The 144,179-nt window shown below is 45.6% G+C and overlaps 2 protein-coding genes across 7 annotated transcripts in view; both read right to left on the reverse strand.

Moving 5' to 3' along the window:
• The window catches only part of RAVER2 (ribonucleoprotein, PTB binding 2), a 29,137-nt gene extending 12,052 nt beyond the window's left edge, over nucleotides 1-17,085 (reverse strand). For all 5 annotated transcript variants that reach the window (XM_030953678.1, XM_030953682.1, XM_030953680.1 and 2 more), the window contains exons 1-6: nucleotides 16,929-17,085; nucleotides 8,080-8,146; nucleotides 6,474-6,943; nucleotides 2,218-2,409; nucleotides 1,154-1,280; nucleotides 215-297 (exon numbers count right to left, since the gene is read on the reverse strand). In XM_030953678.1, the coding sequence (XP_030809538.1) occupies nucleotides 215-297; nucleotides 1,154-1,280; nucleotides 2,218-2,409; nucleotides 6,474-6,943; nucleotides 8,080-8,146; nucleotides 16,929-17,084 (1,095 nt within the window). In that variant the 5' untranslated portion in view covers nucleotide 17,085. The remainder of the gene's footprint in view (nucleotides 1-214; nucleotides 298-1,153; nucleotides 1,281-2,217; nucleotides 2,410-6,473; nucleotides 6,944-8,079; nucleotides 8,147-16,928) is intronic.
• Nucleotides 17,086-25,485: 8,400 nt separating this feature from the next.
• CACHD1 (cache domain containing 1) lies at nucleotides 25,486-113,323 on the reverse strand. Of its 2 annotated transcripts, none has more exons than XM_030953986.1 (27): nucleotides 113,114-113,323; nucleotides 84,658-84,720; nucleotides 76,960-77,108; nucleotides 65,788-65,894; nucleotides 59,431-59,557; nucleotides 57,237-57,381; nucleotides 54,962-55,178; nucleotides 51,372-51,521; nucleotides 50,128-50,361; nucleotides 48,372-48,521; nucleotides 47,750-47,873; nucleotides 47,138-47,255; nucleotides 46,172-46,340; nucleotides 43,463-43,605; nucleotides 42,059-42,240; nucleotides 40,002-40,112; nucleotides 37,245-37,367; nucleotides 35,301-35,400; nucleotides 35,094-35,210; nucleotides 33,736-33,896; nucleotides 33,062-33,148; nucleotides 32,790-32,906; nucleotides 32,045-32,196; nucleotides 31,226-31,387; nucleotides 30,210-30,287; nucleotides 29,350-29,451; nucleotides 25,486-27,421 (listed from the first exon to the last, which is right to left on the reverse strand). In XM_030953986.1, the coding sequence occupies exons 1-27, from the start codon at nucleotides 113,321-113,323 to the stop codon at nucleotides 27,183-27,185; spliced, it is 3,837 nt and encodes a 1,278-aa protein (XP_030809846.1). In that variant the 3' UTR covers nucleotides 25,486-27,182. The 2 variants fall into 2 exon arrangements, with proteins under 2 accessions (XP_030809846.1, XP_030809847.1); XM_030953987.1 differs by lacking the exon at nucleotides 113,114-113,323 and adding an exon at nucleotides 110,541-110,677 and having other exon boundaries at nucleotides 27,183-27,421.
• Between the last annotated feature and the right edge of the window lie 30,856 nt (nucleotides 113,324-144,179).

The raw sequence follows: 144,179 nt of genomic DNA on the forward strand, positions 1-144,179 counted from the left end.
TGCCAGAAATGACAAGTATTGTCTGCATTGGCAGGTTTTAAGTCCAAAATTTAGATAAAATAACTCCCTTCTGGACAGTTAGCACTGCCTGCTCCCCCATCTCATAGCTTTCCTTAGAGCTCCAACAAGAACACTTGATTTTAGCTTTAATTCCTTAAAACTTTAGCATCTCTCCCCAAATACCTCTTTTGATGACAGGTTTTTTGTCACATACCTGATGAACTTTATTCAGCTGCAAAAAAGGTGGCCCAACTGCTGAATTTATGAGGTGAGGTAAACCTGCAGATGCTCCAAGAACTGTTTAAGAAACAGACAAAAAATTAGTGTATTTTACAAATCAGGCAAGTAAAAGTCTTTAGAATTATCCTGTAGTTTTTAATTTGCTTTCCAGAAAATTTTCAAGTGTACAAAGGTCATTATAAAGGAACGAGAGACTCGTTTAGGTTGGGAAAGGTTATGAAACCTTTTGATGTAAAATGACAGAATGTGAGAGCTCCTCCACACCTGAGAGTTTCACTGCTGAGCTGATTGCAGGCCTCAGCTTTATCTGAAGTGCTTTAAATTCAGATTTAGCTGGAGTGTTTCTGCCCTGAAGTGGTCACTTCACACCCATTTCTGGGTTTCCTTGTAGCCACACTCTCAGCTCTCCCCATCACCTGCTCCTGTTCTGAGCACTTTCACCGTTTGAAATGTGATTAATTAGGGTTTATGTTTATTCACATCCTAATTAGAACACAGAAATGTTTCTGGCTGATGCTGTAATAAATACTGTGCACAGCTGTGGCAGCAGCCAAAAGAATACAGATTTACATTGGCAACAGGAGAAAGACTCAGGCTGCAAAATTCAGATCTAAAATCAGATTTAAGCTTAGCCAAGCCTTGTAAAAGACATTTCTTTCTAAACCCATTTGTAATATGAATATTCAGAGCCCACAGAGTTCATAGAAGGGTAGGAACACTGAATTTTACCCACACACAAGATTGTAGCAAAGCACCTCTTGCTTTTGCTTTCATAGAAGGTGAAATTACCTGCACAAACACACTGAAACAGTGTCTGCACAGATTTTAAACATTATTCCTACTTAATTACTCTGCAAGAGCCTTGCAGCACTGAGAACAGGGGTTGGTTTTGCATTATTTCAGAGCAGCTTACCAGGTTTGACAGCGTGGCCACGCAGCTGGGGCTGCAGCAGCATCTGCAGCATTGCTGGATTATTAAAACTTTTCATGATCTGCACTGGATTTGGCTCTGGAAGCAAACCTTTCCTATTGTTCCTCATCTCCAACGAAGAGAGAAAAAGTGTTAGAAGCAAGAAAAAGCAATGAATACATTTCAATCCTTCTAACTCCAATGGCAATTCACATATTTCAGCTGACACAGAAAAATCCCCATTTCCTTCCCTGTTTCCTGCTTTTTTTCTCCTCAAATGAAACACCTAACAAACGATCCCAACAAAATTTCAAGCACGTTTCTTTTTTTCCTTTAACCCCAGAGTTATCAGTACAGGAGAATAAGAAATGTTGCCATGAGCACCGTATCTTGTAGCAGACTTCTCATCTCTTACAGAGACGTGGCCTGAGCAGGCTGAAGAGAGGGAACTCTGCTGCCTCTCCATGTAACACTGATCACATCCAATTTTCTAGGAAATAATGTGATAAGACACGTGGGTGTAAAGAGCTTTCTTCTACCTTGGGCATGAAATGAACCTATTTCTCCTGCCTTGAAATTTATCTTAAAGCTGACAAATTCTTGCCTCTGTGTTCGAAACCAAGTTTTAGCTCGTCCAATGACTCATTCCCAGTCACTTTTGTTTTGAGCTGGAATGATTTCTCTTACAGGAGATTACATTTAATAAATCCCAGAGCTACGTGGGTGCAATTTTGTGGGATTTTATGGATATTTATTAATCTTCTTCCTGGCCATCTTTGCTTGGGAAGGAGCCTGAACTGGGCTGATTATACCGAATTCCTGAATGACTTGGGTTGGGCAAAACCCTTTACCATGGGCAGTGCTGACCCCACAGAATTCCAGACTGGTTTGGGTTGGGAAAGACCTTAAATCCCATCCCATCCCAGCCCTGCCATGGCAGGGACACCTTCCACTGTCCCAGGTGCTCCAACCTGGCTTTGATAAACCCAAACCGCTCCCTAAGCCCGGCTCCTTCTCCCAGCTTGGGCATGAGGAGCTCATCCTGAAGAGCTTCCCAGGGATCTCACCATCCTCTGTGCTGCTATCAGAGCTGCCAGGGTGCTCCTGCCCGGGGCTCCAGGGGCACAGAAGGACACCTGGAGCCTCCTGCCGTGGATGGTGGCGCCGTCCATGGCCCCCCGCACGCTCTCCGCCTGCTCCGCGCTCTCGTACTCCAGCACGGCAAAGTCGCCGCTGCCGCCGTCCTCGTCCTGGGCAAACTGCAAGGGAACAGCTCCAGAGGCAGGGAAATGGCAATTCCAGCAAAGGAACAGCTCCAGAGCCAGGGAAATGGCAATTCCAGGAGTATAAACAGCTCCAGAGCCATGGAAATGGGAACTGCAGCAATTAAAACAGCTCCAGAGCCAGGGAAATGGCAATTCTAGGAGTATAAACAGCTCCAGAGCCAGGAAATGGGAATTCCAGCAAAGGAACAGCTCCAGAGCCAGGGAAATGGGAATTCTAGGAGTATAAACAGCTCCAGAGCCATGGAAATGGGAATTGCAGCAATTAAAACAGCTCTAGAGCCAGGGAAATGGGAATTCCAGCAATGGAACAGCTCCAGAGTCAGGGAAACGGGAATTCCAGCAATTAAAACAGCTCCAGAGTCAGGGAAATGGGAATTCCAGCAATGGAACAGCTCCAGAGCCAGGGAAATGGGAATTCCAGCAATGGAACAGCTCCAGAGCCCAATGAAAATGGGAATTCCAGCAATGGAACAGCTCCAGAACCCAATGAAAATGGGAATTCCAGCAATGGAACAGCTCCAGAGCCCAATGAAAATGGGAATTCCAGCAGTAACAGCTCCCAGAGCCCATGGAAACTGGCAATGCCAGCAGCTGCCCTGCAACATTGTACCTGCCCCTTGCAAGATCCTGCACAGCTGACATAACCCAGGGTTGGTATTTCCCCCAAATCACGAGGTTCTTTCTGTAAACACTGGAAATAAGTTGGAAATCACATCTTCATCTATCTGGCACTCATGTTTACAGACTCACAGTTATCTCTTCATGTTATCTGCTCCTTCCTTCCATTATCTCTTCCATTCCCACCTCCACTTCCATCCCACCTCAGGCAGACCCTCAGCCATGGAACGTGTGTATCACACATTTAAACAACAAAGCAGGAATGAGAAGCAAACTGTCAATACAGCTGGATGCTGCAGCCAGTATTATTTTGCAGGATAATTATAAACTCGTTCTTCTTCATTCTTTTCAGCCTGCCATATTCAAAGTGCTGTTCATCAGGGTGCATGACAGCTGCTGAAACATGCAACAATGCAAATTCCAGCAGGATCTGGTGCCTTTGGGAGCAGGGGAAGGCTGTGGCTGTGGGGAATGCCAAGAGAAGATGCCAGACTGATCAATCAAGCAGACTGGAAAAGGGCTTACGTGGCAAACACTGCCCTGGCCTTTGTGTGCAGACTTTGGGAGAGAATGAGCAGATTTAAATCAAACAAAAAAACAGGCTGGGAAGGGAGGGATGAAGTTTAGGCAAAAATCTCCAGTCCCCAGATGAATGGGAATGATAAACTGAGACCAGCTCTGGTGTGGAAGAGACAGAACCTCCTCCAGATTGCACTGGATAAAAACAACCTCAGCCCCACAAACCTCCCCTGACAACTGAAATATAAATGTCAAAGATCTGGAAGAAAAAGAGGGTGGTCAGAGCTTTACTGGCACTGTTACTGCCTGGCCTCTGGGCACAGCTCTGGAGAACAGATATTTCATCTATAAATACATTTTATATTCCTATTTTATTTTGATACCAGTTTTGGTGCACTACTGAAAAGAAGGGTTTGAAGCTATGGAACATTTGTATTTTAGTTTCAGCTACAATGAAACACAGCTCAAAACTCCCTTAACATGTCCCAAGTGCAGCCACCAATATTCCTGCAAAGGATTTGGGAACTTTTCAACTTCCCAAGTAAACAGGTACTGAGAAAAAGCTCTTTATTCCTATCCAGATAAGGGTGGAGACCTTTCAGTGACAATTTAAAGTTGACAGAAGAAAAGAATGAGGTTTTCTGGTCCATTTTGTTGAAACAAAGGACAAAACACATTTTACCTAATGTCCACATGCAAGTATTTAGCTTCAGCTCCTCCTGACAGAACATTTCTGTTGTCAGTAGAGGAGAAACCAAAATGATTTTTTTAAAAAAAGGTAAACTTGGAATAAGATGAAATAACTCAGAGTTTATTTCATGAGTTCAGGTAAGAATTTTGTGCAAAGGATTGTGATGAAATACTGATGAGCTCCCAGCAGAACTAAGCCATGGCAGCACCACAAGAGCTGCAATAAAGTTTTCCAGAAAAAAACCCACTTTTCTCAGTCATTCTCTATAGAAATTCCCCCCAAACTGAGGTTTCTGCTTCCCTGTCCTCTCTCAGTTTTTCTGTCTCTACCCACCCCACTCATCACATCCCCCCTCTTTGCTGTTTCCACCTTTTCTTGGACCTTCCTCCTCCTCCTTTCTTTGTCCTCAATTTTCAGGGTGTCTCACTCATAAACCCCTAATTAATTAGCATCCATTCTCTTCCTTTTTTCACCTATCAAATCTGAACTATTTCTTTTCCTACCTCCTGTATTTTATAGGAACCGACCTAATGCAGACACTCTCCTCACCCACACCAAGTATTACCCAAGATTTATTATGATTTAAAAGGTAAAACGTCAATTTTTGAGTGCTTCTAACTGCCAGTCAGTGAAACCCATCTTTCCCCAAGAAGTCTGTTATTCTTTGAAGCTCAGAATTTTTAAAGGATGGTGAAAAATTGTTGGGGGAGCTGATAACAACCACAGATTATGTGACAGCTGGGAAAAAAAAAAGCCCTGAAGGAAAAGACTTAAAAGGATCAATCTGTTGAGCTAATTAAACAAAGATTGAGCAGGAGACTTGAGTCCAGCACTTAATACCTTCTTACAGGAGGAAAATAATGGGGAGCAAAAGCTCCTTAATTCAGGCATCAGTGAGGTGAGGCTGAAGCCAGACACATTCCCAGGCTCCAGACCTAAACAGGCAGGAATGGGAAGAGTTAATTGCAGTTTATTCATCTCCTGGTGGATGTGGATCAGGCAAGTCTAAGGATTTCCTCTGGCCAAGTACAGAGTGCTGGGGCTGGGAAAGAGCCCTGGGGAGGGGGAAGGCCTGTAAGAGGTCAGGCTGCAGATCCTCAGGGACCTTCTGCTCCACCTGCTGGGAATCTCCGGCGCTCATCCCTCCGGCTGATCCCTGAGCAGCCTCCCAAGAGACTCAAGGGAAAAAAACAACATAAAACCAGCCCTGTCACCGAAATCTGTGTGACTACAAGGAAAGATTTCCTTCTACTGCTTGTTTATGATGATCTCTCTGTGCCACTTTGATTTGTGGCCTCATCTCACAAGCCATGGGGGTGAGAAGGAAACCTCTGCACTAAAAAGGCAAGGATCCACCACTTCTGTGCTTCCCAGCTTTCCAAGAGATGTGGCACTTCTATCCCTGGCAACAGCCAAGAACCCAAGCCTTCCTCAGTTAGGGAAAGACATGTTAAATATTAATATATTAATTATATTATGTATTTTGCATCATCTGAACTGTTGCACTTGCGGTATCCATACACTCTGGCTTTCTTTGAGCAATAAAACCTTCAGCAATATTTACTTCAAAAGCTCTCAAAAACCAAATTATTTCCAGTAATGACATAAGGGGACATAAGTATGACATAAGGGGATGTCTTCCAAACATTTTGCTGGCATGTCACTGGAGTGCTATCCTGCAGAATTCCCAAAGAACATGGATACACTGCACACCCAGAGCATCACTGCTGGAGTGCTATCCTGCAGAATTCCCAGAATTCCCAAAGAACATGGATACACTGCACACCCAGAGCAGTTCAGCATCACTGCTGGAGTGCTATCCTGCAGAATTCCCAGAGAACATGGATACACTGCACACCCAGAGCAGTTCAGCATCACTGCTGGAGTGCTATCCTGCAGAATTCCCAGAATTCCCAGAGAACATGGATACACTGCACACCCAGAGCAGTTCAGCATCACTTCTGGAGTGCTATCCTGCAGAATTCCCAGAGAACATGGATATACTGCACACCCAGAGCAGTTCAGCATCACTTCTCGCACCACTGTGAAGATGGCACAACAGTTGATAGGAAAAATAATAGGAAAATGAAAATAAATAAGAAAAATGAGAAAATAAATAGGGAAAACAGTAGTGGAAGAGAGCAAGAGTGAAGTGAGGCAATGCTGCAATCCCAGCCTTGGTTTTCCATAAAACAGAAAGCCAACCTACCTGGCAGAAGACAGGTTTGTACTTCAGGGAGAAAGCCTGGAGCAGCTCCTTGGAATCAGCGCAGTCCTTCTGTAATTTATCCACACAAAGGCACTTGGAGTGAATGAGGTTTGTGGTCAGCTGGTTCACATCCATCCACTGTGCAAACAGAGTGCTCTCCTCCAGCTGCTTGCCCAGGAGCTCCAGCCTGGCCTTGGCAGCAGAGTCCTTCTTCATGTACTCCACAAATCCATAGCCCTTGGAATGGCCGGTGAGCTCGCTGTAGACCAGGAAACACCGCTCCACATTGCCATAGGCACGCACCAGTTCCTCAAACTCCTCTATGCCCAGGGAAAGGGGCAGGTTGGTGATGCACAGCAGAGCATCCGTGGGCTGCAGCTGCACTGAGATCTCCTTGCCACGCAGGGAGTGCTGGTGGAACCTCCTGATGGCGCTCTGGGCCTGCTCCCCGTTCAACAGCGTGACAAAAGCTGCAAGAGACAGGATGGGGACATCAGCCACCCCAGCTGCTCTGCAGCCACACCTCTCCCTGCCCTGAAACCACAGATCCACCCCAAAGATCCAACAAATAAATATATCTATTATACATAATACCAAAAATCTCAATCGAGCGTCATGAGCAATTAACTCAGTGACTACGTTGTAATGCTCACAACTTCACTACTTGGAACTCAACCAATTCTGTATCTGGGGAACAAAATTAAATATTCTACTAGCAGACTGTTCTTTACTAAATTAAATATTCTACTAGCAGACCTCTCCCTCCCCTGAAACCACAGACTGACCCCAAAGAACAAACAAATAAATATATCTATTATAGATAATACCAAAAATCTGTTCAATTATCAATCGAACATCATGAGCAATTAACTCAGAAAGTGACTATGTTGTAATGCTCACAACTTCACTACTTGGAACCCAACCACCTCTGTATCTGGGGAACAAAATTAAATATTCTACTAGCAGACTGTTCTTTACTAAATTAAATATTCCACTGAAGTGGAATACACACATCACAGATTCTATGGAATCTCTTTGATGACAACATCCACAAGCTCTCACTTTGGGGTTAACAGATCTGGTTTTGGGCTTTTCAGTCCACAGGCATTTCACACAGTCCCAGACTGGATGAGGGGGGCAGGGACCTCCTGTTCCTCAAGCAGGGTCACCCAGATGGGGTCCCAGGATCCCAATGGATGGAGATGTCTCTGGACACCCTACAACAGCGCTGGGTGACCCTGACAGGACAGAAGTGTTCCCTTGATGTGAGCAAACTGCAAATGCAGCTGGGGCTGGGCAGGTTTTCCTCTCAGGCACGTGTGGTTCGTCCCAAGAGAGGCCTCAGGGCCAGTTTTCCAAAGGAATTCAGCCAGCTGGGGTCAGCTTTGTCCCAAAGGGACACTCACTGAGGAATGCTCCTGAGAGAGAGCAGAAGGGACCAAAAATCAGATCAACTCCACAAAGTTTCCAGCTTTCACTGGCTTCAGTAGAAGGTGACAAAAAAGGCACTGAGGGACATCAGATAAGCTGTGACAGTCCATGACTTCACACACAGAACATGATGTCCCTCACAGAATTGAAATAAATGGAAGTTTTAAGTTCTCACCTGTTCTTTTATTCCTGTCCACATAACAGTATTTTATTTCATAATCTTTAAACAAGTCGTGGATTTCCTGCAAGGGAAAAGTACAAATAACATCACATAAATAAGTCCCCAAACCAACCAAGTGGATAAATTCATCCTCATTTCAAACAAAACCAAAAACCTTCCCAACAAACAGAAAATTTCACCATAGAAACATTATCAAATATTTGTTTTTAAAGGAGTTGGTTACACATTGCTGCAGCAATGTTTTAATCTCCCATAAAAAACTGGCTTGCTGAATTTGATTAATTTGCTTTTCATTCTCTGGGGTGACATAAACACAAAAGAGCGTCCTGTAACTGTCTCTTGATAAAGACAAATAACCTCACAGCTCATTAAATAGCAAACCCTCTCCATTTCTCTGAAGTACAACTGGCATTGCTGGAATACCACATGGACAAGGAACACTGGCAGCATCACATCACCAAATTTACTGAGGGCACAATGCTGCCCCAAAACCCAACAGTTGCTTTAGTTTCCTGCTCAAGTTCACTTTAATAGATTTTTCACCCTTAATAATGGATATTCTTTCACCCAGCAGATAATTGTGGCCAGAGCACCCCCTGGAAAGTATCCTCTATCAATTACTGCACAGCTGCTCAACAGAGAATCAATCCCAAGAGTGTTATTTGCTCCCACTAATTAATGGGAAGAGAGGAGGGGTGGCTAAGAGCAAGTCTAAGAGGAGTTTGCTACAGCTATTCCCAAAAAACCAAGGTGCACATCCCCCAAAAACCCCACAAATTATTGTCAGTTGAGAGATGAGAAAGCAGAGCTGAGCACTCACCATCCCAAGGAAAAAGCAGGAGTAATAACCTGGATATTTACATGATTTTAGCTGGATAAATCCCATACACAGGAGTGCAAGATGATTTGTGCAAGCAAAATAATCAACCAGCTTTGTGTGAAAGTTTAATTGCAGCTGATTTCCAGCAGCTGAGTGTAGCTGCCAGTTTGGTAATTCAATATATGGAGCCTAAAGGTTAATTGGGTTCTGTGTGCGGGGTATCAGGTGCACACCTTTTAGTCAGGAGAGCACCAATCTCTGGTTTCACTATTTAACAGCTGTCAAACACTGCATTAATAAAATATGGCAGCATTTCTGCAGCCACCACACATCCTCGAGTAAGGTGTGATAAGGATGGGGTTTCTGAAATGCAAGATGTGCCCAAAATTCCAGCCAGGCAGGGCATTTGAGTGTGGACACCTCTCAAACAACAATTAGATGATTCTTCCTCAGACATAAAAGACTGAGAAGACATTTTCTGTACACTTTTGGCAGCTCTGTTGTGCTGTGCCACTGGAGACTCCAAAAAATTGTTTCTGTGCTGCTCAGAAAAAGAGGGACATATTTGCCCTTTTGATTTCCTGTATTATTTTACAAGAGCACCACTGCAAGTTTTATATGATGATTAGGTAGCAGGAAGTTAGATTTCAAACAGCTCTGGACACTCTTTTGAAAGTCATCTGTGCATCAGATGATTCCACATGATTCTCCAGGAACTGCCTGAAATTTTGAGAGGGAAACAGCCCCTACTGAACAAGTCTCTGGGGGATAATTATGAGATCTCATATAAAAACTGATGAGAATGTAAGGAAGATTTAAAATAAAGCCTGATTTAAGCACAGAAATCCGGTAAAGATTTTAACACCAACTCCCTCAGGTGGCTGCAAACACTGCCAGGTTTGTGCAAAGGGTTCTTCCAGGAAGGTTCTGGTTCTTGTGCTCTCGTGGGCTCTTGGCAGGGCTGAGACCTTCACCTGTGGAGCTGGGGTTGGGCAGTGTTTCAGTGAAAGCATTTCTCACATAAACACCATGCGTGAGGATTTACAAAGATAAAACACACCCTGCCAACTCCAGGGAAATGTGTACTCCTTTCCATTAAACAGCTGTAAATATCTGTGTGCTACGCTGAGATTTCTCTGCTTGCTAAGCCAGGCACCTCTCTAAACTTCACCTCCAGCATCTCCCAGCACTCAGGTCTGGTGGGAAAGAAGGAACAGAGCTCCCATTGTGCTGCTGCTCCCAGTTTCACTCCCCACAGCTCAGAGCAGAAGTGTCAGCAAAGCAATGGGAAAGACAGCTCCGATCCCAGTGCTCCAAGCAGCTCTCCAGGCCTGGCCAGGAGGGAATGTTTGTTCTGCAGGAGAAGGGGTCAGCCAAGGCAGGTAGATCCTCTGCAGCTCTCCAGGCCTGGCCAGGAGGGAATGCTTGCTCTGGAGGAGAAGGGTTCAGCCAAGGCAGGTAGATCCTCTGCTGTGACCCCGCTCACTTGCGAGGAATGTAAGCACGGGGATGTTTCCGTGAGAACAGCAGAAACAAACAGCAGCTGCCTGCTCCCACTGCTGCTGCTCGTTCCTGTTGTGGTGTGTGGTGCTGATTGTAATTTGGTCCTAGCAGTCAGTTTTACAGCCCCTCCTATATTGTATTGTTATGGTATATTTTATGCTCAATGGGTTGTTCCTTTCCCCCTGTACTGTTGGTTTTGCCCTAGGTGTCCATTTCCCCAAAGACCTTTCCCTGTTCCTCCTCACATTGAATGTCCCTCCCCAAGCCTGCCCCTTTCTCTAGAAACTTCCCCATCAATTTTGTATCCTTCGAGGCCCCATTGGTTTGTTGAAGTTGTTCTCCTCCCCTGTAATCCCCTTGGTTTATACCTTGTATTCCCTGCCTGTGTTCCACCCCCAGTTTCTCCCAGTTGGTTAAAGATTGTACCCACCCCTGACCTCCCCCGTTTATAAATTGATGTACACCTAGATTTTGACAACAAAAATGTTAAGCAGTTCTACCTCGTCCCTTCCAACCCCAACCATTCCAGGATTTTGTGCTCCTGGAACAGAAATATAACCAATATATAGAAATAACAGAATATATATATATACACACAGAGATATAGATATATAGAAATATATAGAATATATAGAAAATAACAGAAATATAACCAATAAAGCATAGCCACTTTACAGCCCCTTAAAGCTTTAAAAGCAAATAATCTTGTCAGCAATACAAATTAAAATTGTAATTAGGAAATAACCAGTCATACACGAAAATTAGCAGAAAAAGCAAGATCAAATATAATAAAGGGAGTTAAAGAGAAATCACCCTTTATCCTTTAAAAAGGTGTATTATTTACTACTGTAAATGTGGTCATGAAATACTTCAGTTCTTGCCCTCTCCTCTCTTGTGTAGAAAAACTGGCAACCTGAGTTTTCAGCTCTTATTATCAATTTGAGATTTGCACCTCGAACTTTGTGTTTAGTACCTGCATTGTTTTGAACACAAATTAGAAAGGGACTCATTCACAGGCACATTTATTAAATTAGGAAAGCTCAGTGCTTTATTTCTAATAAAAGCAGCTTTCCCTACCTAGACTGTCACAGTGTAAGGGAAAAATATTCAAGAAATTCTCAGTACTCACCTGGAACAATACATAAGATATATATCTATATATATAATAATGTAGATAAAGCCTACAGCACACCAAACTCAAGCACTGTTCTCTCTCTGGAAGTAAAAGCAGACTTGATATGTAATGTACTAATTGTGCTGTTCTGGCAACAGAATATTTAACAATTCTAAGGGTGCCTGGCCAGATGTCTGCAGTGAGCTTTAGGGAAGTCTCCAATATAAACACTCTCCAAGCCTGGTCTATAACTTGGCTCTCACCGAGCAGCTGAAGGCCTGAACTTCACATGAATATCCTTGAAATGAGAATCAATTAAGTTTAAAGTAGTTACTTGGCTAAGCAAGAAGTTTTAAATCATCTCACAGCTGAAAAAGGCTTTGTTCCATTTGTGCAGGCAGGGTAGGAAAAAGAGAGCTTCTCAGAAAAAAGCTGTACATTTACAAAATGATATAACAAGGCGTTCATTTGGTTCAGATTTTAGACTGCTAAATATCTGAGTTCATGACATGAGACATGGATTTCGCTGCAGATATTAAACAAATAAGTAGTAAAAAAGAAAATATTGACACAGTTTAAATAATATGTTACTAAAGGGAAAACCCAGAGCTCTGCTGGAGAAGAAGCGCAACACTCAGCGCCAACAAGAGGGTTAATAAAAAAAACCAAAAGGACTGATGCAAAGTGCAATTTTAACCATCTCCTGATCACAGAGGTAGGAGGACCCCAAAATATCATTAATTGCTGGATAAATCCCCCTAAGAAGTTACATTTCAGGCAGACTGGGCTCACCAGAGCTCTCCCCTCCCAGTTTCCAGGTGGTTTTCAGTGCTGAGGTAAGGAAGTTCTCAGAGGAGCAAGGCTGGAGGCTCAGGGCCCAGATGTGGCAGATGTTGGCCTGCCAGGAACAGCGAGCACTGAGGAGCGTCCCAAAGCTCCTGCCCAGCTCATTCCCTCTTCACTTCCACAATCCCAAACTAGGAAACTTGCAATGGATTCATTCCAGGCCATTAACTGCTTTTGGGGCAAATCTCTGTGTTTGGGAATTGATTCTCACTTTTGTGAGATCAGAGCCCTCAAAGATCTTCAGTGAAGTACTGTAAGAAAATGTGAAGACAGGAAAACAACAATTTCTCAGCGGAACGAAAGACTTTTTCCTCTGATCTTGCAGAGATTTTTGGGAGTGTTGCTAAGAGGATCTTTATGGGACTGGAAATTAATTCCATCATCCTGGGTATACTGGATGGTGTGAGAGCTAAATGAAAGGGGGAAAAAGACATAGAAAGAGGTAACTTGAGAGAGCAAGAGCTCAAAGCAAAAGAAAAGTAATAAAGAAAATTTTAAAATTCCATCTTAAGGCATGAGAGCTGCTCCCTCTCCACAATGTGCCTTTCATGTTCAGGCAGTGTGACAGAGGAGGAATGAGAACACAAAGGCCCTTCTACTTAAAGCTCTGGCATCCAACAGATTGGAGAGAGCACTTCCTCAAATCATCACACCTCATTAGAGGCTTTCCATCTAACAGGGAAAATTATGGCTAATCCCAGGAGAAAGGGGAAAAAATGCCACAACCCCACCAGAAACAGCACCATGCTAAGTAGGGATTTGGCTTTTGATCAGGAACAGACAGCAGAGAAAAAAACTGAATGGGTCCATGATGTTCCAAAATACCAAATAAATCCCCGTCCCAGGTGGACTGTAGCAGGTTTGGATTAACACCTTGGTGTTTCATTGTTCTCTGGATTCTGTCCCTCCCCAGGAAAACCACAGGGTGCAAAAATAATTAACCAGCCCTTGCTGCATGTTCTACATTAAAGTAGAGCACCAGGTTTATTTTGTAGAGCTGCAACATGCTTGCATTTAGGGATAGCCAACCCAATCAACCCAAAAATGGGTGGAAGCAAGTGCATCTTCCATAGCATCTTCTCTTATCTGCAAAAATGGGAAGCAAAAAGCCAACAGCCCTTGCTGGGCAGCTGATCTTGGCACAGAACACTGGAGATCTGGCTACAAATCAATTATTAATTATTACAAATAGTATTAGTTTTATTAGTCTTATATTAATTTTATATATGTTTTATTTTTCTTCAATAGTTAAACTGTTCTTGACTCCCAAGCTTTACTTTTCCCCTGATTCTCCCCAGCAGCAGAGCAGTGAAGAAGTGAAAAGGTGGTTGTGTGGTGCTGGCTGGGGTAAAACCAATACAAACTCAAAATAAATCTTCCTGTTCAGTGAGGTACAACCTCACTTCCATTCTGGTTATCCTGAAGTTCTTGGCATCTCTTTAGCAAAAAAGGAGAGGGAGGTGGTATTTCCTTCCCTCCCTCTGCTCAGAGCAGTCCTCCTCCAGAGCACTGGGAACAGTTTTAGGATTGTTCCAAGGACCTTCTGGTTGCAATTTTTGCTCTTACAACATCCCAGGGGGCCGTGTTCCTTGCTGCTGGAGTGGGTGATGGATCAGGGATATGGCTCAGGGGGATGCACACACCACAAGGCAAGCCAAGAGATCCCTGATGCAGTGCCAAGCGGATCACGATGAAAGCCATCACTACAACCACGCTCACTTTGAAGTCTCCTGGCAAAGACTGCTCTGCAAACATCAGCCTGACCACAGCACCACATCAGAGGCTCTTAATGCCACAAGGACAGGCCCAGTATCTGCTGTTCCCCAGAAGGACTGGCACCGAGGGGGTGATCTTAGTGCACAACACGCCACAGCACTGCCCTGCCCTAATGAAGCCATTAAGTGACTGCTCTAAGAGCACGGGACACGTCCCAATATTTATATGACACGAAACATGAAATATCTCCTCTGGCACCAAGAACTGGAACTGGAGGAGTGCGACCTGCCAAGGCTGCAGGAGCAGAGCGGATCCCTGCTCCGAGCACGTATCCCAGTGAAGTTCCGTGGGGAGACAGGGAAGCCTCTCATGATCCCTCAGTACTGAATTCTGCCTTTAAGGCACAGTCACTGCTACAGATAGCAAAGCCCTGAAGATTTACAGAGGTCAGCAACAGCCTGTGGCCACTTCTGGGTCATTATCACACCACACGTTGGTATTGTGCTGGAGGAATCCCATGAGGATGAATTTGGGGAGCTACCTGGCAACTCTGAAGAGTTCAGCATACACCAACTTTGCTGTCAAGAGCAGGGAAGATGGAAATTGTTTACCACAGATCTGCCACAAAAAATCCTTTCTCCATGGCTGTAGTGAGAGAATTGCCTGAAGAAACACTGATCCTGCAGGCATCTATTTGCAGGGTGAACTCTGGTTGGTTTCTAAACCTGTTTCTGGTTCAGAAACCTCATGGCCAAGGGACATTCCTTCTGTGGCCCCAAGGGTAATTTTCTTTTTTAAATTTAGTTTAACACAGGTTCCAAAGGTAATTGAAGATTACAAGTACAATAATAAAGTTAATATGTAGCTACAACTGGCAGAGGAATTATATTCGTTATGTAACTGCATATTAATAAAATTAGTTTTTTCCTACTTTTCTGACAAAACTTGAGTATCTCCACCAATCTCTCTCTCCATCAGCAAAACAGTCATTTTTCATTTCAAAACTATTTTGGTAAATCTTGGCCTCACTCTCCACTTAACAACAAATGGCAGCAAAGCCAACACCCCAGCACTTAGAGATGAACAGTTACATTTATGAAAACCTATTTTGGGAGACTTGGCTGCATTTCAGTGATGTTCATCTCCCTCTTGACACTGAATAAAACTGGCCAGGTCAGAAACAGTTTATCTGATTTTACTCGGCTCACCAATTACTGCAAGGAGAAGACAAACCCGTGTTTACCACGGGTGTTAACTGGCAACAAAAAAAATGTTAAATTTCATAGTAATTTTGGAAGTATATCACAGCCAAATACACATGTGGACTTAACATGCCTGACCACAAACACCTTTCTTTCCAAAACTGTTCCAGGACAGAAACTTTCTCTCTATAGCACAATTCTTCTGCCTTTGTTACCACCAGCAGCGGCTCATCAACGTTAAAAATAAAAATGACAGCTTGTAAAGTGCATTTTAGGATCCGTACACGGTGTTCAGGGCAACATTAGAACCTGACACATAGGAGAAAAAGGCATCTAAGCAGTGCTTTGAAGCCATCAAAACAAAAAGGCAAACTTCCAGAAGACTCCGCGGCTGCCAAACTTGACCTTAATGTTGGTATTTCCCTGTAGCACACACCGGCCGAGCAAGCACCGCCAAACCTGAGAGGAGAATTCCCACAAGGGAGCTCATGCAGGGGGAGCAGGGGACACACCCGGAGTGTCACAGAGTGCTCCATCCAGGGCGAGCATCTGGTGACAAACCAGCAAAGCCGCTCTGTCAACACCGCCGCTTCGTGAAGAGACGAAGATTAGCAGCGCTCACCAAGCTGCGAGTCAGCTATAGATCAGCTCATCGGGCTGCTATCAACAGAGGTGCCTAAAGCACCCTAACAAAGCTGTCAGCTCTAAACTTTTAACCTGCTAGAGCAGGGCCAGACACACCGAGAGAGAACAAAACAGCCCGAAGTGCAGCGGCCAGCTGGGCGCTGCGGCTCGGATTACTGCGAGCGCCCGAGAGCCTCTCCAAAATGAATAGTCCCTTTTTGTGCCGGAGTTATGCAGAAATTGAGAGTCTGCACGTGCTGCTCTCAGCCGCAGGTAGTAAAACCACCTGTGCCTCAGAGAGGGGGAAGGCACAGCGGGAGCAGAGCAGAACAAAAGGCGCTGTTACTTTCTTCTTTTTTAATACTCGTGCATCAAGTTGTGCGCTTGGGGCTGGTGAAGTGACTGTGCAGCTAAATCACCTCAGCATCTGACTCACAGCACTCGGTTGAAGAGTTCAGCGATCATCTCCTACCAACAGCAGCAATTTGAGCGGAATTTTCCTAAACCACCGTCAGACTGCGGAAAACCGCTTTCCCTCTCTACGTCTGGCTCACCTCACAATAATAATGAAAAAAAACAAAGCCAGTCTGGAAGCTTTTTCTCCCAGATTTCGCACCGAAAGCGGCTGTGCTGCAGTGCCCTACCTGCACACAGGTGCCGCCCCTCCGGCGGCGCTCCCGTTACCCGCTCACCCCACACCGAGCCCCGCTCGCTCCCTCACGCCCCGGGCCGCGACCCCGGCGCTCCCCCGGGAGTGCTGCCCGGCCAGCCCGGCGTGGCCCCCGGTGAGGGCGTGGACGGGCGAGCCGGAGCCGCTCTCCGCAGGTAACAAAGCCGCCCCACGCAGCCGGAGCCGTGAGGGGCAGCTCCGGGGGGAGGCAGCGCCCCGCGGCCAACAAGCCCCGCGGGGGACCCGGGGCTGCCCCGCGCCTCCCTCCCCGCTGCCGGCCCCCGCCTGAGGCGCGGGCGGGAGCGCGCCACGCCGCCGGGCGGCTGCGGGCAGCGCTGGCGGCCGTACCTGGCTGCTGCTCTCGGCCGGCAGGTTCCGCAGCAGGATCTTGCGGCGGTTGCCGAGCTCGCGGCGGGTGCTCGCCAGCCGCCTCGCCACCTCCTCGGCGCTCAGCGGCGGCGGCTCCGCGGGCAGCGCCGCGCCGCGCTCGGCTCCCGCCGCCATCTTGCAGCGCGCCGGGGGACGCGGGGGGAGCGCGGCGCTGGGGCCGCCCCCGCCCTGCCCCGCCCGGGGCAGCCTGAGGGAGCCCCCGGGCCCGGCCCCTCACGGCAGCCCGACCCCGGCCCGCCGAGCCCCGGAGCGACGCGGGGCAGCCGGGCGGGTTCGGCGCTTCCCGTAACGGAGCTCCAAGGAGTGTGCGGGATGAACGGAACGCAGCGGCAATTTCACAGAACGGGTCCAAGCGCCCTGCTCAGGCAGGGTCATCCCAGAGCACATGGCACAGGATTGTGTCCAGACGGGTCTGGAGTAGCCCCAGTGAGGAGACTCCTGAGCCTCTCTGGACAATCTGTCACCCTTCTTTCAATGAAGAAATTCTGCCTCCTGTCCAGGGGAACTCCCTGGTATCGGTTCCTGCCCGCTCCTCTGGTGCCATCGCCGGGCCCCGGGGCAGAACCTGGCCCATACTCTGACCATCCCCGCACACAGGGACAGACAGACAGACACGGACACCCAGGGACAGACAGCCAGGGACACACAGGGATACCCAGGGCTGAGGCCCCTCTCACTGGGGCTCCTCTCCAGGCTGAGCAGCCCCAGCTCCCTCAGCCTTGCCTGGGCACCGAGATGCTCCAGGCCCTTCTCAGCTCCAGGAGCTCCTGTCCCTGCTGTGCTGAGGGACAGAGCTGGGCACAGCACCCAGAGGTGCCTCCAGAGCTGGACACAGCACCCAGAGGTGCCTCCAGGTCTGGGCACAAGGGCAGGATCACCCCAGACCTGCTGGATCTGCATCCAGGGAAGGTGGCAGTGATGGAGATTTGGGGAATGATTGCTGCTGGGTGAGGACAAGGGACGGTGCCCTGGCCTTGGCTCCCATCAGGATGGATCTTGGGGCAATTCCCCTCACAAGAGAGCCCCAGCTGTTCTCCAGGATCACCCCTGACCTGCTGGCAATGCTCCTCCTGAAGGTCCCCTCCGGACACTGCTGGTTTAGGCACTGCTCGTTGTCCCCCAGCACCCTCAGACCCTTCTCCTTACTTCATCCTACAGTAACCCATCTCCAGACAGATTTTTGGGAAGGATCTGAGTGCTCTGGAGAACAGCTGGGGTTCTGTTGTGAGGGGAATTGCCCCAGGATCCATCCTGATGGAAGCCAAGGCCAGCAGCAATCATTCCCCAAATCCCCATCACTGCCACCTTCCCTGGATACAGATCCACTGGAGAGACTGAAATACAGAACAGCAACCAAATAAATCCCTGATCCCACAGAATCAGTTAGGCTTAGAAAGTGGAAAAGTTAGGTTAGTGGGGAATTCTGAAATACAGAACAGCAACCAAATAAAGCTGATCCCACAGAATCAGGCTGGGAAAGACCTCTGAGATCATCGAGTCCAACCTGTAATCCCAAGAGAACCCAAGAACTCCCTGGAGATCAGCAGGCACAGTGGCCCAGGATGATCTTGTCCCAGTTTTATTCCTCACCAGGAATGTGGCAAGCTAATTAAAATCCATGCAAATGGGGAAAACAGCGCCTGGCTGCTGTGCTGGTGACACGGGGACAGACCCAGGGCTGTGACCTGCCATAAAAAGGAGCCCAGCATCACAACAGAAGGACAATATTTCATGGAATAACTGTAAAATAAATTTCCCCTTCCATGAGGTCTCTGTCCATAAAAACATTTCACTCAGTCAGCACCCATTTTAAAAAATAAAATAGGTTGTTCTTTTGGAAAATCCATTTTTCCTCTAGCATAGTTCCTTGCAATGTCATTTACAACCCAGTAAATTTAGCTCTTAACGTTGTCATCATTGCTATAAATGAGTGAAGAATAATTTGAATTTTTGTAGCCATTTTTAGACACGAGGCCAACCACAAAGATCAGGCAAAAAAGAATCCAGACCTGAAACAAGAGTCTTAAAAAGGGAATTGGAAGAACACTTGAAGTAAAATTGGGTGTATGTGGCAATTCTTATCAAGAAAATCAAATTCTGATGGATAAATCTTGACTAGGTTCAAGGTGCCATTTTAATTATCAGTTACAGATTAAAAAACTCCACCAAATAAATTTTAGAAATTGCTTTAGACCAAACCAAAACAAGTTAAGAACACAAAGTATCTTGCACTTTTTTCACTTCTAAAATGAACTTTTAAACTAAAAGTAATCAAAGGGAATTTTGGTTTATTATTTAAAAATTGACAGCTGACAAGCTTCTGTTCAAGGGCTTCCTTTTCCCTAATTTTTTCTCAAACAGGTAATGTTCCTCCTTTTTCAAAATTTGCATTATTTTTAATAAAATCATTGGAAATGAGAGGTGTGAAGGGTTCATCGATTATGGGATGTAAATAATTCTGGGATCATGAAAAAGGAACACTTTTCTCCTAGAAATACTGAAACATGAACTATCTCCACAAAAATTATCACCAGATCAAGCTATTACAGCAGAAATTATGGAACTGCTCAAACATCATAAAATTCAGTGATGCTAACGAAGGAATTCAAGCAGAGTAATTAATTTTACCATTAATTTTCCAGTTTGAAGGTGGACACTGCTTCACCTGTAACCAGTGCTCATTAATTCTACCTACAGCAATTACCTTCCCAATAATTGCCTTTTTTGGGTCATTTTTGATGGGCTGCAGGTGTCCCTGAATTTAAGTCATTCAAATTTAAAGTGCATTGCTGAAAGAATTAGAAATTAATCGTTTGGTATTAATGGCACAAACAAAATTCCTGCAGTAAATAGTTCCAGAGAAACTCAAGAAAATAGGAATATATTCAGAGAATATATAAAATATCAGAGAAATAGACCTTTTTTTTCTCTTGGTTAGGGATAGGTATTTAAAATTTTGTATTTTGTAGGTTAAAGTATTCGTTTTCTCCCCCAGTGTTCATCTCCAGGTGGTACCAGCCTCCCAAAAAAAGAGCTGTTCCAGGAGGAAGAGGATGCAGAGCCAAGGCATGCAGGTATTTCCTTAAGGAATTTCCTCCTGTTGATTAGAGGCTTCCATGAAATATTTATATGACTTTGACTCCTTTTCTGGAGCTTCCAAACCGAACCCTCCATGTTTATGCTTTGATCTAAACAGTTTCCCATTTTCTAAAATACTTTCATTTGGTTTCAGTACTGCTGCAGAAGCAAAAAATATTGTTAAATTAAATCTATTATTAAAAAATAGAACAGTAACTTCAGTTGTGCTGCTGCACAACTGATAAACCACCTTGTAATAATTTAATTTAGTTCACTAAATTCCCTGCTAATTGGGAGTAATGTACTCAACCTCAGCAGTTGCATTTGTAGCTCTCCTAAAAAGACAAATTTCCCTGTGCTTCTGCAGCTTTGAATCATACCAGCCATATATATTTTGTAAATTTTATGGAATAAGTATGAATTAGAATTGTAATTGTAAATTTAAACATTCTTTTGGAATTACAGGTACATCAGGCAAAATTGTCCAGGCTGGGCTGGTGGAAAGAGTCCCTGCCCACGGCAGGGCTGGAATGAAATGGGATTTAAGGTCCCTCCCAACACAAACCAGTCCAGGATTCTGGGATTTTCTGGGATTCTACATCCAAAAGTACAAACAAACTCAGATCTGTGCCCATCAAGTGAAAGCCCAGACTGAGAACATCTCTTGGACACAAGCCCCACCTGGTATTCCCAGGTATTTGAGCTCCTTAGGTAAGTGATGGCTGACTGAAAGAGAAATTAAACAATTCAGTGTTTCCTGCAGGGGGATGTGGGGCCCACCAGCTGCTGCACATTCCATCAGATAAATGCATTTCACCATCACACCTCATGTCAGCCACACAATCCATGGCACTCCCTTTTGTCCCTGCTCTTCCTGCTCCAGCTGCTCCTTTTGTTTCATTCAGACACTGAGATTTTGGATCCAGAAGTCGCAGATTTTGTTTCAACACCAATGACTCGTTTGGTGATGATCACCCAGATCACTCACAATGCACACTGCATCCAAAATACACCAGAGGTGCCAAAGGAGTTCCTTTATCCTTTTATCCCTACAAATTCCAACACTTCTGGCATTCTCAGTGCACCATGACATGCCCAACCTTGGGATGTTTCTTTACTCCTGCTCTTCCACCCAGGCACAAAAACTCTGCCAAACATCTGCAGTGGAACCTGCTGCCTGTGAATGTGCTGCTCCTGAGTTTGGGAATGATGGATTGTCTCAGGATCAGCCTGCTGAGCAGCTTCTCCTTGCTTCCACTCTTTAACTCAGAGTCCTGCAAGCAAACAGTGGAAAGGTGGGAGAGTTCAGAGCTGGAACTTCCAGAGTGAGTAACTCCTGCAAGGAAATCATGACTGGGCTCTGCTGTCATGGGCTATTTTGGGACCTGTGGTCTCTGCAGCAGAATTTCAAACCTTTGTTGCCCTGTGCATCATTAGCAGATCTCTGTGGTTGTGTTTAAAGGCAGCAGCAAAAAAAAAAAGAGTAAATATTAAAATAAACACCACAAAGTGGAGCCAAGTTCTTGAATAATAACTGAGAACAAAGGAAAATGAGATCAAACAAATACAATTCTCAATAAATGGTCCAGATATTCAACCTTTGCAACACTTTCTCCTGAATCAATGTCCTGCTTTAAATCACCATTCTTCCCACACAGGCTTTATTTTTCCTCATTCAGCTTCAAATTTAATCATTACTTATTGGAACCAAGTGCATTTTGGCAATTTTAGTATTAAAAAGCATCCAAATGTTGCTTGGATTCCTGGCAAAAGCAGGTCCAGCCCCACATTCTTACCAGGAGTATTTTTATTGGCCAGCCCATGAATGTGCTGCAAGTGGGAATTCCAAATAAATCAGTCTCAGATTCCCTAAAAGCACCAGTTTTCTAGGAACTGGAAACCAACAGTGACAATTCACAGGGAATTACAAAATCATTTACCACCACAAACCAGGGAAATCGTAATGCTGGGGGTGAAAGCATTCCATAGGGTGAATCCATACATCTCCCTTCCTGCTCCTTGGATCTGGCTAATTATAAACCTGGAGGAAATTTGCTGGGATTAACTGAGGAGCTGGGATGGACTGGGAGGGAGCAGGCATGGGACCAGCAATTTGTTTGGAGAACATAAACCAGCCCGTGATTTCTCCCTGCCAGCAGAGCCTGCAATTTCCAGCACCCCCAACAATATTTTGTCCTTAAAAACTTGTTACACATGAAAAAAAACGTGTTCAATATGGAAAACTGACCTAAAGGAGGTAACACAAAAGAAACATTCCCAAAAAATTTATGAGACTTTCAAATGTTCTGCTGTTCAGTTATAAAAGGTTTCCATAGGAACTGTCACCCAACGTGCTGTGCCTGATTTCTCCATGTTCAGAGTGAAAAAAATCCATCCTCTTCCTGTTTTCCAGGTTCCCTGGCTGAGGTTTTTTTGCCTTGTTTATGGAGATTTTCTTGGCTCAGCTGCAATAGAAATAAATGATTAAGGAGGTTTTTATTATTATTTTGCAGCAATTAGATCATGTTAATTACTCAACCTTTAATCCTGCATGCGATTTGCATGAATTATGCCAAGAGAATGGATATTGGGAGCAACTTTGTGGAAGTGTCAGAATGTTGGAGGAGTGAAAAGAAGGATATTAAACTCTCTGACTGCATTCCCAGTTTCCTGCTCCTGTGCCAGCCCATCTCGGGGTGTCTGCCCAATTTCATTACCTCGGTGCAGTGGAAGAGTTTTAAAATTGGAAAAATCCATCAGTGTTGGCCCAGCTGGGAATCCTTGGCAGTCTGATGATTCAACTGGATTTAAGGAAAGACCACCAGTTTTGTCAGGACCTTGCCAACACCTTCCTGCACATTTTTTTTCCTGCAAAGTGAATTCTTTTCCTGTGAAAAGGGTTGACTTTTGGGGGCTGTTCCCTTTCTCCATGGAGTTGTTCCAGAGCCAGGTGAAGGGGAGCTGGAAGGATTCCTTGTGCCCTTGGCCAGCAGGTTCCCTTCCCTGCTGCTGTCCCAGCAGAGAGCACTTGCTAGGGCACTGCTGACCTGGTGGATTTGCCAGTGCCAGCTCCAAAAATCTCCAACAAACCAGAGCAAACCAGGATTGCTCCTTTTCAGGCCAGCTCCCAGCACAGAAATGAGCCCAGGGTTCATTTTTTCCACAGGATTTAGAAGAGGCCACTCTGAGCTGAAGAAAACCTCCAGATCCAAGGCGTGTTCTGCCTCTGCCATCACATTGCCACCCCTCTGCTCAAGTGGGGCTGTTCCACAGGGGTGTCAGTGATCCCATGGGGTCTCCTCCCGAGGAGGAACCAGCAATGCTTCTGAGCAGGGGCTGGCACTCACCCCAGCTGTGCCTGGCACCTCACTAACGAGGCAGGGCTTGGAGAACTTCACTCTTGGACTGCAGTGTCCAAATTCCACTGCAGCCTTGGCTCCAGGAACGCCAGCCCTTCTGGGCCAAGGTCCTTCCATGCTCAGCTCAGAGCACAAAGCCCAAAATCATCACCTCTCATCAGCCCAAGGGCTGCCAGGCAGGAATATGAAATATTCCATGGCACTGATGTTCCTTTTTCCCTCTTAGGCTCCCTGGCAAAGGGGGGTTTGTACAGCAAAACAATCCAATGGTTCTCGAGTTAACTGCTGCAGGAATTAATATTCCAAACATCACTGACGGCCCAGAGCAGGCTCCTTTGAAAAGCCCAGCCATAGCTGGGAATCTCTTTTACAAACAACTGAAATGGGCAGCCAAGAGCTGGGAACGCTGCAAATTCATCTTGGAACTCACCAACAGCCTTTTGGATTACCTGCACTCTCTTGGATCCAGGACTTTTGCATCCTAGTTTTTTCTCCTTTTCCATATTTGCTGCCAGCTTACTCCCATAGTTTTTCCTCTGACAAATCCACTTTCTGTGCTCTTGCCCATTTCTGGGTCACTTGACAGAATAAAGCCTTTGAGAGATCTCCCTTTGCCCAGTTATAGTCACAAGTCCTGCTGCATGTGAACGTCTCCTGAATTCCCATCCATCCTCCCCTCCCTGCCCTTGCCAAGGGCAAGGATAAGATAATATTTCATGGCTTAAGTGGCCTTATAAAATGTTCATGGGTAAACTGTACCAGACTTTGCAAATCCCACTTTTTAGCCAAGCAATAGCATAAATAAATAAAAAAAAATCATTATGCATTTTCAATCAATATATTCTGCCCAAAGAAATGCTTCTCCATGATTCCTTGGATATAGGAAAATCCATACACTTGGCAGATCTCAAATACTGCAAGCATCGAGCCAATTTAAAATTCATGAACACAAATTAAAGGCAATGCTCATTTTCACTTTAAAAGAACCTTTTTTTTGTTGTTGGGAGAATGAAAGAAAACCTACAGGAAATTAACACAACTAAGTTGGGAAAATGAAATAAGCGGAAAAGTAATGGCCATAAAGTCTTATCAGGAAGGAGGATCCAGGGTTTAACTGCTGCTTTTATGATCTTGCTCCTCAGTCAATAGAGTAAAGCAATGCTGGGGAGGGAAGGCCATGGCAGAACTCAGGCAATAAAAGTGAAGAGCTCTCATGCAGCTCCTTGTCAGCCCCAATCCCATCCATTATCAGCAGTGCATCCCATTTATTCCTGCTGGGACAAGGTCAGTGCCAGCACTGGAAGCTGGCATTTGGCACACCTGGAAATCAGAGTTGTCCCTGCAATTATTTTTACCAGCAAGAGCTCGGGCTCCCCCCATCACTTCAAGTTAAGAAGGGCTGTGCAGACCCCTCGTATCAAGAACCATTTGTTCAGAGCAAACCAGGAAGAAGAAAAGAGATCCCAGAAGAGATGAAGCGGCAGTGAGGAGAAGCTCTTGAAAAGCTTTTAAGGCAAAAGCAAAAGGGGTTTGATTGTTGGACTTCCAGGAGCTGTTCCAAGAGGTTCTGGAAGCTTCTGTGTTCCTGGCAGAGCTGCAAGAGAACCCTGCAAGCACCTTCTGCTGGCAGGGAAGGTGAGGAACCACCAAAAAACCTCTCCCCTGAAGTAATATTGTAGTTCAACCTGATTACCTTTTTGAATTATTGGCTGTTATTGATATTTCTGATACATTTTATCAAAAATTATTTGTCCCACAGTATCCAAGCACCAGCATGAGTTTGGATTCCAAACTGGAAATGAATCCCAGCCTGGCTGATACCCAGCTGAGAGCTCTGAGAGCACAAAGCAGAGGCTCAGGGATTCCTGCACTGCCTGCTCAGCAAAAGCCTCCACCAAATCCTGCACAAACACAGCACAACAGCAAATCCAGAGCCACTGAGGTTTCAGGAGAGGATCAGGAAAATAAAACCCTTAAATTATTTGCTTTGGTGACTCTAAGCAGTGGCTGACCACTTCCAGAAATGGTCATTTCCCAAATAATGACCAACCAGCTAAAAAAAGGCTTTACAACTTCCATCAATACTGTCATTTATATTTAAAGTTTAGATTTCTCAAGGCTGTTGATAAAACTGGAGGAACTGGAGTGAATTTTCAGTCCTGTTCAGCCAGAGAAGGAAACTGAAGCAGAATCATTTCAGTGCAGCCATTTCTCCACAGATCTATACTTATATACAGTTTATTTCACTAGAGATTTTAATTTTATACATAGTATAAAGGGATATCCTGGTATCACACGTAGAGTTATCTTACTGTACTGTTTAAGAACCAATTTTTTACATAATACAGTATTAAGTACCATATTAATTAAAACAAGTGATTTTTTTTAAAAAAACCTACATATAAATGGATGTTTACCATATGCACAGTGCAAGAATGGCTTGATATCATTGTAATCACAAAATGTGCATCTAAAATACAACACTGTGATTGAAAACATACTGATAATTATGATGCCCTTTGTTGTAGACATTGATTAATCTTTGTTTGAATTACCAAGCAAGGTTAAAATTCCAGACAAACAGCAGCAGCTTCTCATTATGGTTTCAAGGTTTCTTCCACAGTAACCCAAGTTTTACAAAACACTGGTTTATCCCTACTTGTGGTCCAAGGAAACAGAAGAATGGCACAGATTCCATTTGGGATTATCTGGTAACTAATGCTAAAGAAATTCTTTATTACTTCCACACAGGAATCCTTTAAGGATGAGCGAAGAGTTAAAGATGGAGAAGTTTCTGGGCAGAATTCTCTGAACTTTAGTAATGGAGTACAGGATTTCTCCTCTGCAGATAGGAAGACAATACTGGAATAGAAATCAGGCTGTAATATTTACAGGAAACAAGTGTGGAAAAGAAAGCAATCCTAATGTAAACAGCGAGGCAGAGAGGGCTTCTTCATTTTCCCTTTGCAGAGTGGGGCACTGGCTGAAGGTCAGCTCCCAGGGAACAGCTGTTTTCCTGGGAAGAGCCCCTTCCCCAGCACAGAATGCACGTGGTACTCGTCGAGAATCCCTAACAGGTTTTCTCCCCTCCCTCCCCCCAAGGTTTCAAGTTCAATAAATAGTAGAAAAATAATCCTTTACTTAAAAATCTTGAGATGCATTGTCCCGGGTCCCGCAGAGCAACGTGGGCACAGGGAGCTCTCCACCTGCAGAGAAGCCAGCAGCCTTCCTGCTCTGCCTGGCACTTCTGGGCTCTCCAGCTGCACATTCCTGCTCTTCCAGTTAAGGAAACCAAATCATCTCTGGCTCTTTATGCTCTCTGTCTCCTCTTGGCTCAGCACAACAAACTCCAGCTGCTGGATAAACTCCCATCCCTGTTCCTGGAGGTCTAACATGCCTCCTGCTCCATTTTCCTCCATGTTTTGGCAGGTCCATTCATCAAGCACGTTTGCAGGCCAGAGCCAACCTTCCATTTGTAAAAATGCAAAGCTCTGGTGCCTCAGTTTGGTGGGGAAGCCTGTGAGCTTGTCCTTGGGGAGCAGCACAGTCCCCATGGCCCTGGAGTGGCATTTATGGTGTCCTCAGTGCACGGTGCCAGCAGCCTGCAGGGTGGTGGCTGTGGTGTCCCCAGTGGCACAGCCTGCAGGTGGTGGCTGTGGTGTCCTCAGTGCCACAGCCTGCAGGTGGCAGCTGTGATGTCCCCAGTGGCACAGCCTGCAGGTGGCAGCTGTGATGTCCCCAGTGGCACAGCCCGCAGGGGGTGGCCGCGCTGTCCTCAGCACTCGGCATCCACGGTGTGCACGGTGACAGCGGCCTGCAGGTGGTGGCTGTGGTGCAGGGTGGGGTGGTGCAGCCGGTAGTGGTGGAATTTGTGGCTCAGCAGCGCTGCCGTCTGCGGGGGCGTGTCCAGCTCCAGGTCCTCGTCGTGGGTCCCCACGTCCACGCCAGCCGAGAGAGGGTCGTTATTGCAGGGGGGGTTCTCGCTGTCCTCCTGGGGGCTCATGGTGCTGTAGCCTGGGAATGAACAGCAGCGGTGAGCACAGCAAGGCTGGATGCTCAGAATTCCCAGGGCTGGCTGGGCACCCTTCGTGGAACCAACACGGGGTGCTGTTCTCTTACTAGAACAAACCCCAACAGACTCATCCTCTCCTCTAAACCTATAACAAATCCCCTTCCCTGCCACTCAGAATTCCCAGGGCTGGCTGGGCACCTTCTTGGAATCACACAGGGTGCTTAGAGAGGGTGTAAAACAATTTTCTTAACAGAACAAACCCCAACAAACCCATCCTCTCCTCCAAGTCCGTAATGGATCCCTATCCCTGCCATCACCTTTGGTTCAAAGCTTTGAGGATCTGTGGTTTGTGCCACCCCAAACAGTAACAGCACCCACGTGTTCAACAGTTTGTAACAACAGAATTGCTGGCACTGATTTCAAACCAAAACATCAAAGATACCACCCCCGAAAAATCTGTTAAGATATAACCTGGATTTATCCAAATCAGCTGTTACTACCCAGACCAGGCTGCAGGGCAAACAACTCCCCCTCAGCATCTCTAAATGCAAAACCAAATGCAATTTAAAAGGAAAAAGATCTTGCTTGAATTGGAAATAAATCCTTCTCAAAAAACCAGGGACTAAAGGCTAAGGAGGCACTGGTGCTCCTGAGCATCTCGCTCAGGTTTTCAGCTGGAGACACCTAAAAGGAGGGTGGTAAAAATAGCAGCTGAGTCCCCAAAGCTGCCTCCCATTTGCCATGCTCTGAGTCATGTCTTGGAGCTGGCACGGAGGAATTGGGGGAGAAGCCTGGGCAGCCCTTTGAAGAAGATGGAATTACAGAAACTAAAAATAGCAGTGCACATTCCAGATGGAGGTAGACAGCTCCCCTGCTAACCCAGGATGACTAAAAGATGGGAAGGATTTGCTGGGACTGCAAGAAAAGGAGCAAAGGGAGCATTAATCTGGCAAATCTGCCTCAGCACAGGTAATCTCACCCCAAATCCAGGGTAATTCCTCCTAGAGCAAGATTGCCTAGGAGACATCTGTTCATCCACATCCCAAGGCTTTGGCCTTTGGGTTTCCTGTCCCAATTCCATTAGTGCAACCAGAGTCTTAGAGCTGGCCCAGGTCTGCTGGAAGGTCCCCAGCCTTGCAGAGCTGACAGCTTGCAGACTGCCTTGTCTAGCCCTCCTCCTCCTCATTTCCTAATAAATTAAGCCTCCTCACGAGTCAACAGCATTACACCCTTCTAGCAGCTTGCCAGATTTAAGGAGATTTAGTCTCAGGGCAGGGGAGACACATCCCAACCCCCTGAGCCTCATGGTGCCCAGCTTAAAGGTGCTGGAAGATCACAGAATCCCAGAATGGTTTGGGTTGGAAGGGCCATTAAAGATGATCCCATTCCACCCCTGCCATGGCAGGGACACCTTCCACTATCCCACTATCCAAACCCCATCCAGCCTGGCCTTGGACACTGCCAGGGATCCAGGAGCAGCCACAACTGCTCTGGGCAGAACAATTCCTTCCTAACCTCTGATCTAATCCCACTCCCTTTCAGTGTGAAGCCATTCCCCTTGTCCTGTCCCTCAGGTTTCCTCAGGGGGAAGAACCTTCTCCTGATCTCCAACCCAACCCTCCCCTGGCACAGCTCCAGCCATTCCCTGGTCCTGTCCCTGTCACAGAGAGCAGAGCTGCCCCTCAGGAGGACATTGAGGACCCCAGTGAGATCTCCCCCAGAACAAACCAGGTCAGAACTGTCCAAGAGCAAAGCCAGAAGGAGCAAAGCATTTAGTCAGGCTTTGCTTCTGCAGGGAGCCAGCCTGCTGAGGGAGAAGAGCCCCAGCCCTGCCAGAGCCAGTGTCCTGAGGGAGAAGAGCCCCCAGCCCTGCCAGAGCCAGTGTCCTGAGGGAGAAGAGCCCCAGCCCTGCTGAGGGCCCAGCACTCACCGTGGTCACTCTCGGTGCCGGAGCGGCCCCAGTAGCGGCGGCGGCGCGCGGGGCTGTGCGCGTGGCGCTCGATGACGGCGGCAATGAACCGAGTGTTGCTGACTGCGACAGACACAAACAGCTCAGAGCACAGCAGCCTGCAGCCCTCTGCTGCACAGGGCACCGCCCAGCCACACAGCAGCAGAGAGCTGGGCTTCACACGGGTCAGCATCCAGCCAGGTGCCTTCAGCTGGGCTGTGCCGGTGCTGAGGGTCCCGTGGCAACAGTGTAAGGACTCCAAAGGGAACAAAAAGGGACGTGGAGAGGCAGTACATACAAGCCATGAAGCTCAGATATGCTTCAGATCTCAAGCCAGGGATCCATTCTGACCCTGCAGCTTGGGTGCACCAGCTCAACTTACAGCACACCAGGATCATGCAAAGTGCTGTTTTTATGGGATGGCAGAGAACTGCAGGCATCCTAAATCAGTGCAAAGGGGATTTACTGCCATGTTTGCTGGCCATACTTGCCAGACTTGGCTTCTGCTTTCTAAGGCCAAAAAAGGGGAAGGGTTATCCATACCCTGTGCTGTCACAGTGGCAATTTTTAAGCTGATCGGAGCTATTTCTGGAAGTGCTCATGACAAGGGGTTGTAAGGGGCAAAATTCCTCCACACCCAATGGAGAATTACCTTTTAAAAGTGAAAAATGTCATTTTTCAGCATGAGACTAAAGGTGCACTAGATGTCTGAATTAAAACATTGCTCTATCAATTTTTACTGCTGATCAGCACAGGGCTTCCTCGCATATTCAAATCTAGGGTGTTAAAAAACAAATGGCTGATTGAATCTCACAGTTTTCCCCAGTTTTTTTGGTACTTACTGATTCCTCTGTCTTCATGGCTGTCGTCGTCCCTCTCGTCCCTGTCGTTTTCCAGGTTGGACATACGCACTGACATTTCTACACAGCGTTACAAACAGAAAATACAGCTGGTGAGAGAAAGGTTCTGTACCATCTTGCTGCCAGCTGCCAACCCAGGAACAAGAGTGGAAACACTTTGTGTTACTGGTCTGAGCTGGGGCTGCTCTTCTTGCAATGTGGATGGGGCTGGGATAGCAGGAAATGCCTCATCCCACCTCCCCCTGAAAGGGACTCCTTAAAGTTCTGAAGCAACTGATTTACAACAGAGCTGGGGGATGATCAAATATAGAGGTAATTAGCTCTGATCACACTTAAATTCCCAGAATGGTTTGGGTTGGAAAGGGCCTTAGAAGCCCATCTTTTTCCAGCCCCTGCCACAGGCAGGGACACCTCCCACTATCCCAGGCTGCTCCAAGCTCTGTCCAGCCTGGCCTGGAACACTGCCAGGGAGCTGTTCTCACCTCTGGATCTTTATCTTTGACCCAGTATCCCTTCTCCCAGCACAACTTTGCCTCTCAGACTTCAGTGGTTTCATCTCTCTATGCACAGACATTCCATGAACATCACATGGACCAGAACCAGGAAACACAAGTGAAAGAAGACACATGCCAAACCCAAGGCTAAAGGGGGTGAGAAATGTGTCACTCCCAGCAGCTGCGCAAAATAAACACATGATGGATCTGCTGGGCCGAGCTGCAGAAGGCTGGGATTAGTGTCTGAGCTCTGGCAAAGCTTGGCTTATCTCCCTCTGGGTCTGGGCAGGCTCCCTGGGCAGCAGCAGCAGCTCTGGCTGTACCCAGGAGAGGGCAGCAAGACACAGCCCCTGCGCCAGGCCGGCTCCCTGCAGCTCCAACACAGACTAAAACCAGGGAAACACTGCAACAAAACCGGGGGGGAGCAGCTTTGGGACTCCTTTTCCTTTGGGTTTAGTTGTGCTGCTGGGTTTGTTTCCATGCCCAGTCCCTAGTGGAGCTCACCCTGTGCTGCCAGCGGGGACATGTGCTGGTGGCTGCGGCGGTGGATCTGGTGCCGGTACGCATACACGGCCAGCACCAGCACCATGATGCAGCCCATGATGCCCCCAGCCACGGGGCCCACCGGGGCACTCTTGATCATGTTCAGGGTGATCACCTCATCTCCTAAAGCAAAAGGGACAAAGCAGAGGGAGAACAACACCATAAATGCTCTGCAGGAGGGGTTAAACCAACATGGAACTCAGGGGAGCTCTGCAAGGATTTCTGTGTGCTTGACTGTGCTCACTTGGAATAGAAGGAACTCAGAGAGGGTGCAGGAAGGGTTAAATCAACAATATGGAACATGGAGAAGAGAAGGAACTCAGGTGCAGGAAGGGTTAAATCCACAATATGGAACATGGAGAAGCTCTACAAGGATTTCTGGGCCTGACTGTGCTCACTTGAAATAGGAGAAGAAACTCAAGAGAGGTGCAGGAAGGGTTTAATCGACAATATGGAACATGGAGAAGAGAAGGAACTCAGGTGCAGGAAGGGTTAAATCAACAATATGGAACATGGAGAAGCTCTACAAGGATTTCTGGGTACCTGACTGTGCTCACTTGGAATAGAAGAAAGAACTCAGAGAGAAGACAGGAATGCACAGTTACACCCAGCTCCACACAGGATTTTCCAAAAGGGGATATTCACCACATTTTTGCTGCCTGGTGCACTCTTTATGCTGATTTAGCACTGGCTAAGAGGTAAATGTTGTGTGCAGAACCTGCTGCATGTTCTGGGACACAAAGAGCTGAAGGCAGCAGCAGCTCAGAAAGGCAGAGTTACCTATTGCTCCCAGGTCATCCACATAGGGACTCTTGGCTCCCACGATGCCACCAAAGCATTCCTTCTGAGGGGCACAGTAGGACTTGTCCAGGTGGGTCTTCCCATCGCTGTCCACCATGCACCACTCGCAGTCCAGCACTCCAAAGCAATCCCTGCATGCCAACACACAAGTAGGACATGGTTGCTTTCCAGCTTAACACCTGTCCTCTGCAAAGCTCACTCTGGGTTAGAGCCACGAGACAGAGGGAGGCCAAAGGCATCTGTAAACCCCCAAGTACGTGAGTTTAGCCAGAAAAAATCTCATGGAAGTGCTCGAGTACCACAAGGGAAGTTACACAGGGAAGCTGCATTTCCAGCACCCCTTTTCCAACTCTGTTTGCTTTGGTATTTTCCTGCACCACTCAGCCTGAGCAAAGGGAGAATACTACTTGTGACTCCTCCAATAAGACATTTCTCAGTGTGGTGAAGTCTGGCTGCAGTTCCAGCCTTTCTCTGCAGCCTTTGGAAGAAGGAAGAAAGGATTTGGGCAGTCTGGTCAGAGCTTGGTGTGTTTTACCCATCTCAGGTCCCTGGAGATTGCCCATAACGAGCAAAAATGAGCCCTCAGTGCCAGGAGCAGAACCTCATTCTGGCATCATGCTTTTTCCCCCTATTTTTTTTTTCTTTGAAACATTTAAAGCAGAGCTATTTCCATGGGATTATTTCCACAAGAGAATGTTCCAAGGGGTGGGGAAGGCCACCTTACCCACTCTCTGTCCTCTGGTTGCACTGGGTGTTGATGCACTGGGGGAGTGCATCCTGCAGGCTGGGATCGATGGCCGTGAAAGTCATCGGCTCCTGGTGCACCTCACAGCTGGGATTCCTGCATGGCAGCAAAGATCACAGCACTCAGAGCACAGTCCATTCAAATCCTCTTCACCTCCTGCATGTCATCTGCTTCACTGTACTGAACATCCTGCCTGTGGGATCTCAGCAGGGCCAACAGGGAGTTTGTTCCTGCAGTGTCCTGGCTCTCACCTGCTCTCGGCGTTGGTCAGGTTCCCAGTGCACTCGTTCACCTCCAGCGGGCACTCACAGGGACACTCACACTCGTTCTGTTCCATCCTGCAGGGCACAAAGCACAGGGAAAACCCATCAGACACCTCTGGGATTTTAACCCCACAGTGCTGCAGCTCTGGAGCAGTAGCTCCCAAGGAAAAGGCTGTGCAGTGATTCTGCTCCTTCCCCAGGAACAGGGATTGCTCTGTCCTGCACCAGGACTGAGGGTGATCCACCCCTGGGATCCCAAAAGCAGGGAGTCCCTCAGATTTGGGTGTAGGGATCCTTCCTGGAAGTGCCACAAACACCTCAGGATGGTGTGGGCAGAACTCCTGGATCCCCTCAAGGAAATCCCCCCAGTCCATGTAAAATCATGGGAATTTCTATGCCATGGGAATTTCTATACCTCACTCACAGTAACTGCTCTTGAGTCACTGGATCTCTCAGTGTCTTTCAGCGCTACCCACCCAAACTCCCCTGGGTTAAACTCTCTGACAGCCTGGCAGAGACACCCTGCACCTCTCACAGGAGCACAGGCAGAGCACTCTTATTTTCCCTGATTTCGCACTGAATGAACCGATGGACTGGCTGTGCTGTCTGAGCCTCAGAGCAGGGCTGAGGACAGGAGTGTCCCAGCCCAGGCAGCGTGTCACCTGTGGCAGTTGAGGCACAGCCTGTCCACCATGCTGCAGGCACAGAAGGCCAGCGAGTCGCACGTCTCGTTGACGATGCCCACGAAGGCGTTGGTGCCCGGGATCCTCGTCAGCCTGTACTTGGAGCAGTGACTGCCGTGCACCAGGTTGGTCAGGTCACCCTGGGCAAAAAACAAGGTGTCAGTGGTGTCAGATGTTCTTTGAGGGAGCTGAAGACTCTTTCCCTCCTCAGGGACCCTACAGGGCTGTGGAGACATGGATTGTGCCGTGGCTTCCAGAGGTGGAGGCTCCCTCAGGAGTTCTGTGAGGGAGCGCCATGCTCACAAAACAAAGGCTGATTAAGGGGTGGGTATGTTTTGCTACCCAGATACTTCTGGGTGAAAAGGCTTTGCTGAAGATAGAAGGGAACTGGCTTAGTTGTGAAAATGAGATGTGGCAGCAGAGGTGACATTTCACTCCTTCCCAGCACTCCTGACCCATGCCCACGGTGCCAGCCCTCAGTGACCTCCCCATGGCTCTGATGGGAGCCACCACCATGTGCTGGAAACTTCCTGAGCCTTAGAAAAAGCCACCACAGCACTGCCCAGCTCCTGCAGACTCCTTCCTGATTGCTTTCTACAAGTTTCTGCTCCATCCTACACAATTTCCTTCCCGACATCACACTTCCCACTTGGCATTTCAAGTGTGGGGAAAATGTTTAAGCCAACCTGACACAAATGAATGTATTCTGACATGACTTGCAAATATTTTCCAATCTTCTCCCACAGTGTAGCAGCTTTGGAATCACTGTGGAGGGACTTTGGGAAGGTGGATCTGTGGCTCTGTGAGGGATGACAGCCCCTGGTTTAGACTCCTCATGAGGGGAAGCTCACACAGGATCCACAGAGAGCACAGAGTGTGCAGGACCCCAGAGATTTCAATCTCACAAATGACAGCCTGGGAATGCTCACCAGTAAATGGATTTATTTGGATACCTAAAGATCAGTTATTAGAGACCTGACAGGAGGCCAGAGCTGGAGCCAGAGGTCAGCTCAGATCCAAAGCAACACATCCCAGCCATAGCTGGAAAATCCTCACCCAGCATCAGCAAGCTGCCCTTCTTCCCCTGCTGCTGGCTGAGACCCTGCAGACAGCAGCCACACTTGGCCAGGGCTCACATCCATAACCCCAGGGCGTCAGGGGACTCTGTTTGTGCAGCCTGGTTTGTGTCTGGAGAAGGGGAACAGAGGCCAATCCCCACGGAAGGCTGGCTCCCAGCCCGGCTGCTGAGCCTGGCAGGGACCTGTGTTTCCAGCCAGGAGAAACCCAACCCAAGCAAAGCCCACTCAACAGCCAAACCAGAGAGAAGCCATGCTCACCACTAAGCTGGTGTTGAACTTGTAGAAGCGCTGCACAGTCCTGTCGCTGAAGCTGTTGCAGAGGTTCTTCTTGACAAAGTTGGGGTGGTTCAGGATGTCGTTTGCTACCAGAGGCTCCTAAGGGGGAAAGGCAGCATTTGATGCCTTTGGAATCAGACCCAGACAGGAATGAGAGGTGTGGAATAAGGCAAGAGAAAGCAGGCAGACCTTGTGAGTGATGTGCTGCTGCTCCACGGGCGCGTGGCCCTTGGGGTCGATGAGGGTTGGATGTGCCACCAGGTACCCCCTGTCCTCCATGATGAAGCACCTGCCCCCAAAACACAGTGAGAGCCTCCTGTTAGACCTCCTTGGGCTTCAGGGCAACGGGGTGAAACAAAACATGGTCTTAAAGGGCTTTGAAAGGTTTCCATTTAACAGGGCCATGAATGAAATTCCCTGCAAAATGTCCTTAAAGAATGTGTTGGGTATTTCCCCAAAGCTTTTCCATCTGTTACTGCTCCAGAGAGCCAGGGCCATCAAGGAGTTGAAAACAGAGCTGATTAAAACCAGAAAGGAAAAGCCATCAGTGCATTGTCTGATTGGGGGAGAGCCAGAAAAGAACAGAGCCTAATGAACTTGGAAAGCTTTAATGGTTTATTAATTTACTATGTGACTAATTAAAGAGAGATTTCACACTCTCCTTTAATGCCCTCCCCCTTCAGAATTCGATTTGAGTGGGGGATAAATCACTCCTGCTCCACTCCCAGCCCTCCCAAGCTTTCCTCTCCCTTTTCAGCTCTTCCCACACTGGAGCTGTGTCCCAGTCCAGAATCCATGCAGTTCAACCCATCCCTTTTCCCCTCTCCCGTTTCCATGGCCACAGACAGCAGCGCTGGGGAAGGCACAGGACCGGGGTGGCACTGACATCAGGGACTCGGTGGCCACGGAGGGGACAGGGAGAGGTTAAAACCCCACTTGATGTCCCCAAAAGCTCAGCAGGGTGGCAGCCACAGCCCTGGCACAGCGGGGACCCGGCTGGATCCGGGGCTGGAGCAGCTTTCAGTGGGATTCCCATGGTGTGTGTCAGGTACCCACAGCAGCTCGGGGGAGCAGAGAGCAGGGGAAGCCTCTGTGCTCTTCAGGGGTACAAAGGAGGCAGGAAAACTTGGATTTATTGGGGGGTTTCCTTAAGAAATCCACATAGAGATGTGGTGTTTGCTCTTTTTCCTGACAGGAAAACCTTAGGAGAGATGCACTACAAAACCCCAAACACCTGCGTTTATATCGAGACTGGAAACATTGGATGCAATTTCTACATCAGAATGGTCTGAAAAGTATCTCAAAATTCCTCATTTGGGGAATGCAGGAACAGAATAAAGCATCTGACCTTGCTGATCAGCAGCAGTTTTTTACTGGGAGGGAGCGATGCCAAACCAGAAATCCTGATTTGTTTTTCTTTTATATGCCATAAAATATATAGAAAAATACCCAAACCAGAAAAGAACTGGGAGGACGACAGCAAACCACTTCCCTTCCCAAATTTAAGGTTTAAAAACAAACAAGGAACCAACAGCAATGCCCAAACCACGTTATCAAGTTACTCCAGATCCAAACCAGAATTTATCCCAACCCCACAGGATTTTTCAGAAAAGGAACAATTAAGATACCCAGGGGTCTGACTGAAATTGGATACTCTAGATGAAACCAGGCTTCTTCTGCCTAGGCTGTGCTATGGATTTCTGAGAAAAACATCCCAAAGTTGTATTTGAATAATTGGAGTTAAAATAACTGAGATCCTGTATCATTCTTACACGCTCACAGGAACTAAATAGGTTAAATTAAAACAAACAAGAGAACTGGGAAGTGTGTTCATTTAATAAGGAATGTTTTTTCTACTCAGAATTTCAAAGAAATCTAAATATAACCCAAAAAATCAAATCAAATCTGTTATCTTCTGCTTTTGTAATCCTGCAGATTGTTTATTTAGCTGATGGCAGTTTGATCTGGAATAACAAAAATATCCACATAATCTTTATGAGAAGGGCAAGCACAAATTCTACTGGAAATCAGAGAACACACCCACTGAAAGTAACAGAATCCTTGGAGAAATTAAGTTGGAAATGACCTCTGGGTCACCTGGTTAAAGAAAATAAATATTTTATTTATTTTTACCTGATTTTGTTCCCGCCATCTTGGTTACAAACTGGCAGCAGGTCCATGAGGACTTTGTAGAAATATCTGAGGGTGAAGTCGATGCCCATCACAGCCACGGAGTGTCCTGAGGACATCTGAGCACTGCAGTGAGGGGGAAAGGGAAAAATTATAAATATTATAAATAATAAAAAATAATCTTTATTCAGGGTAATAATAATAATAATAATAATAATAATAATAATAATAATAATAATAATAATAATAATAATAATAATAATAATTCCTATTTTAGTCACCCCTTGTACAACCAGCACAGGAGACAGCCCAGGAATGGATCCCACCCTACACACACCACCACCACCTACAGACATTGAGTCCTGAGCGACAGAAATGAGGATTAACAATTCCCCATCCACACAAACAAAGAGGATGCAGCCCCTGTATTTTCCAATTCCTCCAGCTGGAAGGAGTTACCTGAACCCCCTCTGCTCAGCCCCCAGCAGGAGGAGTGAATGTGAAGGTGCCAGACTTTGAGCTAAATCCCTAAAACTCCGGAGTGTGGGAGTGATTGTGAATGGCAGGCAGAACATTGGAAGAAAATAACATTTCTTAGGGTGAGTTATGAAAAGGATCCTGTGATGTGGTGGTGTGCAGCAGGCTGAGGCTGCATTTTGTCCTTCCTCCATTCCTAACACCCCAGTGCTCCCAGTTTGCTCCCAGTAGCACTGAGAGGCCACAGCCAGACCAGTCCCCTCTCACCCCTGCAGGACACAAAAGGATCAGCTCAAGGGTGTGGGATTTGCACCCATGTGGACCTTACACCTCTGACTTGCTTCTCCTCAGAATTCACTTTTCTCCTTTACTTAATCCCTGAAGACAGGAATGAAAATGTTTAGAAAAAAAAAAAAAAAGAAGATGTTGCAAGGCCCAGCTGGGCTGCACAAACAGCTCTGGCCACCCCTGCTCCATGGAAACCCAGCTCTGTTTACTGGGCTGAGGTTTGTTTGCTTTTCAGAGAGGTGCAGGGGAGATGCAGTCAAATCTCATTTGTAGACAGATAAATACAGATTTTTAAAACCTGCGTTTGATTTATTGTTCACGTTTCCTGGAGGAGGAAGGGAAGGATGGCAGTGAAGCAGCACAGACACATTTCATGTGTGACAAGGCATCAAGCTCTGAAGTTCTGCTCTGTCCTAACAGACATAAAGCCATTAGGATGTTGTAAATAGTTTAGCTTCATTTTCAAGCATTAAATCCTCCTGCTTTGCTGATGCCAACAGCATTAAACCACATCAGGCATAAATCTTCTCTTCCCAGCCTCCATAAAGAGGAATGAGATACACATGAAATGGGAATGAGAGGTGTCAGCTCTGGCTGCCCTGATGTGGGTATTTAAACCCTCCCAACAGTCCCTAATGCCAAAATTCCTCTTAACTCCACAGATTCCTCCCCACCCCTCTGGATTTGGAGCTCAGGCCTCTTTGGGGATTATAACCACATGTGACTGTGAGCTTCAGAGGTCATATTTACCCAGGAATCACACTCACATCTGCCAAACTTTGTTTAACTGCTCTTTAATCATGTTCTAATAACCCACAGGAGCTTTAAGTTCTTAGAGCTGAGTAAACCATCCCTTGCTAGATAAAAATCAGAATTTTGATTAATTGCACTTCTCTCCTTACAGAAGTGTTTCCCCAAAGTAAATTCCTCTGTGAGAAGCACCACGCAGGGGCTGGGGCTGAAAATGCTCCTGCCAGAGCACACAGGCAGAGGTGCAGTGCTGGGAAATCCCACCCAGAGCAGGGGAATCTCTGGCAGGGTGGAGGAGCCACGTCCTGATCCCTGCTGGCTTTGGGGTCCCACTATAGCACTGGAAGTTCCCTTGGTACTGCTGGGCTCTTGGGGAGGGAGCCTGGAGGAGACTCCATGTAAAAACCAGGACAGGTTCTTGGAATTTGGAAAAGCTTGGGACAGCAAAGTTGGGTCCGTGTTTTATAAACTGGGCTCCTTTAAACATCCTGCATCCCTAACCCTGGCCTCAGCCTGGGGCCTGGCCAGGAGGGAGCTGGAACAGCAACAGCCTGGTCCTCCAGGAAAAAGTAATTTCATGGAACCATGGAATATCCTGAGCTGGAAGGGACCCACAGGGATCATCCAGACCAGCTCCTGGCCCTGCTGTTCCCAGCAATCCTGGAAGGGCTCTTGGAGTTCCACAGGCTTTGGAAGCCCAGAAGTGCTGGATTGGAGCAGCCCAGGAGAGGAGCTCCCCAATTCCTGGAGGAAGGACAGCTCTGTCCTTAACCCCCTTTGTGGCCTCCAGTCCCTTCCAAACACCTCCCTGCTCCTTAAAACCCCCCAAGTGGAGGTGTGGGGGACTCCAGGGAATGGGGAGCTTGGCAGTCCTGATGGAGAAGGACTGAAGTGCCAGCAGAGAGGGAACACTTCCCAAACTGCCTCAGGAGAGCAATCCCTCTCCTCCTCCCAATTCTTGGACATCCCACCTCGTGTTCATCCAGGAGCACTTGCCTACCAATCAATCATTTTTTTTTTTTTTAATATGCTGTTATTACTCCTCTACCAATAAAGCCACAGAATTCACATACTCCTATAAATTGGATTTCTCCCAGTGTTTCAATGCCCCATTTTTTTTCAGATGACATTTCACCAGCAGCACTTTAGGACCAGCTTTGGTTTTCAGTTCTTGAGCACACAGAGTCACCCAGCTCTGGTGATTCAGAGCCCTCCTGCCTGCCCCAAAGGCCCAGGGCCCCTCACCTGGAGGAATGGACAGTGTGGCTGATGGTCACCACATATCCAGCTCCTCCCACGTCCAGGTAAGGCCCAGTAAAGGTGATTAGTCCTGGATTGGCCACTGCATGCAGGTACCTGAGGGAAGCCAAAAGAAATGCTCACAATCAGTGCCAAAGTCTGTAACTTCAAGACAGAATCCTAGACTTTCTAAAATAAAACTGAATTTTGGACACTGTGAACAACAGGCACCAAATGATTGGTTTTTAATATCAAACAAGTACCTAAACACAACTAACTCCAAACTAACCCAGACTGGCTCAATAAGTGGTCCCCCAGTAGATCCAGCTGCATTAAAAAAGCTCAGTTTACTTCTGCACAGAACACATTTAATGTAATTTCAGACATTTTCCCCCAGAACAATGCAGGACTTGGTGCCAGCAGAGTCTCAAACTCAACCCTGGCAAAATGATTTTATTGCAAACCGAGGAGAAAAAACAGACGCGAGGCAAGAAAATTCAGAACTATGAGGCAGTGAGTATAAATTACAACCTCTTAAAACTTCCATCAGCACAAAATAAGCCACAGTCATAGGAGAGTTGGTAAAACTGTCATAGGAAAGTTGATAAAACTTTTGGCCACACTTTTCTGTAAGAAAAAGTGACCACTTTGCTTCTCCCTATCCAGAGCACCGACCCACGAGCAGCTTAACCCACTTCTGCTTTATTCCCAGTGTTTGACTTGCACCTCCTTCCCATAACACCACAAATCTCAGGGAAACAGGGGCCAGGAGAGCTGCCAGGAGCACTGCACAGGGCTGGGATCTGTGTCTTTCCCAGTGTGGCAGCACCTGGGCTTCTACACTGGAGCGCGGATACTTGCATGTATATACCTAGCAAAAACTAACAGTAAGGTTAGGACTAAGTCTTTTGTTCTCGGGTGTCTGTGGCAGCCATCTTGACATCTTCAGTGTCATGCTTTTTATAAGCTACAAGAACGAGGGGGGGGTTCCCTTAGTGGTTTGGTGTCATGGTTTGTATTTTTGTTTGGTTTTTGTAAGGGCTGTTTTGTGTGGGGTGGGGAAAAAGGGGAGGAAAAATGTGGTGGTGATGATAGTTAGTTGTTGTTTTGTGTTAGCAGGAAATATAGAGGAAAGTAAGTTGGAAATGTTGATGATAAATGGTTTGGACAATCTAGGAATATATGGTTTGATTGTTTGATGAAAAAATTTTAAAAATGTCAAGATAAAAAAAATAGATGCGTAAAATGGAATTTAAATGTAAGTTCCTAGAATTTGATAAAATAATCAATATGTCCGGCAACCATTACACTATCTGTTGTCTAGAGGTAGGTAGCGCGCCCTCCATGAATGGGGTCAAAGTGCATCAGTGCCCAGTTTGCGACGACCTTATCCATTAGACCATGACATTCTGGGTGTTAGGGGATTCATATGTTCGGCGGTCATGTGATGGACATGTCAAGAGGAAGATATCACCTGCTCTGCACTTGAGGGGTTTATTGAAGAGACGCTAAGAAAAAACAAGTGTAAGAGGTCGGTATGCCGACGGATCCCAGCCTTCGGAGCACACCCAGAGCCTGCTCCCAGCTGGAATGTCCCCAGCTCTCTGCCCAAATCAGATGCTGCTGCATAATTAATCCCTCCTTGAAAGCAGTGAGGAAAACCCACAGTAAACAAACAAAAAGGCTCAGATATGAACAACCAAAAAGGGCCCAAGGAGCTCAAACACTCCTGAATTAGCTAATCCCTGAAGGGGATGCTCATTTTCTGAATATTTATGTCCCCATCTGCCATAGCTGGGCTATGAAACACCAACTACCCCACAAAATAAAAAGGCTGAAATCAGAACCAAAAAAAGTTTGAACTGCATTTAGGCTCTGAACTTTTTCCCCATGCTGAAAACATTTTTAAATAAATTAAAAAAAAAAAAAAAAAAAACCACACCAAAAACCAAACAACCCACAGGCTACGAAATCAACTCCAAAACCGAAATCAACTCTAAACATTTCCCTTCTTGCCCTGGGAGATGATTCAAAGCTTTGCTGAAGGGACCCTAAAAACTCACCATTGTCTCCTGGTGGGATCAAATGCTTTGTCCATGAGGGAGCCGGGGTAGATGCGCAGCACCCCATTGGGGGTTGCTATGTAACGCCTGACAATGTAACTGTTGAGGCCACTGATCTCCATCTGGGTCATCCATTCATCCGTGCCGTGACTGGTTGCCATTACTTCATTCCTGACAGAGAACTGCAAAACAAAGGCAGAGCTGGCAGGGTTCCTGCAGCACTTGCATGGCAAGATAACAAAAGCTTCCCCGAGAGCCACCGGGGATCATCTCGGCTCAATTACTTGGTTCAAGGCTTCTCACACCAGACATTCCAAGCAGATTATTAGAATGAAATATTGGTGGTGTTATCTCTGTGGCTTTGCTTAACTTGGAGTAAATATAAATATTGTGCTGCTCGCACAGAAAATAGAGATTTCTCAGTTGTATGCCTAGGAACACCAAGGTGCTTCTGCTAAGAACTTAGCGTGGTTTTAACTTTTCTAGTGTTTGTTTCAACAAAGTTCTGCCCCCTCCTCTCTCCACTCTTAGATCAGATGTTGGGAAGGAATTCCAGGCTGGGAGGGTGAGGCTATCCAGAGAAGCTGTGGCTGCCCCTGGATGCCTGGAAGTGTCCAAGGCCAGGCTGGAGTGATGCCTTTTTGGGACTACCTAAAAACAGAGGCCAGACAAAATTAAGGGAATAAAAAGCAGTGCTATTTCTTAAAGGGCCTTCAGGTACATTTTGGGCAAAGCCCCCACGGGCTGTACCCAAAATTGACCACAGGACACAAGTTTTCACACTTTTATAAGTTTGGTCCATTTGCATATTGGGAGTTAATCTCCCAATTACAGCTTCAGGTAATGAAGTCATTTACCGCAAGTTTGCTCCCCCCAAATCACTTTTGTTTACATTTCTCAGGGCCTTCAGGTACATTTAGGGCAGACAAAGCTCCCCAGGGGCTGTACCCAAAATGGACCAAAATCGACCACTGTCATAATTTTCAGACTTTTATAAGTTTGGTCCATTTGCATATTGAGGGTTAATGTGCCAATTACAGCTTCAGGTAATGAAGTCATTCACCCAAAGTTTGCTCCCCCCAACTCATTTTTGTTTCCCTCTCTCAGGGCCTGAGGCAGTGAGGAGTCCCTGATTGCCAGGCCTGGAGAGGAATTGTTGTGTCTGCCCAAAATGGGACAGCAGCAGCTCACACTGCACATGGAGTTTGGAGTTCTGCACTAAAGAACTGCAGGGTCACAAATACAGAAAAACAGAAAAGCCGAAATCCCAAGGCGTCAGGAGCACCCTGGGCTCGTGGAAGGTGCTGGCCATGGTAGGGATGGGATGGGCTGGGCTTTAAGGTCCCTCCCAGTGCAAAGTGCTGGGATCTGGGGATTGCAGAGCAGCCCAGGGGCTGTGCCCACCTTGAGGCCGGGGTTGGCGATGAGGCGCGTGTTGTCGCTCAGGTAGGCCGTGTAGTGCTCCACCATCCGCTTGGTCTCGGGCTGGCTCAGGTGCTCGTAGGGGGAGGAGAAGCTGCCTGCAGACAGCATCACTGTGGGGCTCTCTGCAAACACCAAACAGCAGGAATTTCAGCGTGATGAGCTGTGAGGGTGTCTGTACCACGGGAGGGTCCCTGTCCCGCTGTCCTTGCGGCAGGGGTGACCCTGCTGCTCTCCCACAGCTCAGCACACAAAGTGCCCAACTGTGGAACAGGCTTTACTGTGACTTCTGAGAGCCAGAGGGAAGTTTGATAAGAGGATCCATGTTCACCCCTGAAAGAATTTCCTATCATGGTTGTTGACATAGAAACCAAGAAAGAGAGAAGGATAAATAAGAGAAACCTGCAACTATTCCAATGAGCACTTTGTTTGTCTCGTGGCCAATGAATAAAGTGTAAACTTCTAGGTTTTGTAAGAATGTATAAAAAGCATTCATACTATAATAAAAACAGTTTGAAGCCTTCTGAAAATGGAGTGTTGCTTTGTATTGTCTCCATCTCAACTACAACACCCAGCTCCTGCAGGACACTCTGGACTGGGAGGGAAGGCAAACATCCCTTTTTCCACCCAACCCAGAGCACTTCCCAGCAGAGTTTCTTCCTAAACTCAGGCTGAACATGAATCCCTCCCCTTCTTGCCTCGAAACACAGAAGTCACAGCATCAGCCCCCTCCTCTGATCTCCGTGTGTCATTTGGTATTTAATGGCTTTGTTCCCAAGCCTGATTTCTGAATTACTGCTTTCTTTGAGACTACAGAAGCTGTTTTCCCTTAAGAAAAGATGATAGGCTAAAGAAGAAATTAAGTACCCCTGTTTAGGTTAGATATCCCAGAGGAAAACAAAAATGAGCATCTTCAGTTCCAGAAAATGAACATCTGGAGAATCCCAAGTGCAGCTGTCTGGAGTGATTTTCAAAACAAACTCAAAAGCAAACTTTCATCATGTAAAATCTGCAAAACCAGTCAGCTTTTCATTTTTAACAAAGAGAAATGATTATGATGATGCAGGGCTGAGGGTTGAGAAGATCTTTTCTGAGGATGTGACCCATGGAACCCAAATTCCCTGTGTGGAATGGCCTCCAGAGGAGAAGCTGCAGTGAGTATGTGAAGTGTTCTGCTTTTAGTCACATTCCTCTCAAACACATCCCCACACATGTGCTGCAATCCCCACTTCCAAACTTCTCCTCCAGCCCTTCATCTGCTTCCCAGAGCAAATATTCTGATTTTGCTTTGCATGAAGTTTTTCCCCTTGACAGCTTAGTACTGCATTTTTGGGATATTCTCCATTTGTATCTTTCTGGATATAAGATAATCAAGATTAGGCAGCACATTAAACAAACAAACAAACAAAAAGTCCCTGTGTTTTAAACAACTGGCAAAGCAATTTCCAGAGGTTTGTCAGGTCCCTCCTCTGGTCTGATCTCACTGAGCTATTCTGCAGGGCTCCAAGGAGCTAAGAAAAATCTCACAACTTTGCCACTAATTCACCATGAGACCTTCAAACCCTGCTACAAGCAGAAGTATTTCATTCAGAATTTCTTACAGTACAGATTTGAGGGACCTCCCAAGGCTATGCCTAAAATGAGAGCTTGCAGTGTAGGATGTTTATGTAAAACCCCTCTGTTCTTGGGATATTTCTGGGTTTTAAGTTCTCCATCCTTCCCAGACACTGGAACTGCCATGGAGATTTTCCCCTTTTCCCAGCAATGTTTGAAATCAGTCAGGAAGAGCAGAACCACTTTAGCCCATCAAAACCTGAGAGTTTTGAAGCAGGTGAGGAGGGTCTGGGAACCATCAGAGCACTGAAGCTCTCCTTCTCCCCAGCAGGCTTAACCTCTGCCTCTGAAGGTATTCAATGCTTCTGGCAGTGGAAAACTCCCATGAATCCAGGGCAAAAGAGCAGCAGGGCCCTGCACAACTGGCTGGGACTTCATCCTACCCTGGTACTGCTCAGGGAGGTGCTTCAGAGCCAGGAGAGGACTTGGGTTAAGCTTGGTGAGACACCTCCATGCTCCCACTGCACTGCCAGGGACCCTGCTGGACCCCCAGGGCGTTTTTCTCCTACTCTGGCCAGCAGCCCCACTCATTCATCCTGCAAGAAGTGAATTTGTTGGTTAAAATCTGGTGCTGACGGTAGCAAAGTTATGGATTCAATAGCTGGGTGGGCCCTTCCCTCCAGAGCTGGGCTCCATGATCCCTGTGGGACCCAGCTCAGGCTCTGCTGTGATTCTGGAAGAGCTCGGCACTGAGCAGGCCACCTGGACCAAGGAGAGCTGTGAGAAGGCAAAAGCTGATCAGAACATCAGCCTTGGAAATAAAACCTTCTCAAGGGAAGAGTATTGCCCATGTTTTGTGAGAAGAGCTTTACTTTGATCTGCCACACTCCACAGAAACACACAGGAGGTGTGACTGTGCCAGGGTGGCTCAGGCTGGACACCAGCAGGAATTTCCTCATGGAAAAGGTGGAACTGCCCATGAGGTTTGGAGTGCCCATCCCTGGAGGTGGCACTCAGAGCTCTGGGCTGGGGACAAGCTGGGGATTGGGCACAGCTGGGACTGGCTCCTGGAGGTGTTTCCCAAGCTGGGTGCCCCTGTGTCCCTGCGGTGGCCAGGCCAGGCTGGCAGAGCCCTACCCAGGGTGGCCAGCTGCTTGAAGTGCAGGCAGGCGTTGGGCTGGCCCAGCAGGTCCAGCCTGTGGTAGAGCAGCTTGCTGCTGGGGACAGTGTTGAGGTTCTTCAGCTGCTTCACGGGAATTTCTGGCTGGATCACCACCACACACAGGATGAAGGATGTGTCCTGCACCTGCAAAACACCAGCCAGTCACCAAACAGAACCAAAGTGTGCAGGATGAACGGAATTTCTGTGTTTCAGAGCCACTGAGTTCTACAAAAAACACTTTGCCACACTTAACACAGAAAATAAAAACACTGTAATTTTTTTTTCCTGAAAACCAAACAAGACTTTAATTTTGTTGCTTAACTAGCAATAATTTCTAATTCTAACACTGTTTCATGGATATGTTTTGTCACTAACAGAGGAGAGGCTGCAGGTTTCCAGTTGCTGGACACACACTGGTGTTACCTTTATGGAGAGTACAGACAAATTAACTCTCAAATGCAAGATTTTATTATTTCCACTCTTAATTGTGTACTGCATGTGCCACATGTTTTACTGGTTTGGGTATTTTAAGGACTCTAAATTACACCAGAGCAGCAAACCTTGGAGTGTCCCAGCTGCTCTGCAAAGGGAGTTTGGTATTAAATGCATTGTTACAATCTTAGAAAATCAACTCCAGACACCTTCCTGTGTGAATTTCTGTTAAACAATGACAGATTTAATCTCTTAAAACTGCTCAGCTTAATCCTTTAGGTTGGATTAAACTTAACACCGTGAAATGATCCACAAGTACCTTCTTGAGTTTGTTGGCACAAAGCAACCAATTCTTGCTGGCATTAGTGAATTCACCTGGATTATGTTTAACCTCAGATTCCATTTTAACCCCAGGGCTGAGATTAGTGATCAGACATTCCCAGACTGAAGGAAGGACAGCAGCAGAGCCATGAATTCCCTCTGTGCCATGCCACACTTGTTGTCCTCACCATTTTCCAGGCATAGCTGACATTGTAGGCTTCTTTCCCAATTTCCCTCAGCTTGTTGACGTGCCAGGACAGCGAGGAGTTCACAGGAACTGTGATGATCTGGCTGCCCAAGGGAATGCTGCAGGGGCAGATAAAACATCCAGCAGTTTATTAAACACTGAGCAAAACTGCTAGGACTTCAGCAAAATCCTTCTATTGTGTGTTTATATAATTATCATAAGAATTGAAGGAATTAACTGTTATTTGTGCTTGGTGAAGGAAAGCCTGTGTGTGTGCTGCAAATGCACTTATGTACCCCCACATTTTGAGCTTAAAAATTCTCAGAATGGGCAAAGGATAAAGAAAAAGCCAGACCAAATAATGGGAAATCTTCCTGACAGGGAAGAGAGAGATTAGAAGGAATATTCCCCAGATCAGCTGGGAAACACTACATAACAAATGACAACTGAAAAAAGTTGGGAGGAAAAATCAAACCAGAATTGCTAATGGGGAAAAAAAAATCCATCCATCTATCCAGATATTGTAGGAAAAGGAATTTTACCTTATATACTTTTAAATTCCTCTAGAAATACTCCCAGTGCTGCTCGTTTGGGAGCTGCACCCACTCCTCACCTGAGGATGTTCTGGCGCACCAGCTCGAACTTGGGAATGTTCTCGTAGTGGATGATGTCCGTGTGCAGGGGAGGCTCAGACAGCAGGTAGGGCCTGGTCAGGGAGGGGTGCATCAGAGTGTACCCTAAAAAACAAACACACAGCCCCAGACGTGGAATGCATTACAAAACCGAGCCCAGGAGAGGTGTTTTAGGGGGAAAAAACAAATATACAGTAATTGCATAGAATTTTGGCAAGGATGGCAGTGACCAAACCATCTCGTCATCAAAGGGGTTGCAAATGAAAAGCAGCTTGAAAAATTCAGCAATAAAATAGGCTGGATCAGAGGGAAAGAGCTGGGCACACACATTAACACCAGTTTTCCCTCTTTCCCAGAAAACCTTGGATGGCACAGGTGCGGGGAAATCCCCACAGCAAGAGTTTCCAAATCAGAACCCCGGGACAGAAGTTTCAAGTCATGAATCCACCTAAAATCTCCAGCAATGTTCAGGCAAAACTAACCAACAACATGCAATTAAACTTCTAATAAATATTGTCATTCATTACTCAGAAATGTGAGAAGTCAGAATTGGTGGTTCACGAGCTCAGTGGGACTAGAGGAGATTATTTGAGTCAAAATTACCTTTATTATCAATGAGGAAGGTGTAGGATCCCAAGGAATCCTGGTAATAGGTGACATCTTCCAAGATATAGGCAAGGTTGACATCTACTCCAACAATTCCCAGCAGGAGGTTCCCGAAGTAGCAGGGTTTACTGACAGTCATTATCAGGCCTTGGAGGGAGAGAAACACCACAAAACCATCAGAAAAATCATCTGGTTCATTATTTTGAGAGGAAACAGAGCATTCTGAGATGTTACACAATTAAATTTTGCATCTATTCCTTGCTAGAATATGGCCAGGGAAGCTCAGCGGGGTTTCTGTTGTGTCTGGCTGTTGTCAGCCACTCTCCCTAATTAATCTGTGTTCCTGATAGTGACCTGAAGTATATTCATCAATTTCTTAGAGCACACACCACAATTGTTGTTTGAGGGGTTGTCAGTCTCCAAGTGGATTCCTTATAGATCTAAAATAAATTTGTATGAAAAGCCAACAGAGTATTCTCTTCCTTCAACAGAATTTAAGGCCATTAAAAATAGGATGGAAGAAGAAGAAGGAAATTAGTTTGTCCTTGTAAAGCAACAGTTGGAATGAGTTGTTTCTCATCTACTGCATAATCAGAATATTAAATCTCTGCCTAACTAAATCCCAGTATTGCCACTGTGCTGGGAACCATATCCATAATTACCCAACAGTTTGGATTGATCTCATCCCTGAGGTGAGAACTCTGCAACACTTTCTTGCTCCTATTTTCTGAGCTTGGAAACTCAGCAGCTCTTCCCTCACACCAATATAAAACTCATTTGCATGTACAAGCCTTTAAGTACACTCTGAAATCCCTGTAAGACAAACCCATCTATTGCACCATTCCCAATCCTTTGTTGCTCCCATTTTCCCTTGGATATCGCTTTGGGAGAGAGCAAGAACAGAGTTTAATCACTGAGGGAGGGAATGCAGGAAGGAGCAAAAGCTCAGACTCAGATTTCCTCAGGAACAGCCTTAAATTCAGTTTGGGTCTCAGGACAGTCCAGGTGTGCTGAAGCCAAAGAAGGGCTGAGGGTGGCCAGCTTGGGACAATAATTAACAATAATTAACAATCTCTCCTTGTGCCATTTGCTAGGCTGCTTTTATCCTGCTCTCACACAGGACTGACATGGATGCCATTCCAACCTATCTCCCTCCAGTACAGAGAATTCCTCTCCACAGATTAAATTATGGATTATTTGTTCCTGTGTACTCATACAGAGGAACAAATTTCACCACAAGAATCCAAACTAAATCTGTTGACTCCATGTCTTGTCAGCACTTTTTTCACAACTAAACCTTCTGCGGATGAAAACGCTACAGACAAGAAGGCTTGGAAACACATCTAGAACCAAAATCTTGTAGGATTGTGGAATAGGTTTTGCTGTGACTTCTGAGAGCCAGAGAGAAGTTTGGTAAGAGGATCCATGTTCACCCCTGAAAGAATTTCCTACCAAGGTTGTTGACACAGAAACCAAGACAGAGAGGAGGATAAATAAGAGAAACCTGCAACTATTCCAATGAGCACTTTGTTTGTCTTTCCTTACCAATGAGTAAAGTGTAAAGTTATGAGTTTTGTGAGAATGTATAAAAAGCATGCCAGAATAAAAACAGTTTGAAGGCTTCTGAAAATTGAGTGCATTTGTATTGTCTCCATCTAAGCTGGGACACAGGATTACAGTGAATCTGGGGACATGAAAGCACAGAGAACCCGATCTCTGATGGTTTTACCCCGAACCCGAGGCCAGCACTCACCATCCCCCATCTCATCCGAGAAGGGCAGGCTGAACACGGCCTCGTCAATCATCCTGTTGGGCAGGTTGGTGTAGAACCTGCCCACGGTGGTCTCCAGGTTGCTGAGCTGGTTGAGGACCATCATGCTGCCCTTGGTGACGGGCAGGGCGCTGCGGTCGGGCACGCCGTACTTGGCCGAGTTCTGCTCAGCCAGGTCCCGCAGGAAGGCCAGCTCCTTCAGCCCCGTCACCCCCTCTGCAGGGACACAAAACACAGGCAGACAGGTCACACAAGCTCCATTTCCACCCAGGCTCCTGCCCCCTGCTCCAAAGGAACGATCCATACTCTGTATCGCAGCACTGAAAATTCTACATTCTTATTTAAATGCTTAAAGATTGGTGTGAGGAAAATTAATAACTAGCACCAAATTTAAAGAGATTGCCTCTCTCCTGCTGTTGCACAGTGCAAAAGATTTGCCATGCTGTTCACATCCCCCTTTAAACAAAGGCCTGGGAGCAAAGAGCAGTGTGCCCCATAAATCCACAGGACAGCTCTTTGTTCTCCACGGTGGCTCGCCCACAGGCAGGACCAGGAGCAATCCTCAGCCCTGGAGATAACAGCCTTTGTTCTACAGCTGAATCATTCCAGTTTCACACTTCACTCAAGTCCCAGGCTCAACTCCTGCACACAAATCAAAGCCTCTTGCACGCCCCAGTCTCAAATGAGTATTTAAATTTACAACCAAATCATACATTGGGTTAAGCATTCATTTCCTGGGCTATTTTCAGTAATACAACAAACTGCCTTCGTGCTGAAAATGCTTTTTTGGAAAATGTTCATGTTTAACTTCACTCTCAGGTTGGTTCCCAGGTTACCAAAGCTGGGCTATCATTTCAGACTTGGTTTGATCTCCCATTTACCCTCCCTGGCTGAAGAAGTCACATTTAGTTCCAGCTTGCTGCCCCTGGAAGCCCCCAGGAAGGTTTGCAGTTCCAATAATTAACAAATTTACCTCAGTCTGGACAATCCAGGCCACAATATTTTATATCCCTGCAGCTGCACTGGGATACACAAAGATAGAGTGGCACAGCTATAAACACCAAAGTAACAACATCTGGATGCAGCTTCTGGATTAAATGTGCCAAAAACCCATGAACAAACTGCTCCCAGTAAGGCCTGGAATTACCCTGGGATGAGTTTAATGAACGAGCTGTGCTGTGCCAGGAAGGGAATTTTATGGCCTGGAAATCAGAAGCATCTCTCACCATTCATGAGGGCATAAGTGAGGATCATCACGGAGTTATTGAGGAAGCTGTTCTCTTCGTTGATGACACGCAGAGTGGCTTTTTTATCATCTTCTGAGGACTCTTTTGATGTGATCCCAGCCGAGAGATAAATGATGACCATGTCAGTATCTGAAACACAATCACAGACACAGCACAACAGTGCATCAGGATTTTAACTCTTGTGCTGAGAGCCCTGGAATCTGCTCACAGCAGCTTCTCCCAGGCATCCACAGCCCCTCCAGGGGATGAACACACTGCAGCCACATGGATTCCAGCCTGTGGGGTTCAAGTTTCACTCTTGGCACTCACCACACTTCTGTTTGGTTTGGTGCCTGTTGGCCACCCAGGAGCACTGGGCTTGCTCTCCTGAGCAAACCCCACAGGCACCTTCTGGCTTTGGAGTCATGGAATGGTGTGGGATGGAAGGGACCTTAAACCCCATCCAGTCCCACCTCCCACCGTCCCAGGCTGCTCTGAGCCCTGTCCAGCCTGGCCTTGGGCACTGCCAGGGATGCAGGGGCAGCCCCAGCTGCTCTGGGAATTCCAGCAACCCCTCCCCACCCTCCCAAGGAACAATTCCTAATTCCCAATGTGCTATCCACCCCTATCTCCTGGCAGTGGGAGCCATTCCCTGCGTCCTGCCCCTCCATTCCTTGTCCTCAGTCCCTCTCCACCTCTCCTTAGGCACTAAGGACTCCCTGGATCCTTCTCCTCTCCAGGTGAGGAGCTTGGCTGCCTCCAGACAGGAGCACACAGATCCAGCACCTGGAGCAGCTGCTCCAATTCCATGGAAAAGGCTCCACAAGGTCAAACCCTGCACTTTTAATCTCCTGCCCCTCTGTTCTCCTTCCCCCTGCAATCCTAAGGCATGGAGCTGCACAGGATACCCTCCATGGAGCAGGGCAGAGCAGAAAGCTTGGGAATTCTGGGAATTCTCTGGAATGTGACCTGGCCCCTCACACTTTCCCTGGAACACGTTTTTCAGGCTGAGGATGCTCCTGGCCAAAGCCCTGCCCCAAAGCCTTTGAACACAACAATCCACAGCCCCGTGCTGGCTCCCCAACCTGTTCCATCACATTTATCTCAGCATTGAGAGTGGTTTGTGTTTATAATGAACATACAGATCAAAATCATCCACAGGAAATCCAGAGCACTGGGCTGACGTGGTCACATCCCAACTTTCTTGTTTCACCTGGATTTTTGGTGGATTTGCTGTACTGATTTATTAAATAGGTATCAATGTTTTCACTTGCACATTTTGTCCTCATGGCTTGACCAGAATTTCAGCCAGAACCAGATTTTGACACAAACAGGAGGTGCTGTTAATTTGGGGGAATTTCTACCTTAGTTTTCTGTAAGGGCTAAAAGTAGGGAAAAAAGCAAAGCCAGGTATTAAAGCAGCTTTGGGTGGAGTTTAAGGAAAATTGTTGCTGTGCTTCCTAGGCTACAGCAGAGATATTTTATCTGCAGCCAGGCATGGTGCTGCAGCCTAAATGGTATAACAAAAGCCAGTCCTAAATCTGCATGAGGGACCAGAGCAAGCAGCTTTTGGAGCAACCCTTTGGGCTGAGGATCTGCTGAGCAGGATTGCAGTAGGACCTGAAGCAGAAAATCCAGATGTGTTGAACAGCACAATTCTCCCATCTCACACCAGCAGTTCCCTTCTGGCTTTGCCAGTGTGAATTTGGGATTGAGGCTGTATCTCAACAGCTTCCCTGACACACCCACACATTGTTCTCTGGGAACAGGATGTTAGAAAACTAACAGTGAAATGAAGGAATTTTTTTTTTTTTTTGCTGGGTTTGTTTTTCTTTTCTAAAAAGATGAAAAAGATTATTTACAAGAAAATGAGACATGTTTTATAAACATCCTCTTCTCAAACCTATTGTGTCTCACCCCAGGAATTCTGAAATTCATCATAAACACATTAGATCTTCACAATCTTCCATATGTAGAGAAAACCTAAATCCAAAGCATTTGCATTTTAACTTTCTGTGCTTGTGCCCCAAAATAGTTGTTTGATATGAAACCTGGTGAAGTATGAATATGCCAAAACTTCTAATCCTAATATAAAACATAAAAACATGGAATCCTGGAATGGTTTGGGTTGGGAGGGACCTTAAAGCTCATCTCATCCCACCCCTGCCATGGCCAGGGACACCTCCCACCATCCCAGGGTGCTCCAAGCCCTGGCCAAGCTGGCCTTGGACGCTTCCAGGGATGGGGAATAAGCAGGAGGATGCTCCAAGACTCCTTAGCTGATGTTCTTGGAATAAATCCTGATGACAAATTTGTCTTGTCCCAGCCAGCTGCAGCAGCACCGCACTGTTCATTTTGCATTTGCTGGAGTTGCTCTTGTCATCATTTTGCCAGAGGATGGTAAAATCCTGCCCTTGCCAACCTTACCCTTTGTCCAGTCACATAAAATCTCCCTGTGCCAATGGCCTGAAGCTCAGGAATTGGCTGAACCTTTGGAGGCAAAAGCACCATTCCATAAACCCGAGGAAAGTCACGTGGAATGGGGGGTATTTCCTCATTCTTTCCAAAGCACTTCAGTTCCTGGACTTTTCCTCTCTCTCTGGCTCTGCACAGCCTCTGAGCTGGTGCCCTTTGGGACCCTGAAGGCTCTGCTCTCACTGGAGCAGGCACAGGGCCAGGGGGTGGGAATTGAGTTGCATGATCCAAGTATCCTGATGGAGATGGGCTGCTCCCTCCACCCTGCCCTGGCACTGCCAGTGCTACTCAAATCCAAGGAGCACCCAGAGCACAGCATTTGCCTTCCACGGCTTCCTGGCAAGCAAATCTGCCACTCAATTTCACATCCATCCTTTCATGTGTTTCACCACATCCTCACTACAAAAAACACCCAGAAAAACCCCAGTCTTGGGGAGGGGAAGGATAAAGCTCATAATGAGTACACAGAGTTCAGGGGGGTTATTGTGAGATGAGGGAAAATTAGCCAGGACAGCTTTGTGTTCCATAAAACATCACCCATAATTGGTATTCTCAAAATCTCATTTCCCTGGGAAGCAAGGGGATCCACTTCCCCAGGATTCTGGTAAGGCACATCATCCGTATGCAAATGTGCCAGCACTCATTAAATGAACCTGCAGAAGCTGCAATTTTCCTGGAAAGGCCTCCTGCCCCATCATACAGACTGAGGAAATAACTCAGCTATCACAGAGAACAACTCTGCAATCTCCTCTTTCAGTTCAAAAGAAAGGCAAGGCAGCAAGAGACGCAAATGAGAAAGGGACACATCCCACAGATCCTCACATGGAGAAGGGACACATCCCACAGCCCCTCATGGAGAATGGACACATCCCACAGCCCCTCATGGAGAATGGACACATCCCACAGCCCCTCATGGAGAATGGACACATCCAACAGCTCCTCACGTGGACTGCAGCCCAAGGAAATGCCCCTTAAAACAAAAATGGGGATGGAGCACGTTTCTGTTCCTATTCAACACACTGCACTCCCTTGGTCCCTGGCAAAGTGAGGATGTGGAATAAGCAAACACTGGCAAGGTCCTGGAATAGCCCGGCTGGCACGAGAGGCTGGCTTACTTCCTTGGAGCCGGGTGCCGTTGTTGGTGTTCCGCAGGAGCTGGAAAGCCTTCTGGAAGCCCAGGGCGTGCTGCGTGGAGCTGTCGGACGCCTTGATGCTGCTGACGAAGGTGGACATCTTCCTCTTGGTCTCGCTGGTGGCAGGGGACAGGAAGGTCTTGTAGCACTGGTCCAGGGAGCACGTGCGCACCGCGTCCGCCACCGTCAGCACCGAGATCTGCCGGGAACAGACTCCATGGGGAAGGGGTTCCGTGGGGAAGAGAGAGATTCCATGGGGAAGGGATTCCATGGGGAAGAGAGAGATTCCATGGGGAAGGGGTTCCGTGGTGAAAAGGCTCCATGGGGAAAAGGCTCCATGGGATCACCTCCCCTGGAGGTGGAGCAATGTGTGCCTGAGCTCAGGCCACAGTGTGCTCCAGCCAAACTGGTTTTTTAAGTTATTCCTATCAGAAGCCTCTGGGGTTCTCAAGGTTACTAAGACATGAATTGTGCTACGTTAAGAAAGAAGAGGCTGAGAAGCAAAATGCCAAGAGCACAAGAAGTAGATAAAGGAGGGCCTTGAAGCACTGGACTGTAACCAATCACAAATCCTGAGAAGTGCATGCAGAACACGTGGACAAGGTAGAGGCACCAATCAAGAAATGTGTGATTGTGTGTGCAGCAGTGTTAGACTGTATAAATAGAGCTTAATATAAACAGTGAAGGGGCTTCTGCTTAATGACATTGATTAGTTGTCCAGGAGCCCTGTTCTCCTGCATGGAGAACACAACACACATCCTTACATCATCTTTACACACCCAGACACACAACACTGGAGAAGCCAATGGAGGAGATTCCATGGGTTTAAAACTGCATTGTTGGAAAAGAAATGCTGGAGGCACAAATCTGTCAGATTTCAAAAGGATTATGTGGAGTTCAAGGAAAAGAGATTTGGGTCTTTGTTTCTCAGCAGAGTCAGCTTCACTCTGCTCCCTCACAATGGTCAATGCGCTGCTCTACCAGAGCCTGAGTGGGCCAGGGAGAGCTGACAGGGAATCAGCAGAGAGCATTTTCAGGAAAGCCTGGAGAGCCTAGAGGAAAGCGGAGTGCACAGAGAAATGAAAAAAAAAATAAACAACCCCTCTAAGGACTGCTCCCAGCAAAGCTTTTTGTTGTTTTAATGTTTCAGTCAAAGCAAGGTGACTGACATCAGCTTTTCCTGTAAATAAGTTAATGCAAGTGTTACCTCTATGCCTTAATGGCATCTAACACACCAGACTCATTAACTGAGTGACAAACTTCATTAGGAAGCATGGCTGAGGCAAGACAGCCCCAGAATTAAGCAGTAACGAGGTACCTGTGTAACAGGTTCTATAATCACTGAGCTACTGACCAAGGAATAGGTGTATAAATGTATTCTCTGTATTAACACAAACCCTTCTGACACTTGAATTTAAGTGCTATTAATCCTGCTGAACTGTAAGATTACTTTACCATATTAAATCTCTTTAAAAGCACCATGTTACAAGTGGTTTTCCCATGCTATTCATGAGAAGACTTAAGGCAAAGATTATAATCAGTTTTTTTCAATTTGATTTAACTGAAATTCCTCCTGCTCACAAAAGAAAACCCAAGCAGAGAGACTGATCAAGGTCTCACCAGTAGAGAGTTACTAAAAGACCAAACTGCAGACTTTTTACAGAAGCACTTTATAAGTCCACAGTTGTCTGTACTGAAAAAAATTACAGTTTAAGTGACTTTCTCACTGTCAAATGAGTACCAGGGACAGAGCAAGAAATCAAACCCAGATTTCTCAGCCCTTTGCTGGTACCATAATTATCTGTGAATCTTCCAAACATGAACTATGCTTCAGCTCACACCAGTACTGCAGGAGAATAAATAATTTCCACTTTCACAAGACAAAAAGAGAGGCTCAGAGGTGAAACAAGTTGCTCAAATCAGTTTAGGATGTGAGAAGGAGTCTTGTTTGGAACATGGCTCTTCTTCCTGTTGACCACCACTGAAATATCTGCTGGGATGGAGAAGCCTTTAAGGATTGCTCAGGTACAAGATTTTGCCTTAGATCAGTGGGATTTCACTTTTTTCCCAGCCTGCAGACCCAAAATGTTTCCCCTGCAGCAAAGAGATCCCAAGAGCTAGCTCAAGGCTCTGTCACCCCTCAGGGGCAAAGCTCTGGCACTCCTCAGGGAGCTCCAATCTGCTGGAGTCTGAAAGCACCACCTTGGGTGAGAGCTGAAAACCCAGGGAAAGCTGGGCGTGTCTGGAGATAGCTCACCTTGTCGTGCTCATCTATGGAGCTGAGGATGACCTGAGCAGCATCCTTGGCAATCTGGAGCTGTGTCTCTGTGACAGAGGCCCCGTGGTCCACGATCACCACGATGTGCTTGGACTGAGGGCGAACGGTGGAGACGTAGACGGGCCTGAGGAGGGACAAAACCCAAACCACCACCATCATCATCATCAGCCCCCTGTCATCCCCACTGGAGTGCTCACAAGTGGAAACAGGCAGGAATTACAACACCCAAGCAAACAACCAGGAAGAAACAATAAATTAAAACAGGAATTTTTTCCCTTATGAAAACTTGTACCAGGAAAGGCCAGCTGAGAATCTGAGCATGCAGAAATGCCCCTCAGTTTCTGAATCTTTTAACCAGGTTCTTCTCTCTCTGTCACAGCAAGAGCTTTCAGGAATTAACCCTGCTGCTTACACAGCAGCAGTGTTTGGGATCACTGCAGCAGTTCACACAGCAAGGTTTGAATGAAGCAAGAAATGCTCCAGGTAAATCCTGGCTGCTGGGAACTTCACCCACACGTGAACTGGGTGCCACAGTGGGGATGTGCTGGGGCCATGACAAGTAAAAACCTGTGCAGCTGCAGGGAGATGATCAGCCCAGGGTGTTTGGGCTGTTGTAAGAAGGCTCCTGGCCAAGGCAGGGTGCCCTGGGATGACTCTCACCCAGGTCATGCTGCACAAGCCCTTGGATCTGCGCAGTTTTACATCCCAAAGTGAGCTAACACCAGTGGGGACTCTCAGTGCTGTCATGTGTCTGTGCTAACACCGAAAATCTTGTTTTCAGATCCAGCTCAATATTGAGAGAGGTGTGAAAGAGTTCACAAGCTCTCACGCCAAGGTTTCAACCTGGAATAAATTAGGAAGATCCTCAGCATGGAGGAAGGATTAAAATAAAATGGTAAGTTTCTCTTTCCTCTTTAGTCCAGACACAAAACTAGTTACAGTCAAGGGAGAGTTTTGGGATCTAAATTTCGTTGTATCAAAGGCAGACATAGAAATCTTATTAAAAGGAAAGGAAAGATTTGACACAAGGCACTGCAGTAAACAACTGGCACAAATCAGTTCTTAACTGTAAAACAGCCTGCAGCTCTGCCCTGGATTAATACCTGCAACTGAAACAGGGCCTTTGATCTTCAAAGCACTGAAGCATTAACTAATTAATTCACCCAAACTACCCTCTGAAGTAAATATTAGCAAAAAGAGACCCCTTATTTAGCCATGGAGGAACTATGACCCAGACAAGAGATTTGGATAAAACCACTGATGGTTTTAGCGTCAAATTCTGAGCAAGATTGGGGCACCCCCAGCTCTCACCTCCTCAGACCTTCCCAAGGCCCCAGAAAACTCAGTCAAGCTCAGAACTTTGTGCTTTGATGGCACACTGAAGATACCATCAGTAAACTTTTGATTGCTCAACCCTGACAGAAAAACCCTCTTTAGTGTCCCCACAAGGTTCCTGGATGTGCTGCTACTTCCCCTGCACAGACTGATTAACTTGTACAATTAATTAATGTGTGACCAGAGATACTAAAGTCACTGCACCTTCCCACCCTCCAGCCTGCATCCATCCCATGGTACTGACAGAAAAAACAGGGAAAAATACTGGACCTCAAATTCTTGGCATAGAGAACAGAAAACCCTCTGCAGGAAAGCCTGCCACCACTCTGCCACCTGATGCTTTATTTTTACTGTTTTATTTTAGTGGAAAGAAATTTCCATTGCTGCTTCCCTACTATCCATGATGTGCCACTTGAACCTGGGGAAAAATGCTCCTACCTATGTGCCCTTCCCAGTCTCCCATCCTTCCCCTCCCTCCCAAAGTGATGCACCTGCCAAATCAGCAGAATGTCTGCTCTCTGCTTTATTAACAGGGGTCAGCCATGGGTCAAATATAAGTCAGATTTTGCCTGCAGGCTGACCTACAACTTCCAAGTCACTGCTGTTTACAGCTGACTTAATTTGGGAGAGGTGAGGAACCTGTTTGGAATTTTAGTTTAGTTCCTTGGAAGTGAAAAGTGGTGCTTTAAAAAACAGCCCTAAGAAAACCCAAGGGACTCCATTAGAAGTTACTCATGAAGGCTGGCAGCTTGGCAAAGGACAACAGTGAGTGAGAGCAGGGCCTGAGGAATCCAGTGTAAGTGCTTTTCCCAGGAAATTGGAAGGAGGCAAGTCCTACCTGCTGCGGTGTTCGTAGCTGCCCTTGCACCGGAACTTGTGGGCTGGGAACACGGTGAAAATCCCTTCTTCTGAGCTGAAATATTGCCACTTGATCCCTGGGTTAGACTTCAGGTTGTCAGCAAGGACTGCAGGGTGGAGAGGGAGAGAGGAGCAGAGTTACAAAGGCAGCCCAGACTTGGAGGGTTTGTGACTCAGGGCCTCCCTGGTGGAGTTTGGAGAAGAACAACCCAGCATGAAACACAAACTGCTCTGCTTAGGATGGGGAAAACACACTGGTGAAACCTCACTGATCTGCAAACAGCTCAAGAAACTCAACACTGGATTGCACAGATTTTGTTTAATATGTGATGACAGTTCCTGAATCTCTGAAGTCAGGTCCTGGAAGGCAAGGCCAGAGTGAGGAAGGAAGAGATTAAGGCAATTATATATAATATATATACACCCTACATCTCCATGTAATAATAAATACCTTGTCAACATCCTTTCCAAAAAGGAAAAAGCCTTCAAGTTAAAAAATCCTGTCATTTTTGGTGGAATAACTCCAAAATATTCAACAGCTTTGGTGCTCACAGCTTCATAATCAAAAGGAAAGATCCCATGGGCACTGGGAACAGGATCCTATGGACATTAGAAGAACAGATCCCACAGACATTGGGATTTTTGCCTCATGGTGCAGTGGGAATGTCCCACAGACCCTGTCTGCTCTCCCTCCAGCCTGGATTGATGTTCATCCATGGAATCACCAATTTTGCAACACCACTGATCCCAGGCAGCTGTAAGTCCTTAAAAACAAAAGGGAAATGCTCCCAGGAGAGAGGGAATGGGACATCATTAGCATGGGAGGCAGGAACAGGATTGTTTCCCACTCAGGGCTGAACACCCTCTCTGCTTGCAGCAGACTGAAAACAAAATCTGGATATTTGAAATCTTTCATTTTTACCGAGCAAATAAAGTGGATCACACCAGGTTAAAATGCATGAAAAAAGAAAATATTTCTTTGCCATTTCTCCTTTCATGCTCTTTGATTGCAGAACTCAAAGAACTGGCAGAGGGGGGCTCTGATTTCCAGTGCTTCACCTTTTGCTCAGCATTTCCCTCCAGCATTCCCTCAGGACTGGCAGTGAAAATGGGCCAGTTTCATCTCCTTCATTATCAAATATGCCAATATTTGGGTTGGAAAGGACTGCAGGGCACATTCAAGCCTTAGCCAGACACTCTACACCCAAATACCCACAGTGAGGGCAGTCTGAGCTCCACATCCTCCACACTTTAGCACTTACTCAAGTTTCCCAGTCTGGCTGTGGCTGGATGTTCTCTCCACATCCAGCTCAGTGTAATTACCCTGCAAAAACCACTGTCCTGCGCTTTCCCCACTCCTCTTTGCCACAGTATTTGACACTTCCCACAGTGCCTACAAGTCCCACTGGGATGCTGGGCTGGGATTGCTGAGCTCTGTGCAAAAATGCAGCTTCTCATGAGAACAATGCCCTGCCTTGATGGACCAAGGACTACCAGAGATTCCTCATTCCCCTCCAAAATCTATTTTTTCTCTGAGCTGCTGCTTCCTCCTGCAGGCAGAAGGGCCATGAGACCATGAAACATTGAAATCCTTCTTTTTATGCCCAGCCACCAGGATTTCATCGTTCTGGGGGTGAAGTTGTTTTGTATAAAGAGGCTGAATTTCTGGTGCTGAAGTTTTTGTTTTGAGTTACAGAACCTGAAAAATGTAATTTCAAAGTTGACATGCGAACACTCAAGTTAAAGCCTGGATGAAACAACTTGTCCAGTCTCATTTTACCAACAACATTACAATAAAGGAGTTTATAATTTAAAGGCTTTGGCTTTTTTTAATCCTTGCTATATTAAAGATAAACTTCTCATTCCTGCAAGGCCACGAGCTGTATTTATTTCCCCACGAGAGCATGTGGATTTAAAAGTATTCATTTTCCCCATAAAACAATTGGTTTTGAAACTGCAGCTCTGCTGTTCTTCCTTTTCACACAGTTGTGCTCATGTTTCCTCCAGCAAGTGTTAGTTCAGTAACACCCTCCCCAGGGACCACCAATTTTATCCAAACTCTGCCTTTCCCCCCTTTTTTTTCATTTTCCTATGACCACAGCAGACAACCTCCCTGCAGATAAGCCATGGCTGAAAATCCAGACTTTTTCTCTTTAAACACATTTTCCATCCACTCAAGCTGCAAGAATGCCCTGCAGATATTTCCTCAATTCTTGCTCCTTGCCAGGACACACAGTAGATGATTTTTTTTTTAACCTAAACCTCACCTACCCCAAACTTTCCACACCCTCATTGCCTGTGGTTCATTCCCACCTCCTCCTCCCAGGAAAACCAGCCCCTGGACAGGTTATTCCATCCAGATAAAAAGCTGATTCCTTAGTTCTGGACACAGACTGGGAATAAAAGTGGCCAGCTGCCCATGAGGTGGCATTGCCAGGTCACTCTGTCCCCTCCACTTCCCCTGCAGCAAGGTCTGACCCCAAATCCTGCTGCAGACTGGACAAGTTGGGAAGTATTAAGATGACAGCATTTGAAATGATGGTTCTCGCTAATTATAAATATCTCACAAGGCAAAAAGGACTTTCAGGAAGAAAGCCCTGTGTGATAGAGTTTATAAAACTTCAAAGGGAATGCGATATGATAACACTTAGCACTTCTAGATACCACTTTACATCTTCAAAGCACAGCCAAATCATTAACTAATTAATCTTCAAAGAACAGCACAAACAGTCAGGGGGAAAAAAGGAACTACAGAACATAATTGCTCGTTATAAAAGGGTTTCTTACAGCCCTCCTCTTTAGCATTACATTTGCTGAGCTGCCGACGTCGGATCTCATCCCACAAAAACCGGGGAAGTCTCATTTCCAGCTCTCCTCTGACAAGTCCCTCCATTAAGAACCCTCATGGTGAAGAAACAGCACAAATAAATGTGTTTATTGCACGAGTGAAGACATCCTCTGACTCCCCAGACAGATCTGATCCAGGATTTTCCAAGTCAAACCCAATTGCAGCTCTTGTGTTGTCACCAGGAATAAAAGCTCTGCAGCTCAGCCACAATTAACATTCTGCTGGTGGCATGGGCCAGGACAGAGCCCTGCTCAATCCTCAGGACCCTGAAGGGAAAAGAAGTAAAAAACCCTTTCATTTCAAGGAATGGGACCAGATTGCTCCATTAAAAGGATTTGGAAGGAGGGGTATTAACTCTTCTGCTCAAATAACTCCCAGCCATTTTAACTCAGCCAAAAATCAGTGTAAAATACAGCAATTCAAGGAACATTCCACATTCTGGGCTCCATGATCCCTTCCAACTGCAGATATTTTATGATTCTAAGATTTGAAACGATCAACACTTCGAATAAAACAGACAAAATTTACTGGGCAATTTGGTGCCATCTCTGCATATTTCTGGGGAGGAGCGCTCTGCCAAAGCTGCCTGACTTGGAACAGACATTTCAGCACTTTGAAGGATGAGAAGGAGAAAGATTTACTGGTTCCCTGTTTATTCAAAAGGCAAAAAAACCTCCAAAGGAATCTGATAACATAATGCACAGGCTCTGGGGAAGATTTAATAAATAAAGGACTATTCAGAGTGGTGAGGACAGATCTCTTCATCTAACTGCCCAGAGCCTGCGTCTCCATCTGGAGAATAAAGACTTTCTCCTTATCTCCTTTGTAGTAATGGCTAAAAGTAATCCAGATGCAAAACTCCAACCAAGATAAAACAAAATCTTTTCAAGACATTAAACAACATTTAAAAAGCCACCTAATATTAAAAAAAAAAAAAACAAAACAGTGGTAAAAGTGATATTTTTTAAAGCTGAGGAGACACATCTATTTCTTTCTCCCCCTCCTAAGATTAATGTTTGTCTTAACAAAAAAATTTCCAGTAATAATGGAAAAAACAGATTTGAAAGTTTCATGAGCTCCATCACCCCTCTTAACACCCTGCCCAGGGTGGAATTTGGGGTTGCTGTCCCTGAGGGCTCTCCCAGGCTCTGTTCCTGTGGCTTTGTGGTGCAAATTCCGTTCCCTTCCAACACCTCCAACTTCAGCACTCCAATCCCACTTTTTACTCTGGGCCAAGATTAACATTTCCAGAGCTGAGCTCGAGGTCGAGCGGAGCAGAGCTGAAATTTATGTTTTGCCAGGAGCTTTTTATAGGCAGGATTATTTAAACTGCAGAACTCCCGTGGGAAAAGGGGGGATACTCATGGGAATTCTGCCTTTTATGTGCAGAATGAAATGAAAAACTCATTCAGGAAGACAACGATGAGAACACCCAGATGTACCCACAGTTTTTAAAGCATAAAAATAAATGAGGCAGAGGTAGAGCCTAAACCCAAAGTACAACAGATATTCCTGCCCAGCTCTGCATGAGGATACTTATGAGAGAAGAAAGAAAATTATGGGATATGGGTGGTTTTTTTTAAACACAACAAGGACCAGGGATATTCCTTGGCCACACCTACACAAAACTTCTCTCTTCACTAGGTATGCACCCAGCACTAACTTCTGTTCCTCAAATTAACCGTTCCCATCCCATTTTCCTGCCTCAATCCACTCTTTCCATCCCATTTCTCTCTTACAGACATTTGCTCCCTAATCAAAACCTCCCCCCAAGGCTGTTTCTGTAAAAGGAGAGCCAGAGGAGAGCCTGCTGTCAATAAATCCCTGCTCTTACTCTCCCTCAATTCCCTCTCCTCTCCTGCTGCCCTTTCCTGACAATGCCATGTTTTGAAGGTTCTCCTTTCATCAGGAATCTTTCAAGCCAGAGGCAAGGGAAGAGGAGGCACTTGAGCCTCAGTGCTGAGCCAGGACAGCAGGAACCTTGAACGCTCACTCACTTTATTTCTCTGAGAATTCAAACCAAAAATTTAAATTACGTTTACAAGAAACTGCAATTTATTTGCTTTTCATCACTCAAAAATAAGGAATATTTCTTGAATACTTTTTTAACCTCCAACTTCTGCGGTAGAAGAAGAATTTTATTTAATTTAATTAAAAACCATGAAGTGATTCATTGCATGCTTTGCTCTTACAACAGTGACTCTAAACTTGCCTTCAAAAATTATTCTGATTAATTAACAACTGCATGTGATTTAAACATTATTTTAATGAGTCGTTTGGGTTTGTTTTTTTTAATAAAGAGATGAGTAAAACAAAGCCCAGCAAATCACAGTGAGTGAACAAAGAGTGCCTGGCCTCAGGATGGAAAACACCACACAAATCATGGCTTGTCAGGAAATCAGCCTGGCCAGCACCTGCATCCAAGATGTGGGATAGCATGGATGGGATGAAAACAATCTCTGGGGACTGCTCATTTTTTATTCTATTAGAATCCAGAGAGCAAAGCTATAAGAAGGAAACAGTAAAGGAGTTTATAAAAATTTGGGGTTCTTCCCCCCTCCAGTTTGTTGCAAGGTGGTGAGGGTGGAATGGCAGGGTTGCCACTTCATCAGTCAAGTTAATGAAATAAATCAGCATTTTATTCCAAAAGACCTCTGAAAATGAAAATAAAATAAAATCAATCCCAAGTCTGCAATATTCCCCCAAAAGAATGAACAAACAACACCTCCCCAAAATAAAATCCACAAGGTCTGTTAATGTTCCCTAATTTATAACACTGAGCACCATAAAAAGCTGAAAAGTCAGATGGAACTGGGGCAAAGTCTGACTAAACCCAACTGAAATCCCTGTATTAATCCACACTGATTAGGATGCAGAAAAAAGAAGAAAACCTTGCTGCAGCAGAGGCCCAAAAGCTGAATTTTTCAGGGCTAAGTCGTGTGTATTTTGGTTCTGAACATATTTCTAAGTCCTTAAACGTGTTGAGAAAATGCCCTGACAAGACAAAGACAGGAAATATCTTAAGATGCCCTCATATTTGGTCGTTTTTGCATATCAGTGCAAAGGCAGCCTCACATGGGCTGAGCTCAGCTAAGAAGATCAGAGAAACTTCCCTGTGTGGCCCCTGCAGCAGCTGACACTGCTGATGCCAAAGCAGACAGGCCTAGGAAGGAGAAAACCTTGGAAAAAAAAAATAAAAAGGAAGAAATAAAAAGTGCAGAAACCACAACAAAATTATCCACGGTAGGCTGGAATAAAATCTTCATGACATTTTTATAATGTACTTAGACTAAGGGCATTACTTTAGGTATCAGCTTTCAATCATGAAATCTCAAATTAAGAGCAGTGTGACACTTGCAAGGAGAAATAAAAGCTTGTTGCTATGGCAATCAATGCAAATTCTCTGTGCCAAGGAAATGTTGGAGTCTAATGGGAAAAAAGCCCTACAACAGAAGGGAAAAAACCCCAAAGTAGAACTGTGCTGCTCACCAGAATTTAAGTCACGTCCAGGATTGAAGGCTCTGCTGTTGACAGTGGTCGAGAGGCGATCGCAGCTGATGGTTCTGGAAACATTGGTGTTGAAATTCCCATCAAATCTGGAAAGACAACAGCAATATCAGCAATCAGACATGATTTATTGAACCTACATTCACATTGAAAACGCAGCTTTTTAATGTTTCAGTGTAAATAATTATTAATAGTAAGAGATTGGTGCTGGAATTCCCATCAAACCTGGAAAGGCAACAGCAATATCAGCAATCAAACATGATTTATTGAACCTACATTTACAGTGGAAACACAGCTTTCTAATGTTTCAATGTAAGTAATTATTTACAGTAACACAGAGCTGAAATTCCACCAAATCTGGAAAGACAACAGGATCAGCAACCAAACCTACATTTACAATGGAAACACAGCTTTTTAATGTTTCACTGTAAGTAATTATTTATAATAACACAGAGTTGAAATTCCCATCAAATCTGGAAGGACAGCAACAAGAGGATCAGCAATCAAACATTATTCATTAAACCCACATTTACGATGGAAACACAGCTTTTTAATGTTTCAGTATAAACAACTATTAAAAGTAAGAGATTATTGTTGAAATTCCCGTCAAATCTGGAAAAACCAAGAAAAGATGATTATGGAATCAAAGAAGGGTTGGAAAGAAGCTTAAAACTCATCCCATTGCACCCCAATACCTCCCACTGTCCCAGGCTGCTCCAACCCCATCCAGCCTGGCCCTGGACATTCCAGGGATCCAGAGGCAGCTCTGGGCACCTGCACCAGGGCCTGCCCACCCTCCCAGCCAGGAATTCTTTCCCAATTTCCCACCTAACCCAGCCCTCCTTTGCCTTAAAGCCATCCTGCATGTCCCTGTCCCAAGTCCCTTTGATCTCCCGCCTTGTCCTGGCTCTCCACAGCCAGGAAGAGGAACGGACGGATGGACAGACGGACACCAAGGCCTCCTGTGTGTCCTCGTGCTCAGCCCCAGGCTGGAAGATCAGCCTGGGATGCTCTGACAGCCCCAGGGCAGCCAAACCTGGAGCTCTGCACGGGCTCATCCCCTCTGCTGGAGCTCTTTGTTGATGTTATTGGCAGCTTCCTCCCAGAGAACTTCCCAACCTCTCTCTGTCGAGGAAAAGACATTTCCCAGGAATGCAGCTCTTGGATAGAGGCTGTGGCTTCTCTTATCACCCTCAAAATGGAACCACTTCAAAAAAATCACAGCTCTTTCCAAGACAGCAAAACTGCTGTTGATTTTTTGTTGGCTGAGGAATCTCCAGCCTAAGATTGATTGATAACGGATGGGTTCCACAAAAATCGTGTTTATCTTGGGGCAAACCCAAAAAACTGCACATTAAACATCTCCATCCTAAAGAAGTATTTCCGAGCAAGGCTGAGGAACAACCCCACAGTGAAAAATAATGACTTTCCAGGATGTAAACGGATTGTCCCAGAGCTCCCATCAAAATCTATTAGTGATGGCAACAGGATGCCTTGTTAGCAACCAACATTATTCATTTATTGCATTAAAATGCTTCAACGTGCTCCAAAAATCATCCAAGGCCTCAGCTCTTCTCAGGAAGCCACTGTCAGTTACCCACCAGGAAGATGAATTTGTGGATGCCTAAATAATCTGCAGCAGGGCTGAAGAAGGAAACAAAAAAAAATTCCTGCAGCCCAATCCCATCCCTCCTTCTTAGAGCAAAAAGGAAATACAGTTAATGAGGAAAAAAAGTATAAATAAAAGATGAAAAATTGTTTTCAATCCCATAAATGAAAGACCAGACCTGCCAGCCTTGAGCAAGGGGCTGACCCAGACTGGGCTGGGTGGGATGTCTGCCTCAAATCTCCTTTCAGCTGCTGCTTGCTTTAAAATTGACTTTTTGCCCCTTGCAATGGAGTGGTTTTGGTTCCATGGCACAAGGACCTGGAGGAGAGAGCAGCTCCCATCACAGCTGGACATCAGGCCCAGGAAGTGGCAGCACTGTGGCAAATCTACATTGCGATATTTGCCATTGTTTTAATGCCACTGGAGAATTTTCCAGGTTCCATTTTTTTCATGCTTCTAAGTTTCATTCAGAATGCATTATTAATATATTTGAGCATCTTCCCCACTGAAGCCACAATTGAAACCAAAGCCCCAGCACTGCTAAGTGGCCTTTCCAATGGACGTTTGTATTCTTAGCTGTAAATACTGGTTTTACCTTTCCTACCACCTTTATACCTCACACATTTTCCACTCAAGTTTCAAACTGTACAGATCTTCCCATCGCTCACTTTGGAAGAAGTTAAAACACCCAAAATATTTGTATTTTAATATTTGAAGACAAGCATTGACCAGCACCTTTTCTCTGCACAGAGTAGACAATTTTTACCAGTGTCTCCTTAAACTTTTACCAGTGCCTCCCTTATTTTTACCAGTGTCTCCCTAAATTCTTACCTGTGTATCCCCTTTTTACCAGTATCTCCCTTAATTTTTACGTCTCTTAATTCTTAACTGTCTCCTTTAATTTTTACCTGTGTCTCCCCTAATTTTTACCAGCATCTCCCTTAATTGTTATCAGTGCCTCCCTTAATTTTTACCAGTTTTCCTAAATTTTTATGTGTCTCCCTAAACTTTTGTTAGTGTCTCCCTTAATTTTTACCAGTGTCTTCCTACATTCTTACATGTATCTCCCTTAATCTTTACCAGTATCTCCCTAAATCTTCACCAGCATCTGCCTTATTTTTACCAGTATCTCCCTTAATTTTTTGCAGTATCTCCCTAAATTTTTACCTGTGTCTCCATTAATCTTAACCTGACTTTCCTTTCATTTTCACCTGTGTCTCCCTAAATTCTTACCACTATCTCCCTTCATTTTTAACAGTGTTTCCCTGAATTCTTACCACTACCTCCTTTAATTTTTAGCAGTATGTCCCTTAATTTTTCACAGTCTCCCTAAATTCTTATCTGTGTCTCTGTTAATTTTAACCCGAGTTTCCTTTAATTTTCACCTGTGTCTCCCTAAATTTTTACCACTATCTCCCTTCATTTTTAACAGTCTCTCTTGATTTTCACCAGTGTTTCCCTTGATTTTCACCAGTGCCATCCTTGATTTTCACCAGTGCCATCCTTGATATTCACCAGTGCCATCCTTGATATTCACCAGTGTCTCCCTTGATATTCACCAGTGCCTTCCTTGATTTTCACCAGTGTTTCCCTTGATTTTCACCAGCGCCTTCCTTGATTTTCACCAGTGCCTTCCTTGATTTTCACCAGTGCCATCCTTGACTTTCACCAGTGTTTCCCTTGATTTTCACCAGTGTCTCCCTTGATTCTCACCAGTGTTTCCCTTGATTTTCACCAGTGTTTCCCTTGATTTTCACCAGTGTTCCCTTGATTTTCACCAGTGTCTCCCACTTTTCCCAGAAGCACTACAAGGCCAATAAAAGCCTCTTGAGATTTCACCCAAAATATTCCAGACGACAACACTTAGAAAACCCTCCAAAATCCTCATCAAAAACCCCGCACCAAAATCACCACGCTATAATCCTGAGTGGTTTTTTTTAACAGATTTAAAGCCAATAAAAGCCATTGGCTGAGATTCACTTCCAAGGCAGCTTCCTGCAGCCCATCCCCCTTTCTCCCTGTCTTGCCCCTGGATTCCCTTTAATGAAGAAGGGATGGAAGCTGCATCCCGAGGGAGCAAACAGAGCCGCCACTCCCACTTTGATCCGGTCCCCGCGGAGCTCCACGCTCCCTGCCTGCCTCCCCAGATCCCGCCTTGATTGACGCTGCCTCTGATGTGCAAACTGCTTTGAACTTCACACATGAAATTCCCATCGGGCCGCGCTCATTTCTATTCCCCTTCAACGGGATTTACGAGCGGGAGCCGGGCGAGCGGAGGAGATAAAATGAATCTGCAGGAGCTTTGAATCTGACATCAAAACGGGGCTCGAGTGAGCTCCAATTGGATTTTGCTCGGCCTGAATTTACAGTGTAAATCAACTTCTTTTGTGTGTTTGGAGTTTAGGGGGAAAACAAGGGAGATGTGGATAAAAATGGCACTTGAGCAGCTGCTCAGGGCTTCGTATTGTTTTAATACTCATTTTTTCCTTTTCTCTCCGTTCATACAAATTCAAGCTGACATTAATATACAAATGAAATTACATAAGTTCACTCAAAATTCAGGGTTTCTTTTGAAATTCCCAACTAGGCCTTGTTTGCTTGGTTGCAAGGCAAGATTTTAACTCATATTTTACATAAATACTTAAATATAGGGTTCCCACTGCATCTCAACAGAATGCTGGAAAACAATGTTTTTATGAATAAATTCAACTAAAAAAAAATAGAAAAGAAAAAAGCTACTGATGGTTCAATTACACAATTTCTTCTGGCAAGCCACCAAAGCTGTTCCCATTATTTCAAGTATTCTTGAAAAATCCAAGTATAGCTGCTCTCAGCTGTAAAGAGAATGTACTATTGGAAGGAGGATTCAACTCAGGAATGCAAACCATTCCCAACCTCACTTTTTCACAAGGGATTTCTACTCCAAACCCCATTTTTTCATGAGGAATTTGACCACATTAGAAGTAAAAGCAAGAGCCCAGCAGAGAAATTTCCTAAATACCTGCTGCACCTTATGGACAAATGCCAGGACTATGCAGAGTCCCTACATCTCCTAGAACCCCCTGGGCTGTACTGCAGCCTGAAACTCTGTCAGAACAGCAAATACATCTTAAATTTCATTTATTGTGGCCTCCCAGGCCTCCTCTGGAAGTGCAGCTCTTCAGGTACTGCAGCAACCCAAGGAACTGAATGGGATTCCCGTTATCTCCCACTTAACTGCTCCAGAGAGGAAAGGTAAACACAGAAAGAGCTGTGATAAAATTGAACTGCAATAGCAAATATTTAACCATCTGTTTAAAAAAAAAAGCAAAAACCAGACCACTTCTGAAGGCAGTATCACAGCCAGGGAGTAAATGATTTTCAAATAGAGGTTTGTAAACTCCCTTATTCAAACAGCTCCATTCATGTTTGCAATGCACCACCGCCAAGTAGGGTGTTTTACCAACAAATATTTCTCCATTCCAGCTCCTTCCACAAATTTGGATAAATGCATTCCCCAAGCTCTTATCAGCATAGTTAAATAAAGAGCAAAAGCAGATTTGCAGCTGCCTTGCCAGGCAGGCAGAGTGGGAGCATTAATGCACAGCAGTGCCCCTGAGCAGATGGATTCTGGAGAGCTGGGGCAGCTTCCCTTGAACACCCAGCAGTGAAATCCATCTGTGGCCTCCAGGGTAGGAGTGGGATGATTCCAGCAGCACACAGACCCATGTCCAACAAGGAGGGCAATGAGGGACACTGGGGCAGCTTCCTGGAGCTGCTCACATCCCATGGAAACTGCATCTCCCTTCTCTCCCAGAGATGAAGACATGAAATGCTGGAGCACATCGGAGTGATGGGTCTTAAAATTGGATCAAGATTAGTTCAGGGAAGACTTTTGGTGTCCCTTTAAAAGCATCACCTGGTTTTTGTTGGAAAAGCTGTAGGAAGAGCTGCATTTCCTCACAAATGCATCTGAATAATCTTTTTTCTTTTCTGGAAGGTGATCCTACTGCAGCCACTGCTGTGCTAGAAACCACTGGCAGGTGCTCTGTGGCCCCCAACACAACCAACTTCCCTGGCAAACTGCAGCTGTAGAAAGCCACTTCTGGAAGTCTCCCACAAGAGAGCATCAATCACAACTTCTCCAGAAAAAGACATTTTGTGCAGTGGGTAGAAGACAAATACTCAACCATTACTCACATATCCAACTTAATCTTACAGTGGAAGGAGTCTGATTTCCTTTCATTTGCAAATATTCAGTATCAACTACCAGTTTATCTGCCTGTTGCCATCCAGGCCAGCAACATCTCTATGAGTGAAGTTATTCCAGTCATCCCTCCCAAGCCAGACCATGCAGACCTGCAAAGGCAGAACGCCCTAAAGCTTCCAAATCTGCTTCACAAAACTCATTTCTAAATCCCTGTTTAGACACTTCCCAGAAGTGACACACATCCCAGAAGTTCCCACTGCAGGTACTCAGGACTTTTGATAAATAAATTCTGTTTATTCTTTCCCTCCCTTCTTGCTGCTCCATCAGCCCATTCCAGATCCAAGATTCCCTCAATACCTGCTGAGGCCTTTCAGGCACGAAAACCAGGAGACTCCAACTTGTACACAAAGGCTTTTATCCTCTTCAGGAGAAAAACACTTGAATTAAAACATTGTCTGGTAAATCACCCCCCATCATGATAGGGAAAGTCTGGAGACAGCATCAAATCCATTCCTCATGGCTTATGGAGCAGCCTGTGGTGGTGAGGGACACAGAGGCTCGTTTTTCCAGCAGGGATTTCCTCCAGGATTAGAAGATGCACCTCACTTGACATCCATTTTCCTTATCTCCCATCAGTTTGCTAAGAGCCTGGAGCACTTCATCCAGATTACCTCTGTCTGCTTGGAGCAGCCTCTTCCCCCGTGCCTGGGAAAAGGAGCTGGTGCCCAGGTCTGACCCCAGGGACACAAACACAGGCACCAATTTCCACACCAACCACGTGGGCAGAGCTTGGAAAGCTCTGCCCCGTGCCATTCCCAGAGCTTGGTTAGGTAGAGGTGAAAATGCCAACAGAGGTCATCTGCCTTTGGAGAAAGGATCAGCAAAAACCAAAGGGGAATGTGGGGATTTTGAGTGAGTTAGAGATGGGACCTCTGAGCTGCTGTACATGATGGGATTTATTTTTGTTATCTTCTGCATAGGCAGGAAGGGAGAGCTGGGCTCACATCTTCACTGCATGGCTCAGAGGGTCACAAGACCTCCAGTCACAATCCTTTTAAGGCTTTATTAACCAATAAAACACTGCCAACAGGAATATTTATGTTTTTGACCCAGTCCTTACATATTTGGTTTTATGAACTCATGCTACAGTGTGAGCTTTCTTAGCCAATCCTGTTATGGCACAAAGACCTACATTCTAAACTCGTTGTTTACCTTTGTAACTACTTTTTTTTTGTATCTTAAACTCTAAAACTCTAAACTGTCTTTTATTTAGCTTAACATGTCTGCTTTAAACAGAAATCGACATTCTCACTTCTGGCACCTCAGTTTGGGAGCCTTTCCCAAGGTCTCAGGTCAAACCCCCAGTTTAATTCTAAGCTTTAGCTTACAGGCCCAAAGCTGTGAGAGTTCCCTGCGTTTTGGATTCCAACAGGGGAACCAAGTCCCTGCCCTGCTCACCCCTCCTTGGCAGTCCCCGCACACGGATTTAGGCGTGGGATTATTTCCCTGTGCCCCAGCACATTTAGAGGCTTTGGTAGAGCAGCTGAGTGTAATTTTATCAGGAAATGTTTGTTGAATTAAGGCCTTGCCAAAACCACTCGATAGCCACCAACTGTGCTGCCTCATCCAGCTGGGTTTGCATGTTCCAATTTATTTCGTTTCACCACTCTCCAAACCAAGGTAAATCCATTGCACAACCCTGCCTTGGAGGGGGCACAAACACAACTGCTGGTCTCACACCAGTGAAACCAGAATATGTGGGGTACAAACAGCAACCAAAATCACAGTCAGGCTGGGAATTTCAATCCAGACTGGAATCACATGCAAACTCACTCATTTGGGTTCTTCACTGCAAGAGCCAACACCATGTAATGGCAATAAAATAAATATTGCTTTTTCTGTCATATCTCAGTACTCATTAAACAAACAATTGAAATGCCAGGTTTGTTTTCTAACCCAGTTTGTGCTGTTTTCTATCATTTATTTATAGCCACCAGGTGTGGAAATCTCACCGTTCATTCCAAGCACCATGACAAACCAATGCTTGGATTTTCAGGAGAAATGCAAGCAAACTCATGGATCATTTTCTTAATGGTAAGAACGAATACAAACTGAAGTCAGCAATCCATTAAAAAAAAGAACAATAACAATTTAAAAATCCATTCCCTACAGGATAGTTCATCCTTTCCACGTTAATTTTCCCCAGACCAATCCAAACTTGCAGCATTCCCATTGTCAGTAAGTTGGACAATAAGAGGCTGAACACCATGTGACAAACAGCCTTAAACACTCTGGGGAAAACCTTCAAACCTACCTAAAAATACCCAAAAATACACTGAAGGTAATGCACTTTTGTCACTGTTCTTGCCCCAAATGTTTGCTCAATGAAGAGGCCACATGAGGAAACAGCCAGCAAAAAATAACACAAAAATAAAAATACAAAAAATACCTAAAAATACTTTAAGATATCTAAAAATACCATGTAGATAATGCACTTCTGACACAGTTCTTGCTGCAAATGTTTGCTCAGATGAAGAGGCCACAGGAGGAAACAGCCAGAAGAAGAAAACACACAGAGTTCAGGAGCTGCAACACAAACGTTTCACAACCCTCCAGAACGAAAACCACAGCCCTGAGGACTCAGACAAGGCCAAGGCACAATCTGAGGCAAAGGATCCCATGGGAAAAAAAGAGAGATTTTCACAGACAAATCTGGGTCTTTTTCCACGCGACCTCTTCTGCCGTTAATTAATACTTTAACCAAAAAAATTTAATTATTGTTGCTTTAACACCAACATTAAACATTTCAAACACCAAGGATAAGCTGTTATCAGCAGTAGCACACCCAATTTAACTTCCTGCAAGTGCAGACCCAGTTAGGCCACGAATTAAACACGGAAGAATTCAAAATCTGATTACAATATCCAGGGAATCAACTTCTTTCCTGATATTTAACCAAAATGGGGAATCTTCCAGAACGGTGATGCCACAGGGAAGGAAAATGAAAGGAAGAGCAGCAAATGGGAGAGGCAGAAAGGGGAGAAAAACTGAAGTGATGGCAGAAGCATTTAGACAAATGAACAAAGCATTTAGGCCATGAACAAAGCACGGAGCTAAAACTTGGAAGTTTCAAACAGAAAATACATTTTTACATTATTCTTTTTTGTCTTGCAGAGGATTTCCTACAGACAGCACTGGGTCCAATGGTCAGATAAGCCTCAACCACAGAACATCCTGTAGCAGATAAACTCCTCTGGGAATTATTTAATTATTGATCCAAGCTACTAAATGATGAGAATCCCATTGTGGAGCCTGAATGAGGAGCTGTGCAAACAGCAAATTTCCCCCTCTGCTTTGCCAGCTGTTTGTGTTTTAAACCTCTTACTGGGAAGGATTCTTATGCGAGTTCACCACAGGCAAAGAAATTTCTGAAGGACTTCCAAGGTACGTAATTTTGGAGGTCAAAGTGAAAAGGAATTCACTAAAGTTCCAGACTAAAAGCAGACTTCTCTTTTTAATGAAAAATGAGGCCACACTGACAAGGGGGTGATAAATCCCATTTCTCCTTCCCCTCAGGCCTTGCTTGGGAGGTGTTCCTGCTGCCTGGTGATTCCTGCATGGATTTTGTGATCAGAGGGCCGAAAGGTTTTCATCCTCAAAGACTTCCTGACCCTTTTGTCCACCCTGCCAACAGCCTGGATGTGGCAGCATTTTCCACAGGCACCTTGACCAGCAGGAACTGCACAGAGACTCCAAACCTGTGCCCTTGGAGTCAACTGATGACCCAGATTATCTTCCTCCCCCTCAAATGTGTTGAAATCAGACTGAGATATAAGCCATAAAAATCAGTCTGTAATCAAGGTTTGCATAAATGGAAAGTTACTCTTGTTCTTTTCAAGTCCATATGGAAATAAATGTTTTAAATGGTCAGCATTCAAGAAAATTACTCCTCTTTAATTGGAAAAATCAGGGCTTCTATTACACATTTCTACAGCTAGAAAACCCAAAGAAATTTCTGCAAATATGCAGCACAACAGAAATTATTAGAGACAACCAACTGCCTGGATTCAGCCTACTCAAAACTCCTGTACTTAAAACCAGACCAAGTTGAACATGGACAAAAGCAGTTTCCGAGCAATGGGCTCCATTTCATTAAACCTCTGCTACCAAGCAGCAGCATGTCAACCTGATTAAAGTGGAGCACAGTGCAGTTAGCACGTGATGGACTGACCAGCTCGTGGTTTTGGCTACTTCAAAGGACAGGAAAAGGTCCCATGACCGGCTTGAGGAGAGTTATTCAGGGCAAGCAGTGCAAAAACAGTGTCTTGGATCTAGACAGACTCTTTTTGTCCTGAACACCATGAACAAACTTGCTTCCTTTTGTTGCTTCCAGCTGATTCCCAGCTCTTGTTTAAAGCCCACCATTAAACTGCCACTGGTGTGGCAGAAATGTAGAAGAATATGAGGACAAGATAAGAGGCACCTTTGGAGTTTTGCCTTCTTCATTTTTACCCAAAGTAGCAGAAAACTCAGGAGTAAGAGCCTGCATGAGGGATGTGGGACCCCAGGCAGCTCTTCAAAATGCAGTTTATTGCATCCAAGATGTCACAGCAGCCCAGGGTCATGGGTGACAGAGCTGTGCCCACAGCTGTCAGCTCCAGCTGCACACAGGCCTGGAGACCCTTAGTCTAGGTTACAATGCATTATAGACTTTTCTTTGGTTACATTGCATTCTATACTTTTCTTTGGTTGCAATGCATTCTATACTTTTCTTTTGGTTACATTGCATTCTATACTTTTCTTTGCTGAGCATCTTCATACAGTAGAACCAATCTACACCTTAACTTTTACCTACAGCCTGTCATAACTGCTGTAATTACCATATTCATGTTACTGTTCTCCAATCACTAAAAGTCAGTACATTACAGTTTAAGCTAGAAGTTGTTTTTCAGTTTTCTTGCAGTGGAAAATTCTGAGACCTTTTTTTTTACTTGCAACATTTGCTGCCTTGTTTGCCTGTGTTCTCTTTGTGCTGGGTACAAACATCTTCTTGTTTGGGGTGGGTTTATCCTTTGCTCTAAGCCATAAAAACCCTTCTAACTAACACACCCTGTGCCTCCTTGGTTAGCCAGTGAGGCTGGCTCAGCAATTGTTTTATTCTACATCAAAACTTGCTTCCATCTCTATTCCTTCCTCAGACTCTACATTCAAAAATCTTTCTGCCAAGCACACATATATGTGAGACTTCCTTGTCAAACTTCCATCCTTCCCAACACTCGGGCTATTTTGCAAAGAAACCTTTGTTTCCTTCCCAGATTAAAAGACAGCATGAGGAATTCCAGGCTTTCATACTCACTCCATCATGGAAGGGGGGATGGTGCAGCAGTCCTGGATGGCAGTCAGGGGTGAGGTGAGGTGGGCAGTGTATGAGGCTTCCACCACCTGCTTGTTCCGATTCACAACGTCCAGGTAACGGTTGAACTTCTCACGGATTTTTTTTGCCAACTGAAAAACAACATAAGGAAGTTTAAAATCAACCCAGTTTCTCTCTATTACCCCATTCCTTAACAAGCAATTAGAACTTGTGTTAAAGACAATTTTTTTAATCTGATTTGCTCGTTGTGTTTTTATTTATATGGCTTAAGCAAGAAGCCAAGTAATTAATATTGGCTGCAGCAAGGAGACCATATAAGAAAATAAAATACATTTATCATCCAGCAATGGGTGCTTCAACAGAGTTTTGCATGTATGAAAGGTGTGATTTCCATTACACAAACGTCCCTTTCACTAAGAACTGACAGCTGGATGTGACACTGGTGCTTGCCCCAAGGCCAGACAGGGATGTGAAGGAGAATAAACCAGGCCACAAGTGAATTTACTGAAGTTCTATACATGGACACATCAGGAAGGCCCAAATAATGGTGTTAGAGGTGCCTTCACTGTACAGAACTCCTACTGCTCCAGGAGCAAAGAGCCAACAGCAAATCTCCCACTGATGGGAGCAACCTCAGGATGCAAGGAACCTAAATAACCCCAAATATTGCCATGAGTTCCTCAGCAGCCTCTTCATCAGGTGGATCTGTGCAGAAGTATTTCACCGCTTCTCTCATGGAGATTTGGGCAAAATAACCACCCCAGCTTTTGCTTTTCAGCTGCATTCCCTGCTGCTTTCCTGGGAGGCTGAGCAATGCCTGGGTGGTTTCCTCATCAATCCAGAGCTCACTGTGCCTTCTCACAATCCACAGCTCCAACCATGAACTGAAACATCTCTAACTGATGTTATACCACAGCAGCAAGAAAATAATGACAAAGTCTTGCACCAGTGAAATTCCTCCTGAAGCCTTTTGTTGTCAGAGGAACTTCTTATAAATCAGGACAAGGTTTAGAGGTGACACTGGGATTTGAAAGAGACAATTTTGCTCCTTTCAGAAAGTGAAAACAAACAGGTTGTGGCCCCTCCCATGCAATTCTCAGACCATTAAAAAAATAGGGTGTTTCACTTTGGAAATAGCAAATTGGGTACTTCAGCCCTTCTTTTTAAATCCCTCTGCAAAAAATTAAAATAAAGGTAAAATTAATAATCTTTTGCTGGCAAATACTTCCAATCTGGTGTGATCTGAGGGCTGGTGGTGCCTGTGGCATCTCTGCTCCCTCCACACCAGGCAGATTCCAGGCATGTTCATTATTTAATAATCAGCCAGACACATCCCAAATGAAAGAATCATCTCTTAAGCAACAGACAGAGGCGTTGGATAATCAGAAATACTGTTTTGCATTTCTGCAAACTTCTCCAGAGCTACATCAGCTCCTCAATGCATGGCACTCCTCTCTCCTGCTCCCTGCACACCCCAAACCCTGCAGGGATGATTGAACAGTGCTGCTGCTCTTGTGTGCTGGCAAACTGCCCTGGATTCTCCAGATCCCTGCACTAACAAACGTCTCTCCTAACTCTCACCAACAGGCCCTTTTGTCATGATTTACTTGGTTCTGTGAGGCAGGAGGCCTCCCTGATAACAGCACTGCTCTGCCTGCCTGCTCCAGGGAATGCTGGGGACCGTGACAGGTCTCCAAGGAGCACAGGTTTAATAGGACCCTGCTCAAATGACTTGCAGAATTACACCTAATTAGTTCTGTGGAATGATTTATTGCCAAGGCACCAGAGGACTGCTAATGGGCTCCTCCATGTTAGACATCCAGCACTATTAAATTGTTCCCAGTTGTTAGGATAATAAGCTGTTGGGGAGATCTTTCTCTGGTTTCCAGTAAACTTTCTTTTTGTCTGGCTGTACCCCTCAAATGTGTTCTTTAGAAGTGGATTCCCCTGGAATTGTTTAAAGCCCACCATTAAACACTGGAGTGGGAGAAATGTAGAAGAAGATGAGGACAAGGTAAGAGGCACCTTTGGAGTTTTTCCTTCTCTGTTTTTATCCAAAGTAGCAGAAAACTCAGGCTATTTTGCAAAGAAATCCTCATTTTCTTTAAAGATTAAATGATAGCATGAGGAATTCCAGAATTTCATAGTCAGTCCATCGTGGATGAGGGGATGATGCAGCAGTCATACAGCACAAACTGTTTGTGTCCTCAAACAAACACAAGCCAAGTTTCCTAAATCAAAGCTTACATTTGGTGTGTACAAAGTTCTCCTCTCAGGCTGGGCAAATGAAATACCAAGGCAAACCAGATATTTGAATCTGAGATTTCCCTCTTGGTTTCCCTACCTGAAATCAGGAAGAAGGCAGAGAGTTGAAGTTTGCTGAGCATCATTAGCAGCCATAAAACCATCACAGGGCCCCAGAACAAAAGGCCCCTGGTTTGGAATCAGAGCTGCTCCCTGATAAATGAATGCTGCTCAAGCTGAGGGGTCGGTGTTGATGAGTTTTCACCTTCTAGGTTGAACGATAAAAGCGCCCCACAGCCTTTGAATTTCACCCTGCTGTGCCGAGTCTAAAGATCTGACAAATCTGTTTTTCAGAAGATCCTGTACTTCAGAAGCTGACAAAAAGCAAATGCTTTGTTCCCAAACTGCGTCTCCCATGGAAAAACCTCTGAATGGCTCAAAGTCACTCGGCTGTTTTTCTGGAAGGGGATCCAGCGCCTCGGTCGGGGCGGGAGTCAAGTGCGTGTCAGCAGCGTGGGATCTGAAACCCCCCAGAGCTCCAGACACCATCCCCTGCCCACAGCTGCAGGATCTGACTTTGTCTGATCCAAAGAACTCTAAAAATATTGCCCTCTGATACCAAGACAATGCTCCCAACAATCCAGACCACTTCAAAACCAGCAAACTCAGTAAAGTCACTGCGGGCAAGATGATCCAAAAATAATTTTCCATTGAAAAGTTCTTCAAATCAATAAACTATGATAAGAAACTGAGGGTAAAACACCAATGAAATACTAGAAACAAATGGTTCTAATTAATCAAATTGAGAAGTATCACCCAGATGAAGCCTAACAAAACAAACCTTTCTTCCATAGCTGGGCTTCACTTCCCTCCTAAACTTTATTTCCTTTGCAGGGTGATGCACTCAGCTGCTGGAGCCTGTCACAGTAAAAGCTGCAGGCTTAAATCACCTTCTCCTCTTTCTAAATAAAAACCTGAAGTTTTTATCCAGCACATACCCTGCTTTTTTTAACCTGCCTGGAGCTGGAGAGCTGCTGGATGCTGACGGATGCCAGACCCACAAAACCTCCAAAGTAGAGAAAGAGAGATAACAAATAATGAAAGGACAGAAGACTGAACTATGAAACCATGCTTACATAACTGCTGAAGTATTTTTAAGGCAAAATGGAAAACTGTGCCCTCAATCAGGCACAGGAAAGGGGCAGGAGTGTCCCACACCTGGGTGGGTACCAAGTGCGACAGACATTTCCTGCTCCCACAGAAATCCTCCAATTCACCCATTTTAATGGACTCTGAAATCAATCTGGATACCTTGAGATTGACATAAAATATTATTATCCCACACAAAGTGCTCTTTGCCTCATCTCAAAAACAGCAGCAAGGGGAAGCCTCTGTGGGCATTTTTCAGATTTCTGTGTTTTCTCCTTGATTTTAATAAACAAAACAATGAGCAGAGAGTGCTCTCTGTGAACAATGCAGCCATTAGCCCGGTTTTCCCTGGATTTCCTCTGGCAGCTGACACGCAGCCAAAGCCCTTGGGTTTGCAGACAGGTTGGACTGCAACACCTGTTTCTATTACTGCAGCACCCCTGGGTAATGCACTTCAATTGTCACCATCTCCACTGACAACCTTTCATCACAACATCACTGAGCTCCTCTAATTTTCCCAGAGACATTTCCCTCATTTGCATCGTTCCCTCGAGCTTTTTTTTAAAGCTTCTTCCCCGTCAAAGCTCCACAGCTCTGAAGTCTTCCCTTTGCAGGGAGCTCTGAGGGAAAGCAGAGCTCCAAGGTGAGGTTTTATTTCTGGCTGCAGCTTGAAAGCCAAGGTATTTTTCATGTTTCCTAGCCTGCATATAAAATATGCATCAGTGGGATTGACAGGCAGCGATGCCAGGATGGACTCACAGACAGGGATTTAACACTGCCAAGCTCCTTGGAAAGGATTGCTTACACATGGAAGGGCTGAGTTAGAATTTTGAGGTTTAAATTCCCTCTGTAAACCAGAAAAATCTGGAAAAAAGCACCTCTCTCCAACACCTACCAGGCATCCATGCTCCTGCTGTATCACAGCTGAGCATCCACAGGTTTCTAATCTAGGAAACTTTTAATGTTATTTATTTTTCATCCACATGGCTCTTGAAGAAACCACTGGTTTTGCACCAACCCTGAAGAGCCAGAGGTGAGCAGGGACATGGCTCAGGGAAGGATCACAGAATTACCTCCAGCTTCATCCCACAGCTCTGTTTTAAAGGATTCCAACCATTCATGGAATCCTGGATGGTTTGGGTTGGGAGGGACCTCAAGGATCATCCTGTTCCACCCCATCATGGGCAGGGACACCTCCCACTGTCCCAGGGTGCTCCCGCCTGGCCTTGGGCACTGCCAGGGATCCAGGGATCCACAGCTTCTGTGGCCTCCCCACCCTCACATGGAAGAATTTCTCCCTAAAATCCCATCTAAACCTCCCCTCCTTCAAGTCAAGTCCATTCTCCCTTGTGGAAAGTCCCCATTCCTGCTTCTCTGCATGACACTGAAAATATATTTCATTATCGCAACCAGGATGCAGGAAACCACTTTCCAATGTGCATTTTGTCACGGAAACCAGCACTCGTTTGAGGTTTTCTACTGGCCAGTACCTTTGGCAAAGCTTCCCAAGACTTATTCCAAGGAAGATGTTAAACAGGATGCACAGCAAAACCTAGAGAGAGGTCACAATTCCTGAATCATTCTGGAAGTACATCAACCACACAATAATTGCCTTTTATTGTGAGGCTCACAATTCATTAATGTGTGTGAACACACCACGTTTCACAGCCAGGGAACGTGCTGTGCTCGACAGCTAAATGTAATTTTTTCAGCACATTTCAGATCTATTTCCTCCCCAAAGGCCTCTCTGCCCAGTCCAAAACCAACCAAACTAAAAATCCAATCCAATGGCAGCATGGTCTGAACTTTTCAAGCCTTTGCTCCTCAAAGCTGGTCAATCTACTCCTGTTTGAGAGCATTTCACCCCCTCTCCTGCGTGGAGCCCAGATCCCTGCTCTGCACATCACGGAAAGCAGATGTCTGGCAGGACACCGAACACACACTGAAATCAGCTAATGTAGATTTTCCCCTCATAAAACTCCCCCGTCCCACTTTATTTACATCACTGACTCGCAGCACTGCATTCTCATATCACATGAGAGTTCTCTGATACTGAAGTAACTCCCAGGGAAGGAATCCAAGTCAGTTGTGGCCATTGCCATCCCATTTTTAATAACCTATTCAAAGCAGAAAAGGTTTTACCTGCCAGGTACAACAGTAATTCTGTAACTGCAGACCTTAAAAGTGTAACCAGTTCAATGCTGAGAGGTAAAACTGCTCCTTGTGTGGCACAAAGAAAGCCAAAGGTATTGAACAGTTAGGCCTGAAGGCCAACAGCTGGAATCTTTCACTTTTTCAATAAACTAGAGTCATTATTTACATGGTTTGGTACAAAAAAACCACCACCCCCACAACAATTCAGTGCTCTGCCAAAAAAAAAAATCCCAGCTGACATAAAACTGTCATTAATTGCCTTTGGATATCAGTTGCTACGAAGCTGTTAATGAATGAGCAAAGCAGAAATGGGATTTCTCTGGCAGGGGATTTCATCTGCTTACATTTGTTTGCCTTTGCTCAAGATGATCCCATTCAATGTCCTACTCTTGTAAAATTCGGGTTCTGTTGCTGGGGATTCGTTAGGGCTAAAAGATCTGGTTATTAATGAACCAGAAGTGCTCAATTATTCTTCCATCCACTTCAGTGTAGAGCTTTTAAGCACAGTAATTACACTTTAGCAGAGCCCCGTTTTCTCCCCTGACAGCTCCAAATCCATCACCCCACCTCCAGTGTTTGGACAGCTCTTTAAATCCACTTGGGATGAACACAGACATCTGCTCTGGGAAACAAGGACTGTCTTTTCCTCAGTGGAGAATCCGTAGTCAGGACTTCAAAGAAGTTTTAATCCAGTTTCTTGGTTTCCCAAAAACAGTTTTGCCTTTCAAAAGCCATCTGATACGTCTGATGCAGCCCACATGGCCCTTCTGTGGAGCACAGACCACCCAGAAACACTCCTGGAAATGCTGCCCTGCCCAGCACAGAGCCACAGAGCCCATCCTGAGGGATGCTGGGATGGTTTGGGATTTCAACTGCTAAACTCAGGTGACAATTCCATTCCCATGGCTCCTCTGCTTGCAAGCACCCACCTGGGCATGCCAAAACCTCCAAAAAGCTGAGGGAGGGTCTGGGGCTCCATTAGAGGCTGAGGGAGCTGGGAAGGGGCTGGAGAATCCCTGAGGGAGCTGGGAAGGGGCTGGAGAATCCCTGAGGGAGCTCGGAAGGGGCTGGAGAATCCCTGAGGGAGCTGGGAAGGGGCTGCAGAATCCCTGAGGGAGCTGGGAAGGGGCTGGAGAATCCCTGAGGAGCTGGGAAGGGGACACGAGGTGGCTTTGGCAGTGCTGGACTCAATAGTCTTAAAAGTCTTTTCCAATCTAAAAGCTCCTTACAATCCCACCTGAACCAGCTCGGCTTTGACTTTTTCCTCAGTAAAACAATTAAAGAAGACTGGAAACGTCGCCATTTCCAGGAAGCCCAACTTGGAGAGTTAATTATTGCTGTATCCCAGGGGCAGTTTGAGCCCACATGAACATGCCATGCACTGACCTGCTCTGGGAACCACAATGGGGCTGCCCGCAGGGCTGAACTGCAACGCCCTCTTCCCCAGGGAAAGCCCCACTCTGAGGGGCTTCTGGCCTTCCTGAACATTAAAACTGGATTGATAGGGGTCTAGGAAGGTCAGGTCACTGCTGAAGGCTCAGCAAGTCCATGCTCAGACTGGGAAGAAAAGCTGGTTCTTTGCTCCATTTCTTTGACCAAAACCCACCACCTTTACCACAAACACAATTGGGACTTTAATTTCTGAAAGAATGAAACATGACCTATTTGATCTGTTTGAAAACTGATCCAAAATTAATTTTAAAAACACACACATGTACTAAAACGCAAACTGCCCATGTAGTATCTCAGTGTTAAATGGTGAAATGTGTTCCTGTAAAACCCCACAAAATTACAAGCACACCTATGATGCACCAGGCTGTCGCTGTCCCATATTTCCACATCATAATAATATTAATGGGTCTACTTTGAATTTGAAATTTAAAGACAGACACTTCCAACATGAAAGGCTGACAATTAATGGGAGCTACTTCATTTTGTTTCCAAGGGACAGACCCACACCAAGCAATGGAAAAACTTTGCAAAATTCTCAAAAGCATCATCAGCACATGCACCCATTCCCATTTCCATCCTGTTCCTGGCTGTGATGTGAGGTTGGGAAGGGGCCACAAATGCAGACAGAAAGAATTCCCTGAGCTGACTCTGCCAATGGAGGTGAAGGGGTTTTGGACTCACCTGCTGAACTTCGCTTTCTCCATTCGATATTTTCTCTGTGTACACGAAGGAGTTGAATATCCTCTGCAAGAAAAACCAGAAAGGAAGTGTGAGAGGCTTTTCTGCCATAAATGCCCCAGGAAAGCAGCTCCAAAGGGTGCATGGGTGAGGAAATGGGGTCAGAGAAGGGCCTGGGGACCCTCCCAGCACCAGGCTTCCCAAGGGAATCATGCTCCATGTGGGATCTGCATGCAGAGGCTGACTTTGGAAGGCAAAGACATCACAGGGTTTTTTCCACACATCTGTTTATTTACCAAACTGACCTAAGGTGCTAAAAATAGTTCCACGTGCAAACTACGACCCTTCTTTTGCTAAACATTCAACTCAATATAACTACTTTTAAAAGTGCTTGTTTCCAACTAAAACATGGGAGGCTGGGAGCCAAATTCAGACAAATTCAATATGTGGAAAAGAGACAAGTGAGACCCAAATTGAACGCAACCAGATCAACCTCATTAATAGCAAAAAAAAAAAGAGATTTATCAGAAGATAGAAGTGAGAGCTGTGTCCTGCTGTGGAAAGCTCAGTTCCCAGGGGGACAGGTGACAGCCACAATGCCATCCCTGCTTACAGACACAGAGGAAAAAACACTCAGCACCTTGTGTTATATTCTGCTTCCAGACTGAAAAATAAGACTGGAAAGATTTGGGGTTACACCAACAGCATTACTAAAAGGTTTGCCTGATCACCAGAGCTTCTCTTCCAAGATTCCTCACTGCCAAGGGCAGCTTTCCCCTTGGGGACAGTGGAAAATGCACAATATCCCTAAAATATTCCTTTGTTCTCTGAACAGCAATCAGCGGTATCAATAGCTGTAATAGCAATAAATGGAGGTAATTTAGGCTGTTAAGGCATTTCTCCAGGAGAGCTGGGGGTTCACAGAGGGGATGGACCCCAGTTCTGTCAGTGCTGAGTCACACACGTGGCCACATCTGGCCAAGGACAGGGATTCCTAAACACCCTGGCCTGCATTATCAGCACTAACAACTGCAATTACTAAAGAGTTGCAATTTCATCCAAATTCATCTCCCTGACAACTCTTGGAGTCCACAGCTCCAAGAGTTCTTTTGATGCAGGTTCAGCTGATTCCCTCCCAGCACAGTTACAGGCAGCAAAAGCAGCCTGGAGAATCCTTTGGTGTGCTCCCCATCATCACCTCCCCTTATCCCTCTCCCTCCCGAGGACTTGAGGAATTTCAAAAATGTGAACTCTTCATTCTGAAGAAGCATTTGGAAGGGCAGCAATAAATCTCCTTGGCTTACAAGGCTCAGAGAGCCAAGAAGGGGGGGCAGGGGAGGGGGAAAAAAAAAGGTTTCTACTCTTAAAAGCTGCCTGTACATCGAGACTTCATCGAGACCTTTGTTTAAAGTTCTGCCTGGGTACTTTAACTACAAACATGTTGGCTTTTTTCTTCCCTCCCTCATGAGATGAAAAGATAACTTAAACATCAGAAGGAAATACATTAAAGCATGTCATTTTGATGCAAAATGTTTTAAATGAATTGAATTTTTCTGTCCACGCAGCGTTTAGTGTGCAGACATCAAAAGGAACGAGGAGGAAATCAACTGTCAGCTCCTGAGAATGGAGCTTTCTGTCCCTAACACAAAGCTGACCCTTCTTGCACCCTTTTCACATGCAGCCCATTTATGAACTCACAAAATAATGCCAGAGAACATCACCCATGGTTATGTAAGAGTCACAATGCCAGCAGGAATTTATTTGGCTTGGTTTTTAACCTATTTTTGCTTGATTTTGAATTAGTTAATTTCTTTAAAATGCTCTGGTATATTCTGTTGTTTTAATTAAAAGCACCATGCATGGCTGAGAGGGGGGAGCAGGAATTCCTCAGTCAAACTAAACACACATAATGAGTAAACCAACAGTAAAAATCGAGTAAGGATTGAGAATCCAGCCCCAAGGCTACACATGAACTGCTCAGCCCCTGCCTGGGTCCAGTGCCTTCTCGGGATATCTGCTCCCTATTCAAGAAGGCCTGGGCACAATTCCACCCTAGGGGGAAAAAAAACATCTTTAAGCTAATTTCACTGACTTAAAAGTGCCCTAGCTTTAACCAGAAAATCAGAGCTAAGTGGCAACCCCAAATGAAGTGGAGGGAACTTCACAGAGCAGAGAGAAAGTCAGCCCCACACACAACCTCAGGAAAACAGTCTAAATATTTAGGAGAACTTGCCCTGCAGTTTACACAGCCCATTAGCATCTGTACTTTATTCTCCCCACCCCTCTTGCTGAATTGGCTCTGGGGAGCAGATGGCAGCAGGCTCAGCTCCCTCACAGAACAATCCCACACGTGTTTAATGAGATGCTGGCCCGGCGTTATTTGCCATAACCCATCACCACTCACCCTCCCAACATGGGAAGGCTGTGCTGGATCAGCATCTGGATCAGCATCCAGCCTTTGCTCTGGATCAGGATCCATCCCTTGCCCTGGTTCAGCCTTTTCCCTTGAGCTGCTCCTGCCCCAGCCATGGAGTATCTCCATCCCCACCATCACTCCCAAAACCCCAGCACACAAATCCTTAAATGCCACCTTATTTTCCTTCATTTGCCTTTGTATGCAGTAATTAACTGGGGAAAACCCCTTTATTTTTACATCCAGGTGGAACTATCCCAGTGCTGTGACTGAAGCAATGTCTACTTTCCAATACTAAAAAAATAGTGTTGGGGAGTTTGATTTATCCTGACACTTTCCACAACAGCAAGAGGACAAGTGGAAACAGCCTTAAGCTGAGACTGGAGATTAAAGTTAGATACTAGACACTTTTTTCCGTTGTTTTTGGGTCAGACATTGGGATAGGTTGCTCAGGGACCTGGTGGAGTCCCCATCCCTGGAGGAGTTCTGGATCTGGGAGATGTGGTTTAATGACTCCAGTAGGGGTGGGCCAAGAGCGGGACTTGATGATGTTAAAGGTCCCTTCCAACCCTGATGATTCTCTAATTGTACCATTTCAAAGCTTATTATAACCTTCCTAAAGATTCTTTTGCAACTATTCAGACACTGGAGAGCCACAGCACTTGCCTGGCTGTACCTGCAGCTCTCTGCTCAGGTTCAGGCTCAGTGCTGCTGCCAGGGAATGAGCACAAAGCCCTGAACCATCCCTGGGGCCTCTGGCAACACCCAAATCCTGGGCACACCATTCCTGCTCCTAACCCTCCCCAGCCCTCCTGCTTGGCCACACAAACACAAGACTAGACAGAGAAAATCCTGGTATGTGCAGGGATCACACCAGGGATCCATGAGAGCTCCTCAGGAAAACCAGGAGATGTGGCCCTGTGAGCCTGCAGGGAGCCCTGAGGAAGCTGAGGCTTGTTTTCCAAACACACATCCCCAAAGTATCCCACTCGTGCTTTCCCAAGCTCTTGAAGTACCTGGCTGGGTCAAAGCACTTGCAGCTTCCTAGGGAATTCTTCTGTGGTACCTCTATATACCCTTTAATGACTCCAGCTGCCTGGCTTTAGCTTTGGACAGCAGGACCAGTATTTGATAAGAGAGAGGAATCAGGAAGGAATGAGGAATTCAGGAGCAGGGGGCTGGCACAGGGAAGATTTGGGCCACCAGCATCTAATGCCTGGCACAGGTGGGGTCTGACAGTGATGGATGGGCCCAGCACCCAAACCTCATCTCAGGGTGGGATGGAGTCAGGTTTCCCACCAAGCCAGAGATAAGCTCGAGTTTAGCTTTGTGGTGTCCCAAAAAATCCTCACTTGAGAGGCTTTTATTTATCTGAAACTGAAGGCAACTCAGTTTTAAACCTGGGAGAAGACTCTAAACCAAGCACTGCATAAAAAGTAAAATGTTAACTGGCTCGTTCCCTCGGGATGAAAATGCACTGCAGTGAGAAAAACACTTCCAAAAGCCCCAGTCTGACTGTCAGCACAGCATCAGAACAAACAGAAAAATCCACCACCCCCAGATCTCCAAGGTCCCCAACCAAACACAGGCACCAACTGCTCTGCAGAGCACTCAACCATTTGCACATCACTTTATTTGCCAGACAAGACACGAATCCATCTCCCTGACAACAAAAATAACATTTCTTTGAGACAAAGAGAATGAGGGAAAACAAACACAGGATTAGTAAAATAGCCACTGAGCTGTAAATATATTGAAGCCTCTTCACCATCCATACAAGCCATTTAAAAAACAAAAAAAGCCCAAAAAACCAAAAACACCCACCTTTCTGCAGGTTTAGAGCATGGACTGCGGTTAGCTGTCATATTTGGGTAAGGACTCAATGACAAAAATCAATAATATCAAAGAAGTTACACAGAATAATAAAATGTAGGTGTGTAAAACACAGGCAGAATCAGCTCAGCAGGGCTGTGGTACTTTGTAAACTTCAAGCAGCCCCTAACCAGGGTCTGGTTCCTACATGAAAGGTTAATGTTTTAAAAAGTGGCGAGCCAACAAATATCCAACAAATCCTGGTGGAGCTCGCCCAGCGAGGTTGTTTTCAGGGAAACCTGTGGAGTTTATTTTTGCAGTGTCTGAAGCCATCTCGTGTTCTGTTTTGTTACCATTTTCTAAAACCAAGGAACATTAACTAGAGACTTCCCAGGAGATCAGGGACATGCTCTGTGCTTTCCTCCAGGAATTTCCAGTGAGACATGGAAGTGAATTGGAGGAAAACACAGGGAAAGGCAAATCCAGGGGAATGGGAACACCGAGGGCAGCTGCTACAGATCTGAAAGGAATATCCCAACACCACCCTACAAATGCCCGTCTCCTCCTGTGGGTTTGCCAAAAAAAAAAACATGTTTTCAGAAGGGATTTAACTAATTAATGCTCTTTCTCATTACATGATCTGTGGAGCAGCCACAGACATCTGAATCAGAGAGAAAAGTGATGCTGAGCTCAGCTCAGTCCCTGCCTTCACAGGCTCTTGGAAATTAGAACTTTCCTAATTCATTTTTCTAATTAATGCCTCTAATTCAGTTTTCTAATCAATTGTTTTAATTAATCATGAGCAGTGCGATTTCCACTTTAGCCAGCATGTAGCTACCTTTCTTCTCAAACTCATATTGTTGTAGTTTGATTGGAAAATTGCTGAAATTTGAAGTTTTGCTGAACTAACCCTGATGAGGCTGAGAACTGGACACCTAAAATGCAGATTTTGTATCCCTCCAAGGAAATGCTGCAGAAAGCAGAAGGTAAAGAGCCTAACAAAGATAATCAGCACGTGCTATGAACTCCCTGTCTGGGAAAAATACACTAAAAATACCAAAAAATGTGGATTAATTAGCATGAGAACTGAGAAATCAATAACCAGCAGAGGCTAGAACACTAATTAATAAAGAGAATTATGTAAATTAGAACCAATGAACATTGCAGGATCATAACACACATTCCCCAATATTTAAGATTTTAAGTTGGAAATCATCATCTCCCTTCCCATTTTTTCATTTCATGAAGATTGCTCACCAAGTCCCTATTTGGGACTTTTCCCAAATTTTGAGTCTTATCCCTAAAAGGCTCAAGCTCCCACCACCTTCCACCAGGAGCTCATCACATTTCTGCAGCACTGGAATATACACTGGGCAACACAGGAGAACTGGAATTCAAGTTTGATCTTAATTTTGATGGCCAAAAGCATCTCATTTACATATTTATATATAAATATACATTAATATAACATTTCTATATCAGCTGTGGGGGTAAAATCCCATGGGATCATTTCAGGCCTCAGAGGGGAGATGGGGAGTGGGCACAACACTGAAAAGGAGCAAAGGAGAGCACAATTCTTATGAATTTGTTTCCTTGGAAAACTCTGGGCATTTGCAAGGAGAGAAAACTCTGGAAAACTGAGTAAGTGCCAAAAAATGCAGTCAGGAACAAGCAGGGTTTTTTTGTCTTCTTTTTCAAGGGAGCAGAGAAGAAGAAGGGGAAAAGGGTGAGAGGGGAAAATACCCCAAGAAAATGAGTTCCACATGTTCAAGAGATTATTCATTTAGCCAATGTAACTTGACTAAGGTTATTCTCCTGACAATGTGTATGGCAAAAAAAAAGAAAGTCATGCTACCAAACCCTTAAAATACAAAGCAGATGGGCTTCTCAATGGCATTGGATTTCTTTTCCCTACACTTAGTCCTCATTGCAGCCTCTACAGTACAAAACTTAAATTATTTCTATGGTTTTTTTCAGATTGAGAACATTTTGATTAGTGAACTCTTTTCACTTTACTGCATCTGGTTGCTCCTTTTCCTCTTAAAAGAACCTAAAATTGAGCATTTCAAAGGAGCAACATTGACCAGAGCCTTCATTCTACTGGAAGAACTCTGGGTTTCAGTTTTCTGGTTTGCTTTCAAACTCATGTCAAAATGACTCAAAATTGGGAAAATGTTAAGCAGCAGCCCAAGACTTGTAAATAGCTGCAATCCTAGAGCCAGAAGGGTTTGATACCACTTTAAGGGCAATTACAATTTGCTCATGAATTCAATGTACAGCAAGTCTACAGAAAAACCATGGATCAATTGATGCAACATTCCAGGCAGGATTGTGTGATTTTACAGTAAAGTCAGGAAAAAATCCCAAAGCACAAAGGGACAGACACACCAAGAGAAGTGACTGTTCCTTCATCAGTTTTACATAATTAAGTATTTTGCTTGGAGAAATGCTGCAGCACAGGAACTTTGAAAAAACAATACCCAAGCAGACAACCTTAAATCCAGGGATTTAAAGATCATAAATCACAGGGCTGAACTTCTGTGCATGAAATGAATGGGCTGATGGCAACCTAATTACAGAAATGTTTGCTTTAAATGTCCAAGAGAATAATTTTTCAGGATCTCTCAGCAGGAAACCATCAGCATCCACAGGATAAATGTCCCAAAAGCCTTCCCTACAACCTCTCTGGAACAGGAGCTGTCTCCCCGTGCCTGCACTTGGAGAGACACCCACGTTCAAAGTTTTAACACAAACTGCAGTCCATGTGCAAGTTCTTGCACCAAAACAGCCAGACTTTTGTCAAGAGATAAATAATTTATGAGCAGTAACCTGAAAAAGACTGGCAGGACATAATTATCTCCCTGTCAAGCAATGTCTGCAATAAAAACTACAAGGTTGTTTTCATTTACAGTATTAGTTGTATTAGTAAGTACAGAAGTTTTAAGGTCACCTGCTTAAACACCTCATCTGCATCATTTTTATATGATATTTGTACATTGGAATATTTGTATATTACTTATATTTGATATCATCCCCACCCTTCCTTTCCTGAGCAGAAACGAGGGCGTGCAAATCTGTGCAATTTTAAATTCTCAGGTTGAATCTCTCACTTGAAATTTAAAAGAACTTTTTAAAAACTACCTCAAGAAGATAAAACACTTTGCATTAATTATATGAATCACTCCCTGGGTGTAAAGTTATTTTCAAATAAAAAATTACATTCCAAAGTGACTGCAGACACACCAGGAGAGGTGTCCTGGCCAAGCAGGGCCTCAGCAGGTCTGGTGCCACCTCAGCTGCTCTGCAGCTCCCTGGGGACACGAGGCCAGCCCAGGGCGGTGACCCCACATTTAAAAGGGGGGTCAGTCACCAAACACTTCCAGAAGCAGAGGAGAGGCCATTTAAGCTGCACTGATCTGACCTCGGGATTTGAAATCCCCTGGGAGGCTCTGTGGGCTCCAGGAAACACCATTTTGCCACACTTCAGTGCTAATGAAAAGGGAATTACTCATCCACCAGCACTGGAAATGGGTTCTTTTCCCCTCTGCTCCCCAAACAGGGGGGGAATGAACTCAGACATTGAGCACAGTGATGGATCTGACAGCTTGGCGTTCCACGAGCCAGAATTCCACCTGGAACCACTGATGCCTTTTTGGGGCTACCTAAAAACACAGGCCAGACAAAATCAAGGGAATAAAACATGGTTATATTTACTGAGGGGTCTTCAAGTTTGATCTTAATTTTGATGGCCAAAAGCATCTCAGTTAACATTTCTATATCAGCTGTGGGAGGCAAAATCCCATGGGATCATTTCAGGCCTCAGAGGGGAGATGAGGAGCAGGCACAAGATGGAAAAGGAGCAAAGCAGAGCACAATTCTTATAAATTTGTTTCCTTGGAGAACTCAGGTACATTTAGGGTAGACAAAGCTCCCCCAGGGGCTGTACCCAAAATGGACCATGGGTCACAGGTTTTCATATTTTTGTAAGTTTGGCCCATTTGCATACTGGGGGTTAATCTCTCAATTACAGCTTCAGGTAATGAAGTCATTGACCCCAAGTTTGCTCCCCCCAACTCATTTTTGTTTCCATTTCTCGGGGCCTGAAACAGTGAGGAGTCCCTGATTGCCAGGCCTGGAGAGGAATTGTTGGGTCTGCCCAAAATGGGACAGCAGCAGCTCACACTGCACATGGAGTTTGGAGTTCTGCACTAAAGAACTGCAGGGTCACAAATACAGAAAAACAGAAAAGCTGAAATCCTAAGGCATCACCACCAACACCCTACACACACTGACAGCACTGACAAACTGCATCCTGCAGCCCAAAAAAACAACAGGCAGGTGCAAAATAGCAAATAATTCCTGGGTAAATAAAGCAAAGAAGGTAATCCCTGGAAGGAAGTGCTCAAGCATTTCTCCAAGGAGCTGAGCAGTCCCACAGCCCCTGGGACTGTTCCCTCCCTCGTTTTTCCAGGGAGCTGTGGCCCAGCACAAAAAAAAATTCCCAGTACCAAACCCTTGGGAATGCTCGCTGGGAGCTGCTGCTGAACTTCTCCCTCGTGTTGAACTCATTATCTCGGGACACAGGAGGAGGCAGAGCAGCCCTCAGAAAACAAATGTAATCTCCTGGAAAGAGCACAGCCATTAGATGTTATCAGTGTGCAAAAAAAAATTAAAGGTTGAGACTGGAGGAAGCTCATGAATTGAATTCTTACAGCACTTCAAAGCAATTTGTGCATGAATGCAAGCATTTATTCTTCTAATTAAAAAAGGGAAAAAGCAAGCAAAATAGCAAGACATCATTTACATGAAAGAGGGGGAAAAAAAAAAAAAAAAAAACCCAACCAACAACCAAAACTCAAACAAAACCTCCAGTGTTAATCAAGCACAGTGTGGATTCCAACCCAGAAAAAGGAGAGAAAGCTCCAGATTTAATGAGGGAAGGCGAGGATGAAGGAGAGGAGCAGAACTCGCCCCGGTGCTTTCTCAGCCATCCCATAGGAATTTCAACATCCAGCCTTTGGGAGCAAAAAACCATCAGATGTTGTGCAAAGCAGGGATTTGATTTTATTCCTGCCCCCTCACTGTATTCCAAACAAGCCAAGGGTGGGAGCTCTGGGGTCCTGGCTCTGGGTCCCAGGGGAGGGGATGGTCCCGCCACAGCCACAGGGATAGAGAGGGGTTTTTGAAATATGATTTATCCTAAATGAAGATAATGATCCCAGCTTTCTAGAAATGAGCAGTGCTGAAATGATAAGGAATATATTTACCTTTCAAACACTAAGTAGCAAGAAGCTAAACTCAACTCCAATTTAAAAATCACAGTGTGCTCTTTTGAGGAGCTCTGATTAACAGCCCTGAATGATTTCTGTGTCTGAAATTAGCCTCAAATTAGCGGCTGAAATTTGTAAGAACTGCCCCCCAAAAAAGTCTCCCTAAAGGCTTTTCACCTGTGCAAACACAACCCCTCAGGTCACTAGGCAGGATTTTTTCAGTTTCCACTCAGGCATCTCCTCCTTAGCCAGGGGAGGAGCTTTTTGCAGTTATTTCAATGCCAGGGATGCTCTTTGCCCCCAGATTCCCACAAATTCCAGCCTCACATCCTCGGAGTCACTGCAGGAGGAGAGTTCTGCTGGCTTACCCCACATTTCCCACTGGGCACCCTCAAGTTTACAAAGGAGAAATGCACTACCTGCAGCTTCAGCTCTGCTTGGAAAAACTGCCCATTTGGGGCTTTTTATGAGGTCAGTGTTACTGATCAAAGATTGAGGAAAAGATGGGAGAGAAATCACAAAAATCACAATGCAAAAAAGCTGCAGAGCAAAGAGGAAAAAGAAACCAGCTTTCAGGATGTTTAGAAACAGCCTGGGCTCTTTTGGAACATTGTTTTTTCCTCTGCTCTGAGTTGTTTTTACCTCCTCAGTGCAAACACATCCAGGAAGAGACTGGGCTGAGAAATGCACAATCCCAGCTGTGGAGGATGGAATTAATATCTCAAATTGATATCAGATTCATGTTCTGCAACCTAAATCACAGCAGATCTTGCCACACACCTGTAAGCACAGTCCTGGGACCCTGCCCATCCACACAGTCTTGCAATTTCTGGCCAACAGAGCACAACATCACGAGGACAGGGCAGCCGACAGAATGTGGGAGCAGCTTTCTACTGTAAAAAAGGGATTTAAACTGCAGGGAAGCAGCTTCTCAGAAAAAATCCAACCCAGGAAGTTGACAGTGGCAGCATTAATTCCTTTCCTGATGTGATGTCATTGCCAGTTGGGTTGTACCTATTAAAAAGATCAAAAAGGCCTCAAGTGCACACACACTGTTAAAATTCGAGCAGTGACAGAGGCAATTATTAGTTTTCATTCCCTCTATAAATATTATCACACGCTGCTTTTTCACAGAACGTTTACAAACTACGAAGCAAACGCACTGCTCCTGGTAAATGAGCACAAACCAATTTCTCTTTCAAAACAGGAGAGGATGATTCAACCTCTTTTTTAATCTCCAGTCATGTTTAGCTTTGTCTAAATAAAATATTTTGGAATCTCTGGAGAAAAGGCTGCTCGTTTACTCCAAACAAATCTCTGCTGTGATTTCCTTCCACGAGCTCTCTTATTTGAGAAGCACTTGTGCTGATCATGGCTAGTGTCATCTTCATTAAAGATAATCAAGAATCCCCAGGCAGATATTTGCACTGGAAATCAGATGTTTCATAATATTTCAACATTTCCTAACATCCATTCATATTTAATTCTCCAGGATGCTTCAACGCACATAAAATATGGATCAGTCCAAGCAGTTTTCCAATTAGAACTCGTTCTGAGCACGAGGCCAACAGGACTGAGTGGCAAACCTGAAATTGAATTAAGGATTTAAGGCTGGATAGAGACCACCTCCAGCTCAGCAACTAAAGAAATTCCCTTTCTGTTGCCTTTCTGTGCAATTATCTGTGTGTTGCACATCTGTCTGAACACGCAGGAACGACACCATAATCCACTTTGGGATCGGGATTAGTGAGTTCAGGCTCCAAGGAGAAATAAAGGCATTAACGCTGCTTTGAATGGAGAATGGAAGTGGATTAATGCTACTCAGGGAATGAATATTCCTGTTGTCTCACAGTTACTCCTGCACTGGTAGCAGGATTTGACTGTCAGGAAGTGGAGAGGGGGGGGAAAAAAAAAAGACTTAATGGGCTGAAAAATTTTCATTACGCTGATAGTGATAATTTATCTTCACAAATTAATGAATAAATTTCAACTTTAATAAATTGCTAATACCCAGGAATTAATCTAGGTCTCTGTTTCAGCATGGAATCTGTATTTTAATTTCCAGACTCCATGTGTGTTTTCACAACGCAGTTTTTGCATTGGGAACTGACAGACAGTGGAACAGCTCAAAACTCCTGTCCCACCTCCCCAGCTGGACTTTTATCCTGGTTTTTCACTCCTAACAAGGACACAAACACAAGGCTACCAAATCAAAAGCATCAGGAGATAAAAGAGTTCAAAACATTCCAAAAAGTGATGTCCATCCTCAAACAAACACAGAGGATGAAAATGAAGGGTGAGAATTTCAGAGTCAGAGTGAATTGAAAGAATATTGAATTTCTTATGAAGAAAAAGTAAATTATGAAAATTCTCAGAGCCACGCAAGGCAAATCCTTTCTCCAGTGCCTCATAACACATCAAATCAGAGTGATAAATTAGGGGATGTGCTCCTGTTTCTCACTTGCAGATGAATGAAGTGGCAATAGGAAGCAGCTGCCTCTATCTTACTGTGTATAAGCGGCAAGAATTTAGGCAAAATTTAAAGTAAAAAGGACAATGTGGCCACTGTAGCAATATCTCCAAATCCCAAGGAGCCACTACCACCTATTCCCAGTGTCTTTTCCACATTTCCTGGCTCTGCAGCCCCTCATCCCCCCGTGCCAGACTTGGCTCCCTCCTCCACGTGCTCCCACTCTCACCCACAAAACGTTCCCAGTCTGAGCATTATCTCATGGAAACACCAATTATCCCCACAGAAGAGGCCCCGTGGTGTGTTTGGGTTTGCTCTGCCCCACATGCTCACAGTTACTGCAGGTCAGCCCTGCCCCAACCTAAAGAACGTGGAATGCCAACCCAACCCTCCTAAACACCAAGTCAGGGGTTAATAAAAGAGAATTACTGGACTTCAGGACAGTTTAGGAGTGTATGCTCATTGATAAACACAGCAATCACTAATTGCTTATGTTAATTGGATTTTTTAAAATGTATTTGCGCCCAATTTCCACCATTATCAACCACAAGCTACCACTTCTACAGAAGTGATTGGATCCTCTCATTTAACTAATCAAAAAGAGCAGGGGACTCCCACAATGAAGCTAAAACAGAAACAAAGTGTAGAAGAAACTGGGGGAAAGAAGGTTCCTGAATTAATTTTGATACATTCCTTGTGGAGAGAGGGGATACAATGAGACAAGTGCTTTCTACAGTGTCAATGCCATTCTAAGTTAACAAGTTGCAAAATTAGTTTTGCTTTTAGAGTTCGGCATATCCTGATCAAGCACTAAAACTGCCCTGAAAGACAAAACCAAAACAAATCCACACAAAACAACAACACCCAGCCTGCATGGTTATAATTAACCTATAATTAAAAGTTGATATTCAACTGCTGAGAAAACCCTAATGAAAACAGAGATATTGATTTTAGAAAACCCAAAGCTGCATTTAACACAAACCCCCTTATTAATCAGCTGCTGTTCCACCTGTTCTGAAGATTCATTTTACGTTAATTTTACACCCCTGAATTAACAAAAAAAAAAAAAAAAACAACTTTCTTTGATATTTGCGGAATCCCAGACTGGTTTGGGGTGGAAGAGACCTTGAAGCTCATCCAGTTCCCCCCCATGCCATGGGCAGGGACAGCTCCCACCAGATCAGGCTGCTCCGTTACTCAGGAGATAAAACCCTGATTATTTCACTTCATTTGAAGCAAGAAGATGAAATATTCTGCATGGAATCTTCAGGAGGAGAAAACAATGCTTGGAAATAGCACTGATGAGCTGGAAACACTTCCAGGACCAGCTGGGACATGGAGAGCACATAAGGTCCCCCGTGTCAGACTGTTCCTACAACTTTCCTGCCCAGGTATTCAAAACTTCTTGGGAAAACCAAGGTAACCCACACGAGGTGACAAGAAACCCATCAGGCACAGCTCTGTGACACCCCCAGGCGCTGCAGCAGCAGCAACCACCACCACTTGACCCAGAAACTGCCCCCTCAGCAGCCCCAGCTCCTTCCACATCTCAGCCTCATGGGATTCCATCAGGATTTATCCCTCCAATCCAAACCAGGCCTGAAATTCAAACCATTTATCAAAAAAGTCCTCATGCTACTCCAAGGCTTGATCCCTGCATGAGCCACTCGTTTAAGAGCTGGACTCCATGGTCCCTATGGGTCCTTCCCAACTCAGAATAATCTGTGATTTTTTCCCCCCCTCTATTTTAATATTTATCCCCCTTGCCAGGCCTTGGATTATTGTTGTTCACCACAGAGGTTACATGGATGTCAACAGCCACCAGAAGAGGCTGCTCAGATTCCAATTTCTCCACCAAAAAGGTACATTTCTACCTTCTTCTCCACAGGGCCATTTTTAGCACACAGTGGCAGAAGAGGAGCCCATGACCTGCAGCTCATCTGAGGGCAGAAGAGCTGGAAACAGCCTCCAACCACTCGTTTTTTGGGGTAGAAATGTACTGAGCAAAGGAAAAACAGGGAAAAAAGGACAAAATTGCTATTTTCTTGCCCAGACAGAAACAAATCCCAGCACCACATCTCACAGAACAAGAAGCTCTGCTCAGAATTTACAACTCCATAATTTATTACCACATTCGTCCCAGCAGATTTTTATTTTAAACATGAGCTCCCCCCAAAAAAGCCACATTTAGGTTTTCAAAGATTCTTTTCCTTTCTGTGGGGTATTACTGTATTTCCTTGTCCTTGGAGAGTTTTATCTGGGATTACACATATGTACCAAAACACAGCTGTTCCACTTCTTGGCTCCTTTATTTTTTTCCCAGAGAAAAACCTGCCTCTATCAGGCACCCAATTAGCTGCTCACTATCAAAAGGCTGCTTGGGCCTTTTATCTGCTTGAAAACTGGATTCAAGTGAGAGGGTGTCATGGAAACTGTGGCTGGGGTCATTTCCTGTTGCAGTTTTACAGTCACTGAAAATAAAATAGCAATAACAATAATAGAAGGGTTTTTTGCTGATTAAAAAAAAAAATTTTTTTTGGTTATCCCAGCTTGCAAAGCGGTCGTTGAGTGAAAGGGAAAATTATATTATTTTTCATGAGAAATCTTCATCTGACAAAGTAGAAAGTGATTTCAATTCAATGTTCAACGCTCTTAAAAAACTGAAGATCACACATGCAGAACACAAAACTCACAGCAAATGTGCAGTGAAATTAAAAAAGAATTCAAAATTAAAAGCCCTACTCATGGTACTACCCCAGACTGTTTGTTTCTCTAAGTATTTCACTGAGCAAGTGGGATAGAAAATTACAGATAATTATATAGGAGATTCTAGCGAATTAGCTAAGGACGGCACTGAAAACTAAAACAGAAAAAAAAAGGGAAAGTTCATGAACTAGGGAGCTTTCTGGCCTTAAGTCATAAATAGAGATAATTAAAAATTTTAAAAAATAAGAAAACCTCAGTCCTTTGCCAGATTTTCCTCTATTTTGATGAAAAAAAGAGGGAGAGAAAAAAACACCATAAATTTGCATACGTTCCCAGATAACAGATTTCTTAAACACTGAGTTAAGTGAGGGGGGTAACTGGGAAATACAAATAAATTCCTCTTAGAGAGGAAACATGGATCTGACTTCTGTGAGTGATCTTTGGTGAGAGGAGATTGAGGAATACCTGGCACACATCCACTTATGAGCACACCTAGGAAGGTCCTTACTTGGTTTATACAGAAAACGCCACAAGTTCACTTGGCAAAAAGGCCCTGAGTGCTTCATCTCCAAAAACTTCTTCCAACCATTCCGATGAAATTCTCGCTCAGCTCAATGACACCAGTGCAGAACATCCTGGTTGGTCCTGAGACACAAGTGCTCCATGCACGTTCCCCTGGCAGCATTTCCCAGCTGAATTCCCTCCCAAGCCCTCTGAGGGCACCTGGGGGCAGCCACCCCCCAAAAAAGCCACATTTAGGTTTCCAGCTTAATAATTCTGGGATCTGACCAAGCTAGAAAGCCTACTCCAATCACATCTATCCAATTTCTAATTTAATTAAATACCTGCATTTTCTTGTGTGTGCTTCTCCACCGTTTGGGGTTTTTTTTGTTAATAATTTTCTCTCACTTCACCTTTACTCAGCAATTTCCAAACTGGAATAGATTTCCCGAAGTTTTTGCAGGAGCTGAAATTCTCTCTGCTTGTGACCCCACAAAGCACCACGTGAATTAGCAACAACAGACAATCCAGGATTTTTTTTTTTTGCTGAAGTTTCCCTCTTTTTGTTAATGCAAAGTTAAATATATGTTCACTAAATTCGTGTTCTCGTGAAGATTATTGCCAGGCCAAGCTGAACACATCCATGACCTTATTTTTTGAGGATGAAAGGTAAGGGTTAGAAAAAGCTTTTTTAAGAGCCACAGACAGAAAACAAAATGCAGCTGAGAGATTAAACAGAAGATGAAAGACAACATCAAATCTCAGTTGACAAAAAATAATAACAAAAATATTACAATAAATCAAATGCTGTTGTGGTACGTGGCCATTACAGACAAATCTGAGAAATAAAGGGACGGAGAAAAGTTGTCCCAGTGTCCCCAGGTGTGGGGACACAACCCGGGAAGGTCATTGGGAATGCAAAGCCCCAGCTGGGGCAGGAGGAACTGCAGAGCCCCGAGCCCTCCCCCCTGCCATCCTGCTCCCCATTATTCTCCACTCAAGCTGAAAGCCACAAGGGCTTTTCCTCGGCCCCGCAGTGTCAGGCGGACTTGGGAAGCTCGGCAGGAATTGCTGAGGGATCCAGGAAGGCTCAAAAGGCTCCTGCCACAAAGGGCCCTTTCATCTGGGCCGTGTGGCCATTAAACACGTCCTGCTAATGTGCATGCACTTTATAAAGTGATTATAAAGTGAGGGCTCAGTCACTAACTCAGCTGCACAATGAGATTTTTAAGTCTGTCACTGGAAAACTGGGATTTGAAATGAGGAGCTGGGAATGCTGCACAGCCCCTCTGAGCAACACTCAGGGCCTGGTAGCCCAGCTGAACATGGATTTTGCATGTTTTAAGGCTTTCATTTCTTTGTTTGGTGACACTCAGGCACCTCACACCGCTCAGGAAAACATGGCAAAGAGGATTCAAGCCCTGACAGTGCTCCTGCACCAAACATGATGCTCTGAGCACACTGGAATCGCTGCTCTGGCAGGTTGGAAACAGAAAGTTAATAAATAAAAAAATAATAGAAATAATAGATCAGCTCTTGCTGTTACACCATGGATCAGGATGAACTGGTGAGCTGCCACTCCTGCTCTTACCAACACCAAAGCAGTGCACAGCCACTTTACTCTTTCTCCATCTTCTGCCTCCCTTTCCTTTTCCCACAGGGGCTCAGCATCTCCTGAGATTTCGATTAACTAAGGTAGGTACAGACTCCTGCCAGCTCTGTGAGAGAGAATGTTACCTTCTGTCCACCAAAAGGAAAGAAACGCTTTTTAAAAAGTAATCTAAAAAAAAAAAATCTTTTCTTTCTACATCATCAAAGCGAAGGCAGAAGTTGAGAATCCTCCCCAGCATGGGTGTGGCTGTGGGCCAGCTTTGCATTCCGGCCTGTGCAAACCACAGCCTTGCTATGGCAAGGTTTCCATATTTTAAATATTTTTAGACTCAGGGCCTGATGCTGATCCATTCCATCCCATCCCATCCCATCCCATCCCATCCCATCCCATCCCATCCCATCAGGCTGCTCCAGCCTGGCCTTGGGCACTGCCAGGGATCCAGGGGCAGCCCCAGCTGCTCTGGGTCCTTGTGCCAGGGCCCCACAAGGAACACTTCCCCCCAAATATCCCAGCTAAACTGGCTCTCTCAGTTTCAAGCCATTCCTCCTTCCCCTATCCCTCCATGCCCACATCAAAAGCCCCTCACAGATATCTTCCACCAAGCACAAAATTCCAGAGGATCTGGTGGCAGCCTGTTATTCCATTCCCTATTGGAATAATAATAATAATAATCATCATCATCATCATCATCGTAATCGTAATCATAATCAATAATAAAAATGTATATATAATGTAGAATAAATGTAATAATGTAGATAAAAATAATATATATATACAAATAATATGCTAAAATTATTTGTATCATTTATAGACATGATAATGTATATATGGATAATATATAAAAATTATATATAATTTATATACATAATGAATATAAAATAATACTGTATTTAGAAATTATATATATAATTTATATGCATAATAATGTATAATAATATAATATATATAATAAGGCATATACAAATAATAAATTCTGTACAAATAATACTTATAAATTATATATATATATATATATATATAAAATTTAAATACATAATAATGTATATAGAAATAATAATGTCTATTAAAAGAATACTGCTGGAGAGGTCCCTGCCGCACCAGAGCTGCCCCCAGGCCACCCCAGCTGTGCAGAGTGAGGCCAAGTGCCACAGGCAGCATCCCAGTGGCACTGGGAAGCAGGAGACAGGGAATGGCAACCAGGGAATGGCAGAAATGGCAGAAAAGAAGCAAAGCAGAGGCCAGGGAATGCTGGAGTGACACGGGAAGGGAGCAGAAACCCAGCCCTGCTGCTCCTGGCCCTGCAGTGCAGTTTGATGCGCAAACTCCACAGAAGAGCCTGGAATGAGGCTGTCCCACACAATGTGCACCTGCACTGTACATCGAGAACAGATTTCTTCACAATTCCAAAGAATCCCAAATTAACGCCCTCCATCACTAAATATTTGAATCACTATATCCCTTTCCCTGCTTATTTTTCCTCCTCTTCACCCTGACTTTTCAGGCCCTGTGAAGCCACCAGACAACACACACACACCCCAAGCAGGTCTGAGGTTTCCAAGGAGCCCTCCCAGAGCAGCTCTGCATTCATTTCGTCCCCACCCCACATCTTCCCTTCCCAAAATAGCTGCTGCACCTTTGCTCCTCCAGGAGAAATCCACCATTCCAAGCACTGAACATCATGGTGATGGATGTTGGGTTTCATTTATTTTTGGAGGCTGAGATTCTATTCTTGGAAAGGTAGGAAAAAGCAGCATTTCAAAGTCTGAGGTTGCAATTACCAGAATATACTTTTTTAAAAAAATGTATTTCTAGACTTTCAGCCAACCACTTGCTGAATAAATACATAAATAATGAAGGGGGAGGCAAAATTCTATTTATGTGACATCACAGTGAATCGATATTTTAAAATTCATGAGATTGAATTTCACACCAAATAAAAATAAACAACTGGTCATTTCTATTTCTATTAAACAAGTTATCTCCTATCATGGCTGTGTTGGGGTTGCTTTAATTTTGGCTTGGCAGGCAGCAGTTTTAATGGAAATACAGCATCACCAGTATGTCAGTATTTAAAATTTCAGGAACCAAACACAACTTTTGGAATAAAATTCTGTGTTCCCAGTGGTGAGCTCAGCACAGCAGAGGTTCCTCTCTGCCAAGAACAGCTGCATCACCATGAACTGAATTTAACAACTTCAAGACCATCAAGCACATCCATCAAAGCAGATACTGAAATGATCTAGGGATTGTAAAATATAACAGCAGCAGAATTCAAAGGGAAGGGCCAGAATAGGATAATTTATAATTCTAGCTTCCTTTCAGTCAAAAATAAAAAATTAAAGAGAAGATTTCTTGTTTTCTCCCATTGCACTAATGAGAAGCTTGGCTACTTAGTGCCATTAGGTTTGGGTTTGCAACCTCCACCTTGGTGAAGCTCATCTGAAGCTAAAAAACTCTCAGAAGTTCACAATTTCCATCCTCCTCCTGCAATGTATGTAAATAACAACTCTCTTCCATTTTTAAAATCAAAACCTCCTTCAAGGAGGACACGGGAGACTGTGTACCCAGGAATAAGAATTTCTAATTTTAATCACAGAGATCAAAGACTGAAATTTCCAGTTTAAAGCCAGCTGCCTGACCACAGCTGCCTACTGTGACAAACAAGCATCCTCAGTGCTTATTCCTGTCTGCCCCAAAAAGTGCAGTTTTCCCTCTAAAATGCTGTGTGCAGCTGAGCTCCACCAAACCAGAGCAAGGGAATAAATCCCACAGCACACCTGGCAGTCCTGGACAGCCACTGGCACAAGGAATCAAAGACAATTCTGAAATTCATATTCCAGACAATTCCTTGGGCAAAAAACGTGCCCAAGGAAGTCAAACTACCTACAGCTGTAGCTTATTTAAATTAAATATCCTTTCATTGTTAAAACTGCTAAGTGTATTAACCTCAAATTAAAAACACTTCTATTTTTATCCTTCTGTGCCTTCCATACCACTCAAAAATCCTGCCTCCAAAATGTTGGTTTGGCCTCTCTGGAATACACCTGTCCATGAGGGCTTGACCAGATTGTTGCCAACTGAAAACAGAGAATAGAGGGGGAAAAAATGGGGGGTTTGGTTTTGTTTTTTTTTTAGCTTCCAGTAACAAAATATGAACTGCAATTTAGGATCCGCTGAGTGGAAGTGGCTTTTCTTCCTCATTCCACACTCCTTGCAATGATGGGAGATCCTTCTTCTTTCTTGTTCTCCCATTAGCCTTTATCAAAAGTCAGAAATGCCACATGATTTCAACACAGGAGAAAAGAGGAAAGCCAATCTCTTAATTCACTGACCACAAACAAGGAAATAAAAATATCCAGGATGTGGCCTCCTCCTGCACCCACCTCCCACCAGCAGCTCCTCCTGGGCTGGTTTGCAATGGACAGGCAACCACTGAAAGCAAAATTTACTTTTTGGAGAATTTACTTCTGCTCCCACAAAATGCACGATTCCATAGCCACCCCAAGGAATCCACTGTAGGGTATTCCCAAAAAGCCCTCCTGGCTTCCAGCACATCCAACGCCTCAGCAGCCCAAAAAGCCTCACATAACTTATTTTTCTCTTCCAATACAAATCAATCATGACCATAATGCCAGTTCCCAGGTTTTGGGAAGCACCAGGAGCTGAGCCATCATCCCCCCCTGGAGCAATTCCACCTGACACAGCTCCAGGGATGGTCCCTGGGCAGGAGCAGCTCTGCTGGCACCCACAGCTCTGCTCACTGCAGCACTGCCTGACCAGTTCACCATCTCAGTGCCCAGTGCTGCCCTGACACTCCTGCCCCACACAGTTTGGGGCTCTGTTACAGACATATTTTATAAAAATTTTTTTTGCTAAATTTTTTTTTCCTTTGAGAAGCTTCATCTCTGTGTTTTGTTGTTTTAGAATGTGATTTAGAGAAGTGTTTATTTAGCATGTAAAATTGTTTTTACTTAATAACTAAAGATAGTTACTTCTCTTGAAGCTCTGAGCAGTCACAAAAATTTATTATCATTCTATTCTTTTCCAGCCTTCTGATGAAATCCTTTCTTCTATTCTTTTAGTACAGTTTTACTATATCATTTTCTTTTAATGTAATACATATCATAAAGTAATAAATCAACCTTCTAAAACATAGAAAATTCTCTCTCTTCCCTCGTCCTAAAACCCCTGCAAACACGTCCCCAGGGTTTGTCTGATGCGAGTCCTGAGGTGAAACACAGCCCAAAGGGAAATGTTTCTAATTGTTCCTGTGCTGAAAGGGAGAGAAGCAGGGTCTGAGCAGGGCCAGGGAGGTCACAGGAGCCCCTCAGCCCTTTGCTGTGGTACCACCTCATCATCTCTGCCAAGCTGAACTTATCTCCACATGCGCTTTGGTGTGAAATCCCCCAAAAACAGCACAAAAACAACCCTACCTGGGTGAACACACCAAAAATTCAGTTTAAGGCGTTGCAGCTCCTAGAAACTTTTATGGCAAAATCCAGATGTGTCTATTTTGAAGGGTTTTTTTCCCCTGGCCTCATTCCCACCTGTGACAAGCCAAAGTATAGCCAGAAATTCCTACAGCATCGCTGGGATATGTGCAGGAGAAGGTCAAAGCTGGACAGGGAGCACTGGCTAGACAGTTCTGCAGACATGCTGGAAGGAAAATTACAGTTTTTTATCCAAAAGGTGGAAGGGAGTTCAACTCAAACAGCCCAAGTTATGCAAATCTGTGAGCTCAGAGGCCAACAGCTCCACAAAAAGCTGTTTTTATCAGCTGCCCCTGGCTGGGAAGCTGCTAAAGGGAGATGTAACAGTTTGCTTTTACTAATTATTGTAATTGTGCAAATATACTTCTGCAAAATCTCTTGGGAGACTCTCCATGGAGGCAGTTGATAAAGTGACTCCATTAACACTTTTCCTGGGATTGGAAATGTGTGCTCCTGATTTGTGGCACCAGGATTGTTTCAAAAGCCAGCTCAGATTTTCACTGCTAAAGCAGACACATAATTTCATCCAGATTTCTGCACAGGGTAAGAACACACAGAGCACGAGATTCAAGCAATAACTTGGCTTATGTTTTATATCAGAAAAGGAAAATTTCCACAACAGACATTGCATAAGCAGTAGTGTTTTTATACTGTTCTCCATGGAAAAGAGAACACAAGGATATCCTTTCAGATTTCACTAACACTGCATGGTATTGAACAACAACGAGCTACAGGAAAATAGTGATTCAGGAGTGCAGGCTCTCTATATTTTTACACTTTATTCTGCATTAAACCTACAATACAAGAGCTATTAATCAAAACCTCAGCAAAATTTTTGACATAGAAAACAAAGATTGATGCATCAGCTAAGTCACTAAAATTGCAATTATTAAGTTATATTATTCATCCACAGAAAAAAAAATTAGAAAAAAAAAAAATCTAGTACTTTCCTATTCAGATGCATCAAAACAAATAATTCCTGGGCCATGATCCAACCTTTATCCAGGAAGTGTTGCCATTTCCAGGTTCACAGAGACCCAAGCTCAGGTAGCCCCAAGACCCAGTCCCAGCTCTGGAGTGTCCTAACAATGGAAATAAACAAAATTTGGGGTAATTCCTTAGAGCTGGGCAGTTCCATACAGGAGGGCAATGAACTGACAAGGCTCCAAGCATTTCTTGGCCAATTCCTCCCCAAAAACTGACAAACAACAAAAAAAAACCTGTTTACTCTTAATTCTCCCTTTTAATATACAGATATAAAAGAAAAACTGGGAAACACACACACAAGAAAACTACTTTTTTTTCCTTCCAATTCAAACATACCTTGCCTCTCGGAAAGAAGAGAATTTCTCAATGTTTTTTACAACAAAAATCAGGGTTTTTTTCTCCACATTGCCTGCCCAGGCTATGACAGGAGAGCAGCTTCTCAGGCACCAACCACTCCAAAAAAACCGAGTGCATTTCCCTGTGTGCCTTCCTTGTGTTATCAGCCCTGGCACAGCTGAGCTCCCCAAGCACCTCCCAGGAGATTTGGATTCCTGCTGGATCCTCGGGCACAGCTCATTATCTGCCAGCCCACCTTGCTGCTCCACAGCCCAACTTTTATCGGGCCGGGCCAGCTGCATTCCCGGTGTTTGAAGTGGAATGTCAGCCCTGGATGATGCCACAGCACTAAGGGTGCCCCGACCCTTTGAAGAGACGGCTCAAAGCCTAATTAAAAATTCAGCTTTGCTCTGCCCTTCCGCCAGGACCTCTCGCTGTCTTTTTGGAAATGTTTCATGGTAGGGAAAAAAAAGGAATATGTGTGGAAAAGGATAAAAAACTTGAGCTGCCAGAGAGCCTCGGATAAAGCTGCTGTAGCTGGACTCAAACTAAGGCACAATCATGGAAAACAGATGAGGGTTTGCTTTACTGGTTTCTGCTCTGTAATTATTACTACAGCACACACTACTGCCAAATAATATTAAAATAACCCAAAAAGGTACAATCGAACACTTAACAGCCTTCCTTACTTATGGGGACTTTTTTGTATTTCAGCTTCACAAGATGAAAATAATAGGAAAAATAAATAAATAAGCAGTTTTTTGTGATGAGAGTGCACAAGGTCCAGGTTTCAGAGCTGGAGGACGTGGGGTTTTACACCACTTGCTGTGCAAGTGCCTCACAGTCACCACAGATTTATTTATAAAGACCCATCAAAAGAAGTGGAGAAATGTGTGAAACCCCTGGTTTCAGAGATGGAGGACCACCATTCTGCCATTTAAACTGATCTGCAGGACAGCTCAAAATGGGATTTATTTCTTCTAAGCAGTAAATCCATTAGCCAGAAGACAATCCCATTAGAAAAAATAAACAATGCTGCATTCTGTCAGCACTCATTTTCAAAAAGATTGAATAAATGGACAGTTCTGGTGACTCCAACTCTTTGCCATTACCCAAAAATCCTCAAAGAATGTGGATTTTTCAGCTCATATAAACCCTTGGACATGTCTCTGTCTCTGTGTTTGCTTGTCTGAGCACAATCTGTTCTTCTTGAAAAACATATGGCCAGACATGCTATTAGGGAGAGAAATAAATAAATAATATGCTTGCCAATCAACCAGGAGAAGCCTGTACTAAGCTGTTATTTTACACATCACTGCATCACCTGATGTATTAATATATTATTGCTTGCACAGTATTAATATTAAAAATAAACAGGGAAAAAAGTGACCAGCTTTTTTTTCTTTTCAGATTCAAAATGCATTTTTTTAATTCCAGCCCCCAAGATCAGTAGCAGACAATGAGAAAGGGCTGTGCTTCCTTCTCAGAGTAGGAGCTAAGGATTAAGATGGCAGAGCTGCCCTCACAAATATTCGAGGCCCTCTGGGCCTACAACTTTTGCTACTCTCTGGCTGGAAACACCAACATGCATTTTGAGAGTTATAGAGGCATTTAATGCTTTCATCTTCAAAGCATTTCTTACTGCTTTCAACTCTGGCTGCAAGTATTACATCCCTGTTTTGGAGATGGAAACGTTACCTTGACCCACAACACCAAAAAATGTTCCTCACCTCACCCAGAGCGGATTCAGAGGGTTAAATCTCGCCAAAATCAAACCAACCACACACAAAAGTTCTGATTTATTCTTTTCCTGCCTTCACCTCCCAGCTAAAGAATTTCAGTTGTTTCAACCAACAACCTACCCTGTAATTTCAGCCAGGCCAGAGAAGCTGCGATCAGAGGAGCCAGGTAACAGCGATGGTGAAACTCCACCCGCAGCCCAGGTCATGCCACAACCACCAATTCAGCTATAATTTTAGTAAAAAAAGGCTCTTAACTTTTAATTAGTGCTGAGTGCCAGCTCTGCCCAGGAGCATATATTACAGGACTGTCACACAAGTAGTCATTGACCGAGCTGCAGCCCTTGGCAAGCCGTGCCATGGGATATTGAATTTGCTGAGGAATGACAAGAACACGGAGCTGAGACTGCACACTGCCTCCCAAGGATGCAGCCTGCTGCCAGAAGGGTTCCCTGGAATGACAGGGATGCTGCCAAAAACCAAAGGAACAGTTACAGGTGACAGTGGTACAGCACAAACCACAATCCTTCTCCAGCACCCTCCGTCCCGCAGGAGGGACAGGAAGGGAAGAGATTGTGGTGAGGATGTTCCCGCTTGATTTGGGAAATCACTTTGGGCAGAAACATAAACAGATCACCTCTGCTGCTCAGGGCAAAAACCCCTGTGAAGATGTGTATGTACACACCACTCACACCCCAGCATGTGGAAGGGAAGACACAGAATATTAAGACACAGCAGCATCATTAACTGGGGGTTTGGCAGAACTGTCAAACAAGGGGAACAATAATTAATCAGAGCAACAGAGAAAATCAGACAACTGATGAACTTTCAATATTTAACCACTCCTGGAGAAAGAGCACAGAGGCAGACACCCAGAACCCACACACACTGCAGAGCCCAGCATGTGTTCTCACTAAGGGAATCCCTGGTACGGTACAAACATGTATATTCTAATTGGAAATTTAAATAAGAAACTCTTAAGCTGCTGTTCAACGCATCCAGCAAATGATGCAACTCATGAGTTGTCACCTACACTGCATGATCCTCAGCTGCTCTAGGCAGTACCATTCAAGGAATAAATTTATAAATGAAACCAGAGCACTTGCATGGGCGAGGAAACAAAGCGCTCCCCAAAGGTGACAGTCAGACACTGCCCTCATGCAAGGCTCTGGAAATAGAAAGCAGCGGTGTGGGAGCCAAAATCAATTGTCACACTGGTGTGCCACCAGACACCTCTCTCATCCTCAGTCTGCCTGTAGCTTCAGCCTCTCTCCCGGCTGTACCTCACTCCTCCCAACAATGCAAAATGATGTGATTTTGGGAGAAACAGCCAGTCCTCAGTGCTGCTGGAGCCGTGCCACGAAGCACAGGCAGAAGGAGAAGGTGCCACAGCAAGGAGACACCATGCAGAGGAGAAGGAGCTGGTTCACAGCACCGCCAGCGCTCCCGCAGAAATCTGATTTATTTATTTCATATCCCACAGCTTCCATCACTCCCTGCTCCTTCTCACAGGCATTGAAGGCTCACAAATTCCATCCTTCTCCTCTTACCTCTGCCACTTGCTCCTCTGGTGTCCGCTCTGGAGTCTCCACCTCATCCTGCCTTCCTGCACTTAGAGAGGCTCTGTCCACACTTTCCTCTTTTCCCAGACTCAAAACACACCCAACCAACCTCTCACCTTCGCTCTTCTGAAGCATTCCCACCTGCTCCCACACTCATTGGATGCTTCCTGCCCACCTCCAGCTCAGACCAACCCTTCTTGCCAAGCCCTTCTGGTGACAGCACCTCCTGCCTGCGAGCAGGATGTGCAGATGTGGAGCCACAGCTGGCAAGGACCAGAGCGTGGGGAGAGCACGCAAGGGAAGCACTCAATCCTGCCACTTCCTCCTCTCTGGTTTATGAAGCAAATAAAACTAATGGCTGGATGTCAGCCCTTCCTCCCACCACCACAGCTTCCCCTCACCAGTCCTGATTTGGGGCCTGTCACCCTCTAAACCAGGACAACACCCTTGGATTTGTATCCACTTAAAGCACAGAACTGTTCTCACTCTCCTGCCAAAATCCCACACCTTTTTCTGTTTTCTCTGCAAACACAACCTGTCTGCATCATCCCAAGCATCCCCACCGTGGCACCTGGCACCAGGTGCTCACCACCACTCACCAACAGCCCTGAACACGCAGGAAAAAAGGAGAATCCTGTGCCAGCTACACCCATCCCTGCCTGAGCAGGCTTTGGAAATTTCAGCCCTAAAACCAAGTGAGAAGCACGGGCTGCAGTGACACATGTCATAACATTTTTTATTCTACTGTAGGAGGTCAGCAAAAAAAGCTTCTAAAATCAGGGGAGGTTTGTTCCCACCGGTTTTTAATCTTAAACAGCTGTAACAATGTTCCAGGGGGGAGCAAAGGACAGGCTGGGCATTAGCGTGATGAGAGTTGAGACAGTCAAAATATGAAGCATATAAAAATAGAGCTGAGTATGAAAAGGGTTTCAGTTTAACTACCAGTTCCACCACATTAAATTACTTGAGGGCCTTAAGTATCCAACTAATAGTAAACAGAATTTTGACATTATTTGCATCTCCGTGCACTGGCATCCAGATTGTTCCCGAGCTCGGATCATCGGTACAATTCTTGGAAAGAAAACCTGGCTCATCCCATGGTTAATTCTTGTAACAATGTATATTTCTATGAGCTGCTTTTTCAAATACAACATGCGTTGAGGTGATCGTATTATAATTTTTTTAACACCAGAAACGGATTTAGCAATGCAATTATACTGCCTTAATTTGCATTAACAGAGACTCCACCAAAGCAAAGGATTATGCTTATATCTTTTGAGGGGAAATACACACATGCGTATGCACGGCAGAAGGGGAAAAAAAGGACTTCCTTGAATTCAGTACATCAATAATGTACCTTGTTAAGTGAAGTCATTTAAATCCGCGTCTTCTCAGCATCAAGGACAAGAGACAGCTCAGTGTTTGCCCGGACAAAACGAGCCCTAGGAGGCCGCCCAGCACAATGATGGTCCAGAGGTGAGAGAATGCAGCCAGTTTAGAGAAGATAAAAGGCCATTTGGGTAGAGACCCCCGCTGATCCTATGAAAGTGTCTCCTTTTCAATCTGGGAGGCTTTTAAAACTGCATTTGCCACTGACCATACCTTCCCCTGAAAGCCGCCCGGGATCCGATTTCACTTTTTCCCTCCTCCAGAGAGGGTCGGCAGCCGCCGGCTGTAGCGCAGGTACCAGCGCTCCCTGCAAGTCCCACCAGCCCCCGGCAGAGCACCCGCAAACAGCACACAACTCCGGCAACGAGAACAGCCTTCCTCTGAATCCAGCATCCGAACAAACTCCTCCGGCCGCACTCTGGGGCCGGGAACCATCGCTTCCCCCGACTGCCCCGCAGCTCCTGCCCGCGGGATGCTCGGCCCGGGACCGGCTCGGCCCCGAGCCCCACGCCCGGAGCTGCCCCGGGGCACGGCGGGCTCAGCCCCGAGCCCCGGGCCCCTCCGCGGCTGCAGGAGGCGGTTTTGGCTACTCCTATTGTGTAAATGGCAAATAAAACTGAAGAAGAAACTGCCCGTACACCGCCGCTACGGCCCCGCTCGCCTTCGGGCGGGAGGCACTGCGGGGGAAGTGGGGCCGGAAAGAACCGGGGCTGAGGGAGCGGGGCCGGGGAGAGCCGGGGAGAGCCGGGGCCGGGGAGAGCTGGGGCTGAGGAGAACGGGGCCGGGGAGAACCGGGGAGAGCCGGGGCCGGGGAGAGCTGGCGCTGAGGGGAAGGGGGCCGGGAGAGCCGGGGCTGAGGGAGCGGGGCCGGAGAGAACCGGGGCTGAGGGGAACGGGGACTGGGCTGAAGGAGAGGGAGCGGGACCCGGGAGAGCGGAGGCTGAGCGGAGCTGGGGCTGAGGGGAACGGGGCTGAGGGACCGGGGCCGGAGGAAGCCGGGCAGCCCACGCAGGGGGGAGGGAAAGTTTGCGAAGAAGAAAAGAACCGATGAAGAAGAAAGAAAGAAAGGAATGGAGAGAGAATGGGCAAGGCAGGAATCGGGAAGAACGTGTGGAGGAAGGAGGGAAGGAAGGAGGGAGGGAAAACCAGGCGAGGCGCGGGCCGGGCCGTACCTGCATGGTGACGACCCTCAGCTCCTCGGTGGCGAGTTTCCTCATCTGGCTGGCCAGGACTTGCGCCTCGTCCAGGATGGAGAACTCCGCCTCGGCGGCGCCCAGCGCGCACAGCAGCGCCAGGCACAGGAGGCCGAGCGGCCCCCGGTCCCCCCGGGCAGGGGCAGCGGCGGCGGCGCGGGGCTGCAGCCGCCCGCCGCCCCGCGCCATGCTGGGGGAGCGCCGCGGGCAGCGCCGGCCGCGGGCAGCGCCTGCCCCGCTCAGGGGCCGCCCGCCATGCAGGGGACGGCGGCGGGCGCTGCCCCGCGCCCGGCTCCGCGCTCACGGCGCTCGGCGGGGCCCGCGCTCCGCGGCCCCGGCGCTGGAGAGACGGAGAGACGCAAACTGCGGCGCGGAGGAGGAGCGGGAGCGGCGGGGGCCGAGCGGAGGCGCCGCGGGCAGGGGAGGTGTCTGGGGCCGCCGCGCTGCGGGCGGGGGCCGGGCCGGGCCCCCCGCGCCAGCCCCGCCCCGGAGGCCGCCGTGCCCCCGGACCGGGAGGGGGACACGGAGCGGGGCGGCTTCCATCGGCCCTGACCGCCTTCCGAGCAGTCACCGCTCTGCCTCCTCGGATTTTTAAACATCTTTTTAAACTCTTTTAAAACTTTTTTTCTTCCCCTTTTTATTGTATTTATTTTGTTTTATCAGTGTTCGACGTCTCCTTTCGCAACCCCGAGCACGAAGCCATCCGTCCCCGGCCACGGCACCGCCCAGCGCGGCCTCGTGTCGAGCAGCGAGCCTTGAGGAAATGTTTGTAGTGCAACTGACATGGGCAATAAACAAATAAATGGATGGAAGGAACGGCGGCAAACACACAGCTGCACCCCCTGGAAGAGCAGCACGGATAAGACGACAAGCCGAGATACTGGAGAAACATCTCCTTTGGGGCAGGAAATCAAAGAATCATTGAATGGTTTGGCTTGAAGGACTTAAAAATGCATCCAGTGCCACCCCTGCCATGGACAGGGACCCCCTCCACTGTCCCGGGCTGCTCCAACCTGGCCTTGGGCACTGCCAGGGATCCAGGGGCAGCCACAGCTGCTCTGGGCACCTGTGCCAGGGCCTCCCCACCCTCACTGGGAAGGATTTATTCCTGATTTCTAATCTGCACCTAATCCCCTTCAGTTTAAAAGTCATTTCCCCGTTGTCCCATCACTGTGCCCTTGTAAAAGCTGTGTTGATGCCATGTGCACAAGCACACAACAAGCCCTGCATCCAGTAACCTGTAGCAGCACATCAAAATCTAGAATCACAGAGTATGTTAATTGGAAAAGACATCCAAGATCATCAAATCCAGCCATTAACCAAGCACCACCAAGCCATGTCCCCAGGTGCCACCTCCACTCCTGACCATCAGGAACCAAGCTACAACATCAGGTTGTGTTAGAAAAACTCAAACAAGGAATAAATTTTGGACCTGGAGGTGCCGCCCAGCAATCAACAAGCCCAAGAAGCCAAACACCAGGCCCACACACGCCCTCCAGATTTACTCTTCATTCATTAACACTTAATAATTGTGCGGGTGTAGATGATGTTTCAATAAATCTGGGCTGTAGAGACACAACGGCTTCAATAACCCACATGCACAGTTACATTTTTAAGAGTCCTACCAGAGCCACTTGTGACCTAAAGCAGTAAATTCCAGGAGTTAGCAATTCCTCCAAGCATTCATACAACGTATTATTTACTATAATCATATCCCATTTCCTTGAAATGTGGTTTCTATCTGCTCTAGTGGTTGATTTTTCTGACTTCTCCCAGGTGCTGGTGCCCACAGAAATTCCTCATCCCACTTTGTCAAGGATGGGAGCTGAGAGCTGAAATTTGCTCCTCCCAGCAGCACCTGCTGCCATCTCTGAGGGACATCAGCAAAATTCTTTCATTTGATTTTAATAAATGCAGTATAATTCTTCCTATGCAAAAGTTGCATCAGTTTTTGTTCATTTAGGTGATTTATGAGCCTAGTTTTATTTTTATTTTTAGTCAATATTCCTGAGAATCCTGGTTTAACCAAAGCAATCCAAACCCAAAGGATGCCTCTCAAAGCTGCCCTAATTGTTACCTTGTATTTCCATTGCTGAAACAGCCTTTGCTACCTGAAAGTCAAGGATATTTTCTTTCCATCATGCTGAAGCTTCTGGACATCTGCTGGAAAATCTTCCCTGGGTCCAAGTGAGAGGCAAAACTCAGCCAAATTCATGCTTAGCAGTGGTCATATTCATATTGCATTTTATTTTATTTTATTAGGTTCACCAGCGTAGGACACAAAGGTTTAGCCACATGGTTTTTCAATATCCTGGCTAAACCACACTTTTAAAAATTTTTATCTTATTTCTAATGTAGCTGCATATTTGAAAACTTCATATCTGAACTTTGTTACATAATCAATTATCAAATCAAGGTCGCAGCCAGAGCTCAGGCAGTAGCCAGCTGCATTTGGAGCTCCGAGGATTTCCGAGTCACCCCATTCCTGCACCCCATCACAAGGTCAACACTACAAATAGACATTTTTTTCATAAACTAACGCCAGGAAATGAGTGAGGCAGTTGTCCTTGGGCTCCCAAAGCCCCGGGATGCTGCTAGTGGCGAGGGAACCCACAGAACAGGTTTCACATTTTCCTGCACAACCAAAACTCATTGACTGCAGAGCCCTGGAGGCAAAGGCAGCTCCTGCTGGGGTTCCCAGTGCTTCCTGCCTGCTCTGCCTCCCTGGAGGAGCAATCCGTGGGGAGTTGTTCCAGGATGTGGGAACCAGACCCGACGCAGAGCTCCAGCCCAGGGATCAGCAGTGGGGTGTTTCTGAACCAGCTGGGCTCACGCTCACTCAGAGCCATGTGACAAAATGCTGAGGGAAAGAGAGGAGAAATCTCCCTCCAAAGTGGCAAGGGGAAAAGAGATGAAGAAAGGACCCCAAAATTCAGATTCTGTGATCTCTGGATGTGAGTTAAAGCTGCCAATTTAGATAGTCTGATGTTTGTCACCTTCTCAAACCTGGTCTTTTGTGGATTAAATCTGTGTCCTCCTATCATAGAATCATGGAATTGTTAAGGTTGGAAAAACCTCTAAGATCATCAAGCCCAGCCCCAGCTCCATGTTCACCATTAAACCACATCCTCCAGTGCCACATCCACACATTTTTTGGACACTTCCAGACATGGTGACTCCACCACTGCCCCGGCCAAGCCTTATCCATGAAGAAATTTCTCCTGCTACCTAATCTAACCTCCCCTGGGTGCAACGTGAAGCTGTTTCCTCCCATCCTGTTATTTTGCTTTGGAATAAACCCTGGAGAAGAGGAGGATCCCCCTAGCTTGGCTTGTGGCATCCCAAAATTGGAGTGTGTGCTGCTGTGGGCTGGAGAGGGAAAGGACCCAAAGGACGAAGAGCTGAAGGCTCTGCTCTGCTAAAAGCATCAAAAACTCAGACTGCAAAATTTGGGCCAGGCTTGAAAAACATCCCTTTTTCTTTTAGAGAACATGGAAAGAGAGCTGGAGTGTCAGTGCTCGAGTGTTGGGAAGAGGAGGAACACGTGTCAGATATAAATCCCAGCCCTGTGGTGGGAGTAAACTTGCTCTGACAGCAGCACAGGCAGATGCCAAGGGGTCAGTCAGGAAACAGAACAAGTGGGATGGCTCTGGAATAGCTGGAGCACGCAATGGCCCTGGAGAAAAACACTATTCCTGCAGGGAATGGCTCAACATGGCTTATTAATGGTGTATCCCCTCTGCAGGGACCAGGATATTGCTGATGTGTCCTCTCCAGTTGCTCTGCAGATAAATATTTCATTTCTATTCGGAAATTTAACTGTAAATACAGATCCACATGGATGCAGAGGTCTCTTCTCTCCCCAGGCTGCTGTGCTTCCTTCACTCCCTGGCACATCCCTGTACTCTCCCAGCAAATTGGGAGCCCCACATGTGGCCAGACCATTGGAAAATCCCCTTGAAAGGGGCACTTCTTTTATGATACTGACCTTCAGGCCTGTGAACAACACAATATACACTCCAGAAGGTTATTAGGTAGTTATAAGATGGTTTGGAATATTAAAATAGTTCAGAATAATGAAATCGTTTGGAAGCCTCACAGTTCCTGCCCAATCCTCCCCCCAGTCCCTAACTGGTCATGTGCAAACTGCACATCCAGAAACCCTCACAGGGATGGAGCAACTCCCAGGCCCTCAGCAAGAAAGGAACTGAGGAACCCTTTGTGGCTCTCTGACCTCCAAGCAAAGGCTAAATTTACTCCTTTGGTATAAATCCAGAACAAAAATAGAGAAAATGAAAGTTTGCATGAGACTACTACTTGCTTTGCTGCAATTCTTGCCCTGCATCCTCTCCGAGTTCATGTGCTTTATTTTATTTTCTGATCTGACCCCTTTTCAATTTGCCTTAATTTGATTGTGGCCATCAGCACACAGGCCAAGTCTGAGGGCTTCGTTTCCCCATGTTGATTTTCATGTTTAGTTTCCCATCCCTCTCATTATGCCTCTAAATATTTCCTCTGGAAGTTACAGTTTTGTGTTAGTTTTGGCTGCAGTTCCTGTTTCCCCAGTAAGTTTGATCTTTGCTCATTCCTGAGAGTTACAAGTTGCACACTGGATTAAGTCAAGGCTAGTAACTCTAATTCGTGGATTTAGGGTGGAATTCTTGGATTTAGGGTGGAATTTTTCAAGTAGCAATTGATTCATGCATCTGGAAACTGCTCCTCTAAACCTTGTTTTCTTCTGTGTGGATGACAAACCATGTTATACATCAGAAATAACAGTTCCTTCAAAATATTTCATTAATTGGGAAGGTGCCTGTATAATTGTTTTTAGGTCTACACTCTTACAAGCACCCATTTTCACAAGTATCACATGCTAGGACCTATAAGACTCAAAAGCCTCAGGTTTTGGCTTTTATATTTTTCCCATTCTTTGCTGCTTTAGTGGGCGGGTCTGGGCTTCACATGAGGGGATGGTGAGCTCTGTGCAGAGAGCAGGGAGACAAAACAATTCCTGCTCCAGCTGGGCACCAAGGACAAATGATCCAAATCTCAGCCCCTGGAGCACAAACACCGTGGGCTGCAGAGAGAAAAACAAGCAGGGTGGGACTGCCTGGGCTAAAGCTGGAATGGGACAATGAACTGCAAGGTGCAAATGGAGCAGAACTGATCCCAGTGACAGAGCCCGTGCCTGCTCGTGCATTTTGGGGCCATTTTGGTTCATCTTGGGTGCAGCCCTGGCTGGGCTCTGGTGCTGCCCAAGGGGGATCCATGGAGGAGATGCTTTGGATAAATCCCTGCTTTATTCTGGAACTCTGCCCAGCCTGCACAAGGCATCAACTCCAAGCTTTTATCTCCTAGAGCAACATCTGCCCACTTAATCAGTCATTGCCCTGCAGATTACAACCAGCAATGAAAATGGAAAAAACGCCTTGGTCCCCTCCCTGTGCAGCAAGTCTGCCTGTGAGAGCATTCTTTCCACAGCACCATCATCACCAGATAATATATTTAATATATTTAATGAAAGCCATCACGTGTGTGGTGTGGGATTTCAAAGTGAGCATTGTGCCCAGCTGCACAGCTCAGGACTGGGAAAACCTGATGTGAGCAGCAGGGCTGCAGCACAGAATCGCTGCTGTGGGCTCTGATTTTGCACTGAATTTTATCCTGAATATCCCAGGGATGATGGAAGGGAGAAAACAAACTCAGAGGCTTCAAACCCTTGGCGTTGCAGGGCTGAAATGTTTAAGCAAGAGTTAAACATGGGGAGAAGCAGAGGCCATGAGGAAGAGGGAGGCAGATGAAGGGGTTGGGGTGGGTGCTGGAAGTTGATGGAAGGGCCTGAGGGTCGTGCTTTGCTGCCCCTGCACGTCCCAGAAAGTGGAAGACAAAGCCAGAAACTTTGGAGCTTTCTGGTGTTCCAGTAAGGAATTTACAGCTATTTTCTTACCTGGCAGTTATTTGGGGTCTGGGCACAAGAACATCTCTTTCTCCTGGAAGAAAAAATTAACTGTGTGTGGTTTAACCACGGTGTTAAAGCAAAAATCCATGATACAGGAAAAGGAATCACAAGGTGGACAATGATAGAATCCCATAACAGACAGCATTTATCCCGGTGCAGGAAAGCTGCAGCCCAGCAGTTTGGGATTATTATGACCAGATGGCATTTTTTAACCTCTTGTCCAGCAGCCCTGGCAATTTCTGAGTCATGACCTTTCTATAATCCCATAATTACCTGGGAGAGAGCCTGTTTGGCTGTGAACAGCTCACCTGGCACCCATCAGAGTGTTCATCCTGTTCTTGCTGCACCACCCTGAGCTCTGGCCCTGCTTTCCTTTTTCCTTTCCCAGGCTGCAGGAAGGGCTGCTGCAGCCTCTTCCCCACACTGTGATTCCATCTCATCCCAGCTCCAGGCTGGGGAGCTTTCCTTAACTCAGCACACCTCCTGTGTCCATAAAATACCTGGGATAACTCCTTTGAGCTGCACAGCCCCCAGTTTAATGGGAATTCCATTAGAGATGGACGAGGTTCACCAGGAATAATCCCAAAAAAATTGTGAAGGAGAAGCAAATTCCACTTGAAACAAGTTGAAGGAATTCTTTGAGTCCCCCTGGTTCCGTCCTGAATCAAGACCATGTGGATTATTAAACATTTTTTCGTGGTTGTGGTTGAAAGGACAGGCCCATGATGTGAAACAAAGGATACAAATTTTCAATTCTCACTTCTTGATCTCTTCATTGTTCCACTGTTTTTCTCATTCAGAGACATATTTTAGCTATTAATGGGTACTTATCAAAAGTACAGACCTGAAAGAGCTACTGGAAAGAGCAAACATGGTTAGGAAGGTGCTGTCAGTGAGATTATTGCTCAAATCAAAACACTGCTTACTTGCACTGCTTTAATTTTAGGATAATTTGAAAAATGTTTCTAAAAATAGCATTAAATGCCTCCTCTTCTTTATTTTAAAAAAAACTTGTTTTCAATTTCAGTGTCATTTTGTACCCTGCACTGGACTAAGGGCACATTTCCCTCAGCTGCAGATGCTCAGGAACCACACATGAACTCTGATTATATATGAGCAACAGTTTTCCAGAGACTCATAATTTGGCTAAATTTGGATTTTCACAGGTGTTTCAAAGGACACATTCTTGGCCAGTGGGGCAAAACTTAACCAACCTCAGCTTCTCTCTCTTCTCAACAAAACAGCTTTGTTTTTCTTTTGTTGTCTATAACCTCAGCTGGAGAAATGGCTGAACCTTTCAGCACAAATATCTCAGAGCCTGAAGTGAAAAATAGCTCAGAGCTTTCCAGCACAAATAGGGGAAAAAGAAACACTACCCAGCCTGCAAACCTGGATCTTATCATTGGGAAATGGCAGGCAGCCTTGGGAACAGGCACTGCTACGGGCAAGATTTGTCATAATTCTGATACTCTAATCTCTTTATCTTCCTGCTGCATCTCTGCTTTTATCTTCGTGTTGATGCCGTGGAATTCGTGGCATCATTTTTATTTAATTTTTTTCCTTTTGCTTCATGCTGGAAATTGGAATGGCTTCATTTTTATGATTTGGGTAAAGAATGGTGTGCCTTCCACGCTGTCCTGGGCTCAGGGCTTGGGATGAGGGATAATTATCCTGTCCCTGGCTGGGGACCAGGTCCTGATGGAGCATGGAGCACTGAGAACCTTCTAAGGGCACGAGGGGACCAGGAGTGTCACTGTCACCACCAGATGGGGTGGATGGAGGCATTCGTGGTGACAGGGAGGACGTGAGAGCCACCCATCTCTCCTGGCTCCTGGGAAACTGGATCTATCCCAGCTGTCCTGGCACGGGAATTCCTTGAGGTCCCTCATCTGAATGTCCCTGCCTTCGCTGAGCAGACACTTGAGTCATGATATTGCTGCTATAAATACCCCTGTCACCCCGAGCCTGGCTCCTGGGGACAGGGAATAACTCCTGCTAGACCTCCTGATATGGCTTGTGGAGCACTGGGGAAGGAGGCTGGCAGATCTTTGTCTCCCAGAGCACGCTCTCTAATTAGGCAGGGGAGGAGGCAGCGTTCCCTGGGAGCCATCCCCACGCACTTGGAATTCAAATCTCCCAGCTCCAGCACACAAACAAAGCTTGGGAAGAGCTGTCAGCAAGCAGGGAGAGCGTGTGGTCCGACAGGTTCCACCAGCCTGGCGGGCTGAGGGATGAGCAGGCATGGAGGAGGTTGGTGAGGAGCGTCCCGGGGCCTTCAGCACCACCTGGGTCTCTCTGTCCCCGTCTCCTGCTGTCCTGGGAAGTCCTTCCTGAAGTTGTTGTGTTGCCTCAGGGTTTTGGCTTTTATATTTTCACATTCTGTGCTGCTTTAGTGTGCAGTTCTGGGCTTCACGTGAGGGGATGCTGAGCTCTGTGCACAGAGCAGGGAGACAAAACAATTCCTGCTCCAGCTGGGCACCAAGGACAAATGATCCAAATCTCAGCCCAGGAGCACAAACACCGTGGGCTGGAGAGAGAAAAACAAGCAGGGTGGGACTGCAGGGGCTAAAGCTGGAATGGGACAATGAACTGCAAGGTGCAAATGGAGCAGAACTGATCCCAGTGACAGAGCCCGTGCCCGCTCGTGCATTTTGGGGCCATTTTGGTTCATCTTGGGTGCAGCCCTGGCTGGGCTCTTGTGCTGCCCAAGGTGGATCCATGGAGGAGATGCTTTCAATAAATCCCTGCTTTATTCTGCACAAGGCACCAGGGGCAGGGTGGAGCTCCCATCACCATCATCCCAGGACACCCCTTTGCCCACTGGCTGCATCCCTCAGCAGCCAAATTTCCACACCTGGACACCAAGCTCTGCTTCCCTCCTCTGCATCACTTCAAATACAATCCCCAAACAGGATTAAATTATTATATATTATTTTATTCTAAGGCATTAGATTATATGTTATTTTGGCTCCAAAAGGGCCAAAATCTGGGTTTTTTCCTGCCTCACGAACACCCTGCTCTGTGCTGGCATCACACCCTCCCCTTCCTCCTCCTCCTCCTCCTCTGCCCCAGCACATCTGGAATTCCTTTAGCAGCCAGGCTGCAACAGGATCCACACCAGAGCTGGGGAACACCTTGAGCTGGTTATGGCCTCTGAAATTAGGCAGCCAATAAGGGGAATTTTCTTTTATGACCTTTTTAGGCATACCTAGTGTGCACCTAAATAAATGCTGGAACGACACAATCTGCAGGTAGTTAGTTACCTTTTCAGTATATCCAGCTCAATGGTTTGGAATTTCACTACTCATTAGGACCTGGAAGTAAAGAAAAGTAAAGAAAATGCATATTAACCCAAAAAATACTATTTTGAATATCCCTGTCTTGGAAGATCTGAGTGTAACTGTAGGATTTGCCTTATTCTGGGGGATGCTGTCAGAGTGAACCAGTTACAGGCTATAAAAAAGTACCCAAATTTTTAAAAAATCAATATATTTTCCCTTTTTTTGTCATTATTTTTAAGACCACAGTGCTCTTTTGTTTTGTGACAGCTTTTGCTGCATTTTTTGTATCCCTTTCCTTTAAACCACTCCAAAAACTATCCCCTATAGCATCATCACTCTGCTGTTACTTTATGGGACACCTGCTTTTCTCACCTGGAATAATTCCTGCAGGTTTTTAGCCCTCTAAACTATCCTATGGGCAGGACTGCAAATTCCATGGAATCAGTTCCACTTCCAAGGAAAATGATAAATTTAACTACCAGCAACTGCAAGATCTGCCAGTGGAAAGGTTGGAATGCACCTGAATCAGGGATTTTTGTCATGTTACAAGATAAATCAGATAAGATTTCCCAGTTTGATGGAAAATATGAGATAAGAACATGCTCACTTTAAACTTAACATTTTTTTGACTGATCAAATAAATAAATATCCATGAACCAGGGAAAAAAAATCCAGCCATAGGAGAAAGTGGTTTTTACATCTGTATTCAAACTATTATTGTAAATTCTAAACTGCTTGGCCTAGCTGCTAATTAAGCAGCTCATTTACAGGTTGGTTAAATAAAGTCCAAGCATGGCAGTCTGGGGTGAACCCAGGGGATCCCCTGCTCCTAAAAGAGGAATTTCTCTGAAAAATCAGCAATGGCCCTGTCAGGTTTGATGGCACCTCTGGCTACGCTGCTCCAAAATGATTCCTGATTATTTGGGTGCTGTTTGAGCACTGCAGCTTGTGAGGGAGGAGAGAAGAGCAAAGAGAAGCCCCAGTTATTTTATAAGAGTTTAAAGGAAAGATGTGAGAAATGGATTTGTAAAGAATTCTCAAAACCTGATACAAACTCACAGTCTTGTACATCTTTATGCAAACTGAAATAAAGTTACTAACTTAAGAAACCCATAGAATAGAGATGACATTGTTAAGAGAAAGATTGAACTAGAAACAAGTTTCAAAATACAGCTTTTAGAATAGAAAGACTATTCTAAAAATAATAAACTAACTAAAATTTTAAGTTTGGTTCCTTTGCATTATCAATTTTTTTAATTATAGAAAAAAGTATTTTAAAAGTTTTATTCTAATTCTTATTGCTCTTTCTTTTAATCACTATTAATCAATTTTTCTTTATATCCTTTTAAAGTTTTAAGCCTACTTTACCTTTTTCCTAATCCTATCTCACAACAAAAAATAAATACATTAGTGATTAACCACCACACTCTTTAATACCTTAACCAAAAAATCTCAGAATGAATAAAATCTCAAATTAACAAACCAAAACCTCTACAACAGCCTTACAATAAGACTAGATATTTTAGAAAATTAAAACTATAAAAGATACATTCTAGCAAGACCACATAAAGAAAAAATAGAAATAATGTTAAATAATAGTATTAAAAATAATGACAGCATTGTGTAGCAAAACCCAATAAACTAAAAAACATTTCTGGGGTATTGTAACCAGGGAATGGGTTGGCTTCTGATGGAGTGGCCTTGAGTTTTACATCTCTTGTGTCTCACTGTTCCTCAAGACTGAAAATGGAATAAAATCTTTTAAAACTCCTCTCAGTTGCCCTGTCTCTGTAAAAGCTAGAAAAACCAACAAAAAAAAAAAAAAAAAAGGAATAAACCGAAATTGTGTAGCAGCCACAAAGACTAAAATCTCAGAGCAGAGACCATAAAACTTTGTTGGGTTTTTTTTCCTTGCACTCCTTGAGATTTGCTGAAGAAATCCTTTGGAAGGCTGGAATGGGCGCTCCGGATTTTAAACACGAAGCCAAAAAGTGAAATCTCCTCACCCCCATCCCTTCTCTGGAGTTGGGATGTGAAATTCTGGTTTCATGGCAGTCACAAGTGCTGCTGAGAATGAATTTCACCAACTGGGAGGAAAGAACAAAAAGTTCTGTCTTTGAAGCTCAGAGCTGCTCTCTCAAGCAACATGGAGCTGCAAATCAGAGGTTTATTTTCCTCCCTAAATTAAGCCTCTGCTCATTCTTTTCACTTGGTTATTGACATCATAATCAGAATGCAATTTGGTAAATATTTCCAGATTATTTCCCAGCACCACAACACGTGTAGTCTAGACTTAATTTTAAAAAACAGAGAAAAATCCCAGCTGCTTTTCTTTTTCCATCATCAAGATGGAAATTTATCAGTTTGGCTCTGCCTCCTGATTCTTATCACAGATTTCTGCTCCACCACCTAACAAACAGCTGGATGTGCTAAAGAAATAGAAGTTTTTTTTTCCCCATTTATTCATCATGGAGTTTGAAAAAAATAAAAAGTGATGAAAATGCAAAGATCCTCCACGGCATTAAGGAGAAAACGGAGCCTTTCTAAGGAATCCTTAGTTAATAAGTGATGGAACTCGTCTGAAGGTTTTCCATGTCTCTGTTGGAGCAAGAGGAAGTTTAAAGGAAGGTTGTACAAGGATAAGTTTGGACTAATGAGGACAAAATCCACAGGGAGCCCTTCAGCATTCCTGGGAAGGATTCCCTGTGAATATTCACAAGTTCTGGGATCCTCAGCACAGGGAGGACGTGGAGCTGCTCCAGGAGCCAGGCTGGGAGAGCTGGGAATGCTCATCTGGAGAAGGGAAAGATGCAGGGAGAGCTTCCAGTGGCTGAAGGGGCTCCAGGAGAGCAGGAGAGGGACTGGGGACAAGGCATGGAGGGACAGGACACAGGGAATGGCTGGAAGTTGAGATAAGGCAGATTGAGATGGGATATTGAAAGGAATTCCTGGCTGGGATGGAATTCCCAGATTTGCTGTGGCTGCCCCTGGATCCCTGGCAGTGCCCAAGGCCAGGCTGGGCACTGGGGCTTGGAGCAGCCTGGGACAGTGGGAGGTGTCCCTGCCATGGATTTTTAAAGGTCCTTTCCAACCCAAAGCATGCCCCAGCTCTGTGCAGGCTCAGATGTCCTGCAGCCACGGGAGGATCCATTAATCCAGGACCACACCCCACATTTGCAGCCCAGAGGGAAGATCTGCAGAGTGTGGCCACCAAAGGTGTGAAGTGGCCTTGTGGCAACCATGAAACCCATGATGTCCGTGGGTTTGTCTCGATCCCCTCTTGAAAATTACCTGATTTCGTGCTGTAAACAAGGCAGTGCTCTCCATCCCTTCCTGGGGGTGATTTTTATCCCAATCCAAACAGAAAAATGGGATTGCTCCAGAGTGAGTCAGGAGGAGTGGGCAGTGTCCAGGGCCTGCCTCTGCCTTCCCACAGCAAACAGCAAATTAATGCTCCTGCAGCGAGAGAACCGGTGGGGACTTGCCCCAAAGCCTCCTGCAAACTGGCTGCTAATGATTCATCAAAGGAAGGAGCAATACGTGCGGTGGCTAATTCCTGATAGCTTATCAGTGAAACACCCGGGCACGGCAGAGTCTGTCTGTCCCCACCAGCCCGATCGGGAACCACTCGGGATTTTAAAAGAGGGAAAAGCAGAGTGCTCTGTTTGCTCTCCTGGGTGGGTACAGCTGGTTGGACTCGAGGATTCTGCTTTTCTTTGATCATCTTATCAGCAGTGTCCCCCTCCGGTGTGCCAGCCCTCCCTCCTGCTGGCAGGGACAAGGCACCGACAATATACCCAGCTCGATGGTCTGCAATTTCACCACTCATTAGGACCTGCAGTAAAGAAAATTAAAGAAAATGCATATTAACGCAAAAAAATTAGACTGTTTTGAATATCTCTGCAGCTGAGAAATCTCAAGTCCATCTTTGGCTTGTCACAACTGTGCATCACTCCTACTTTGTGCTGGACTGTAAATTTACAAGCCAGCCTTGTGTTTTTACCTCAGACTTCAACCTTGCTTCTTTTTGCCCATAAAGATGGAGATTTTGCTGGTCACACACAAATCTGTGTGTGCCAAACCAAGTTCTTTGCTAAAGAGAATTTTAAGGTGAAGAGCAGAGGAGAAGAGGCAGTCCAACTTAATTCATGTCAGAGTTTGTACGATCCACTGAATGTGTAAAGGACGATACAATTGCCAGGTGTTATTACCAGCCTTGACTGAGTAATGCATGCATTCCTTGCAATGGCTTGCAGGGAAAATGCCCTTTTGGATCAGCAGCGATGGGAAGATCTCCCAGCAGAGCTTTTGGTGGCTCTCCAGTGGCAATGACAAATTAAGATGGGGCAGCCTCAGATCCATCAGAGTAGTGCCAGCCCACATTTCGGCTGGCTCTGCTTTGGGCCTGGGTCCATGAAGGCATTTATTCTTTCATTTTTCTTATCTATCATTCAGCAATTAGGCAAGCTGTGATTGCATTTCTCTTGTGGGAAGAGTGGCTGGTAAAACAGAACCTGGAGCCAAAGGTGCTTAGGCAGCAAGGTGAAAATATTTTCCTTAGCTCTGAACAGAACCAATTATGCCAGGCAAAAAAAAAAAGTATTCAATGGGAGAAAAAAATTTAGCTCGTGCAAAGTAAATATATTTTAAACAATTGTGTGATAAAGAATAGTTCAAGTCCTTATTTCTCTCTTAAGGATTCAATGGGATAAAACATTTAGCTTGTGCAAAGTAAATATATTTTAAATAACGGTATGAAAAATAATAGTTTAAGTCCTTATTTCTCTCCTGAGGATTTGCCACAGAAATATCAAATTTATTTTCTCTTGGCCAAATTGTAGCAGTGCAAACTCATTCATATTCATATCTATCAAGAGTAGAACCAGGGTCTTCCTTGCACATCACTGATCTCAAAAACCCCTCAATTACATTAACTACTCCAAGGCACCTTTGCACCCAGTTTGAAATTATTCTAAATTAGGTTAAATTACCCCAGAGCTGGGATTTGCTTCCATCAGCCCTGACTTATGGGTCAAATTAGCTTGAACTTAGCAGTAGAACAGTTTCATTTTTAAATTTTTAGTGGATTTATTAGAATATCAGTGGTATAATTTGGCCAACATAAAATAAATTTAATATCTCTGTGGCAAATCCTTAAGACAGAGATAAACACTTAAACTATTCTTTTTCATACAGTTATTTTAAATATATTTACTTTGCACAAACTAAATTTTTTCTTCCATAGGAGAACATTTTTCACCCTTAAATGAGCACGTTATCCTTAGTTTTATCCCAAAAGATTAAATTATGCAGCAAAGACATTGGAAGAAAATGAAGAAATGCATAGAAATGCTCAGAGGTCCTTCAAAAATGTGGTTTTTTTCTTAACCATTAAAGATGATAAAATACAAACTGGCCCAAATATTTAAATAATTTTTGCTCTAGTTGGGGAGACAGAGGTGTAGCCACACAATTAAACCCTGCCCTGACTTGCCCAGCAGCAACAATTCAGAAACTGAAAATGTGCTTTTTGGCACAGGAGTCAACCTCGGGTGCACATGCAAACAGATGATTCACTTAAAAGGGATGCTTCCCAAAAATGTGTCCCCAAAGTGGAGTGACATTGCCAAACCCAGCCCTTTGGGGCGGCTGGAGAGGATTTGGGAACAGGAATTTGTCCCTGTGGTGTGCGAGGGACACTCTGTGTAACTGGTGTAAGAGCCTGGGATGAGATGTGGGACTCCAGGCAGCTCCTCAAAATGCTGTTTATTGTATACAAAATGCAGTATATTGTATACAAAATGCTGTATATTGTACACAAAATGCAGTATATTGTACACAAAATGCTGTATATTGTATATACAAAATGCAGTATATTGTATACAAAATGCTGTATATTGTATATACAAAATGCAGTATATTGTACACAAAATGCAGTATATTGTATACACAAAATGCAGTATATTGTATACAAAATGCTGTATATTGTACACAAAATGCAGTATATTGTACACAAAATGCTGTATATTGTATACACAAAATGCAGTATATTGTACACAAAATGCAGTATATTGTATATAGAAAATGCAGTATACTGTACACAAACTGCAGTTTATTGTACACAAACTGCAGTATGTTGCATACAAAATGCTGCTTATTGTATAAAAATGCAGCATTTTGTACACAAAATGCAGCTTATTGTATAGAAGATTTTACAGCAGTTTTAGGTCATGGGTAGCAGAGCCATGCCTAAAGCTGCCAGCTTCAGCTATAGACAAGCCTGAAGACACTAATTTTGGTAAAAATGCATTATATCCTTTTCTTTGCTAAGGAAAGTATATAATGATGACTGAATAATACATAATGCACCAATCAATACCTTTACTATTACCTGTAGCCTATCATAACTCCTCTCATTACCATATTATGGTGATTACCATCCAACCACATGGGTTAGTGTCTTAAAGTTTAAGCTTAAAGTTGTTTTTCAGTTTTCTTGCAGTGGAAAATCCTTGGACCCTTTTAACTGCTTGCCACATCAGCATGTCTGTTTGCCTGTGGTATCTTTCTGCATTTCCTAAGACCTATTTCTGCCTGATAAAAACATCTTTTTTGTTTGTGGTCAACATATCCTTTGCTCTAAGTCATAAAACCCCCTTCCAACTCGACTTAACCTTTGCTTTTTTAGTTGTCCAGCAAGTCTGGCTCAGCAATTCTCAATTTAGACATCCATTACCCTTCTGTATCAAAACTTGCCTCCATCTCTTGCTTCCATTCTCTTCCATTCTGCTCTCAGGTTCTACCTTCAGGGAACCTTCTGCCAAGCACAGATATCTGCAAAACTTTCTTGTCAAGCTTCCATCCTTCCCAACAATCTGGGAGGATGGACAGCAGGATATCACATCCCTCTGGGGCTGCTCTTGGAGCTGGAATAAGAAGAATTTGCAGGAGGAACAGACACAACAGGGCGGGTGGAAACGTGCCAGGATGGGTCAAGGAGGATATTGTGTCTGAAGGAGCCAGGAATGCAATACAATATAGGGCTTGGCAAGGCAGGGAGAAATTGTTTGGATTGAAATAAAAGATAAAAAAGACCAAAAGAAGGAAGATAGGAAACTATTGTAGCCCATCTGGAGGAGATCAGGAAGCAGCCAGGAATATTGATGCAGATGGAAAAGGCTCCTGGTGGCAAAGCTCTGCTGCCCGGGATGTGCTGGGGAGGGCTGGGGTGGTGCACCAGGCACGGGGCTCTCCTGCCTGCTGCATTTCACTTATTCCTTCATTTTTGAAGCTTTTTGAAATGCCTATGACTTACAGCCAACATTTCTCCTGCTCTCTGCAGCCCACCAGCCCAGAGGACGTCAGGCTCTCCTCCTCCTCATCCCTGCCCTGAGGCCACCTCAGTGACCCAGATCCAGTTTCAAACAAGCCCTCTGAGTTCAACTTTAAAACCAAAGTGGTTAAATCCTGCTGAACTCCCCAGGATGGCTCAAAGGAGGTGGAAAAGGGAAGGAGCAGCCGAGGGTGGAGGTGGTGGGGCCACATTTCTGTGGGGCTGTGGATGGAGCTCCTTTAATCCCACAGAGAACACAACGTAGCCAGAGGGACCAGCACTTTGCCGGAGGAGCAGGATCCAGCAGGATTCCCCTCCCTGCTCCCTCCTGGACATCTGGAGGCAATATGGGAGGGGAGGTCAGTGGCCCCACACAGGGGGAAAAAATTCATTTAAAAATCCTCAAATAAAGTCCCAACATTTAAAGGGATGCAGCACAGAAGATGACATAATTTCATTAAAACGAAAATTGAAATGAAGGCTGCATTTGGAGCTTCAAAGCCCTGGCCCTGCTCTGTTTTGGGGAGGAAAAAGCCCCCCTGGGGTCACTCCGTGCTGTGGTCAGGTTGGCCAGGGCTGCAGTGCTGCAGGTGCCAGAGGCTCCCTCAGGTTCCTGGCTCCTCTGCTGGGACTGGGATGGACTGGGATGGACTGGGGGGGTTCTGAGTCCTGGACAAACAGCTGTGGCACTGAGATGCCCAAAGGGCACCACCTGGGCAGGAACTGAGTGGGGATGTTTGCCCAGAGCAGCTGTGGCTGCCCTGGATCCCTGGGAGTGTCCAAGGCCGGACTGGATGGGTTGGGAGCAGCCTGGGACAGTGGGAGGTGTCCCTGCCATGGAGTGGGGTGGAATGGGAGGAATGGGATGGGATTTAAGGTCCTTTCCAACCCAAACCTCCCCTGGCCCAGCCTGAGGCTGCTCCCTCTCCTCCTGTCCAGAGCCCAACATGGTGACATTTCCAGTCTTTAATTCTTTTACTGAGGAAAAAGTCAAAGCAGAGCTGGTTCAAAGGGGATCATAAGGAACTTTCAGGTTGGGAAAGACCTTTAAGACCATTCCCAGCACTGCCAAGGCCACCTCGTGTCCCCAAGTGCCACATCCACAGGGCTTTTAAATCCCTCCAGGGATGGGGAGCCTCTGCTCCTCTGTTCCCCAGCAGCAGCAAGGCAAAAACTTCCATCAGTGCTCACAAAGGTGACAGAAACCTCTGGGGACGTGCAAAGCTCCAACATTGGTTTAGAAAGTGAAAATTTGGAGGTATATTAAAAAAAACCCCAAACATTAATGGGAATGAAATTTGCATTTCCATACAAATCATCCTTTAACCCGATTTGCAAATGATCTGCACCCCCTCTGCTGGGCTGCTCCTGATGTGCAAACCCTCACCCAAAGGCAGATTTCCAGGAGAGCTTGGCCTGCCAAGCACCTGGAGCTGTGTCCCATCTGTGTCAGGGGTTGTTGTGCACCCACACCACAGACAGCTGGGAAAAGGATCAGGGAAATGGGAACAGATCCCTAAAATCAGATGGACGAGGAGAGCTGGGAAGGGTTGGCTTTGCTGGGTACAAAAATTGAAAGATTAAAGGCAGCAAAAATCCCCATAGGTTATTCTGCATAAACCCATTTCTGCTGTTTTCCATGTCCATGAAGAATAAAAGTAGAAACCAGTTCAATTCCCAGCAAGAGGGATTTCTGTCAGATATTTAGAAAAAACAGGTAATTATACTCAGGCTGTCAGAAAGCTCAGAGTCTCCCAGTGTGGGGTGGAGAAAAAACAGAATGGACACGGAAAAGACAGCAGTTCTTTCAGGGCAGTGTTTCCCTAACAAAACCTTCCCATTTTAATTGAAATTCAAAGCCACATTTTTAATTTTGGTCTTAAGATTAAGAGTTAAAAACTGGTAAAAATGAAATTAAAACCAGGTTTTGTTGAGTTGCTTGTACTAGCGACCTAGTGGAAGTAAAAAATGTAATTTCCATTGGAAGATATATTCATCAATTGACTTTGCCAAGTGAAGGAAAAAACCCCAAAATCCTGTAAATCTCACCCAAATTAAATTCCACTCTGCTCCCCACATCTCTTTTGCCCAAACTGCTCTCCCTGGGGTGTCACCCACAGCAGGACCCCACTGTCCCCACTCCACCCCAGACCCAGCATTTCCTCACTGCTGCCTTGTCCTTGGCTTTGATACAAATCATTCCAGCCACAACACCTTAAAAACAAACTCTCAACCTGTTTCTTCCCCATGTTTTGAATATTCATGCTTCCCCCCATTAAAACCCAATTACCTTTTGGGGGCTTTTTCCCCCCTGTATTTCAATCCAATTACCTTTTGGGGCTTTCCCCCCCCTATTTAAATCCAAATACCATTTTTTTCCCCCCATATTTAAATCAATTACCTTTTGGGGTTTTTTCCCTTCCAGTCCTCAAATATGTAATCTTCCAGACCACATGGGTGAGGGCCACATGTCCTGTCCCAAAGATGTGCTAAAGGAGGGAGAAGTGGCTCTGAGCCCATCCCAGGACCTCAGAACGGGCAGGAAAGGGACGTGGAGATCCTGGGAACAACCTAAGCTTGGCCAGGAAGAGCTTCCCAAACTCCAGCTCCTATCACACAGCCCAGGCACACACTGGGAGGTTTTAGGTAATTTTTTCACCCATTAAAATGGTGATTATTTATCCAAGTAGATCACAGCAGTCAGAGCCGAGCTACAATTGTTGGGATTTTAAACTGTGCTAGGAGGAATCACCCTCTACACCCACAAAGGGTTTGGGAGCTCTTACTGGCCCCTTTAATGACCCTGGTGTGACACTTTAATGGCACTTTGAGCTGGAATGTCAATCTCTAGCACAGATCATAACAACAGCAATATTTGGGAGCTCACACAACAACACAGCCCTGGACATTCACAGCCTCCTGCAGCAAATGTCTCTGTTAGGGGAGGAGATGAAGCTCTGCTGGGCTGGGGAGCTCTGCTTGGCTGACAGATGTGCAGCTGAAAGCTTTCCTGCTCCAGAGGAGTTCTGGTGTGCAGGGAAACACCACGGGATGATGGATCACAACTGTCAGGGAGCTCACATTTGGGCCTGGCAGCATCTGCACAAAAGCTGTGAGGGGGAAACACACCCAGCTCCCTCTGAGGTTTGGGTGTGCTCAGGGAGAGGGGCTGGGGCAGGGATCAGCCAGGGATCTGTGGGAGCAGGATGGCTCCTGGAGATGGGAACAGGGACTGCTCCAGGAGATGGGAATGGGGGCAGCTCCGGGAGATGGGAACCAGGATGGCCCCAGGAGATGGGAACAGGGATGGCTCCAGCCCAGATCCCAGCTCCCAGGTGAGGCAGGGCCTGTGCAGAGATCAAACCACCCCCAGGGACTGAGCTGTGACCACCCAGACTGCAGGACAGCAGCGCCTGGAAACACCAGGGGGGTTCAGAGAACACCTTAAGGATCACAGGATAAAGGGATCCATCAGGATCATCAATCCCTGCCCTGCACAGACACCCCAAATCCCACCCTGGGCATCCCTGGCAGTGCTGTCCAAGCTCTCCTGGAGCTCTGGCAGCCTTGGGGCTGTGCCCATTCCCTGGGGATCTGGGCAGTGCCAGCACCCTCTGGGGAAGAACCTTGCCCAAAATCCAGCCTGACCCTCCCCTGGCACAGCTCCAGCTGCTCCCTCCCACTCCTGTCACAGGTCACACAGACCAGGCTGCTCCAAGCCCCGTCCAGCCTGGCCTGGGGCACTTCCAGGGACACACAGCTCCTCTGGGCACCCTGTGTCAGGGCCTCCCCACCCTCCCAGCCAGGAATTTCTTCCTAGAAATACACCCAGACATGCTGGCCTGTAATACCCCATAATCCATTAATCCAAACCCGATGTATTACACGAGCAGCTACATGTGCATGCCTGTATAATTCAATTTTCATAATTTATAAATACAGCCCTTTGTTGTAGCAACTGCTCCTGCACGTGTTATGGAAAAACATAAATCAACAAAATGATGGGATTGACTCCCATTCCAAGCTTTCCTGTCGCCCCCTCACGAGGAGCTGAGCCCCTCAGCAGCTCCCCAGGTGACTTGGGAGGCCCTTTGGCCAGCAAGGTTCCACCATAAAACCTCCAAGAACAGCCTAAAATTAAAGGACAATTCCCCCATCCCACCACTGCTCCAACCTGCTCAGAAGATGCCAAGCAGCCCCTAAACCTCTGATTATTATTATTTCTTCCAGATGCTTCCCTCGTGCAGGGGCTGTCTGGATGCCTTTGATCCATTAAAATTCCAGCTCTGGCTGTGGCTGAGGGCTGGATCTGTCCCTTTGCTGTTCCCTTCCCTGTCAACATCCATTATGGGGGAGCCCAGCACCCTCCTGGCCACGGGCACCACCTCCAGCAGGAGGATGAAAGAGCTGAGGGATGGGAAGGGCAGGAGATGGGGCAGAAGGGCAGAACACCTGGGAGGAGTTAAATTTTCATCCATCACATCTGGGGCCAGCTGACAACAGCTGGAATCCTGCCTGGTGCTCAGGGACAGCCTCCCAAGGCTGCCTTTGGACATGGTGCTGGCAGACGGACCTGGAAAAGCCACCAGGACAGCAGCCAAGGGAGAAGGAGCAGGTTCTGGTTGATCCTGATGGATTCCTGCTGGATCCAGGCCTTACAAATGAGCTCCTGTGTCCCAGGTAAGCCATCCTGCAGAGCCACCACTGGCCTGGCCCTGGGCAGGGGAGAGCAGCTGCTTCAGGGATAGGAGGAAGCTGCAAGGCTCCCAGGGGTTTACTCCTCAAAGCATCCTCTCCCAGCATTTCTGTGCTTGGAGGGGAGGATTCTCCCAGGTTCCTGGGATGATGGAACTGCAGGGTGTACATACCCAGTAATGGAGATAATTCAGCTGCAGCTCTTTCCCTGACACATCTGCCTTGGCTAATTCCAGTGCAATCCAATATAAAAAATGTCCTGCTGCACTGCTGGGCTGATGGAACAGCCTGGAGAAAGCTCCAGGAAGCCACAGGGCAGATGGATGCAGTGCTGGTTTTCCCCAGAATTTCATTAATCCAAGAGAAAGCAAGGAGATGTGCTGGATTTCAAACAGTTCCTTCAGATATTCTCTAAAATGAAGCAGTGCTACAAAATGAGCAGTGACTCCTGGACTGCAGCTGGCTGCCAGCCTCAAAATCTGCTTAAAGGCCTGGGAAGTGTCTTTCTGGGGAGGAATCAAAGGATGACAGGAGAATATTCCTCATCCTACTTCGATTCCACGGGGATTATAAATAATACAGACATTTTTGGTATCTCTGGGCTCAGAGGACTCACTGATAAAGCCAAATCACTTCTCTGACTGTGGCCAAGTAGATTTTCTCTGTCTGGCTTTTCCTATGGATATTCAGCAATGACCTTTAAAATTTCAGGCTGTGTTTCTGTGACCTAGAAAAATCAAGGTATAGCAGAGGCTTGACATATTTGCTCTCTGCAGCAGAACACTCTGGTTGTTTCCTGCTAGGTTCTCCCAGAGTCGTCCATAAATAAATATTTAGTGAGAACTGCCCTTTTTTCCTTCCCAAACTTCACAGAAAAAAAATAAAAATTAAATTTAAAAAAAAAAACTCAGTCTCTGCGGATGGTTTATTTGTGCAATGATCAGGATGTTATCAGCAGCTGTGAAAGAGGGAAAAAACAGAATAGAAAAGCCCAGCTCCTGTGCATGGACCATCATCATCAGCCCATCAGGATAACCCCAGGTGCTGGGGGAGCAGCCTGCCCTGCCCTGCTCTGGGTTTCTCCTGCCGGGAACAAAGGATTTCTTGTTTGGCCAGACCTTGCCCTGAACCCTTCCTCCCCAGAGCAGCCCTGCTCCTCTCCTTTAACCCTTCCATCCCCCAGAGCAGCCCTGCTCCTCTCCTTTAACCCTTTCATCCCCCTGCTGGGGGCAGGGAGGGGTTTGGGTTCTCACAAAACATCCCTGCTGGGGTTTTCCAGACTTGGGGAAAAGCCCAATAATCCCATTCTGCTCGGAATAAACACCCAGGGGCTGATTTGGAGGCTGCAGGGATATCCCACAGTGTCCTGGGGCTCAGGGCAGGTTTGTTCCAGCATCTCCAGGGCTTGGAATTTCCACATCTCACTGAAAGAATCTTTGCTTTTGGCTTTTTTTCCCCCCACTGGTAAAAATCAAGATGAATTCACAGACTTGAAATGCTGCCAGCCTGTGGGGCTTTATTCCCCTCAGGATGAACCCAACCTGGGCATTTCCAGCTCTGATATTCCTGGCTATTTACATTCCTACAGCCTCCAAAATCAGCTCCTTGCCCTGGCTGGCAGCATTTCAGGTTGAAATTATAATGTTGGGGAGGCTGGGTAATGTCAGGGGCTGCTCCAGGGCACAGGCCCCACTTCAGGCCATCCCACTAAATTAAAGTTTGTGGGATTTTAGTCAGAGCCCAAGCCAAGATCCTTAAGCTTCAGAAAACGAACATGCCGCTGTAACCTAAACCAATTGCTGGGGAAATCCCTCTGCCAGCAATGCTGGACACAGAAATCCCAGCAGCTCTGAAAGGGGGAGAAACAGAAGAATAGAAAAATACAGCTCCTGTCTACGGATCATCATCACCCCAGCTGATTTGGGCAGGTTGCACCTCTCCAGAGCAGTTTGTGCTTCTCACCCAGCCCCTCCTGCTCCCCAAACCCCACAAAATCCCACTGGCAGGGGGTCCTGTGAGTCTGCCCTGCTGCTATTCCCAGCACAAAGCGTTTTCCCCTCCTGGGATGCAAGCAGAATATCCAGGAATTCTTCATCTGCTGGAAATGGGAATGCATGGGGTTTATTTCCTAAATTAGCTGAATTGAATGCAGAATTCCTGGCTGATTATATATTTACATAGACATCATATATTTATATATCTTATATTTATTTATTATATATTATCTATATATTATATTATATAGATTACATTATAGATTAGATATATATTATATTATATATATATATAATATTTATTTTATATATATATATTTAATTACTTTAATTATTTACCCTGCTGCTATTCCCAGCACAAAGCATTTTCCCCTCCTGGGATGCAAGCAGAATATCCAGGAATTCTTCATCTGCTGGAAATGGGAATGCATGGGGTTTATTTCCTAAATTAGCTGAATTGAATGCAGAATTCTGGATTATATATTACTACTCTATATTTATATATAATATATTTATATTTATTTATTATATATTATATAGATTATATTATAGATTAGATATATATGTATTTTATATATATATATTTAATTACTTTAATTATTTACCCTGCTGCTATTCCCAGCACAAAGCGTTTTCCCCTCCTGGGATGCAAGCAGAATATCCAGGAACTCTTGATCTGCTGGAATTGGGAATTCATGGGGTTTATTTCCTAAATTAGCTGAATTGAATGCAGAATTCCTGGCTGATTAGAGGCACAGGAGGCGAGGAAAGGAGATCACACTGCTGACAGCAAGGGGTGAGCAAGGCTTGGGAAGGAGACTCCCAGGGGAAAAGGCTCCATTTGATCCCCAGTGCAAAGGAGCAATGATAGATTTAGTGTGTGATTATTACAAATTAACCATAAATTGAGAGCCAGACAGTTTCCTGTTCACAGGGAGGAGATGGAATATTAAGCACTCCATGCAATTATGAGGAATTGTTTCCATTTGGCATAAATCATTCTCCAGCCCCCATTATCTGCCTGTAGAAAGCACAAGTGTCTTGGCTTCTCCACATTAATAACTTCCTTGGAAATTATTCTTGCAGGCTCTCTGAGTGATGGGCTAATCCTGTTATGAGATTTTTATGCCAAATTACATATCCAGCCTGGAATGATACTATTTAAACTCCTTCCCATAATCAGAGTTTTTCATTTCAGACATTTTTTCCCCTAATATCCCTCACACAGACAATGGCAGCAGGAATCCATGGACAAAGCTCCTGGAGCCTCCAGCTGCCCTCAGATATTCCTGATCTGTTTTGATATCTCTGGATCTGAACTCATCCCCAAGAACAGAAGGGACTTCACTGAAGGGTCATTTCTGCATTTCTTTGGCAAAAAAAGCCAAAATATCCTTCATTTCCCAGGCTTACAGATACTCTGAGCTGGAAGCTGCTCCCAGGAGTAACAAACCTTCACTGCCTTCTTTCTCCAGGAACGAGGTCTCCTCTGCTCCATTAACTCCTCTAAACCTGTCTGTAATGGGAAATGTCCCCATGAACTCCTCTAAACTATCCCAAACCTGTCTTTAATGGGAAATGTCCCCATGAACTCCTCTAAACTATCCCAAACCTGTCTTTAACAGGAAATGTCCCCATGAACTCCTCTAAACTATCCCAAACCGGTCTTTGACTGGAAGTGTCACTGGTTTTTGACTGGCGCACCCTGGGACAGTGGAAGGTGTCCCTGCCATGGCAGGCTGGCACTGGATGATTTTTGGATTCCCTTCCACCCAAACCATGCCAAGACTCTGGGACTGGATCCACTCCCACCCCTGGCTGTACTTCCAGGACAGTTCCATTCGCCAGTCCTCAACACCACATTAAATATCCACATTAAATTTTATTTTAATGGAAAAGCCACCAGGAAAACAGCAAAGGGAGAAGGAGCAGATTCTGGTTAATCACATGAAATATCACTCAATTATTCAGCCTGCATCTCCTCCAAACCTTGATCCCTCCTCACCCCTGCAAGCAGGAAAATCGGCCCCTGCTCCTTGTGGGAACGTGGCTGTGATCCATCAGGGAGTTCCACCCAGGAATGACAAGGGAAGAGCTCTCCCAAACCACCAGAGGGTAATGACAGCCAGCTGTTGTGCTAATGAGAGCCCAATCAATAATTCATTTGATATTCCCGCTGCAATTAATCGTGGGAAGTCAGCAGGGCTTTAATGTGGCCCTAACGCACATTTCCTGGCAGGAAAATTGTCACTGAGCAATTCCTGTGCCGTGGTTTCACCCCGCAGCTGCCCTGGCTCTGCAGGCACACGGAAACCATGGCAGCATCCAGCAGCGATGGGGAGGAGCTGGGAACGTTTCAAAGGCATCTGGGACACTCCTCTGCCCAGCCTGGGTCTGTTCCTCTCTCCAGGTCACTCAGGACTGTCCTGACTTCAGCACAAAGTATCTGTGGAATATTTGCTGAGTCTCCTTTTTTGTTATCCATGAGAAGTGTGTGGTTGTTCAAATACTGCACCCAAGCAAACCAACATCATCCCCACCCAGGGGCTGGTTAAATACAGATAAAAAGCTAAAGAAGTTGTAAATTGCTCTGAACTCACCCAGCTCACCATAAAATGGTATTTTCATGAGCAGCAAGCTCTGCAGAGGAAAGTGCTTGTGCATGCTGTGCCCAGAGCTGCTCAGCTGGCCAGATTTAAAGGCTCAGGGCATCTCCTGCAGAAGGGACGCACCCGAGGAAGGTATTTGGGGTGGGTGGGGGCTAAAATGCTAATTCAGGGTGTCAGTAAGTTGGTGCTGTCAGGAGAACGGGGAATTATTCTCAGGAAAACAAAAATAAAGCATCAAACATCTTCTCTGTGGTGCCCCAAATTCTGGGGCTTTCTGAGATGGCCTGTGGAGCATCCAAGGAGAATTCCTGGTTATCCCAGAGCCAGAGGAGATTCCAAACTAAGAGAGAACCCCCCCAGCCCGGGCTCCTCTTCAAGGCAAACCTTCCAACCTTTAGGGCTGTTCACACCAGCTGGCCTCAGGGTTTCAAATCATCCCTTATTTTATTTTTTATTTAAGTTAAAAAAAAAAAAAAAAAGGAAAAAAAAAAAAGAGCCAGAGAAAGCACTTGGCCTCGGGCATCAATCTCATTAAGAATTGCTTCACACCTCTTTCTTATGCTGGGAGTCAAACGAAAGATTTGTTTGATTTCCTTGCTCTGCAAACAGCCCTCATAAAACTCGTGCCATTCTCTCACCTCCCTTTCAAGTGCCATCTCTTTGTCCTTGGATGCCCGCAATTATTAACATATTTTACAGTGTGCCCGAGATAAAAGAGCTCTCCGAGCCCGGTTCTCTCACCCTGGTGGAGGTTGCTGTACCTTTGATCACCCTCCTTGTCGGATGTGGAGCCGCGGGACACCTGTGGGGACAGGAGCAGGAGCAGGAGCCCTGCAGCCACCCCTGGATCTTCAGCAGCACTTTGAAGCCACCTGAGCTGTGGCCAGGCTCTGGGAGAGGTCACCCTCAGAGCTGGGAGAACAGGGCTGTGGAAAGGAGCAAACATCTCATGAAGGAGTGACACAGGCAGTGCAACCCCTGTGCTTACAGATACTCTGAGCTGGAAGCTGCTCCCAGGAGTAACAAACCTTCACTGCCTTCTTTCTCCAGGAACGAGGTCTCCTCTGCTCCATTAACTCCTCTAAACCTGTCTGTAATGGGAAATGTCCCCATGAACTCCAGCTCTAAACTATCCCAAACCTGTCTTTAATAGGAAATGTCACTGTCTTTTGATTTGGCAGGAGGTGCTCTGCTCACCTGGTGGAAAGCCCAGGAGATTTCTTAGGGGGAGCTTTAAGCTTGGCTTAAACTGGATTTTAAGGAAAATTTCATCATGGAAAGGGCTGTCCAGCCCTGGCACAGCTGCCCAGGGCAGGGGTGGAGCCCCCATTGCTGGAGGGGTTTAAATCCATGTGGATGTGGCACTTGGGGACACAAGGCAATGCTGGCCTTGGCAGTGCTGGTGGACTCAATGGTCCTAAAGGTCTTTCCCACCTAAACAATTTTGTGATTCTGTGATTCCATGGACTGTTAAAAGCAGAACTGAACCCTTTTGGTGGCTGACACGCCAAGAAGGAGCTCCTGAGAGTGGGGAGCATCCATCCATCCATCCATCCATCCATCCATCCATCCATCCATCCATCCATCCATCCATCCATCCATCCATCCATCCATCCATCCATCCATCCATCCATCCATCCATCCATCCATCCATCCATCCATCCATCCATCATCCATCCATCCATCCATCCATCCATCCCTCTCTCCCGCCAGGAGCAGCAGTGTGTCCCAGGCAGGGTCACGGGGCCATCTAGAGGAGAGGGAGGATGAGGAGGAAAGAGGAGGAGAATGAAGGAGTTGGATTGGAGTTCTCTCATCCTGGGGCAGCCCTGGTGGCACCCACAGCACCTGGAGAGGTTCCAGCTCTCTCCCAGAATCCCAGAGCCCAATCCAGAGGGAATCTGCAGCTGGGAGGTTTCTCCACAGGCCATGGGGATGTCCCTGAATGCCACCCCGTGGGACACAGGCGTCCCCTCCCAGGGCTGGGAGCAGCTGTGCCCTGGGACAAAGGGCACAGATAAGGGCTCACAAAGGAGTGTGGAATTTAAAGTTCAGTTCCATGTCCCATCTCCCTGCGCGGGTGAAATCCTGGAGCTGGATTTTCCCTGGAAAAGGCGCAGGGGCTGGTATCAGGGATAATTTCCACAGGAAGGATTAAAGGACTCTCCCCTGCTCCGGGGTGAGGACACAGCCCAGCTGCCCATGGGCATGGATTGCTCACATTCCTGCCAGGATCTGCTCCTGGAGATCCCATCCAAGGTGTCCGAATGGGATCTGCTCCTGGAGATCCCATCCAAGGTGTCCGAACGGGATCTGCTCCTGGAGATCCCATCCAAGGTGTCCCAACGGGATCTGCTCCTGGAGATCCCATCCAAGGTGTCCCAATGGGATCTGCTCCTGGAGATCCCATCCAAGGTGTCCCACCAGGATCTGCTCCTGGAGATCCCATCCAAGGTGTCCCGCCGGGATCTGCTCCTGGAGATCCCATCCAAGGTGTCCTGCAGAGCCCCGACTGCTCAGCCCCGGCTCCTGCTGTCCATTCCTTGCTCAGGCACAGCTCATCCCTGCTCCTCGCCCACTCCGGGCTGTCACAGCCTGGCAGAGACAGAAAACACAAAATACAACAACAGCTCCTCCAGGCTTCCAAAGGCTAACGTGGGAATTTTCTCAGAAAAGTGAATTTGTTGGTAAATTCTGAGGCTCCTGCCTTGCTTCAGAGACATTCCCACAGCGTGATCCTCATTGGCTCTGTGCCTTCCCAAGAGGATCTCAGGCACGTCCCCCTGGCGGTTTGAAACCAGGAACATCAGCAGTGATGAAGGAAACCAGGAAAAAGGAGAGAGGACCATCCTAAGCCAAGCCAAATTATCATTTTCATTTTAAATGCAGCCTCAAATTTGTCCTGACCCATGAAACTGCATCTGCTGGGAGCACACAGCTTCACATGGGCTATAAATATTTGCGTAACAAGATGCAGAATTATGCAATAAAGCACATTTTTCATCTGCCCGACAGCTCTGCCTCAAATCTGCCCGTTAATCTGAACCCTTTTCCCAAATTCCTCCTTTTTAACCTGTCCCAAACCAAGCCCCTTTCCAGAGCTCTGACACTTGAGGATGAAATCTCCCTGCCAGCATTATCAATATTAACAATTCTGTCAGCAGCCCCCTTTTGGTGTTCTCTGGCTGCAGGGCTGTGCTTTTCCAGTGAACAGGGCTAAAATTTGTTTTTGTGGGATAATCCAGCCCAGATGCAACCCAAACAAGGCCCAGCTCTACTGAGAAAAGGCAGTTATTTTAAAATGGGGTTTCTGACTAATTTGCAGTGATGTCAGGGGCCTTGAATGCCAGAAAATCACAATGCTCCAAACCACTAAACTCCTGCTTTGTGTACTAAAGTGAAAAGGGAAAAGAAAGGGCTTAGGAAATTTATATTTTTCACCTGTGGCTGAAAAGCTTCAGGTTATGAAACACCAGCCCAGGGGTTGGGGAGATCTCTGTAGGTTTAGGGTGGAAGGGACCTCAAAGATAATTCAGTTCCAACCTTCTTCTTAAGGTATTGACAGAATCGTGTTCATTGTCACCTATTCTCTGACAAAACCAGGATTTTAAGGAAAAAAAGCAGCGTTGGGACTGTGGAACCAAGTGTGGGGCACTCTCCATGAGCTCCTGCCCTCTCCTGGCCTGCCAGCCCCAAATCCTGCAGAGCATGAAGTGATTTCCTGGGCAGGATTTTTCACTTTTCAGCCTTTGTAGCCCATTTTTTCCAGGAGATGACACAAGCGGCTGCAGCTCTGGGGTGGTGGCTCCTGTCCCAGTTATCCCAGCCCCAGCTCAGCCCTGCTGGGTTGGGATCTCCCTCTGAGCCACAGACATCCCACATTCCTGAGGATTGCTTGGATGTGGCAACAAAAAGGGGAAGATTTTCCTCTCCCTGTGCTGAGCTTCAAGTTCTCCTCCAGGTCTCACCCTTGAGAGGAAATTCTGCTCCCAGTATTCTCTTTTTAAAATATTTTCTCCCCCTGATTCAGAGATTGGATCATTTGGGACAAACCAACACGATGCTGCTCAGGTTTATATTTTATCCATCAAAGAAGGGCTGGTTTGGGTCAAAGCAAAACCCACCAGGAATGCCAGAAGCATTCCCATCTCAGGAGACAAGGATGAACTTTGGGGAGCCATTCAGAGCTCCCATGAAGAAATAAATATTTAAAACCAATGTGTAGCTGTTATATTCCAACAGTTTCTCTACACAGCTTTATATCTGTTATTTCTTCTCCTTTGGATTTAAAAAAATCAAAAGTAAATGATGGAAGTGTATAAATCACCTCCTGACTTATGTAAAACCCAATTCTTCTTCCATTTAAATCACCTTTAATCATTCAAATCACAAGAGAAATCCTGATTCCTTTGGTTATTAGGGAAAAATCCAAGTTACCAAGCCCAGCCAAACCAAGATGTAGTGCCTGGATTGGAGCAGGCCAATTCTCACCGCAGAAAAGAGAAAAAATTGTTGGCATTTATACTTCTGAACAGGTCACAAAATAACCTGTGACCACCAGGAACATCATGAGGAGCTGCGGGTGGATTTAGAACAACACTGATTTTTCTCCTGTAGCATCTGGTTCTGCCAGATAATTTCCTGGAGGTTTTTTCCCCCTGGGTGCAGCACATTAAAATCCATGGATAAAATCCTCTTAGCAGACACCTATCTCAGGCCATTTTATATTTTATATATATTCAATTTCAGTTTTATTTTTAAAATATATTTATAATATTTGTATTATTTATATTATTTGTATTACTTATATGGAATTTTGGGCCAATTCTATTTATATTATCTGTATTATTTGTATTGTTCATATTCTTTGTATTAGCTATTTATTTGTATTTTTATATCATTTATATCACTTATATTATTTGTATTGTTTATATTATTTGCATTATTTGTATTATTTACGTTATGTGCGTTGTTTACATTATTTATATTCAAGCAATTTTAATTTTATCATTTCCAGCTGCTGCTGGAAATTTCAAACGCAGGTTGGACGGGGTTTGGAACAACCTGGGACAGTGGGAGGCACTGGATGGGTTTAAGGTCCCTCCCAACCCAAACCATTCTGGAATTCAGGAGCCTGGGCTTTCAGAGGGTGTTTTTTGTGTTCCTGCTTCCTG

Source organism: Camarhynchus parvulus, chromosome 8 (assembly GCF_901933205.1).
Source record: "Camarhynchus parvulus chromosome 8, STF_HiC, whole genome shotgun sequence".
Taxonomy (NCBI): domain Eukaryota; kingdom Metazoa; phylum Chordata; class Aves; order Passeriformes; family Thraupidae; genus Camarhynchus; species Camarhynchus parvulus.

Excerpts from the sequence above, each read along its gene's own strand:
- CACHD1 (XM_030953986.1), bottom strand. The coding sequence starts at position 113,323 with ATGGCGCGGGGCGGCGGGCGGCTGCAGCCCCGCGCCGCCGCCGCTGCC. Across the intron at positions 51,522-54,961 it reads CGGCACCCGGCTCCAAGGAA|ATACTGACATGGTCATCATT; the intron begins GTAAGCCAGCCT and ends ATTGTGTTTCAG. Across the intron at positions 47,874-48,371 it reads CTTCCTCATTGATAATAAAG|GGTACACTCTGATGCACCCC; the intron begins GTAATTTTGACT and ends TTTGTTTTTTAG.